At 43.1% G+C, this 112578-nt stretch overlaps 2 protein-coding genes across 5 annotated transcripts; both read left to right on the forward strand.

The window, feature by feature from the left end:
- Positions 1-57463: 57463 nt before the first annotated feature.
- LOC127000456 (uncharacterized) lies at positions 57464-58991 on the forward strand. Its single transcript, XM_050864181.1, has 2 exons — positions 57464-58149; positions 58379-58991. Exons 1-2 carry the CDS (start codon positions 57621-57623, stop codon positions 58861-58863), a joined length of 1014 nt encoding a protein of 337 aa, XP_050720138.1. The 5' UTR covers positions 57464-57620; the 3' UTR covers positions 58864-58991.
- Positions 58992-59745: 754 nt separating this feature from the next.
- LOC127000285 (zinc finger protein 300-like) lies at positions 59746-108572 on the forward strand. Of its 4 annotated transcripts, none has more exons than XM_050863811.1 (2): positions 59746-59799; positions 106775-108572. In XM_050863811.1, the coding sequence occupies exon 2, from the start codon at positions 107183-107185 to the stop codon at positions 108206-108208; it is 1026 nt and encodes a 341-aa protein (XP_050719768.1). In that variant the 5' UTR covers positions 59746-59799; positions 106775-107182; the 3' UTR covers positions 108209-108572. The 4 variants fall into 4 exon arrangements, with proteins under 4 accessions (XP_050719768.1, XP_050719770.1, XP_050719767.1 ...); XM_050863813.1 differs by having other exon boundaries at positions 106780-108572; XM_050863810.1 differs by lacking the exon at positions 59746-59799 and adding an exon at positions 105346-105435.
- The last annotated feature ends 4006 nt before the right edge of the window (positions 108573-112578 follow it).

Genomic DNA, 112578 nt, shown 5'->3' on the forward strand with positions numbered 1-112578 from the left:
AATTCCTTAGTCATTCATTCATTATTGTCTTAAGAAGACACAGTAAAACCCAGTGAGGCGATGCCCCACTCGGACCGCTTCCTGCATGCATCAGTTATTTGTTTGTCATACCAGTGGAAGTATTGTAGGTTAACATGGCTCGTTAATATTCACCCAGCAAAGGGTTATAAATGTGTTCATCTTCTCAGACTGCCGAGATCAACGAGGTTGACCGCCTGGGCCAGATGACTGAGGAGTGCGGCGGACTGGACAAGACTGAGGATATCATCGAGAAATCTTCCGGCGAGGAGGAGGGCCCCGAGGTGAGCAGCACCACCAGTGGCCAGGAGTACAACTTCTCTGCAGTGAACAACGTGCCTGAGGGTGGATTCTCTTTCTATGACTTCAGTGTGTGTGCCTGGCAAGGGAGGAGCAGCAGCAAGCAGGGTGTGTGTGTTCCACGGCGGAATAATGTGATAATGTATCTAACCGTCAATCTCACTTGTCGAAGTGGCCTCTGCACCATGTTTTACTTGGCCTTCAGTGGACCCGATGGTGCCTCAATGTTTTACTGGGCCTTCAGTGGACCCGCTGGTGCCTCAATGTTTTACTGGGCCTTCAGTGGACCCACTGGTGCCTCAATGTTTAACTGGGCCTTCAGTGGACCCGATGGTGCCTCAGTGTTTTACTGGACCTTCAGTTGACCCGGTGGTGCCTCAATGTTTTACTGGACCTTCAGTGACCCACTGGTGCCTCTGTCTGTGTTTCAAAATTGTTTGCTTGATAGGCCGAAGCTTGAGGAATTCTGGGGATTACTTTTCATATCAGGTAATTGCTTTTTTATCTATTTTTATTCCACCAACAAATTTATCTTTATATACTGCCTAATGCATTTGACTCAAATGTTATTTTGTAATTAGTGACCAAATAAATGCGTGCCAGATAATGAAAAATTTGAAACTCCAGCACAACGTATCCTTCTCCACCTGTCAAAGATATTTTCCTATATCAATAAAGTTAAAGTAAGTTGTCTTGGTGAAAATTATCCTCCAAATGTTATAAAAAGTTTCTTCACGCCTTTAATAGATTTTTTTTTTCATGTTATGCTAAGGGCACTTGTGAAGTACTGTAGGTTATTTACTATACAGAGTAATGTTGAGGGATGGGTTTACTTTCCTTCGAGTTTTCATTCACACATACAGACACCCTGGCAGACCTGAACACTAAAGACTGCGTAGTGTAACTGGCCACTCAACACTGAGATGTCCTGCTTTCCTGACTAAGACTGTGACTGGTTACATAGACATCACTGTTACAATCTTATATATATATATATATATATATATATATATATATATATATATATATATATATATATATATATATATATATATATATAGATATATATATATATATATATATATGCTCTTATAGGCAGAATATAGTTTATTCGTTTCTCACAGTGGCATATTGTTTAATCTGTTCAGTGACTTCGTTCAAGTGGAGCTCCGGGGGGCAGCATGGGCCAAGCAATAGTCGTATATCACGGAAGACACTCTAAATAAAATTCGCCTGCGCCACTAACGGGCTGGGGTTACCCAAGAGGTTCCTGTAGACCAGTGGTTCCCAAAGCACCGGTAGACTGTCTAGACTCTAGACCAGTGGTTCTTAACCTGGTTTCGACCGAACCCCAGGGGTTCGGCGAGCCAGTCCCAGGGGTTCGGCGAAGACCCTCCCGAAAGACATTGCAATTTTACAATTGAATTCTAAACAAATTTTCTTTCATATTTTTATGAATTAAGAACAGCCAACGAGACTCCAAATATGACAAAAAGATATCAAGTGCATTTTTTTATTTAGTTAGCAGGAAAATGAGTGAACGTAAGACTAAAAAAGCTTCTTAACACTACTTTAAACTACAACAACTACAACAACAACAACAACAACAACAACAGCAACAACAGCCTCTCACCTCCCTCCTCCGCCACCTCAGAGTATCATTACTCTGAGGTGGCGGAGGAGGGAGGTGAGAGGCTGTTCTTGCTCTTGTTGTTGTTGTTGTTGTTGTTGTTGTTGTTGTTGTTGTTGTTGTTGATGTTTAACGTAGTGTTAACGAAGCTTTTTTAGTCTTACGTTCACTCATTTTCTTCATCCTCCTTTTCCTTCCCCTTCCTTCCCCTCCCCCATCTCTCCCCCTCCACTTTAGCGTTCACAAACGCCTGGCATCACTTCCTTGAACGCCCAGACTTGTTTTGGAACGATGGACTACAGCTGAATGAGGTTGGTTCGGCGCGTTTCGGGAGGCTTCTGGACGAGGCAGTGAAGAGCTTTTCGAAAAGCCTTTCAAAAAACTGCGGGGGAGGGCGGGGCAAAAGCAACCATTGATCAACCCAAGATCTAAAGAAAGGGAGGTCAACTCAAGGTCGGCTCAAAACTCGTCCCATTCCGCGCATCCTCTCGAGGCTCCTCCCTCTGACCAAGTGACGTAGCACAGGGTATAAAAAGTTGACCGAGCAGGCAACCCCTCCAGTCACATTCACACCGCAACAAGTGAAGGGACCTGGCCTCTCGGTCTCTCTCTCTCTCTCTCTCTCTCTCTCTCTCTCTCTCTGTGTGCCCCGGTATACGTGTGTGTGTGTGTGTGTGTTGGCATAGTACGTGTGTGTGTGTGTGTGTGTGTGTGTGTGTGTGTGTGTGTGTGTATACTTGTTTGCTATGTATGTGTGTGTATACCTGTGTATGTGTGTGTGGCGGAGAGGGTGTGCGGGTGGGCAGGTCTCCTACCTCACTTTAGGAGCCGATTAGTGAGTAACTCTGTCGACTTTTGCACTGGGGTGTGACTTAATTAGCTAGGAGTAGTTATCAGTCAGGTGGGTGGATGCTGACCTTGGCTAAAGATCATCCCTCAGTTGGATGGGGCAAGTGTGGTTTGGCCTTGCTACATATAGACAGATATATAGATGGATAAATGAATAAATACAGATAGATGGATAGATAGATATAGAAATATAGGTATATATTATGTAATAGCTTGTGTAATGCTTGTACATATTGAAGAAAAGTACGAGAGCAAATAAAATACTTTCAAAGCACATGTATGCCTTTTATATCCTGCACTAATAAATCTACAAAATATACGGGATTTACTGGAAAACTACCAAGAACTCCAGTATGTAATAAAGGTTCTATTAATCTCTGGCTAAGATGCCACATGCATAATATATGAAATTACAAAGTAATACTACACATATGCAAAATATTGTTAATGATTCCTCTTCCTTTTATCTTTATTATTACACACACACACAGAGAGAGAGAGAGAGAGAGAGAGAGAGAGAGAGAGAGAGAGAGAGAGAGAGAGAGAGAGAGAGAGAGAGAGAGAGAGAGAGAATTTACCGGAGCTAGTGGGAGAGAGGGACTAAGGGGGTTGCAAGCTTCTTTTAGGATTTACCCCCTTAAAAAGGGAGAACGGGCCATTGTCTATGCGACGGCCCGTCGCAGGGGGGAACCCGCCGCTGGCGTGCGGCGGGTGTAGGGAAGCCTCCGCCGCCGCCACAGCCACGGGTAAAAGCCGGCGAGCAGCGACGGAGGCACGGGCTCTCTGGGCAGGCACCCAGCAGACACCCGTAGCGGTACTCGTGCGAGCAGCCGACCGGTCGACTTAACCACGGAGGGGTGGCTCTAAGCGAGAATGACTCCACGGGTCCACCTCGCCTCCGTAGAAGGGCCACCCGGCTGCTCGCCCGAGGAGTGCTGGCGTTCCACTGGTTGCAAGCTAGCTCAGGTTACTTTATACCCGTGGAGGGAGAAGGAGAGAGCGAGAGGAGGCTCCTCCCACTGACCAACTGACGTCACCTATAATCTGCGCCTGAGTTGACCTTCCATTTATTTAGACCTTTAATCAACCAACCTGTAGCGTCGGTACGACTCACAAGAAACTGTGTAACTAACGACGCCTCCGACAAGGGAACTGGTACAACTCGTCACGGCAAAAGCAGGGGTCACATTTCTATCATGTCCACAAATGCACGTAGTTTAACACCCAAAAAGGACGAAATTAGGGCGTATATTGGAACAGAGAAACCAAATGTGGTAGCCATCACAGAGACTTGGGCCAACTCTGCACATCTAGAATCCGAATTGTCATTCCCTAGGTACGAAAGCTTCCACAAAAGTCGAAAGCACAAGAAAGGAGGAGTAGTAGTTTGCTACGTAAAAAGTACACTCCCTGCCATAAAAATAGACAAACAGGACGCAGAGAAATACGATTCTGTCTATGTGGAAATAACCACAAATGACAAGAAACTAACACTTGCAACCGTATACAGGCCTCCAAAACAACAGGCAGCCGATGACACTGCCCTTTACAAAGAGATTCACTCTCTAACACAAAGCAAGGAAGCAATTATAATTGGGAACTTTAAGTGCCCTAACATTGACTGGGGACTGATGACTGGAGATTAAGAGGGTAACAGACTTATATAAATGATGGAGGATTCGTTCCTCAGTCAAGTCGTAACTCAACCAACGAGAAAAAACAATCTGCTGGATCTGGTATTAGTAAGCGATCCCGACCTCATTCGCGACTGTACAGTTGGTGAGAAACTTAATGGTTGCGATCACCACTTAATCCGTTTTAATGTTAACATATGTCACAAACTCGTATATAATCCGTCAGTGATACCAGATTACAAAAAAAAGGAAATTTCAACTTAGCCCGTGCGCTGCTTCCCCCTACGACCTGGGACCAACTTGACCTCACCGACAATACAAACGACAACGCGTGGAACGTATACAAAGATAAGCTGTTGCAGGTAGAGGAGGCTACAGTGCCTACGAAATCCAGGCGAGTAAATGGGGCCGTAGATCCACCGTGGATGACCAGAGAAATAAGAAGGGCAGTAAACCTAAAAAAAAAGGAATTATAATCTGATGAAAGAGAATGCCACGGCCGAAGCCAGCACACAGTACCACAACAGCCTCAGAGCTTGTCGCAGCCTTATTCGGAGTATCAAACGCAACTATGAAAAGCAAATAGCGCGCGAAATCAAAACTAACTCCAAGAAATTCTTCACGTACATAAGATCGAAAAAGAAAGTAAAATCCAATATTGGTCCCTTGACCAACGAGACTGGATCTGTAACTCAGGACAGTAAACAGATGGCCAGAATCCTCAACAGTAACTTCGCATCCGTATTCACAGTCGAGGACATCGAAACCATTCCCGAGGGCCCTGACCCGTCGAGGGGGATCACGCCCCTGGAAATTAACTCAATATGCGACCAAGGAGTGAAGAAGTACTTGGACAAACTCGACACGAACAAGTCAACGGGACCCGACAGTTTGTCTCCGCGGTTATTAAAAGAGCTTAAACATCAAATACTTCAACCACTCACTAACATATTCAACCGGTCAGCTCAATTGAACAAGGTCTCGGAAGACTGGAAGATGGCGAACGTAACACCGATTTTCAAAAAAGGAGACAAAAGCGTTGCATTAAAATACAGGCCCATAAGTTTGACATCAGTGGCAGGAAAAATGCTCGACAAGATTGTTAGAGACAAACTTGTTGAGTTTCTAGAAAACAATAATGTATCTCCGACACCCAGCATGGCTTCGGAAACAAGCGCTCCTGCCTAACGAATTTATTAGACTTCTTCCAAGGTATATATAAAAACTGGGATGCCCACATCCCCAGTGATGTTATATACCTGGACTTTCAGAAAGCCTTCGACAAGGTACCCCAAGAGCGACTCCTTAAGAAACTGCACTCGGAGGGCATTGGAGCTAATCTGATCGAGTGGATAAGAGATTGGCTCACCGGCAGAAAATAAAGAGTACTACTCAACGGACAGCCTTCCGATTGGGTTCCAGTCACTAGTGGAGTGCCTCAAGGGTCAGTGCTGGGACCCATCCTCTTTATCATATATATCAATGACCTAGAATCAGGACTCAAATCCACAATATCGAGATTTGCTGATGACACCAAGGTGGGTGGAGAGGCCCTCACAAAGACCGACTGCGAAATCATTCAGAAAGACCTCAATCATATTATCGAATGGTCGGAAAAATGGCAAATGTCCTTTAATGTTGACAAATGCAAAGTCATGCACACTGGGTCCTAAAATAGTAACCACACATACATCATGAATGAGAAACCTCTACAGGCGATGCAGGATGAAAAGGATCTTGGAGTCACTATCAGCAGTGACCTGAAACACGCGAATCACTGTAAAAAAGCATATAACAAAGCCAACACTATGCTCGGGTTCATAGCGAGGAACTTCGAGTGTAAAACACCAGACGTGATGCTATCCTTGTATAATTCCATGGTAAGACCGCACCTCGAGTATGCAGTACAGTTCTGGTCTCCTAATTACAGAAAGGACATTGATTTACTGGAAAGGATTTAACGACGCGCCACGGAGATGATTCCAACCTTAAGGGCTCAACCGTACGAGGAACGACTCAAGCGACTCAGTCTCTTTACATTGGAGAATAGACGCCTACGAGGGGATATGGTTCAAGTTTTCAAGTACCTGAAAAAGTTCAATAACGTCGATTACTCTAAATTCTTTGAACTGCAAACCAACTCAAGAACTAGAAATAACGGTTTACCCATTCAGTCGAGTCGATGTACCACAGACATTGGAAGTAGTTTCTTTTCAAACCGAGTCATCCACCACTGGAACAATGTTCCCTCAGAAGTAGTAAATGCGAATACCATCAACGCCTTCAAATATAGAATCAACCGTCATTTCGCTGCGTCGGGAGTAAACTGAATAACGAGGTACTTTCATCTGCTCCTCAATATCGAGGTGCTTTCATCTGCTCCTCTTGCCCCAAGTGGCTGTCGAGCAGATTAAATCTCCCAAGCGGGCGACCTCGTAATGAGCCAATAGGCTTTCTGTTGCCTGCATTTCCGTGTTTCCATGTTTCCTCCTCCTCCTCCTCCTCATCATCATCATCATCATCCTCATTCCCCCCCTTCCTCCCAGCGCCTCATTTTTCACAGCTTGGTCAGTCATAAATCCCGCGAGTCGAGGCAGTGGAGGTCATGGGGTCAAAAGGCACGTGTTTATCACGTGTTTATCACGTTATTATTATTATTATTATTATTATTATTATTATTATTATTATTACTGTTATTTTTATTATTATCATCATTATTATTATTATTATTATTATTATTATTATTATTATTATTATTATTACTACTGTTACTATTACTATTATTATTATTATTATTATTATTATTATTATTATTATTATTATTATTATTATTATTATTATTATTATTATTGTTGGAATTGTTGTAAAGATCGTTTCATCCCCAATATTTTAATTTTGTTTTCCTTATTTTTTTCTTTCACATTTTTTATCTATCTCTCTATATCTATCTCTATCTTTATCGGTCTGTTTTTGCGTTGCCTTCACTATGTCATTTTTGTACTTATTGTTATACTTATATATCCACTTATTTATGTATTTATTCATTCATTCATTAAATTAGCTCGTTAATTACCGAGCTATATAATTACTCAGTCAACCATTTACCAATCTCCTCATAACAGCATTTCTCACACGTACAGAGGCAGCGAGCGGCGGACGAGGTGAGCCATTTTGAGGGGGTTAGCGGAGGGGAGACAGATGGGGCAGCCTCACACCTCACACCTGCTCTCCCTCCCTCTCCCCCTCTTTCCCTCCCTCCGTGATGCAGTGTTTCGGCGCCACACAGACACGCTTCTTCAGCCGAGTAAGTACTTGAGGCTCTGTTCTGTTATGTCCCGAACAGAAGATAGTATGAAAGGAAGGATTGGTTATAGCGGTAATTGTGGTTGTTGTTGCCGTGCTGTAGAAGATGATTGTAGTAGTGGTCGTGGCGGTGGTGGTGGTAGTGGTCGTGGTGGTAGGATCGTAGAGGTGTGTTGTTCTCGTTGATGCCACCTTTCCCTCCAGCCCCGGTCCACACAAGGCTGCATGTACAGTCGTGGGACACAAGTGATGACACATTTTCCAAAATGTTTCGGACGCCGCTAGCGAAAGACGGCAACTATCCAGCAGAGCTACATTCGAGTGTTATAATTATATGATGTGTGTGTGTGTGTGTGTGTGTGCAAGGATCAAAGAGTGTGTGGGTGTAAGAGAGATATTATTTAAGGATTTTTCTTACGAAACTGTGAGCATCAACTGCACGACGATTATGTTTCTTTAAAAAAAATCTGTTATGAATGCTCTTGTTTCCACTAGTGCACGCTCTGTAATAAGATTTTCTGCATTCCATAAGCTAAATACTTGGTTAGCTTTGGTCGTCAGTGAGCATGCTGGAGAGAGAGAGAGAGAGAGAGAGAGAGAGAGAGAGAGAGAGAGAGAGAGAGAGAGAGATTAATTTCTCTTAAGAAAAAAAAAGTTACTGCAAAATAATAGCCTAGTTTTCTTATATGCATAATAATAACTTAGTATTCGTAAATGTAAAGTAATAGCCTAGTTTCATAAGTGAAAACGAATCGCTTATATATTCTAAAATGCTAAATAATAGCCTTGTAATTCAATTCAATGTATAATAGCCTACTAGTTTCCTAAATGCGCCGGCTGGCATGGTCGATGACGTCATTGCATAACATTGTCAAGCGAGAGTTAAATGGTTGTATCATTATTATATTTTTAGACCATATCAGAATATTTGTGCACGTTATCAATGTTTTCTTTGTATTTTCTTAGCGAGGACGCTGCAGGAATGGATACAACATTTATTGAAATGCATAATAGCGTTGTAAACAACTTTAGCTGTCAATGACTAAATTTGAACGAAATGTAAAGAGACATTTTCGTCCGCGAATTAAAAACTTGTTATCAGTGTGAACAACTGACAAATTCATAATAATAATTTCTAATAAATTATGTAGAGTGTATATGTAGTGACATATCTGAACATTAGCCTCTTTCCATGCGGTGTATATATTTTAAAGTCGGGGCCGGTGAACGAAACTCAGTGGGCAGTGTCATCACTTGTGTCCCACGATTGTACCCAAGATCTTTTTTTACTCCTTAAGATCTCGCCTGTACCGGCCACATCACCGTTGCTGCGCCGCTCCAAAAAAAATCCTCCCCAGCCTCCGGGAAGCAATACACGTCATCCCCGGGGCAGCTTGACAGGCCCAGTATCCATAACGTGTTCACCAGCATGACTGAGCCCGTTCTCGGCGTCGGCCCATACTTATTAAGCAAAGTCTCCGTCTCAGCCTCGTATTCCGAGCCGCAGGAGCGGCTCCGCGTCCTAAGTCGCGTAGTTTCGAGCCGCAGAATCGGCCGTCGGTAAAGTTAGGTGTGGGATGTAATAGGCGCTATGGTTACTGGCTCAGACGCACTTAACGTGGTCCAAGTCACCTTTGACATCAAGATCAAGAACCAGCTGCAAGGTAAACATGGCACGAATCCCAAGGTCTTTTCACCCTGGGCGGGACATATTGAACAGTTTAAGTGACGCAGAACTTGTTAAAAGATACAGACTGAACAGGGGAGGAATTGTGTTTGTTACTGATTTAGTAAGAAATGAATTAACGTCCCCAATATCAAGAAACAAGGTCGTCTCTCCGGGGGGACAGTGGTTATCCTAGTCAGAGGTGGCTGTTGACTCCATACCTGCGCCCTCTGCCTGGCCCACAAACTAACTACAACAGGTAAATTATGTACAATATACACTGTGTAACAGCCCCGGGTTCGACCCCTGGTCATCACATGTTGAAAAATAAAAAAAAGGGAGGAAGAGGAAGAATAGTGACGCTATTATTCCTCAACCTCAGAGAGAGTGTACGGCTGGGTTCGATTCCCTGCTGTGTTCCCTCTCTGTAAGCTGCCACCAGGAGGTTGTAATATGGCACAACCCCCAAAGCCTGTAAGCGAGGAACGGCAGTTCTATGAACCAGGTTGGACGGAACTAAACTAACTGTTTAGTCCCCAGACTCTCCCTGCCCTGGCAGGCCAGGTAACACTTGACCTTAACAACTGTCCCACCTGGTAGATAGTGTCCGTCGCTCCCCAGCTTACTATGGGTTGTTCCTTGAGGTAGATGGTATCCTCAGTCCAAAGTTTGGTAGTGTGGGGTCGTGGTTACCTTCGGAGGTCGTGGCGGGGGAGATTGCGAGACTGCACCGTAGGCTAGGAAGGCTGTATGCATTAATACAGGACATAGGCAGAGTACAATTTATTGGTTTGTTTCCCAAGTTCCCTTCCCCCTAACAATAATCCTCACTCCCGAGTGGAGTGTAGCATGTTTGGTTAATACAAAGTGAGAATTTAAATACACAGTTCAAAATATCCACCACACAAAACCCCCTACCTAATAGTATAACTGAGGCTATGGAGCTGGAGTCACAGGCGTAAGCCTCTTTCAAAAAAGTCGTCTATGGTTTTATGGGTCTATGGTTCTAACCATATCCTCACTAGACGAGGGAAGTGTAGCCTGTTTTGTTTACAAACGTGACAACCTTTCTTCTAATCCCAAACATTCCTATGGATAAATGCTACACACGAGAGATATGAACATATGTAGGTATAGATCACAGGGCTACCGCCCGATTGGCTAGAGCCAGGGGTGTGCAACCTTTTTTCCCAAAGGGCCACTAGTCACGACTCTGTTGGTATGGAGGGCCACATAACCTTACTAACTTACTATTTCATGTTATTTACTACGATCGAAGACATATTGTGTGAGATTATACTGATAAAGATAGCCAATTAATTTGTTTCTGATTTTATTTAAATTGGGATCACACAAATAAGAATTGTCCGAAACAAAAGTATTTTCCTTACTATAAATGAGCAAATGAAAGGCTACCGTACCTTATTATTATAATGTACAAACATAAATAATTAATTATTGGTTAACTGGGATCATTAACATAAGAATTATCAAACACAGACATTTTCCTACCCATTAATGAGCAAATGAAAGGCTACCCCAGTGAGATGGTTGATGTTGCATTTGGGACACCAACTCATCAACATCAGGCTCTATGGATGATGTGGCTACACGCAGGGTACTTTCCAAATGTTCATCAGTAAGTGAAGACCTATACTTGTTTTTAACCAGATTCATTTTTGAAAAGAGATGCTCACATACATATGTGCTACCAAACACTGCCATCATTTTCCTTGCATGAGCAGAGAGTTTCGGATACACTGTTACTGATACATACTTCTTATAAAACTGGTATACTGAACTATCATCAAACTTCTTTCTTAGTTCATCATTGCATTGTAGTTTAATTATTTCCATTTGCATGTCCTCGGGAATTGCTGTCACATCCACAGAAAAAGGAGCAGCAAAGACTTCAATGGCTTGTGAATGTTTCTTGAGGTCACCAAATCTTTCTGAAAATTCCTCTCGTAAGACTGCCAACTTGTCACCATACTTCTGATACTGAAGGTTGCTAGTGTCATGGTTTTTCAGTGTAGGAAAGTGGGCTGGGTTTTGGTTTCTGATTTGTGACTCCCATAGACGCAATTTTATCTGGAAGCCTTTGATCAGTGAGAACATCTCATTTATTAGTTGATCTTTTCCTTGAAGTCTAACATTCAGTGCACTAAGATGATCAGTTATATCTACTAAAAATGCTAAATCACATCTCCATTCCTTATCTCTCAATTCAGGGATAGCATTACCTTTCATATCTAAGAACAGCACAGTTTCTTCCAAAAGGTCATATGCTCTCTTCAACATTCCTGCTTTGCTTAGCCACGTTACCTCACAAAAATACTTCACATCACTGTACTCTGCATCAATGTCTGCCATTAACTGCTGAAACTCGCGGTGATTTAGACCTTTTGACCTAATGAAATTGACAGCTTTCACAAGAATATTAGTCACATGCTGAAAGTTTATTATCTTTGCACATAAAGCTTCCTGATGTATGATACAATGCAGGACAGTAAGTGAAACTGAGTCAATATTTTGAGACCCCATTCTAGTCTTCAGTAATCCAACAACCCCATTTCTCTGACCAGACATCGCAGGCGCACCATCTGTTGTAATGGAAACTAAATTAGTGTAGTCCAGTCCAAACCTTGCCAATACTTTTTCTAATTCATCAAAAATAGTTTGTCCTGTTGTGGTCCCCTTCATGCTTTGTACTGAAGCCATTTCCTCTGTAATATTATAGTCATTGTCAACACCCCTAATATACACAGCCAGTTGTGCAGTGTCTGTGGTGTCACAACTCTCATCAAGAGCAACAGAGTATGAAGAAAAAAAGAAAAAAATGTAATAGATTGCAATATAATTAATACCACATTTTCAGCACAAATATATAATTCTCAAAATGTTTTGCTTGCAAGTTTTCTAAAGCCAATCACAAAACTGCAACATAAACAACTTAGTTAGAGTTAGACTTAGAGTACCGGTAATCACAAATCAACCACAACGAATGAAGTCACAACGGAGACTGGTGAGGCAGCGGTACTGTCAGGCGGGAACAGACGTACCATACTACGGTACGTGAATCATACATGTCAGCCTCATAGACAGACAGCCAAGGATCACTCAAAAGATTGCAATATAATTAATACCACATTTTCAGCAGAAATATATAATGGAAAAAAGATGGTAAAATTGGTACACAAGAATATGAATTTAGTCAAACCTTCGGTGGGCTCTAGTTGGTAACACTCTCTCTCTCTCTCTCTCTCTCTCTCTCTCTGAGGGCCGCACTATAGCTTATTTATTTTTAGGAGAAAGGGCCGCAATGAAAGCTTTTGAGGGCCGCAGGTTGCACAAGGCTGGGCTAGACAATCCGATATCAACTTCCTGCATCGGCGTGCCCACGCACACACACAAAAAAAAAAAAACTCATAAAAAATAGGAAGAAAAGAGTTTAGTATGAGGGAAAGATCAGACTGTTACAGCTAATGGGGGGTGGGGGGGGGGGTGAGGTCACTATTAGCCCCTCGTCCACACAGCGGGTGCCCCTTACCCATTTGACACAATTTCCTCGGCTGGTGGAGGCCTGAGAGCTACACAATATGCTGTCGTGCCTGACCTAAAGGGGGGTTTTGGAGCCGTTTACTTCCATCACAAGCCTGCTGGTCTCGTGGGCGGCGGCAGGGACTGGAGTGTCTCGCCCTTACCTTTGCTCAGTTCAGGCACTCATGACTGAGGGCATGACCCTTGTTAACCACTGGCGTCTGGGTCCATTCCCGACTCTCAATTGGGCGGCTTCAAGATGGCGGGCACTCGCCTTCCCTACCCCTGCACACCGGCCTTCAGCTGTCTCTCGCCACCTGCGCCGTACGGGAAGATTAAGTCCAGAATGAATCACTTATGAACGTCGGCTAGGGCTATCTCTCACTCCCAGGCAGCCGTATTCTAGCGAGCTGTGAGCTTACCTGCGCCGCACGGGAAGATTAAGTCCAGAATGACCCATGCCAGCCGTAGCGGTTGCCTCGCTACCTTCCCTATGACGTGGCCTTCCCCAGGTTCCAACACTTTTCCTTCTCGCCTTTCAGCTTGGTACATTAATCTATCCTTCCTCTGCCTTTCTGAGGTTTTCTTTTTGTGTGTTAATTCTGAACTTAATTTTTCCTTATTTTCTAAGACGTAACGTATAAATATATAAAAATATAAGGATACGAGTGGATTTATATCAGGGGTGCCAACCCAAGCTGTGGTTCGTATTTCTCGTTCTCTTCCCTTACCTACTTATAACATATTAACCGCTACGGGTATTGTTTCGGCTGAGGAGAAACTGGATCCGGTAAATAATCATGGCCATGTACAAGGGGGTATTCCCAATTTTCCCAGCTGGCTTTTAACTGGCTTCCGCGGTGTTGGTATGCCGTCGGGTATGTTACAACTGCATGCATGATAAAGTGCTAACTTGCTTGATAATTGGCCAGACATGAGCAGAGAGCATAGACCAATGTAATGACGAGGTAATTCTCCACTTACGTACTTAATATTTATACTATGAAGTGTCACATCTAATGGTGTACATATCACCTTAGATAAAACAGTAACTCTCCCATGCTGAAGCTGCACTTGTTAATTAATATCAGCAGTCATTATTGTGTGGTAGAGTTAGTTTTCAGGATAATGCAATAATGTATACATTTTATGCATTACAGTGCACACAAGTGGACCAGATGTACTGTGGAGAGGGTCATCGGGCAGTGGAAGCGACGATTTCACATACTTCATGGGGAAATAAGGCTTAAATCCCCTGCATATGTGTGCAGGATCATCGAGGTGTTTGCTTTGCTGCACAACATTGCAAGGAAAGGAACATCGGTTTACCTGAGAAAGAGGATCCTGCGGGTTACGAGGCTGGTGAGGGTGCACGGCCTCTACCTGTTGTGCAGATAACACCTGCTGCTGGACAGAACCAGCGGGATGGTCTGCGCTACAGGGATGCATACGTCAATCTTCACTTCAAGTAAGTGCTGTGGCTACTCATAATTCATTACAATTTTTTTTATTTTTTTTTATTTTTTTACGTCTGTCTATGGCGCAGGTAGGCTATTACTTGATGGTACTGATGGGCTTGGTGGCTGGCCCAAATCCGTAATGGCACAGACTTGTGTTTTTTGTGGCACCATCTTTTTGCCTCATGCACTCCTCCGCAGATCATTATTGATCCTTTCCGGGCAGAGAGTGGTCGTCTGTGAGGCTTGTGGGTACTTTTAAGCTACTCGGCGATGACATAAAATATTCAGGTGGGAGTGCTAGGATCGAAAGTACGACTACCGAAATGTCACGCCAGCACAATGAGCTCTTGGCTACCGCCTCACCATAAAGTATAAACCCCATCATTTTAACATTCATAAGAAACTAGTATTAGAATACAACATTAATTTGCCTGTACTTTTCAGTGCTGGTCCTCACCCTGTCCCTGCCCAACCCTAACCATCCCCATGAGGAGAAATGGAAAGCTTCCACACATATAAGTTGTAAAACCCACCTCCTCATAACATTAATCTGCTGGCTATTTCTCCAGACTTACCTCAGAGGGATAGAGAGAGAACTATGATCATGAATCATTTACTTTTAACCCTAGCTTTAGAAATCATATCATTGGTATTTTAAACTAATTCCCACAAATTTTCCCTGCTTATGTGTTCTCTCAATTATGGCAGACACTAATGAGTCCTGCATTCCTGTTGCTTCAACTCAGTTTCTTTAGGAGTGGTGGGGAAGTTGATGAATCTTCTGAGTATACCAACGGCTGAAAGTGTGTACACCGTCTCCTTGCTGGTCGTCTGTTGTGATGGGCCCAAGTCATCACTGCTACACCATTTCATTTTTCTGATGCAATTTATTTGACAATATTAACCACTTTAATCTCTGGGGGATGGGATGGATGGCTGTTTCTTGACCTTTGGGGTGATACTACAACTTACACAAAGTCAGTGACAATCACAATTCATTCCTTATCCTTATTATCTATGTCATAGATAATTCAGGGATTAACCCTTAAAGCGCGGGCTTGTTTTACCGTGCCTGTCCTCCCACGTGGGCATATTCAGGCAAAAACATACCTCGCTTATCTTTTTTATATCTTCACTTCTACTTATCTCGCGTGCCTGAATGAAGTATCATTGTAAAGTACATACCATACATAGCTGGAACTGCCTGAGGGTTGGTTGAGGAGGAAGCAGTAGCTGGTGTAGGGGCTGACTGTCTGTGGCCGGGCTGCGTGGTTATTGGGTCCTCCTCCTCCTCCTCAAGTAACCTGCTGGTTAAGTTCAAAGTGATGCATGTTGAAAAAGTGTTAATATGTTAAAACATTTAGAACCATAATAAATATTAATGTATACCATTATTAGTTAATGCTGGTACTAAATTTAAATAAAAAAGATATGGTAACTGTTGATTTACAAATTTTTTATTCATACTTTTATACAACAAAGAAAAGCAACTAGTTTGTGGTAAGCACACTGGAAATTGACTTGGGAAACTCCAAGTGAGGGAGAAAATAATTTCAAATTGATCTCTAGATATAGTATGAAAAATAATTAAAATAAAAAATTCTAAATAGGTTTCAACCTAAGAATAATGAAAAAAAATTGATGTATGAATGAACATTACTAAAATATGCTCAGCAGCAAATATAACTCAAGGAAATCAACAACTTTGCTATGTGACATACACTAAAAGCATGTACACTCACGCAAGGCAAAAAAAAAAAAAAAAAAAAGAATTTGTGAAATTATTTTCATGGCACCTTACATATACCTTTTAGGGTCCCCGACAATCATGGAAATGTGCAAATCTAGTACAGTCCAGTTTGACAATTATGTTTTCTTCTGCCAAGTAATCATGCAACTTCGCAATTTGATATATCATCGCTATAACAAACTAATTAGGGAGAAGGATGTGACATATTAAAAAATCCAAACTTTTCATATATTACAAACTTTGTTCGGTATATAAGCTTTAAGTTCTCTTTTGGTGTTCATTATTGTAACTAAAAATATCCATTCATGACTCCAGATTAAAGGTGATTCACTAAAGGACATGAATGAAAGTGTTTGCAATAGGGCGGACAGACTCTGCCGGCCCACTAAGGAACTGCCCTGAACTCACCTGCCAAACTTTATCAGTGGTTTCCCACAGACACAGAACTGTACCAGAAAAGTTTGTTGAGTTCCGTAAAAGTGAGGGTTATATAATTTATTTCTCAGTATGTTAATAAACAAAAAAGGTAACCCGAGAAATAGCATCAACAATACGATCTTAAGTGATGAAGTAGCCCATACCTTTTATCCTTGAAGCTGACAGTCACGAGGGAAGAAGTAGGTGGCCCAACAACGAGGACGTTATCTGGCCGATCGTGGCAGGCTATCCAGCTGTGAGAGAGGAGGAGCTGGACCACCACCTGAAATAAAGATTTAATATAAGTCATTGTAGTAATGTCAACAATGTAAGCTGCATGCCTTAAAAACATCACTTGTCTTATAAGAATACACAATTTTGTACAGGAACAAATTTAAAGCATTTTCTAGTATAATGTGGATGACATTTATCCACATCCTTCAACTACATGTTCAACCAGAGGCAACCCCAGCCTTAAATACCACATGTACCAGACAATATTTGATAATAAATCATATGAATTACATTTGACTTACCGTTACCTTATGCAACCTCTTTACTTATAATGATTTACAGGTAATACTGTAAACGTCTATGCTAATAGTACTTTTGTGCTCTGACGGGGGAGGTTCAGCTTGTACGATTTATATGGGTGTTATACTGACCTTCACTTTTTGGTTTTCAGCAGTGTCCATGAGTCTCATAGAAAGAAATATCATGTATTCTAAAACCATTGTTTCAGTAATACTTCAAGGTAAACTTGGGACAGGAAAATGACTAAGGATGAGTAAGGGGAAATTATCAAACACCTACCAATAAGCAGATGATCATGTTACTGGTAAGTTTTGTTGGGCCTGCCTAATATTTATGTTTGTCTGCTAGATAAAACTGTATATGTCTTACCTTTTACCTGCCACTGCTTTTTCTAAAGTGGAAGTACCATAGTGTTGTGTTTGACTAATAATTTTATGTCGTGAAACATAAGAAACATTTCTTACCTTTGCCAGTGAAGGCTTGCTTATGGGCGGAGATATTCCTCTTCGCCGTTGATTGCATTGACTGCCACTTCTTTTGACAGTCCTTGGTGGTCCTGCCACGGGGAAAATTAAGCCTCCGCCAGGCGATCGATGATCGCCGTCCAGGCAGCCGCCTTTCCCAGGGCAATGCAGACACTAAAGTCTGCATTATGCTCTTGGTATAACTGGGCCAGGAAGAACATTTCTTCCTGAGCCTAGTTATCTTTCCTCCTCCTCTGCTCGGCGGAGAGAGGGGAAGAAATCGCCGCGTCGAGCTGAACAGCTCAGAAAACCTTCTGCCATAATTAAATCTTTGGTTTCAATGGGGCCGACATAAACAATGCCATTATATTTAAAAATCTCACCATTACCTTCTACAACAATTATATAACGGATGTAGTGTATTTTTAGTAAATAGTTTTATCCATTTTACGGTATTATTTAGCCTAAGTATTAATATAAAAGAACTGAGCTGATAAGGTACCTCGCCGTGGTTGGTAGCGATGCAATCTGAATCTTATGGTGAGAGCCACAACTTTTTCACCTAGTTTTGGCAATACTTACGTCAAACACACAATTTCTTTATAAGTATGGCCCCTGGTGTCTTAAGCTAATGAGGGAGGCGAAGAGATGAAAAGGAATAGGGAGAAGAGCAAATATGGAGGAGCAGTATAAAGGGAAGATTCAATAAGAGGGAGGTGATTAAGGGTTTAACTTATTTTATCGAAAAACAATATTAAAAGAGAGATTAGCTAAGAGAAATTAGATTAGAGAAGTTATTAGCACGCAGAGGTAATGAATGTTGAAAGCAGAAGAAGGTGAAGAAGAGAAGGAAGGAAAACAAAAATGCGATGTGAGGAAAGGGGAATAAAAGTTAGGAGAAAGGAATGGAGGAAAAACTGTATCGAAGGAGAAAAAAGGACAAGAGAAACAAGAAAAAGGAGAAAAAATGGACAAAAAACACGAAGTAAATGAAAAATAGAAAGAAACAAAAGCAAGACGAGATGGTAGGAAACTAATAGTTATGAAAAAGGACTCGAGGAAGAACTATAACTGTGAAGAAAAAGAGGAAGTGAAAAAAGAAAAAAGTGAAGGAGGACAAAAAACACGAAGTAAACGAAAAAAGAACAAATAACACGAAATAAAAGAGAAAGGAAGAGCTAGCCAGTTAGCCACACGCCCACACCACACGCCAGGACCATACCGCCAGCGAGGGTGTGGAGCATGAACTACAGTGATCCATCACAAACCAGAACGAACCCAAAACCTTCACTGCTCGATAAACACATTAACTCTGATACACGTGTTTGCTATTACAGTGTCTCCGTACACTATGGCTGGCTCTGAGGAGACCTGAAGTGCGTGCTGGGCACTTAAATATTATAAGGCCGCCTCTTAAGCCTTTTTTCTGCTCCTTAAGTGCCACCCATGTCGAGAGTCCCACCCTCCTTTCAACCTTCTTTTATTTACTTCTGTCGCACCTTATTACCTATAATAACCTCATTAAGACTCAACATTTAAATATAATGCACATAAACTCGAGATCATTACCCAAAAATTTCGATAATATACAACTACTCCCCAGATCTTTACACATACAACCTGATATCTTGGCAGTCACTGAATCCTGGCTTACAGACAATAATAAACACCTACACGAATTTACAGGATACCACTCATACCATTTAACCAGAAATACGCGCAAACAGGGAGGGGTATCACTATTTGTGCCCAATCTAATACATTCTCAGGAAATCAAAGACTTGACAATAGTAAATGAAGATATAGAAATAAACACAATTAGGATAAAAACAAACTCATTAGGTTTCCTTCTATGCACAATTTACAGACCTAACAGTAAACACATTGCAGTTGATGAGTTCTCACACATATTGCACGAACTTTTACGAGAGAAAGCAAATAATAATCAAATAGTGCTGATTGGAGATTTTAACATTAATTTACTTGAACATACTTCTCACATCCCAACAAATAACTTTCTTACAAATATACAACTATTAAACTTCACTCCACTCATTGCTAGACCTACCAGATTTCCTGACAGCTCATCTCTGGGTGTACCCTCACTTTTGGATCACATATACATAAACTTTAACATTAAAGTAAAAACAGGTATTTTGCACTTTCCCATCTCAGATCATTTCCCAATATTCTTAAATATATCAACTCCCAAAGCAAATCAGAAACTCTATAAGAAAAAAATCCGAGACATATCTAATAATAATAAAGAACTGTTTTCAATTAAACTAAACTCTATATGCTGTCAAGACTATCTATCTTTACAAGATGTTAACTTAAATTGTGCTAGATTCATAAAAAAAAATCAAGACCTATTTGAGGAATGCTTTCCTATAAAAACAAAACATATACCAGAAAAACGATTTAATAGTCCCTGGATCTCACAAGCTATCTTAAAATCCATAAAAACTAAAAACAATTTGTACAAGGACTACAAAATTGGGGCCATATCTGAAGAGTATTATAAGAAGTATCGAAATACACTAAACACAACGATAAGAACTGCCAAGAAATCATATTATATGAATACATTTACAAACTTTAAAAACAATACAAAAGAAATATGGAAAGCAATTAATGATTTAAAAAACAATCACAATAAAACTTATCTAAATTACATTTCCTATAACAACAAAATATTAACAAGTCCAGATGAAATAACTGAAGCATTTAATGAATACTATGTGAACATTGCACCTCACCTAGATAGTAACATTCCACCATCTAATATTGACCCTATTAGCTTTCTCCCCAACAATTATCCAACATCTATGGCAGTTCCTCATATTGACCCCCAAGAGGTAATCGTTATAATTAGCAACCTAAAAAACACAAAAGCCGGTATAAATGAAATTTCTGTATCTCTTATAAAAAACAACAAATACCAACTAGCCATTCCTTTATCAGTTCTATTTAACCAATCTATATTCTATGGTAAATTCCCACAATGTCTAAAACATGCTAATGTAATTCCAATCTATAAAAAGGGCCATAAAGATCTATTAAGTAACTACAGACCAATTTCTCTGTTAAATGTATTTTCAAAAATATTCGAAAAAATAATGAAAGCTAATCTAGTAAATTTCCTAGAGAATAAGTCAGTTATAACTCCATATCAATACGGTTTCAGACAAGGGTTAAGTACATTTAATGCTTTAAGTAATTTCAGTGAAAAAATCTACTCTACACTAGATTTAAAAAATTCCCTATTAAGTATCTATATAGATTTTCAAAAAGCATTTGACACTGTTCGACATGACATTTTATTAAAAAAATTATATCATTACGGCATTAGAGGGATCATACATGACTGGTTCAGAGACTACTTGATAAACAGAACTCAATCCACTAAATTGCTCGACCACTCCTCCACACCACGGCTTATTAAATATGGAATACCACAGGGAAGTGTTCTAGGTCCAATTCTATTTTCAATTTACATTAATGACCTGCCACATATATTTAAAAATTGTAAAACTATATTATTTGCCGATGACTCAACTCTATATATAACTGGTACAGACCCAACTGCCATGGTACAGAAAACCAATTCGGAAATGGATATCTTCTATAAATGGTGTGTGAGCAATAGATTAACAGTAAATCAAAATAAAACTTATTATATGCTATTCACCAACAAACATACACAATCTCTACCTCCATTATTTTATAATTACAGTATAATAAAAAGAACAACCCAGCATACACTATTAGGGATCACTTTTGATGACTCACTAACATTCAAACCTCATATATCAAATATGTGCCTTAAACTATCTAGAATAATTGCCCTTCTCTATAAAATTTAAGATCACATGCCTCGTCATGTTTTGAAAATCATATATGATGCTCATGTCTTACCCATTCTAAGTTATTGCATACCCATTTGGTGTAATACTTACCCAACCCATCTGTTACTCCTTTTCTGATTACAAAAGAAAATAATAAGAATTATTACAAACAGCGAATATTACGCACACACACTACCACTCTTTACGGAAACAAATACTTTAACACTTTTCAATTTAAATAAACTCCATATGGGTATTTAAATGTATAAAACAAAAAGTGAACATACTGTGGTCCTGCAACCCTACCATAACTATCACACTCGTACCAGCCACAATCTAAATGTACCTCCACACGCCCTATCCCTATATCAACACTCCCTGTCATACAATGGCCGTGGCTGAGTCGTCATAGTAACGGCCCCGTGTTCAGGAGGACGAGTTCAATTCAATCGGCCGCCAAGCTGGGATTTTCATTTTTTCGCCGCCGCCTGAGTGAAAAACTACATCCACATGCTGTCAGACCACCTATCCACGGGACTCTAGATTCTAGGATCAAAGTGAGCTCCTGGGAGGGGCAGCACTAGCAATGCAGATGGCGCGAACTATAAACTCCCCTGCATCAGAAGGCTGCTAGACCCTGCCCAACAGACCAAGAAAACCATCAAAAAACCATCAGATCAGCCGTAAAAAAAAAAAAAAAAAAACTATGGAACTCAATACCTCAACACATAAAACTCCTTCCAAACCTAAATTCCTTTAAAAATCGTCTAAAAAAATATATACTATACGTACAATAAAAGCTGCATATATCTCTTATTCAATGTCATTATGTATGTATATAATGCATTATGTTTACTATTAATTATTATTAACACTATTATTATTATTATTATTATTATTATTATTATTATTATTATTATTATTATCATTATCATTATCATTATTATTATTATTATTATTATTATTATCACTATCACTACTTTTACTATTATTATTACTATTACTATTATTTTCAACTGTTGTGTACCATTATTATTATAACTATTATTTTCACTTATTATTATTATTATTATTATTATTATTATTATTATTATTATTATTATTATTATTATTATTATTATTATTATTATTATTATTATTGCTATTATTATTGCTATTATTATTATTATTATTATTATTATTATTATTATTATTATTATTATTATTATTATTGATATTATTATCAGTATTATTACCATTATTATTATTGTTGTCATTCTATTATTATTAGTACAACTGCTTTGTATCATCATCATCATTATAATAATGATAGATATTATTATTATTATTATTATTATTATTATTATTATTATTATTATTATTATGATGATGATGATGATGATGATGTTATTAGAGAAGAACATAAACAGAGGTGATATATTATCATTATTACTTTTATTATTATTATTATTATCATTGTTAATCATTATTATTATCATCATTATCATTATTATTTCATTATTATTATCATTATTGTCTTTTTACTAGTAATACTAGTACTGTTAGATTATTATTTTGAATAATTTATCTAATGTTACTTGGGCCAGAAAATTTAGTACTGTACATGTCCAGAAAAAAAATATATATATATAAATACATACCAATTGTTGCCCCAAAAGCTCTAGCTTCCTATGGGCTACTTGCACAACAAATCTATGTTATATCAACCAATGTATACAAATTGCAAGTATAAGAAAATGTTTCAAATGTTTCAAATGTTTCACGTTCAAAACTGAGTTACGAAATAAACTAGTGTATTTAAAACATACATAAGACTCCCCCCCCCCGATCGGTACCCCAACCTGCGTATCGGTTAACCTTTCTTGAGGAACCTTGCTTGTACACATATCTCGGCCACAACCTCTCGAACAGTCGTAGTAATAGGAGTTAGAGGGGCAGTGACAGTAGCAGAAGTAGTAGCAGTAATAATAGTAGTGGTGTTAATTATAGAGAATCACGAGCATTTGAAGGGCAAGAAAGGTCGCGGCGAGGGGGAGTAATAACGCGCGGGCAGGGCAGGAAAAAGCTCCCTCGCCAGGCCACGTCAGCGATGCGCCGCAGCTGCCGGAGAGTGATATTCCCGCGATGGGCGAGCACCCGTCGCCGCCACAACGCCGACCCTGCCGCCACATTGCCATCCCCCTGCCATCAACCTGCCACCCATCCTCCACTCCCTCTTCCACCCCTGCCATCCATCCCTCACTCCATCTCCTACTCTGCCAGATATCGAACTACCAACCTCTCTCTCCACATCCCCTGCAACCACCCTGCCACTCATCCATCACTCTAATCCATTTTGTCACGCATCCACCTCTTCATCTTCCACCCTGTCAAGCATTCACACACCTACCCCTTCTCCATTACCACCGCCACCCTGGTATCACTTCACCCATCCACCCTATCCTCCGCATCCCCTACATTCAGCCATCCACTCACCCACCCACCCTATTTTCCACTTTCCATGCCTCTTACTACCCTTCCACCCACCCTGTCACCTTAGCCACTTCCCCCTGTGACTCTTCCACCTTTTGACCCTTTCACCAAAGCCTTCACTCCACCTCCTCCCGCCATCCTCAACCACCCCCTCCCTTCCACCACCCTGGCAACCACTCCCCAACCCCACCCTGCCTCCCAATCCTCTCCCTCTCCCGTCAACTGCCACCACTTCCCCCACCATGCCTCCCCCCTTCCCCTCCCCTCCCCCCCTGCTGGAGCCGCCTGCATGTTCCCTGAATGATGAATATTCCTGCAAAATGTTGTAAAAATGTGCAAACCATCTGGAGCCTTGCTTGTGTGTGTGTGTGTGTGTGTGTGTGTGTGTGTGTGTGTGTGTGTGTGTATGTGTGTGTGTGTGTGTGTGTGTGTGATGCTTTCGGGACTTAAGTTTGATTGCACGTGTACCCACATATTAATTACAGATCCATTAGTAGTAGTAGTGGTGGTGGTAGTAATAGTAGTAGTAGTAGTAGTAGTAACTTCCCACCCCCGCCTGAGGGCCATAAAACACAGAGTATCTGACTCGGCGAACTGCTGGTAATGATATCACTACTACTACTACTACTCAACTTTAATGTGTAGGGTCAGGTGCATTAGTAAAATTGTAAAGTGTTGGCGAGGAGCAATGGTAGTGGAAAAATAAACAATCATTCTAATATTACCGTAAAGGTAGAGTAAGCATATGTAAGTATATGTCTGTGTGTAGGTATATGGGGGGAGACAAGAGTCAAAGTGGGGTCTACTACTATTGCTCTATTCATCACCACAAATAGCAACTAAGATACACTAGCATGCATAATGGCACCGAAATGGAGCCCCCTCAATGTTGCATTTGTTCGTCTCGAAATCAAAACTGTGTTCAATGCTCGTGCGTAAGACGAGGCCAGCCCTGTGTAAACTGTAAGAGAGGTGGAGATTGTCGAAACCCAAACAATCAACGGCAGGATGTGGAAAATGGGGAGCAACCACAAGTGGTGCTGGGTGGACAGGCCAATGAAGGCGCTGGAGATGATCAGGTGGAGGGGGGTGCAGGTGGCGAGAGACAAGGGCAAGGTGACCAGGGTGAGGACGCCTCGCGCGAGCTCCGCTTCTGGCAGAGGTGGACACTCGAGGAGACAGAGGAGTGGGTGCGAGACGCTTACAATCATGTGGTAACGTTTTCTTCCAATAACGTATTTGAGGCCCCGAGATGTAACGCCACCAAAACCTTGATAGAGGATAAAACCTACCTCATTAGAGCGTACAACAACTCCGCAAATCGCCCCTACGCTTTAAAGATTCTGGCCATACTACCGCACCTCATATGCCAACGGACTCACAAAAAGTCGAAACAATCTGAGGACGTGAAGGCGGTACAAAGAAGAATGGAGCTGTGGAGGAAAGGGGCGTCCGGAAGCTACTTGACGAGGCTAAAACACTGCAGGAGAGACTAGGCAGACGTAACAGTCGCAAGAAGGACAGTAACGACAGGGCTAGAAACTTTGCTGACAAGATGAGACAAGGCAAAGTGGCCATGGCAACTAGATCACTGTCAATAGAAGATGAGGCAGCGGGAGTCCTTCCCATGACGGAAGAGACACGCCAGATCCTCAAGGACAAGCATCCAGATGCTAGACCTGCACACCCAGAAATGAAGTTCCTTGGAGACTACACCCCACCGCATCGAGTTGTCTTCGACCATATTAGCGGTGACGTGATCTGGAAGCACGCCCTTCACACGCAGGGAGCGGCTGGACCATCAGGCTTGGATGCCAAGGGGTGGAAACACCTCCTCAGTAAGAACATCTTTGGGAATCCATCTGTGGATCTTCGCGACGCAATAGCCGCTCTAGCAAGAAAATTGGCGTCAGGAAATTGCCAATATCTCGGGCCTTTGACGGCCTGCCGGCTCATCCCGCCGAATAAACAACCAGGCTGTCGCCCCATCGGGATAGGGGAGGTGCTCAGGAGGATCATAGGCAAGGCTGTCATGGAGGTGGTGAAGGACGACGTGAGGAAGGCGGTGGGAAACCTCCAAGTGTGTGCGGGTCAGCAGGCTGGATGTGAAGCGGCCATTCACGCTGTCAGGAGAATGTTCGAAGACCCAGAATGCGAGGCGGTGCTGATGGTGGACGCTGCAAATGCGTTCAACAACATCAATAGAGAAACAGCACTGCACAACATCAAAATCAAGTGCCCTATATTCGCCCAATATATTGAAAATACATACAAGGAACCTGCCAGACTGTTCATCAGCAGTCATAATGACCAACGACTTGGAGACCCGGTGGCCATACAATCCTCAGAGGGCACCACCCAGGGCGACCCAGTGGCCATGGCAATGTTTGCCCTGGGAATGATGAAGCTGCAGGACATCATCCGCCATGAAAACACCAACGTCAAACAGGTGGCGTATGCGGATGACCTCACCGGGGTAGGAAAGTCTGCAGACCTCAGGAAATGGTGGGACCTCGTCAATGAACATGGCCCTAAAATAGGGTACCATCCCAACGCCACGAAGTCTGTGGTGATTGTAAAACCAGAGGCATACGATCGGGCCAAAACAGCATTCCAGGGCAGTAACGTGAAACTGTCAGTGACTGGAGAAAGACACCTCGGGGCAGCCATTGGAACAGCTGAATACAAAACCGAATATGTGAAAACGGCTGTAAAGCGCTGGGAGTCCGAACTGCAGAGACTGAGCGAGATCGCCAAAACAGAACCGCAGGCAGCCTACGCAGCATTTACGTACGGTGTCAAGCATAAATGGAACTACCTCATGAGGACAGTTCCTGATGTTGCTCCGTTACTAGAACCTCTGGAAGATGCTATCAGAAACACCTTCATACCGGCGATAGCAAATGGGAGATGTCCCAGTGACCAGGAGAGAAGATTGCTGGAGTTGCCGCCAAGAATGGGTGGGCTCGGCATCACCAACCCGCAAAATCTGGCTGAGTCTGAATTCAGGAACTCAATCCGAATCACAGCCTCCTTGACCGGATATATTACCAATCAAAATGAAAGGGGAGAAGACAACCCTCAAGATATTAGGTCACTAAGGAATGAAATCTCCAAAAACAGAGAAGGAAAACAGAGAGACACTCTGAGTGACCTAATGAGAGAACTCCCAGAAGACACAAGGAGGAGGACAGATATTGCACAGGAAGTGGGCGCTTCAAACTGGCTAACCACACTACCTATCAGGGCAAAAGGCTTCAACTTAAACAAAAAAGAATTTACTGATGCCCTTGCCCTCAGGTATGGCTGGCCAGTGGATGGGCTTCCAAACATGTGTAACTGATGCTCACCCTTCAACCAAAATCATGCCATGACATGCAAGAGAGGAGGTTTCGTCTGCATGAGACATGATGAAGTAAGAGACGTAACAGCTCAGATGCTGAAAGAAGTCTGCCACGACGTGACTGTGGAACCCATGCTGCTCCCTCTGCAAGGCGAACACCTCGCCAGACGCACCGCTAATGTTTCGAACGAAGCACGAGTGGATGTTAGCGCCAGAGGGTTTTGGACTCGTGGACAAAGGGCATATTTTGACATAAGGATCTTTGATCCCATGGCCCATTGCCACAGAGACCTGACCCTTGATGCAGCCCACAGAAGAAACGAACAAGAGAAGAACAGAGCATATGAAGAAAGAATACAGAATGTGGACCAGGGCTCCTTCACCCCGGTAGTATTCACGACGGCAGGAGGGATGGGACCAAGGGCGCAGAGCTTCTACGCAAGACTCGCCGAAACACTGGCGGATAAGAAACAACAGCCAAGAAGCAGTGTGGTCGCCTGGATGAGATGCAGGCTGTCCTTCTCCCTCCTGAGGTCAGCCTTGGTCTGCCTGAGAGGAACCAGGTCACCTGCACCCAAAACCACCCGCATTGCTGACCTGGACTTTGAGGCGACGGTGGTTGATAGTCGTATCAACCACAAGCTCTGTTAGCTTAAAAATAAAATGTTTAGTAAAGTTTGTAATATTAAATAAAGATGGTTGTCGGCCACAGTCATTGGCGGGGTGGGGCCAATGAATTGCTTTGTGAAAGGATATGAGAAAATATACCGCTCACAACGCAACTCTAATAGATGGAGGTAGTAGTAGTAGTAGCAGCAGCAATAGCAGTAAGAATGTAGGCATCACTATTATTCATAATATTTGTTCTCTCTCTCTCTCTCTCTCTCTCTCTCTCTCTCTCTCTCTCTCTCTCTCTCTCTCTCTCTCTCTCTCTCTCTCTCTCTCTCTCTCTCTGCAGGTATATTTTTGGTCTTTTTTGTCTGTTTGTTGCTGTTGATATTATTGTTCTTGTAGTTATTGTTATTGTTGTTGTTGTTGTTGTTGTTGTTGTTGTTTTGTTGGCACATGCATTTTTATATTTCCTGTAACTCCCGTCGGTGTTTGTGTGTGTTGGCGAATATTTCGACGCCTCTATGCAAAATAGGGAGAGAGAGAGAGAGAGAGAGAGAGAGAGAGAGAGAGAGAGAGAGAGAGAGGAAAGCTTGTGGTAATTGATATCGGCATTTATATCTAATGGCCAGGAACATTGGACGGAGAGAATAAGAAACGTAACGGGAAGGAAAGTGAAGAGTGGCGGAAGTAAGAACATCGACGCGCATAGTGAGGAGGAGCGGGGAGAAGGAAGGAAGAGGCGATTATTAACACGCCAGGGTGGTGAGTGTGGGAAGCTGAGGAGGGAGATGAAGAGATGGAAGAAGGAGAATATGAACAATAGGATATGGAAATTGGGTAATAGTTGAGAGAAAAGATTAAAGGAAAAGTTATAAAGAAAAGGAAGAAAAGAGGAAGAGATAAAAGAAAAAAGAATACTAAAAGTGAAAAAGGAACTGAAAAACATGAAATTAAATGAAACGTTGTTTTTGAGCTCCAAAGCCGTTACCAGACTGTTGGTTTACTGGTATCCGGCGAGGCGATGCAGTGCAGGCATCTGGACGAGTTTCTTTCTCGAACCGAGTCGTCCGCCATTGGAACAACTTTCCCTTCAGAGGTAGTTAACGCGAAAACGATTAAAGCCTTTAAAAATCGCATCGACCATTACTTTTCTGCGACAGGAGTGAACTGAATGTTCTTTGCTCGGCTCCGTGGGTTGGTGAAGCTGCAGCCTCGCCACACGCCAACAAACTCTCTCTTGCCCGCTCTGCCACGCTTTCATCTTTCCATCTTTCCTCCTCCTACTTACTTATCACCATCGCGGGGTTCGAACGTCCGCCTACCGGGCCGCGAACCCTAGCAGCACTGAGCTACCGGAGCAGTGTGTGTGTGTGTGTGTGTGTGTGTGTGTGTGTGTGTGTGTGTGTAATAGCAAGCCACCTGAGAACAGACTAACAGACAGACAGACAAAGCTAAAGAGACACACGTGCAAACAAAAACAAAGAAACAAGCAAACTAAGAGAGAGAGAGAGAGAGAGAGAGAGAGAGAGAGAGAGAGAGAGAGAGAGAGAGAGAGAGAGAGAGAGAGAGAGAGAGACGTTTGATTATTTACGTTTCTCTCTAAAAAGCACACCTGTACACGGGCCGTTAATTAACCCTCCTCACCTGCCCTCCCCCTGACCGCCGGACGCGGGAACAAAAGCAACGCGGAATTAAATCGCCCGACAGCAGCAGGAGCGGCGAGGGAAGGGACGAGGGGAGGGGAAAGAACCTGAAGACGCGCAGCATAAAAACAGCATCAGGAGCTGAAAGGGGAAGGGGCGAGAGGCGCACCGAAATACTTGAAACAATCTGAATTCGCGCAGAATGCGTCAGAGTGTAATTACCTTAAGACAGGAAAATAAATAGAAACAGTGGTGGTGGTGGTGGTAATAGTAGTGATGGTAATATTATTATTATTATTAGTAGTAGTAGTAGTAGAAAAAAGAAGGAGGAGCAAGAAGAGGAAAAGGGAATTAAAGTTAAAGTCATAGAGAATAACGTTTAAAGGTGTGCAGTGTGTGTGTGTCTGGCAGAATGTAATTGAGATGAGGGACTGCATATGTAGCAGAGGTGGTGGTGGTGGTGGAAATGAGAACATGGTAACATGGAAAGACGGGCAACAGCAAGCCTGTTGGTTCATTTCGAGGCTACCCCCCCCCCCCCCCAGCCCTTGGGGCCTACAAGCACATCGGTGCCTGCCGAACATATCCGGGCACCTCGGTACGGATACGTTCGGTTCACTCCTGACGCAACAAAGAAACGGTCGATGTGATTTTTATAGGAGTTATTGGTTTCCACACTGTATTTTGAAGGAAAGTTCTTACACTGACGTATCGGTTTGACGAAAAAAATCTCTGCTCTGCACTACATTGCCTCGCTTGAATCGCTAGACCGGTGTTTCTGGTTTTTTAGTTGAGTTGGACTCGAAACTGGGAGCGATCGACGTTACTGAAAACTTCTTCAGGCATTGGAAGACGTGAGCGTCTCTCATCCAACGTAAGGAGATTCAGCAGTTGCTTGAGTCTTTCAATGAAGAGGAGGAGGAGGAGGAGGAGGAGGAAAAAAAGGAGTAGGAGGAGGAACAAAGTAACACAAAGACAGAACAAACAACAGCAGACCTGAGGGTTCTTACGAGGCTGTTTATGACAAGCTACACTAACTATCTAATCAAAGGTGGAAGATGAAGGACAGTAAAGGCGAGGGCTCCTCCCCACCCCCCATCCCTCCAGCCAAAGCTGGCAGGAAAGGAAAAAGAACCAAGTAGCATGGAAAAACTGCATGAAAATTATGTAGGAAAGAGGAAAGAACTACCATTACTGGTGCCACTAACCGGGCGATAAAAACGGACAACGACACCAGCATTCGAAAGAACCTAACGTTATTACGACAATGAGTAATATCTTAGTTGCTGGTTGGATTCAAAATACTTGTCTAATATAGTCTTGAAGGCCGTAACTGTTGTACTATCATCGACATCACAGGGTAGAGAGTTCCAAACATTAACAACTCGATTGAAGAAGAAGTGTTTGGCTTCGTTCGACGATAATCTTTTACCACTTATCTTGAAATTGTGATTTTTCTTATTCTATTTGATTGCTCATTTGTAAAGCAATCTTCCTCATTAATATCACTGAATCCTTTAAACATTTTAAACACTTTTATTAGATCGCCTCGCATTCTTCGCTTTGATAGGCAGAATAAATTTACTTCTTTAAGCCTTTGTTCATAAAATAAATTTCTCAACCTAGGAATCATTTTTATTACTCTCCGTTGAACCCGTTCTAACTTTTCTACGTCTTTTCTGTAATAGGGAGACCAAAACTGTACAGAGTACTCTAGATGGGGTCGAAAAAGCGAATTATACAGTTTTAATATTACTTTTTTCCGATTTATTATTAAAGACACGTCTGATGAAGCCAACCAATTTGTTTGCGGTTTTAACTACCTCTGAACAATGCTGACTTTTTTTTTTTTTTACAACAAAGGAGGCAGCTCAAGGGCACACAAAAAAAGAAAACAATAATAAAAAAAAGCCCGCTACTCACTGCTCCTAAAAAAGAAAAAAAAAAAAGGTGTCCAAAAGCAAGGTCAAATACGAGAGGAGTCCTGATACCCTCCTCTTGAAAGAGTTCAAGTCGTAGGCAGGAGGAAATACAGATGAAGGAAGATTGTTGCAGAGTTTACCAGCGTGAGGGATGAAAGAGTGAAGATGCTGGTTAACTCTTGCATAAGGGGTTTGGACAGTATAGGGATGAGCATGAGTAGCAAGTCGAGTGCAGCGGGGCCGCGGGAGGGGGGGAGGCATGCAGTTAGCAAGTTCAGAAGAGCAGTCAGCGTGGAAATATCGATAGAAGATAGAAAGAGAGGCAACATTGCGGCGGAATTTATGAGGTAAAAGACTATCAGTATGAGGAGGAGAGCTGATGAGACGAAGAGCCTTAGCCTCCACTCTGTCCAGAAGAGCTGTGTGAGTGGAGCCCCCCCACACATGAGATGCATACTCCATACGAGGGCGGACAAGGCCCCTGTATATGGACAGCAACTGTGCGGGGGAGAAGAACTGGCGGAGACGGTACAGAACGCCCAGACTCGAGGAAGCTGATTTCCTGATACCCTCCTCTTGAAAGAGTTCAAGTCGTAGGCAGGAGGAAATACAGATGAAGGAAGATTGTTCCAGAGTTTACCAGCGTGAGGGATGAAAGAGTGAAGATGCTGGTTAACTCTTGCATAAGGGGTTTGGACAGTATAGGGATGAGCATGAGTAGAAAGTCGAGTGCAGCGGGGCCACGGGAGGGGGGGAGGCATGCAGTTAGCAAGTTCAGAAGAGCAGTCAGCGTGGAAATATCGATAGAAGATAGAAAGAGAGGCAACATTGCGGCGGAATTTAAGAGGTAAAAGACTATCAGTATGAGGAGGAGAGCTGATGAGACGAAGAGCCTTAGCCTCCACTCTGTCCAGAAGAGCTGTGTGAGTGGAGCCCCCCCACACATGAGATGCATACTCCATACGTGGGCGGACCATGCCCCTGTATATGGACAGCAACTGTGCGGGGGAGAAGAACTGGCGGAGACGGTACAGAACGCCCAGCCTCAAGGAAGCTGATTTAGTAAGAGATGAGATATGAAGTTTCCAGTTGAGATTTTGAGTTAAGGATAGACCGAGAATGTTTAGTGTTGAGGAAGGTGATAGCTGGGTGTTGTCAAAGAATAGGAGATAGTTGTTTGGAAGATTGTGTCGAGTGGATAGGTGGAGAAACTGTGTTTTTGAGGCGTTGAAGGACACCAGGTTCCTCTTGCCCCAATCGGAAATAATAGTAAGGTCTGAGGCTAAGCGTTGTGCAGCCTCCAGCCTTGAGTCGTTAAGTTCCTGTAGGGTGGGTCTTCTATTAAAAGAAGTTGAGTAATGCAGAGTGGAATCATCGGCGTAGGAATGGATAGGACAGTTCGTTTTGGAAAGAAGATCATCTATGAACAACAGAAAAAGAGTGGGAGATAGGACAGAACCCTGTGGGACACCACTGTTAATAGATTTAGGGGAAGAACAGTGACCGTCTACCACGGCAGAAATAGAACGGTCAGAAAGGAAACTGGAGATAAAGGTACAGAGAGAAGGATAGAAACCGTAGGAGGGTAGTTTGGAAAGCAAAGATTTGTGCCAGACTCTATCAAAAGCTTTTGATATGTCCAGTGCAATAACAAAGGTTTCACCGAAACGGCTAAGAGAGGATGACCAAAAGTCAGTTAAGAAGGCTAGGAGATCACCAGTAGAACGCCCCTTGCGGAACCCATACTGGCGATCAGATAGAAGGTCAGAAGTGGAAAGGTGCTTTTGAATCTTCCGGTTAAGGATTGATTCAAAAGCTTTAGATAGACAAGAAAGTAAAGCTATAGGAAGGTAGTTTGAGGGATTGGAGCGGTCACCCTTCTTAGGCACAGGCTGTATGAAGGCATACTTCCAGCAAGAAGGAAAGGTAGATGTTGACAGGCAGAGGCGAAAGAGTTTGACCAGGCAGGGTGACAGCACGGAGTCACAGTTTTTAAGGATAATAGGAGGCACTCCATCAGGTCCATAAACCTTCTGAGGATTAAGGCCAGAGAGGGCATAGAAAACATCATTTTGAAGAATCTTTATAACAGGCATAAAGGAGTCAGAGGGGGGATGAGTAGGAGGAATATGCCCAGAATAGTCCAGAGTGGAGTTTTTAGAAAAAGTTTGAGAGAAGAGTTCAACCTTAGAGATAGATGAGACGGCAGTGTTGCCGTCAGGACTGAGGAGTGGAGGGAAAGATGAAGAAGTGAAGTTGGAGGAGATGTTTTTGGCTAGATGCCAGAAGTCACGGGAAGAGTTAGAGAAAGCAAGGTTTTGGCATTTTCTTTTAATGAAAGACTTTTTTGGTTAGTCGGAGAATAGATTTGGCACGATTTCGGGCAGAAATGTAAAGTTCATAATTAGCATTAGTTTGAAGGCTCTGGTACCTTTTGTGAGCTGCCTCTCTATCATTGACAGCACGAGAACAAGCGTGATTAAACCAAGGCTTTTCAGCATGAGGAGTAGAGAAAGAACGAGGAATGTATGCCTCCATTCCAGAGACAGTCACCTCTGTGATGCGCTGAGCACACACAGAGGGGTCTCTCTCCTGGAAGCAATAATCATTCCACGGGAAATCGGAAAAGTACATCCTCAGGTCGTCCCACCGAGCTGAAGCAAAATGCCAGAAGCATCGCCTCTTCGGTGGGTCCAGAGGGTGTACAGGAGTGATAGGACAGGATGAAGAAATAAGATTGTGATCGGAGGAGCCCAACGGAGAGAACAGTTTGACAGAATAAGCAGAAGGGTTTGAGGTAAGGAAGAGGTCTGGGCTTTAAATCGTTTGATATAATCATTCCAAGATCCTTTTCTTTACTTACTGCAGAAAGTTGTTGGCCATTCATTACGTACTGAACGCGATTGATATTGTTTCCGATGTGTAGCACTTTACATTTGTCAACGTTAAATTTAATTTGCCATTGATTGGGCCAACGTGCAAGTTGATCTAGATTTGATTGTAAAACTTCTTCGTCGAGTGTCGTAGTTACTTTAGTAGTGATTTTTGTGTCATCAGCAAATTTTGATATTTTGCAAGTGAGCCCATCATCGATATCATTAACATAAATTAAGAAGAAATGCAAAATGGCGCCACTATAAACACTTGCCTGCGCCACAAGGGGCTGGGGCCGTCCATCAGGCCCTATGCAGAAAGCCTACCGGCGCCACAGGCGAAGACGTAAAATAAAAGCATGGAACCAAGCACTGATCCTTGAGGTACGCTGCTTCTGACATCGAGCCAGTTAGATGTAAAACCGTTTAGAATTATTCTCTGTTTCCGCTCAGAGAGCCAGTCCACAAGCCAATTGTGAATGTTAACCGAGATACCGTGCGCCAATAGTTTACTGAGCAATCGTTGGTGGGGGACCTTATTAAATGCCTTTTGAAAATCAAGATATATGATATCTACTGATCTGCTTGTATCGAACACTTCAAAAATATCATGAAAAAAATCAAGTTAGTTAAGCACGAACGTTTACTAAGGAAACCATGTTGCGAATTATTTATTATATTATTTTCTTCGAAGAATTTCACCATATTGTCGCGAATTGTCTCCATTAACTTACAAACAATCGATGTCAGGGTAATTGGTCGATAGTTTCCTGGATGAGACTTGTCCCCCTTTTTGAAAATTGGTGTGACATTTGCTAGTTTCCAATCCGACGGAACTTTTCCAACTGTTAAAGATTTATTGAATATGATAGAGAGCGGTTTACAAATTTGATGTTTGATTTCTTTTGAAATTCTAAGGGTAATTTCGTCTGGACCAAGAGCTTTGCTTACTTTAATATTTTCAATTGTGCGTAAAATGTCACTGTCTATGATGAGCACGCCATTTAAAAGCCTCCGGCGGTTGAGGTGATAAACAATCTTCGTCGGTAAATACGGATGCGAAAAAGTTATTTAAGGATTGTAGCCATTTCATTTTCATCGAGCGTGTGGTTACCATTATCATTAGCAAGCTGTCCGATACTACAAGTGAGTAAATTTTTGTTATTTACATAGCTAAAAAAAAAAAGAAAAAAAATAGGATTAGATTTACTTGTTCTGCTATGTATTCTTCAAAAACTTTCTTGCTTCGTTTTATTAATTTCTTGGTTTCGCGGCGAATTCTGTCCAACTATAGTTTCGTTATTCCACCATTTGGGTTTCTTATTAATAGTTGAACGTCTGTTACGAAAGAGTACGCATATGCTTATGGCATTGTTTAATATTGTGGTGAAGGCCTCCCACGATTTATCAATCTGTTTCCATAGAAATTACAGTCCAGTCAGAATTATTTAAAATTGATCGGAGTCTTACGAAATTCGCTCGCTGTTCTTTGCTAACAATTACTTTACTTTCATTCATTTTGATGCTGAATGCGATTATTCGGTGATCGCTAGAACTAAAAACTGGACCAACATTTACTGCCGTTGGAAAGATAAGGTCAAGTATATTATTTTCCTGAGTCTGTTCTTGAACAAGGAGGAGGAAAAGGGGGAGGAGCAGAAATTAAATGTTTCGGCGTATCATACAGAGAGAGAGAGAGAGAGAGAGAGAGAGAGAGAGGAAACACACACAAAAAAGAAATTCAAGTCCCGTAATGTGATAAATATCTATAAAGATTAAAAATTAAAATAGCACTTACCTACTTCACATTCCTCTCCTTCCCATCTCCCTCCCGTCCTTCCATTCTTCCTTCCTAGGTTTCTTTCTTCATTTCTCCTTCCCTCCCTTCCAAACATCTTCCTCTCCCATATCCTTCCCTCCCTCCCTCTCGTCAGCTGGATGATAGCCAAAAACTAACAAGCGACTCTTAAACTATCATGCCTCCTCACGTTTCTCCTCCTCCTCCTTCTCTCCCACTCCCTTCAAGAAGGTATGAAGCTTTGTCACCTGTGGGAGAGTATGCACAGGAGTGTGTGTGTGTGTGTGTGTGTGTGTGTGTGTGTGTGTGTGTGTGTGTGTAAATGGTGGAGCTGTGTTGGAATTTGGTGTCAGGCCAGTTATACAAAGGCAGTCAAACGTACATACATACATACGCACATACATACATACATACATACATACATACATGCATATACATAGATGGATATTTACATATATACATACTTGACTTACTTGTGTGTGTGTGTGTGTGTGTGTGTGTGTGTGTGTGTGTGTGTGTGTGTGTGTGTGTATCTTTGTAGATATTTATCACATGACGGGACATGAATTTAATTTTTGTGTGTGTTTCCTCTCTCTCTCTCTCTCTCTCTCTCTCTCTCTCTCTCTCTCTCTCTCTCTCTCTCTCTCTCTCTCTCTCTCTCTCGCTGTGTGTGTGTGTGTGTGTGACGTGAGTGACGCTGTGTAGATTTGGCTCACATACACATGTTGAGAGAGAGAGAGAGAGAGAGAGAGAGAGAGAGAGAGAGAGAGAGAGAGAGAGAGAGAGAGAAGACTGGTGTAATGTCCGTAATTTTGTATAATGCTATGATGACACTGGTGATGCGATACGATGCCTTGGAAAAAAAAAAAACAGTAACCTGAGTATTTATATATTTCAGACTTTTTTTAGACTTTTTTTTTCACATCTATTAGTATTAGCATCAGTAGTAGTTGTAATAGTAGCAGTAGTCGTAATAGTAGTAGTAATAGAAGTAGTAGTAGTAGGAGTATTTGTAGTAGTAGTAGTAGTAGTAGTAGTAGTAGGAGGAGGAGGAGGAGGAAACATGGAAATGCAGTTTTATATATATATATATATATATACATATAAATATATATATATATATATATATATATATATATATATATATATTTATATGTATATATATATATATATATATACATATAAATATATATATATATATATATATATATATATATATATCTGCCTATCAACATCTATCTTTCCTTCCTGCTGGAAGTACGCCTTTGTACAGCCTGTGCCTAAGAAGGGTGACCGTTCCAATCCTTCAAACTACCGCCCTCTAGCCCTACTTTCTTGTCTATTCAAAGCTTTTGAATCAATCCTTAACCGGAAGATTCAAAAGCATCTTTCCACTTCTAACCTTCTATCTGATCGCCAGTATGGATTCCGCAAGGGGCGTTCTACTGGCGATCTTCTTGCTCTCTTAACTGACTCTTGGTCATCCTCTCTTAGCCGTTTCGGTGAAACTTTCTCTGTTGCGCTAGACATATCGAAAGCCTTCGATAGAGTCTGGCACCAGTCTTTGCTTTCTAAACTGCCCTCTTTCGGATTATATCCCTCTCTCTGTTCCTTTATCTCCAGTTTCCTTTCCGGCCGTTCTATCTCTGCGGTGGTAGACGGTCACTGCTCTTTCCCTAAACCTATCAACAGTGGCGTTCCACAGGGCTCTGTCCTATCACCCACTCTCTTCCTGTTATTCATCAATGATCTTCTTTCCATAACAAACTGTCCTGTCCACTCATACGCCGACGACTCCACTCTGCATTATTCAACCTCTTTCAATAGAAGACCATCAACACAGGAAGTACACGACTCCAGACTGGTGGCTGCAGAACGCTTAACCTCAGACCTTGCTATCATTTTCGATTGGAAAAGAAGGAACCTTGTGTCCTTCAATGCCTCAAAAACTCAATTTCTCCACCTATCAACTCGACACAATCTTCCAAACACCTATCCCCTATTCTTCGACAACATTCAGCTGTCACCTTCTTCAACACTAGACATCCTCGCTCTATCCTTAACTCAAAATCTCAACTGGAAACTTCATATCTCCTCTCTTGCTAAATCAGCTTCCTCGAGGTTGGGCGTTCTGTATCGTCTCCGCCAGTTCTTCTCCCCCGCGCAGTTGCTATCCATATACAGGGGCCTTGTCCGCCCTCGTATGGAGTATGCATCTCACACAGCTCTTCTGGACAGAGTGGAGTCTAAGGCTCTTCGTCTCATCAGCTCTCCTCCTCCTACTGATAGCCTTCCACCTCTTAAATTCCGCCGCGATGCTGCTTCTCTTTCTATCTTCTGTCGATATTTCCACGCTGACTGCTCTTCTGAAATTGCTAATTGCATGCCTCCCCCCTCTCCCGCGGCCCCGCTGCACACGACTTTCTACTCATGCTCATCCCTACACTGTCCAAACCCCTTATGCAAAAGTTAACCATCATCTTCACTCTTTCATCCCTCACGCTGGTAAGCTCTGGAACAACCTTCCTTCATCTGTATTTCCTCCTGCCTACGACTTGAACTCTTTCAAGAGGAGGGTATCAGGACACCTCTCCTCCCGAAATTGATCTTTCTTTCGGCCACCTCTTTTAATTCTTTTTTTGGGAGCAGCAAGTAGCGGGCTTTTTTTTTATTATTGTTTTCTTTTTTTGTGTGTGTGCCCTTGAGCTGCCCCTTTTGTTGTAAAAAAAAAAAAAAATATATATATATATATATATATATATATATATATATATATATATATATATATATATATATATATATATATATATATATTCATTTCTCATTCATCTCATATAAGATATTTTATTCATATCATATATTCATATCTTTTGCATCTTTATTCATATCCATGTTTAATGTTTATATTCATATAATCATATCATGTTATTCTTTTTTTCACATATATTATGGATAGCACTTCTAAAGAATCACATCATGTTCATACTATATTCATCAGTAATTAGTCATATCATATACATAATCGTATCACAGTCACATTCCTCTCATAACGGATCATATTTATATATTCACATCAATGAATATTCATATTCATATATAATACATGTGTAACACAGGGTATTTAATAAACTATAATATTGCTGTTATAATGCCGGACAAACCCTCATCTTCCTTTATTTAATACACACGTAATGGATTTTATACCTACTGACTGTACTAACTATACTTATCTCACAATGCTGAACATATGTAGCTACTTAATTTGTTTGTTGCTTCGTTGGTGGCACGCAGCCACTTGGCGGACACCTCCTTGTCTTGTGGGTAGAACAACACCATTACTCTGGGTCCAGTTTTGAAGTTTCCTTCACAGTAAGGCACACAGCACGTGTATGGCAGTATTATCTTGGTATGAGGCACAAATAATGTTTATGTTTACAAGTTTTTCACAGTTTTCGGAGTCAATAATGCACAAAACAGAGAGCGTGACCTCTCCCGACCGCAGCTGACCCGACACTACCAAACACTACCTGGCCTACGTCACTGCCTACTCTCCCCCCCAGTGAAGAAGCCTCCCCCTCTAGATGGCCTTTGTTCAATGCGTTAAGGACTTGGGAGTCAAAATCGCATCAAACCTCAAATTCTCACAGCAATGCATCGACGCAGCAAATAAAGCAAACAATGTTGGGCTTCATTAAAAGAAACTTTTTATTCAAGAATAAAGATGTAATATTTCCACTCTACAATAGTTTAGTCAGACCCCACTTGGAATATGCGGTACAGTTTTGGTCTCCCCACCATGCAAAGGACATTGCTAAATTAGAAGGTGTTCAGCGTCGGGCAACAAAAATTATCCCTTCCTTGCCGAACAAATCCTACGAAGAAAGGCTATCTACCCTTAACATGTTCTCTCTTGAGAAACGTCGCCTTCGAGGAAAACTGATCGAATGTTTTAAAATACTTAATGATTTCACGAATGTAGACAGATCAACATTGTTTAGGATCGATGACACTTTGCGTACGAGGAACATTGGCATCAAGCTCAAATGTAGACAAGTAAATTCAGACTGCACCAAATTTTTCTTCACCAACGTTGTAGTGGGAGAATGGACTAAGCTCCCACCTTCAGTGGTCCAGTGTAACACGATTGACTCCTTTAAAAACAAGCTCGACCGTCACTTCCTTCAACATAATATTAACTAGAGTTGAAATGCAACTTTTTGGAGCCATCTGATTAATGTAAAATGACTTAGGTTTAAGGACAGACCACCTAGTCTGGACCATGGGGTCTGTGTGGTCTGATTTTCTATGTAAATCTGTCAATCTCTCTCTCTCTCTCTCTCTCTCTCTCTCTCTCTCTCTCTCTCTCTCTCTCTCTCTCTCTCTCTCTCTCTCTCTCTCTCTCTCTCTCTCTCTCTCTCTCTCTCTCTCTCTCTCTCTCTCTCTCATTCTTCGTTTTCTTCCTATTTCTGTTGTTCCTCTTCCTCTTCTTGTATATTTTCATCTTTAGCTATCTCTTTTTCTCGCCGTCTCTTCTCTTTCGTACTATCTTCCTCTCTTTCCTTTCCCCTTCCTTTACTTCCCCTTTCTCTCTCTTTCTGTCTATTTCCCTATGTCTATCTATCTGTCTGTCTATCTTTAGTCGTATACGTCCTTCCGTCCCTCCTTCCTTCCTTTCAGTCCCTCCTTCTTTCCCTTCATTCACTTCTTTTCCTACCCCGCACTTCCTTTATTTTTCCTTCTCTCCCTTTCTCCCTCCCTTTCAACCCTTTCTCCCATTCTTATTTCCCTTTCCTTCTTCCCTCCCATTCCTACTTGCCTTCCATCTCTTCATTTGCCTTACTCTCCTTCCCTTCCCTTGCCTTCCTTCCTCCCTTCCCTTCCCTTCCCTTCCCTTCCTCTCCCTTCTTCCTCTTTCTCTCCGTAAATAAAGTAAACATGGAAACATGGAAACATGGAAATGCAGGCAACAGAAAGCCTATTGGCTCATTACGAGGTCGCCCGCTTGGGTGATTTAATCTGCTCGACCGCCACTTGGGGCTTGATGAGCAGATGAAATCACCTCGATATTGAGGAGCAGATGAAAGCCCCTCGTTATTCAGTTTACTCCCGACGCAGCGAAATGACGGTCGATTCTATATATGAAGGAGTTGATGGTATTCGCATTTACTACTTCTGAGGGAAGATTGTTCCAGTGGCGGATGACTCAGTTTGAAAAGAAACTCCCTCCAATGTCTGTGTTACATCGACTCGACTGAATAGGTAAACCGTTATTTCTAGTTCTTGAGTTGGTTTGCAGTTCAAAGAATTTGGAGTAATCGACGTTATTGAACTTTTTTAGATACTTGAAGACTTGAATCATATCCCCTTGCAGGTGTCTTTTCTCCAATGTAAAGAGATTGAGTCGCTTGAGTCGTTCCTCGTACGGTTGAGCCCTTAAGGCTGGAATCATCTTTGTGGCGCGTCGTTGAATCCTTTTCAGTAAAGCAATATCCTTTCTGTAATTAGGAGACCAGAACTGTACTGCATACTCGAGGTTAGGTCTTACCATGGAATTATCCAAGGATAGCATCACGTCTGGTGTTTTACACTCGAAGTTCCTCGCCATGAACCCGAGCAGTGTTGGCTTTGTTGTATGCTTTTTTACAGTGATTCGCGTGTTTCAGGTCGCTGCTGATAGTGACTCCAAGATCCCTTTCCTCCTGCATCGCCTGCAGAGGTATCCCATTCATGATGTATGTGTGGCTACTATTTTGGGACCCAATGTGTATGACTTTGCATTTGTCAACATTAAAAGACATTTGCCATTTTTCCGACCATTCGATAATGTGATTGAGGTCTTTCTGAATGATTTCGCAGTCGGTCTTTGTGAGGGCCTCTCCACCCACCTTGGTGTCATCTGCAAATTTCGATATTGTGGATTTGAGTCCTGACTCTAGGTCATTGATAAATATGATAAAGAGGATGGGTCGCAGCACTGACCCTTGAGGCACTCCACTAGTGACTGGAAGCCAGTCGGAAGGCTGTCCGTTGAGTTGTACTCGTTGTTTTCTGTCGGTGAGCCAATCTCTTATCCACGCGATCAGATTGGCTCCGATGCCCGCCGAGTGCAGTTTCTTAAGGAGTCGCTCGTGCGGTACCTTGTCGAAGGCTTTCTGAAAGTCCAGGTATATAACATCACTGGGGATGTGGGCATCCCAGTTTTTATATATACCTTGGAAGAAGTCTAATAAATTCGTTAGGCAGGAGCGCTTGTTTCCGAAGCCATGCTGGGTGTCGGAGATACATTATTGTTTTCTAGAAACTCAACAAGTTTGTCTCTAACAATCTTGTCGAGCATTTTTCCTGCCACTGATGTCAAACTTATGGGCCTGTATTTTAATGCAACGCTTTTGTCTCCTTTTTTGAAAATCGGTGTTACGTTCGCCATCTTCCAGTCTTCCGGGACCTTGTTTAGTTGAACTGACCGGTTGAATATGTTAGTGAGTGGTTGAAGTATTTGTTGTTTAAGCTCTTTTAATAACCGCGGGGACAAACTGTCGGGTCCCGTTGACTTGTTCGTGTCGAGTTTGTCCAAGTACTTTTTTACTTCTTGGTCGCATATTGAGTCAGTTTCCAGCGGCGTGATCTCACTCGGCGGTTCAGGACCCTCGGGAATGGTTTCGATGTCCTCGACTGTGAATACGGATGCGAAGTTACTGTTGAGGATTCTGGCCATCTGTTTACTGTCCTGAGTTATAGATCCAGTCTCGTCTGTCAGGGGACCAATATTGAATTTTAATTTTCTTTTTCGATCTTATGTACGTGAAGAATTTCTTGGAGTTAGTTTTGATTTCGCGCGCTATTTGCTTTTCATAGTTGCGTTTGCTACTCCGAATAAGGCTGCGACAAACTCTGAGGCTGTTGTGGTACTGTGTGCTGGCTTCGGCCGTAGCATTCTCTTTCATCAAATTATAATTCCTTTTTTTTAGGTTTACTGCCCTTTTTATTCCTCTGGTCATCCACGGTGGATCTACGGCCCCATTTACTCGCCTGGATTTCGTAGGCACTGTAGCCTTCTCTACCTGCAACAGCTTATCTTTGAAGACATTCCACGCGTTGTCGATTGTATTGTCGGTGATGCCAAGTTGGTCCCAGGTCGTAGGGGGAAGCAGCGCACGGGCAAAGTTGAAATTTCCTTTTTTGTAATCTGGTATCACTGACGGATTATCTACGAGTTTGTGACATATGTTGATATTAAAACGGATTAAGTGGTGATCGCACCCATTAAGTTTCTCACCAACTGTACAGTCGCGAATGAGGTCGGGGTCGTTTACTAATACCAGATCCAACAGATTGTTTTCTCTTGTTGGTTGAGTTACAACTTGAGTGAGGAACGAGTCCTCCCCCATTTCTATAAGCCTGTTACCCTCTTGATCTCCAGTCATCAGTCAATGTTAGGGCAATTAAAGTCCCCAATTACAATTGCTTCCTTGCTTTGTGTTAGAGAGTGAATCTCTTCGTAGAGGGCAGTGTCATCGTCTGCCTGTTGTTTCGGAGGCCTGTATACGGTTGCAAGTGTTAGTTTCTTGTTATTTGCGGTTATTTCCACATAGACAGAATCGTATTTCTCTGCGTCCTGTTTGTCTATTTTTATGGCAGGGAATGTACTTTTTACGTAGCAAACTACTCCTCCTCCTTTCTTGTGCTTTCGACTTTTGTGGAAGCTTTCGTACCCAGGGAATAACAGTTCGGATTCTAGATGTGTAGGTTGGCCCAAGTCTCTGTGATGGCTACTACATCTGGTTTGTCTGTTGCAATATACGCCCTAATGTCGTCCTTTTTTGGTATTAAACTACGTGCATTTGTGTACATGATAGAAATGTGGCCGTGACGAGTTGTACCAGTTCGCTTGTCGGAGGCGTCGTTAGTTACACAATTTCTTGTGAGTCGCACTGACGCTACGGGTTGGTTGATCAAGGACTGCCTTTGCCCCGTCCTCGCCCGCCGTTTTTTGAAAGGCTTTTCGAAAAACTTTTCACTGCCTCGTCCAGAAGCCTCCCGAAACGCGCCGAACCAACCTCATTCAGGTGTAGTCCATCGTTCCAAAACAAGTCTGGGCGCTCAAAGAAGTGGTGCCAGGCATTTGTAAACGCCACGCCTTCGTCGTCACAAATTTCCTTCAGACTAGTATTGATGTTGCTCGCTTTGCTGTTGAAGCCGGCGTAAGCGCTGATTCTGGGTAGAATTCCAGAGACAATGACGTGAGGGGACTTGGTCTTGTATCGCCGAATGACCTGACGGTATTTTGATAGTAGGGCCTGAGTTTGAGTAGACTGAACGTCATTTGTCCCCGCGTGAATCAGATAAACTGTCTTCCTTCGCGAGTTCCGTGACAGCATCGACAGCTGAAGTAATGTCGTCCAATTTGGCTCCCGGAATACAATAACGCCTCCGCGTCTCTGTATTCCTGCCGCAGAATCCCGTTAATTGACCTCTAACCAGCGAGTCCCCTACAAGTCTAACAGATGTTTTCAGCTTGTCTGTGCCCCGAAACTGTGTCTGATCTACGCAGACCACGGCAGGAAGAATGGTCTTGTGGCGTCTAATGGATGAGTAGTGAGCAGTGGGAGTGTGGTGGCGACTGGACGTGGAGGCGTTAGGAGGGCTGGTAGAGGGGAGGGACAAGGGGGAGTCAAGGGAAGATGAGGAAGAGGCGGAAGGGGTTGACTGCGGGGGAGTAGAGGAGGAGGATGTTGAGGAGGTGGAGGAGGGGTGAGAAGAAATGTATGAGGAGGGGGCAGAGTCGGAGGAGGAGGAAGGGGCGGAAGGGGTTGACTGGGGAGGAGTAGAGGAGGAGGATGTTGAGGATGTGGAGGAGGGGGGAGAAGAAATGTATGAGGAGGGGGCAGAGGCGGAGGAGGAGGAAGAGGCGGAAGGAGTTGGCTGGGGGCGTGTAGAGGAGGAGGATGTTGAGGATGTGGAGGAGGGGGGAGAAGAAATGTATGAGGAGGGGGCAGAGGTGGAGGGGGAGGAAGGGGCGGAAGAGAAGAGTGAGGAAGAGGAAGAGGAGGAGGAAGAGTAGGTCGTGGTGGTGATGGTGGGATGGGTGGGGGAGGGGGCGGGGGTGATGGCGGTGTTGGTGGTAAAGTTTTGTCGGGAGCAGAATAAGGTGGGGGGTGAAGAAGGGGGGGTGTTGGCGGCCAGTGGTGATGAGGTGGAGGAGGGAAGGGAGGAGGCGGGGGAGGGATGAGAAATGGAAGGGGCTGAGGAGGAGGAGGTATGTGATCGGGTCAGAATTTCGGAGTACGAAGAAGAAGAAGAAGAAGAAGGAGGAGTAGGGAGTGTTGGGAATGACGTCACGATATCCCATAATAACGCATTGGAGCGTTGTAGATCCTCGTTGGTTGGTTGTAGTGCCTGAATACGTAAGTCTAAGACAAAGTACCTACACATCGAGTCGCTGGTTTGGTAGTGAATCGCAGCATATTTTTTTGAACAATTACAGCAATTGAAATAGTTGTATGGCGTGATTACTTTTTGTTATTTACTGTTGCAAGACGATATAACGGTGAGCTTTACAGTTAAGATGAATTTTGTATCCGCGTGGGCTATGGTGAACACCTGGAGGGAGGTGGCTTTAAATCAGTCGAGTCACGATGGAGAGTTTGAGGTGTGGGATCTATGAGGGCCCACACGTGTTTTCCCTCTGGGATTAAAATTCTCCGGGAGATTAAACTTTTCCTCCTTTTCAAAACAGGTGTGCTGGTATACGGGTCGAGCTTTGTACTTCTACGTTAGTGACAGATTTTCTACGTTAGTAAGACATAAGAAGTTCACTGTCTTTCACTGGGTGCTGTGTTAGGTCGTGTAGTTGTAATCCTACTGAGGACAGACAGGAAACACAAAAAGTCGATATACAACTGATCCGCTCGTGCTTGCAGCAAGGAAGTCCTCTCACTGTAAGGTAATCCTCGCAACACTTCAAACACTAGTTAGACGCGTCACAGCACTGAGTTAGACGTTAATTAATTAGGTTGAGTGGTGCTAAATAAGACAAGTAAACAAGCACAGTTAATCGTTCGATTTCTGAGAAGGCGTATTTACACACAAAATAACAAGTGTCGGTTCATCAGACGAGGTGAAAAGCAAGGTTTAGGTTTGATGCCGGCCAGCAGCAAGGTCAACGTCCGTCCCTTTGAGGAGGTCAGGCGAGACTGAAAATGAAGTGAAATACGCGGGTGGTGTCAGGTCCCTTTGGTGTATATTTCGAAGTGTGGGGATTTCAGGGAGAAAGTTGTGGAAAGCTTTTATCCCTGACAGTTTTGCTTCTTTTTTTCATTTTTTACTTTTTTTCCATTACTTCAATTTTTTATTGTTTTTTGTGTTTCCTATTTTATTTTATTTTTTTGTAATATACTTTTTTTTTTTAGTTTCGCCTTTGTGTTTCTCTTATCTGTGTGTTCCTTCGTTTCTTTTTTTTTTTTTTTTGGTGTTTGATTATCGTGTTTTTTGTTTTTGTTCTTTCGTTCAATTTTATTTGTCGTTGGTTCCTTTATGAATTCCATACTTGTAATTTCTCTTCATCACTCGTAAATCTTTTTTTGTCAACTTTCTTCATGTCATTTCCCCCCAATTCTTGTTTTGCTAGATTTATGTTTATTTTTTGTCCCATTTAAATTTTGTTCTTTTTCCTTTTTCCCACCTTTAATTTTTCCCCATAAACTAAACTAAACAATGTGACAAAAAAAGACGCCTGATAAATGCTAGACCAACATAGACAGATGGATGGATTGAAAGACGGATGTAAATAAAAGGAAACAAAACTGACAAAATATACGCGAGGATGATCTGGGAAAACAAAACGACTGGAGAGAGAGAGAGAGAGAGAGAGAGAGAGAGAGAGAGAGAGAGACGTTGCACGTTTTTCCTTTTTACTTGGTTCCACCTTATCTATTTCCTTTTTGTCTATTGCGTCAGGTGAGCTGAGGGGAGGGAAAGGAGGGAAATCCTACATGCAATCAGCGAGTTTCCGTATTCCTCAGGTGTAAAGTGTTAGGAAAGTTTATCTCGCTCCCCATTGATTCCATTTGATGTGTTTAAAGTGTCTCCTCTGCTCTTCTCGCCCTCGCTTTTCCCTCTTCCTCGTTCCTGTCTGTCTATGCCTTTTTTTCTTGTTTTGGATTTTTTTCTCGTCTTTCCCCTCTCCCTCTCCTTCTCTCGATTCCTTCTTCCTTTCCGTCTCTCTTTTTTCGCTCCTGTGTTCTGTTCTTCCAACTTTCCCCTCTCGATTTCTCCTTCTCCCCTCTCCCTTTCTCTTCCCTCCCTCTTTTTTCCTTACTATTGTTCCTTACCTCTTTTTCTACTCTCTTCGTTCCTACTCTCTCCCATCCCTCTCTGTTTCCCTCTCTCCCTTATTCTCCTCGTTTTCACCTCTCGCCTCTCTCTCCTCTTCATACTTATTCTCCCTTCCTCTCTTTTCCCCCTTTGCTTGTTTCCGCCCTCTCACTTTCCTCTTTCCCTCTCCCTAGCTTCCCTTACTTTTCCCCTTTACCCTTTCATCTTTTTTTCCCACTTTCCTTCCCTTCCCTCTCCTTTATTCCCAACCTCTTTTTACGCCTCTCCCTCTATCGTTCCCACTCGCCTCCTCTCCCTTCTCTCATCCTTCTCTTTTTCTCTCTCCCTTTTACCCTCTTTTTCCTTCCCTTTCTCGCCTCCCTTTATCCTATATCCTTTACTCCCCTCTTTTCCCCTTTTCCTTCGTTCTCACCCTCCTCTCCCACCCCCACCACCACCACCTATAATGATAATAATAATAATAATAATAATAATAATAATAATAACAACAACAACAGTGACAACAGCGGCAGTATCGTCCCAGTCCGGCCTTTCAGCGCACCGTCCGCCTCGTCGCCCTTCGCCTCATCTGTTTCTGTTTTACTTAATCTCCTCCGCCTCGCGCGTCCCCTTCGTTCGGGCCTTTTTAAACCGGCCGCCCCTTGCTCCCTTCCCTGCCCTTCCATTCCATTCCTTGCCCTGCCCTGCCATGCCATGCCCTGCCCTGCCTTTCCCTTCCCTGCCCTTCCCTCCCTTCCCCTGCCCTGCCCTGCCTTTCCCTTCCCTTTCCTTCCCTTCCCTTCCTTTCCCTTCCCTTCCCTTCCCTACCTTCCCCTTCTCCTCCCCTCCCTGCCCTTACCCTCCCGTCCTTCCCTACCTTTCCCTTCCCTTCTCCTCCCTGCCCTTCCCTTCCCTTTCATTCCCCTACCTGCCCTTTCCTTTATTTCCCTTCCCTTCCTTTCCATGTGTCCCTGGGCAAGTTAGTCAGTTAGTGTGTGTGTGTGTGTGTGTGGCGTCTCCTGCCAGCCGTGGCCGCCACTCAGCCGTCCAAGACAACTTGAAAACTTAAGCCGCCAACTCTTGAGCTTTTTACGGTAAACTCGCTGCACTCAGGCGTCTGTAGGGCAGAAGTTAAGCGCACACACACACACACACACACACACACACACGGCTAAATTAATTCACTAACATATTTCTTTCCGTTAATATACATATCTTAATCCAACACTCAAGAAAATAAAAAAAATAATACTTGGAGTGGTGAGACATACTAAAGAATCAAGGAAATAAGCAACCATGAAAAAAGTGACTGTCAAGGAATCGAAAATAATCAACAAAAATATGGAATCAATCACACCAAAAGATACAGACAAAGACACGCACTAACGAAACTGGAAAAAAAGTAAAATAATAAGCAGTGAACGAATGACACAACCCAACGTCCACATTAGCCCCGGAAAAAGAAAAAAGTTTCAGAATATTCAAAAGGTGAAGCGAAATACGGAGCTCAAATGACAACTGCCACACGAAACTACGTAAAAAGCATCTGAGCATTCCGGTTAAAGGTACGATACTCTATTCACATTAACTCGACAAATAAGCTCCTCCCCTTCTCTTAAACAACCGCATACCATTGGCCAATCCACAAGCAAGATACGCCCACTCTCTAACTCAGATTGCATGTGATTGGTGGGATGCTGGAAAGGTTAAATCTTACAGGTGGTTAGTAGCCTAGCATCGGCAGGACTTTACTTGCAACGTGGATAGAGTATTATTTAGGCTGAAGGTACTGTGGCATGACATTAAAGAGGAGGAGGAGGAGGAGGGAATCCTGTATGCATAGGAATGTCGGTAGTCAGGGCATGTTGTGTGTGGAGCTGACGATACGTGAGAAATCAGGTTGAGGTGATACTTATGCTGCAGCGAGAGAATGGAAGGGAGTGAGGCTGCGAAATTAAATTATAGTGTACGGAGATAAGGGAGTAGATAGCAAGCCAGGAGGAAGGGAGGGAGTGAAGCTGGAGATGAAAATTGATAGTGAGGGGAGGAAAGATGAAAGGGGGAGATGAAAAGATGGCATGGGGAGTGATATATGGAGGTGAAAAGATGGTGAGGGGGGAGGGAAGGATGCTGAAGCGAGAAGAGAGTGAACGTTGATGAGAGCAGTAGGAAATGATACAGATATATAATAATGACGAGGGTGTTAGCGAGTGGATGAGGCAGAGAAGTAAAATCATGGAGGAAGAGAAAGATACTGAAGGAAGATCAAGTGGGATGTAAGAGAAGAGAGAACGAAGAAAATGAAAGATGTAATAAAAGAAACGAAGAGGCATGGTGAGTGGAGGAAGTGAAAGAGACTACAGGGAATTAAATAGAGAGCTAAATTACCGTCAGAGGAGAAGGGAATGGAAGAGGAAGAGGTGGAAGAAAGTAATGAAAGAAACGATTTTGAGGAGAGTGAGAAGGGAGGCTGGTACACTAAATAAGGATGGTGAGGGAGAAAGAGAGTGAGGAGAAAGGATGGGGAGTGTAAGGAAGATGAAGGGAAACTAGAGAGTGCGACAGAAAAACGTTATGAAAGTGATGGGAAGGAAACGAAACAATGATTAAGTGGAGGATAACAAGGGAAGCTAGCAGACGAATTGATGACAGGAGAAAATGAGGCAGACGATGCAGGGGTGAAGGATGGAAAGGAACGGAGGAAGTGTAGTGTGGAGACAAACCTTTAGTGAGAAAAAAAAAAAAGGAAGGCAACGAGGCTGACAAAGATGATAGAGAGGGAGGCTAATGTAAGGGGAAAGAGGGAGCAAGGTGAAACCATTGTGACGGGACTGAGAAACGCAGGAAAAACGAGCAAGAAAATCTGTAAATGTAAGTATGTTCGGACAACCGTGAAAAAAATATATAAACTTATCGAGTGTGAAGAAGGAAACTAAAACGGTGGCGCAGAAAAAGAACGCGTGAGAAATTCGGAACTGTAAATGTAAGAAGCAACACAGGTTTGCCTAACCTGTCGATCTTATAATATAGTTCCATTTCATTATTCAGTTTCCTTATCCATTCATTGTTTGCGTGTTATACTCTCTTTTTCATTGCATCTCTTTATCCCTTTTCCTATCATTCTTATCACATATTTCCATTTCATTATTATTTCACTTCCTAATATTTCATTCCCTTATTCCCTTCGTTTCACTCCTTTTATCTTTATTTATTCCTTATATTTTTCCTCTTATCTATTTATCCCTTATTATAGATAAGGGATAAATAGATAAGAGGAAAATTATAAGGAATAAATAAAAATAAAAGGAGTGAAACGAAGGGAATAAGGGAATTATATATTATATTTCCATTCCATCATTATATAACTCTCTTATTATTACTATTACCTATTTAACTTCGCGCATCAATTCATCAGTTCCGTTGCTGCTCGTATTTCCTTAGAACGCATTTATGTTCCTTATTTCTCGCCGCCTTGCGTCGCGTTTATCGTTTCCATTCCGTGCAACGAGCGGCAAAGCGGCGCGGCGGCGAGGGAACGACTGTTTTTTGCCTTCGTTTCGGCGAATAATTACCTACACCAAAGAAATTGGGAGGAGGTTATATTGTCGGTCCGGTCAGTATGTTTATTTGTTTGTTTGTTTGTTTGTTCGTTAACAGTCTCCTGTGCACAATTTTGCATATATCTCAACCAATTTTTTCAGGAAAGTTTCGTGTCCATCCAGAATAGAACCCATTATTTTTTTATGTCAAAGGTCAAAGGTCAAGGTCTAGGTCGCACAAAAGGTCAGATTGGCCATAACTTCGGTTCTCTTCATCGTAGAGACTTTAGACTCAGTTCATATTTTAGCTCATGGACAGACGCACCTTGCATGGCCTTGACCTTGACCTTTGACCTTGACCTTGATCTCGAAAAGTTCGCCCATGGTCAAAGTTTCCATAAAATAGACATCAAATTTCGAAGCAAATGCCTCCATATGATGCACCTTGCACGGCCTTGATCTTGACCTTTGACCTTGACCTTGAAAAGCTCGCCCAAGGTCAAAGTTTCCAGAAAAATAGAATTTTATCAAATTTCGAAACAAATGCTTCCATATGATGCATAGAATCACAGTCGATGCCCATACCAATTTTCTGGACGATCTTTGGCGGAGGTGTGCACTCTCCGAGTGCTATGCGTCTAGTTTATTATTTATTTTTGAAAGCGACACTCGTGGGCGAGACAAATGAGAGGCCGGGATTAAAGATAAGTCCAAATAAGGCAATGTGTGTGTGCGTGTGTGTGTGTGTGTGTGTGTGTGTGTGTGTGTGTGTGTGTGTTATGTGTGTGTGTGTGTGTGTGTGTGTGTGTGTGTGTGTGCGCGCATATAATCATAGATTTAAATATTTGACGGCAAGAGAGAGAGAGAGAGAGAGAGAGAGAGAGAGAGAGAGAGAGAGAGAGAGAGAGAGAGAGAGAGAGAGAGAGATTGAATTTGTGTGCATTTTTGCGTGATTGTGTGTGGGTGTTGGATTGGGTGTTAGTGTATATGTGCGTGTGTTTGTGTGTGTGTGTGTGTGTGTGTGTGTGTGTGTGTGTGTGTGTGTGTGTTCATAATAATAATAATAATAATAATATACGGTTCATTTAGGGAGAAGCAGCTCGAGAGCTGAAAATATACATATTATATGGGGAGATCATTAAAACTACAAACTTAAAATTAACTTAGGAGTAAAGAGTCTATGTGTTCAGGATTTTCACTATTGTTGGTATTGCACTGTTCTTATACCTGTCAATACGCGCACGTATGGGGAGCAGCTTGTTGTGGTGTCGGACATTGTGGCGGGGAGGGGGAGCTACCGGGAGGAGCAGGTTCCAATGTCGTGGGTGGTGAAGGAGTTTGGTAGCGAACTGCTGGAGGAGGTGTTGGTGGTGAGCTGCAGAGCGGGGAGGGCCTCCTGGTAGGTGGTGTAGCTGGTCCCCAGGATCAGCCGCACCGCCCTTTTCTGCACCCGCTCGAGTTGATTGCGTTGAGTGGCGTTGAGGGAAGATGACCAAGCAGGGGACGCGTACGTGAGCCAAGGGAGTATGAAGGTGGAGTACACACTCGCCAGCTCACGCGCGGGTGTCCCCAGCTTCTTCAGTCTTCGGTGTGTGTGTGTGTGTGTGTGTGTGTGTGTGTGTGTGTGTGTGAGATTGGAAAATGAAAAACGTAACACGGATTTTTAAGAATTATAGGTCCATTAGTCAAACTTCTTTAATAGATAAGCTACTCGAGAGCATATTTCAGACAAAATTGTGAGTTACCTTGAAAGCCACTCGTTAAGGATTCTCAATATGGCGTCCGTAATAAGAGAACATATTTGTTGAATCTATTTAACTTTTAATAACGATCTCTTTCGCAGCTTGTGACGTAACCAAGTCACTGGACGTAGTCTACCTTGATTTTCATAAATCGTTTGATTTGTGAAACCATAAATTACTTTATTTTATAAAGCAGCTAGGTATTGACGGTAAAGTATGCTAATGGATCGCATATTGGTTGAGCAACAGATAGCAAAGAGTAATGATAGATGGACCTAACTCAAGAGTGGGCGCCCGTCAATAGTGATGTCCCTCAGGGCACGGTTCTTTGTCCAGTTATATCTATGGCGTTGACGTTACTCGGTAATCTTATTAGTAAATTTGCTGACGACACAAAGATTGGTAATTATGTCCTCACCGATGAAGACAAAGCCTCTAAGAAGATTTTCATAAAATATCAGGTTCTCCATTTAATGTTGATAATTGTCAGGTTCTCCGAATTGATAAAAAAAAAATAAGGTTCGATTATGAAAGCAAAATGAAGATTATCTCATTTCACATTCAGACAACCATCTCTACCCAACCATGAGAGAGAGAGAGAGAGAGAGAGAGAGAGAGAGAGAGAGAGAGAGAGAGAGAGAGAGAGAGAGAGAGAGAGAGAGAGAGAGAGACTTTACATAGATTTACATAGAAAATCAGACCACACAGACCCCATGGTCCAGACTAGGTGGTCTGTCCTTAAACCTAAGTGATTCTACATTAATCAGATGGCTCCAAAACTTTGCATTTCAACTCTAGTTAATATTAGGTTGAAAGAAGTGTCGGTCGAGCTTGTTTTTTAAAGGAGTCAATCGTGTTACACTAGATCACTGAAGGTGGGAGTTTATTCCATTCTTACACTACAACGTTGGTGAAGAAAAATTTGGTGCAGTCTGAATTTACTTGCCTACATTTAAGTTTTGTGCCATTATTCCTTGTTCACAAAGTGTCATCGATCATAAACAATGTTGATTTGTCCACATTCGTGAATCCATTAAGTAGTTTAAAACATTTGATCAGTTTTCCTCGGAGGCAACGTTTCTCAAGAGAGAACAATCATGTTTTAAGTTCGGAAAGTCTTTCTTCGTAAAGGTTTGTTGCGCAAGGAAGGGATAATTTTTGTTGCCTGACGTTGAACACCTAATTTAGCAATGGCCTTTGCATGGTGGGGAGACCAAAACTGTGCCGCATATTCCAAGTGGGGTCTGACTAAACTATTGTAGAGCGAAAGTATTACATCTTTATTTTTCAATAAAAAGTTTTTTTTTTTAAGGTGGGTTGTAAAATCTCAAATCCCATGTTAAATTCCTTATGTTCTAAGCGTATCTCCTCCCGATAGCAGACCCTATCCCTTACACATACTTTCATAAGCTGCAGTAGAAGATATGTGTACAACAAAAAGTTCAACCGAAGAGATATTTTTTAAAGTGCAAAATCATGGTTTTGAGATATAGCGATGACGTTGAAATATTTTTTTGTATTTTACCTATTCCAACTTGGGCCTTGAAATCCACAGGATACATACATCAGGATATGAAGAAAAAAGGAGGCATGGTTTCCTTAACTTACTTTCATTGGATGTATACACAGGCAGCGACGGAAAGGAAGAGAGAGGAGACGAAGAGGAAATAAAAGGTTAAAAAAGGATAGAGGAAATGAGAGAGAGAGAGAGAGAGAGAGAGAGAGAGAGAGAGAGAGAGAGAGAGAGAGAGAGAGAGAGAGAGAGAGAGAGAGAGAGAGAGAGAGAATATCATTCAAGATTAACGTTTTCATCACCACACAATACACCTGCGATATTCGGAAGTGTTCAGTAACGATAATATAACAAAAATCATAGGCCGAGGCTGCTTTCTGATGCCAACACTTTTCTAAACTCAGTCATGACGCCGCTTTCCTCCAACACGCAATTCACGGAAGAAATACCACTTGTGTAGTGAGTATAAAGGGTTGTCTCGTGAATAAAATTGAAGGTTTCGTTTGCAGTATATTTGGTTTTGAGTGAGTGGAGTAAGATTATGTCTACTCCGTGAAATCAATAATAAAATTGGATATATTCCAGTTATAAGTGCTCACATATAAATCGGTGTTAGTGTGCCTGACTTTTTATCAATACGAGGCTGTCACTGAACGAGTTTTAAAACAAAGAGGCGAGGTAGCGTTTCTTCTTTGTGCCTTTATTATCTCCTCCTCCTCCTGTTCCTCTTCCATAATATTTTAACTGTCTTCTCATACACAGTCTAAACACCTATCACTTCACTACTTCGATCTTCCTTCTCTCTTCCTCTTCTTCTTCTTTCTTGTTTCTCCGTTAACTCCTCTTGTTCCTCTTTCATAATGCCTCAACTCACTTTTCCTCATTCCTAAACTGCACAACTAGCACTTCACCTCAACATCCTCCTCCTCCTCCTTCCCCTGTTCCACTTCCGTTATGCCTAATAACCCTCTCCCTTTTTTTTCTCATCCTGAACCTACACAACCATCATTTCCCTACCCACTCCTTAGTCTACACAACCATCACAACCGCTCTTGTTCAGTAACAGATGCAGTTGTAGCCGGTCTGTTGCCTACACCCCCTGACACACTCCCCTTGCCCATGTCCACCTCTGCAGGGCTCGTCTACAGCCCATACGTGCATAGTGAAGGAAAACAATCATCAACAGGTCTCTCTCCTCCCTTCATTCCTGCTCCAACCTTGGTTGAGTACGGACCTCCGCTCGCTCCTCCTGCATTCTACCTGTGGTTCAAGTCTTCGAGACTTCACACACAGCTGTTGTCTGCTGGAGTCTGAACTGTGCCAGCAAGCCCTTGTTGCTTCACCCACCTTCTATCGAGGCATTGCCTGCCTCGATGGATAACTCCGAGTCCGGGGCTTCTACACTCGAGAATGACCTCGCCATGTCTGACGAAGACGACTCACCCGCAGTGAACCACTGGCCCGAGCTGCCGAACCTTGTCTCCCACCTGTCGTCGTCCACTCCCAGCCATGGTAAACCGATCACCACCAAACGGCCCGCAGACGACTCAGACGACTCACACGACGCAGCCGCTGAGGACTGCCTCCGCCCTCTGGCCAAGACTGCAAAAAGTGCCCCCACGGGTGTTGACACGACTCCTCCTCTGCCTCTTCCTGTTGCCTCGACCCCTGCCGCCTCCCGGACATCCGCCAACCTCCCAGCTTTCGCCCCACGAGACACGTATGTCAAGCTATCCTTCCCTGGCAACCCGTCCACCGACACGAAGGTCCGATGGTTGTCGGAGGTTACTAAAGCCTTCCACCTCCAGCGCGATATGGCCGAGGTCAAGATGGCTGCCGTCACCTCCAGGTTTGTTTATATCTCCCGGCAGCGAACTGACATCATCTCCCGCGTTCAGGCTGGGGAGTTCCTGTCGCTGCCTCTCACCCCAATGGACTCACCTGACAGGCCTCGCAAGTTCCCCAGCTACATCCTTACCCGTTACCCTGTTGACGTGGACCCGCGTCTTGCTGAGGGTCACCAAGGCGTTTACTCGGCAAGACGCTTCATCCAAAACGGCTCCCCCATTAACAGGATTGTTGTGGTGTGGAGCCTTCCTGACCCGCCTCCACCCACTATGGCCTTCGACTTCCTTCCGTGTCTGCCCCCCTGTGAGGTGCGTAAGCTCCAAAATGATCAGCCTTGGTGTTTCAGGTGCTGGGGCGTTGGCCATATCTCCAGGTACTGCTCTGCCTCACCGAAGTGTGCCTGGTGTGCTGCTGCTCACGACACGAGGACATGCCCGGTCAAGAACGAGAGTTCCCGTCCAGCTGCTTCCACCTCCTCCGACCTTCAACCACCAAAGGATGTGTCCCTCTGGAAGTGCCCACGGTGCCTTCAGCCGGGGGTTAACGTGTGGCACGGCTGTGCTCGGCGCCAGGCCCCGCTTCGTACCTCCTCGACAGCGTCACCACCACCTCTGCCACCGCTGTCTAATAAGACTGCTAACCCCACTGACTCTGCCTCTCCACAGGATGTGGCACTTCGCAAGGCCATTTCTTCCCTCCAGGCTCGTGTCACTACTATGGAGGACCGTTTCTCCGCCCTCGACGCCAGGATCAACGAGCTGGTTGCCGCCCAGGCAGCTACTGCCTCCAAGCTCAACACCATGGTCGAAGCTCAGGAGGCCGTCGTCACCGCAGTCTCCTCCCTCACAGAAAAAATGGATACCATCTGTGCTCGACTTGAGAAGCTCTACCAGACACCTCCTGCCTCTGCCATGTCTCCCTCAGGTTGCTCGTCTACCTCCACTCCTCACCGGTCTCACTTCTCAAAGGGTAAGATTCGACGCTAATTTCCAACTTGATATCATATCTTGGAATGTTTGTGACATCACCAACCACGCCAAGCTTGCCCAGCTCAAGGCCTATGTGTATCAACACCATCCAAACGTCATTTTGCTACAGGAGGCATTTCCAGGTCGGCCGCTCCCCGCTGGGCAAGCTCCTCCTCTCACAGGGTACGTTCCGTACGTCCACATGGTAAGGAATGGCCTCCTGACGTACATTCATTGTTCCTTGCCTCACCGCCCTCTCTGCACATCTACAGATCCTGACACGACCTTTCAGCTCTTTGAAATCACGCTTGGGGGTGGCCTCCTTCAGATATGCAATGTGTACTCTGCCCCTGCTCGCCTCAACCTTGCAGCTCTTCCACCTCCTACGGTGCTCTCATTCGTGACTTGCTGGATCGCCTTCAGAGACGGCTTCAACCACTCCAATGGCTCACAAACAACTCTTCGGGCATCTCCATTCCTGTGGCCAGGACCATATATATTACTTTTATTCGCTCTGTCGTTGATTACCTCTCCCCTGCCTTGGTACAACTTCCCCGAACGACTTTAGAGCCCTTGGAGAAATTTCAGAACAGAGCGCTGAGAGTTATTCTTGGGTGTCCCATGTCTACAAGGATTGTAAACATGCAATGCGAGCTACGTCTTCCACCCTTGGTCGAGAGAATTTATTCCAATGTTACTCGCCTCACTGTTAAGTGCCTCCATCTCCCACATCTCTCGCCCCACTACTCGCAGCTGATCAGGATGTCGCTTGGACCCGCTCGACCTGTTCCTCCTATCTTGCCCGCAGGTCGTACCCTTATTCGAGCTGTCTCTTCCTTGATTCGCAGTCTTGATTTGGATGTCCGTGCTGCTGACGTGCCCCCTGGCCCGCCCCCGTGGATGTTGCCAACGCCAGAGGTCAGCTTAACTCCTACATCCAAGTCGGACCCGCCTCCCCTACAGCTGCAGTTGGCCCTGGAACACGTAGCGACAGTGACGTCCTCCATCGCAGCTCCACGCCGTCTCTACACTGACGGGTCACTGCAATCGGACGGTGCAGCTGGTTGTGCGGTTTTCTCACCTGACTTGGAGCCGCCTCCTGGGGGTTGGGTTGGCCGTCGCCTCCATGACCACTCCAGCTCCACATTATGTGAGCTGTATGCCATACTAGATGCTGTCAGTCTCGTTTGTCAAAGGAGTAAATGCTGCTATTATTTGTGATTCAAAGCCTGCCCTTCAGTCCCTGTCTGCTGTCCATCCCACCCACCCTCAAGTCGTTCAACAGATCCTGTCCTTTTTATCTTTAATGAATGCTCGTATGTTGCACGTCAAATTTTTATGGGTGCCATCTCATGTGGGTTTATGCCATAATGCCACAGCTGACCGCCTTGCCAAGGAAGCCTGCTGCCTACCTCCACGTGGTGATGCCCGTCCTCTCTCCCTGCCCTGCAACCTCTCCAGAGTCCGCTCCGCCGCCTTTCTTCCTGCACGGCGTCGTAGGGATACAGAGAAGCCTCACAGCATCACCATCAACCACTATGAGGCCGTCTGCCGCCACAAGTACTCGTACCGTCGCCGGGGCCTCATGGTTCGGAGACACAATGTTGTTTCCGCACGTCTGCGGTTAGGCTACCGTCCACCGTGGCAGGTCGCCGGAGTGGAGGGGGAGCCTGTGTTCACCGAACGTCGCCTGTGCCGCTCACCACTGTCAAACACCATCGAACACTACTGCCTGGCCTGCCCCACTGTTCGTGGATTGCTATCCCAGGGACAGCCGCTGGATGCTGTCTGCCGCCACCTCCTGAACCACGACTCTCTTGATGTAATCCTGGTGCGCCACCCTCGTTTTGGGGGGTTTTCATAGGTGTGTGTGTGTGTGTGTGTGTGTGTGTGTGTGTGTGTGTGTGTGTGTGTCCATTGGTTTAGTTAAAATCCGCCCTTGATCACAATTGTATTCAGCTGATCTTGTACATAATGTCTGAGGCTATTGCCTAATAAATTTATCAAACAACAACAACATCTCTCCTCCCTTCACCGACCCTTTTGGCCCTTCTCTGCGGGTCCGAGGGTTAGCCTTGAACAGGAGGAAGTTGTGGTAGTTGTGTAGTGTGAGAAAGACGAGGAGAGAGAGCTGAAGGAGGAACAGGAGGTAATGAAAGAACTAGGAAGAAGAGGAAAAGGGGGATGAAGGAGGAGAGAAGCGATAATTGTGCAATCTGAGAATGACGAAAAGTTATGAAGTTATTATGGAGGAGGAACAGGGGGACGAGGAGGTAATTAAGAAACTGGGAGGAAAAAAGAAGGAGGAGGAGGAGGAGGGAGAATTAGTGAAATGATAGTTATGGATAGTTTTGTAGCTGGAGGAGCAGCACGTATTAAGGAGAGTAGGAGGTAACTAAGGAACAAGAAGGAGGAAGAAGAGGTGAATATTATTGGTAGTTATATATTTGGAGGAGGAGGCGCAGAAGGAGGAGGAGGAGGACAGGAGGTAATTATGAAACAGAAGTGAAGTTATAGTTATGAAGTTGGAGAAGGAGAGAGAAAAAGGTTTATTATGATATTATGGAGAGGGAGCGGAGGAGGAAGTAATGATAGTTATGTAGTCAAAGAGGAAAGAGAAAGGAGAAGGAGAATGGGGGGTAATAACCAATCCTAGAGGAAGGGGGAGGGGAGGGGGTAGCGCAAGAGGAAGGGGAGGAGGAAGGGAAGGCGAACAGTTGCCAGTCAAGGAGAGATCCCGGCGTGAGAAGGCTGTGGGGACGGTGTGGAGGCAGCGGAGACACTTGTCGTTCAGGTGACGGTGAGTGTCGTGCACTGTAGTTAAGTTAAGGCTCTGAATCTATGTTGATGCTCGGGAGCGATGTTTTCGGGGTCAGGATCTGTTTTAATGCTAGTATCTGTGTACATTGTTTACTTATATCCTAACCAGCCTAACTCATTCCAGCCATTCCTGAGGTCCACATCCACCCAACAGCTTCCTCTTCTGTACCTCCATTATAATAGCACGTTTCCGTGCAATGCTCATCCACCCAATCAGCGAGCAATGTCGTTAATTACCTGCATATTGTTTACTTTCTCACCAATCCAGATCATTCCACCCATGTTTAAGGTTTATTTCCACATCCACCCACTAGCATCCTCTTGCCTTTCTACCTATTGCTCATCCACCTTAGTAGTAGTTTGTTAGCTAGCAATGATAACATTCCTCCCCTGCTCCCCACCTAGTCCGCATCTTGAGTTACACAGAATCTGTTTTTAATGCTAGTATCTGTGTGCTAGCATCTAGCATCCTCTGATGTCCATCCACTATAGTGTATCGAATCTAACTTGAGCCTGTAGGCACGGCTCCCCTGAGCCGCGCTAATGCCACATCACCCCATCACTCTCCTCAGAGGAGCTCGCTACCCCCCCACCCCCCCACCCCTTTCTCTCTCTTTTTCTCTTTTTTCTCTTTCTCTTTCTCTTTCTCTTTCTCTTTCTCTTGTTTACGTTACATATAATATCTTTTGCTTGGCTGTGCAGCACGCGAGAGTGAGACCTACGTGAGTCTTCCCTAGTCATTCATAACACCGTGCAGTCGTATTATGAATGTGTATATTCCATAAATAGATAACGTACAGAATAACAGCGAGACACCGCCTTGTGCAGACCATCGCTTCATGCTTTGTATAATCCACCAAGCCCTCACCTTAAAATTCTACCTCCACACTTCATATCCACCCATTCCACCTAAAATTTATCTCCTAGCCAAAAACTTATTAAAGCCTATTAAAGTCGCTCAGTCCACCTTTCCACTCGCGGTCTTTTCTTAAACTCTTCCACCTGTTTTCTACCACCCTTTCTTTCCTACTATGCATTTCAGCGGCAGACAAACGGTGTTTTTTGCAGGTATCTCCTAAACTAATCGTTGGATGAGTATGATATTTCAGCACACTACCTTGAACATCCGTTCGTAATTTTTGGTTAACATACCATATTGCTATATGTGTTATGTGAGGAGTTTACTGAGTGATATTACGCCTAATCCAGTCATCATATCAAAGGTGTTACACAGAATCGGACGAGTGTGGGGTACTCGTCTAACCCCACCACCACCACCAACAACACCCTGAAGAACCCCAGACCACTCCTTCTCTACCCCAGTATCACATGACCCTCTTCCCCCGACTCACACCATCAGCCTTCCACCTGTGATTTTTTTTCCCTATTGTAATTACATACGTATAGGTATAATAGTTACATACGTCAGTATGTACATACATATCATACATTAATAATATTATCTAATACAATTGCTGGTATATGTGGACATGAAAACCAGACTGGGTCAAACGACCGTTAAAGCAATAGCTAATTCCGCTGTTAATCTCTCTCTCTCTCTCTCTCTCTCTCTCTCTCTCTCTGACTTTTACGCATTATACACATATGTATAGATTAAGAAAAATATATGCAGTTTATAATTTTTTGATAACATGAATATACAACAAACAAGTCAACAAAATAATATTATATATAAACTGGACCACTTTTTATGATCAATAGGCAGACAGTACGCAATAAGAGTATCAACTTTTCCTAACAGTAGAAGGTCCAAGTCACAGGTAATTCCAGCACATCATGTTCACGTGGTTGACCATAACGACTGCAAACATGGCTCTCCTATATACTACACGTAAACGTGCTGTTGTACAGTAATTATCAACGTGAACCACTTCTTGCCTTCATGAAATTGTACCATACTCTTAGGAAATAATCATATCTATACATACACACTTACAGAACATTATAATGTATAAATACAGTAGTGGGAGAAGTAGGGAGGGGCACAGGAGTGAGGGAGGCGAGAAGCAAGGAAGAGGAGAGGAGGGATAAAGAGGGGGGGGACTTCGAGACAGGGAGACGTAGTAGTGGTTAGGAATGGTTTGGGTGTGTGGGGGGGGGCACACTTTCATTCGAATGCGTGAACATGACTCGTCGGCTTTGTGTTATTTTTCACGAGTAAACTCCTCACATAACATATATAGCAATGTGGTATGTTAACCAAAAATTACGAACGGATGTTCAAGGTAGTGTGTTGAAATATCATACTCATCCAACGATTCGTTTAGGAGATATCTGCAAAAAACACCGTTTGTCCACCGCTGAAATGCATAGTAGTGCAGTATATCCTTCCACTTCTCCCTTCAGTCTTCTCCTCCATCCACTCCATCCTTGGTCTTCCACCCCCCTGTTGTTAGTATCCATTGTTAAATTACAGTTTACCTGTTTTTCCACTTACCTTATCTTGCATATATTTTCCCTATGCCACATTACACTGACTGCATTTCTCCACCTGCTGCAGCGACCCATGCTTTGACATTTGTTTCCCATTGCTTTATTACATTTTGACAAACTCTCCATCTGATTCAACAACCCATTTCTTGACAATTTTATTTCTTTCCAGAACAGTTTAACACGTGGAGGCCAGCACAGCACAAAACTGTCTCCACGTCCAGGCTAGTGCTGCTGCTGGAGTGAGGGTCTGAGGCTGGTGCTGTGCTCAGCACTGTCCTCACAGCCTCTGCCTCCAGGGCTCCCCGGTGCATTGCTGACTCTGGGTCACAGCCAGAGCCTCCTGCAAGACCTGCCAGCACCTCGTAGCAGAAGCACTGGTGCTCTGGATGTTGCATGGCCGGGCAGGATCACCAGCAGCAGGCTGCCAATACTGTGAGGATCAAGAGAACCACCACCACCTTGCTGCTGGCATCTCGGCCACAAAGGAAAGGGAAGACTGAGTCAGTTGTGTGACAAGATTTAAGGCCGAGAGCAAGTTCACCAGACACTGCCTTGCACACACTGGTGAAGGAAACCATGAGTGCTAAGAATGTGGGGAAAGACTCCCTGGGAAGGCTGACCTCAACAAATACACCCACATCCTCTTGTGGAAGACCTCATGAATGCCATATGTGTGATAAAGGTTTCAATTACAAGAGTCACCTCAATATACACATCCTTTCACACTTTGGTGAAAGATTTCATGAATGCCATATATGTGGCAAAAGGTTCCATAGAAAGTTTAACCTCAAAATGCACACCCTTTCACACACTGGTGAAAGACCTCATGAATGCCATGAATGTGGCAAAAGGTTCCGTACGAAGAGTGACCTGTACAGACACACTCATATACAAACTGGTGAAAAAACTCCTGAATGCCATGGCTGGCAAAAAGTTAAATCAAGAGGAGGCCACCACAACACGGTTTCCACATCCACCCCAGTCACATCTCTACCCAGACTTTTTTACCTCCTCGGGCCAGATCCACTTCTACTGCTCTCTTCCGGTTTAACCCACTTCTACCAGTCTCCTCCAGCCCAGCCCACTCCTCGCCCCAGTCTCCTCCAGCCCAGCCCACTCCTCGCCCCAGTCTCCTCCAGCCCAGCCCACTCCTCGCCCCAGTCTCCTCTAGCCCAGCCCACTCCTCGCCCCAGTCTCCTCCAGCCCAGCCCACTCCTCGCACGTCTCCTCCAGCCCAGCCCACTCCTCGCACCAGTTTCCTTCAGCCCAGCCCACTCCTCGCACCAGTCTCCTCCAGCCCAGCCTACTCCTCGCACCAGTCTCCTCCAGCCCAGCCCACTCCTCGCACCAGTCTCCTCCAGCCCAGTCCACTCCTCGCACCAGTCTCCTCCAGCCCAGCCCACTCCTCGCACCAGTCTCCTCCAGCCCAGCCCACTCCTCGCACCAATCTCCTCTGGCCCAGCCCACTCCTCGCACCAGTCTCCTCCAACCCAGCCCACTCCTCGCACCAGTCTCCTCTAGCTCAGCCCACTCCTCGCACCAGTCTCCTCCAGCCCAGCCCACTCCTCGCACCAGTCTCCTCCAGCCCGGCCCACTCCTCGCACCAGTCTCCTCCAGCCCGGCCCACTCCTCGCACCAGTCTCCTCCAGCCCGGCCCACTCCTCGCACCAGTCTCCTCCAGCCCAGGCCAGCCCACTTCTATCAATCTCAAGCCCAGCATACTTCTTCCAGTCTCCTCCAGCCCCATGACGCCCCCCCGTAAGACTCGAGGGTTGCCCTGCTCCTGGGTTCCTGAGCTGCCTTGTCAAAGTCCAAAGACTTACCAAGTTTTTTTTATTTTTATTTTTATGACGAGTTTAGGTGAATTTGTTCTGCTTTTTCTCCGGCCAGTCCGAGAAGTATCTTAAACTTTGTTTTTAATGTTTTAATGTAAAGTAAGTTTATTGAGGTCAATAAGTTTGTAAAAAATAAGCTATAGAAATGTTGGCTAAAAATCAGTAAATGGATATTTGAGTATTTAGTTGATATTTTTAAGTTAAATAGTAAGAAGGCTTTGTAATGTTGGCCAAAAAAGTGGATTTCTATGAATATTGAGTTTATATTTTCCTTAAAAATTGGAATAGTAAATAAGCTATAGTAATGCTGGCTAAAAATACTATGTGGTTTGTGAATACTCTGTTAAATGAATCAGTTCTTATCATATTAGCATTCATGAAATGTGTAGTTTTAACTTTTGCTCTGTGGTATTTTGCTCCGTAATATCCACGCAGTCCACCTCAACTTCCACCTCCACGCAATCCATTCTTCCACCCAGCCATTTGCTGCCATTTCAGTTCTTTCCAGCCTATTGTAAGACAGTTACCCGTCAGCCACGGCCTTCCAGTTCTCCCAACACTCGTCCCTCTGCTTTCAGGTGTCAGGTATTTCCTGGTGCAGTGTGACTCCACCTCTGGCTTCTTGCCTTCCACTCCACCCAATTCTTAGTATTTCAAGCTCTAATTCATATCTCTATTGGTAGTCCAAGAATTGTGTAATAAACTTCTAAATGATCGAACGCCTCCCTTGTGTACTTTTTAAAGATTTTCAAACCCCTATTGTGATGTTTTACTCGTGCTCCCTCACACCTATATTTGTCTTAACCATTTAATTGAGTTCCAGGACAGTTTAACAAGCCCAGCCCAGCCTGGACATGCTGACTGCCCCAAGCACAAGCTTCTGCTAAAGCTGTTCTCTGATATAGCCCAGGATCTGAAGTCTTGGTCAGTACCCAATAATAAGCAGTGTGAATTTCAAATGTTTATTGACTAATTTTTATCAATGATAAAGAATAGAGTACACCTGTGGAGTGTGTTTCAGGCGTCAATCATAAGTAAAAGGTGTCGCCATAATTTCTTTGTACAGCATGTCAAATTTTTTGTAATGTGTGTGATGCATCCCTTAATATAACCTTTATTATTTACCCTTATGTGTGTGTAACATGGAAGGTGAAGAATAGGCTACATTAATTTAAATGTAATACCATTTTCCTTACATACCTGGGCAGCAACTTTGAAGACTTTACAAACCCTGAATTGGCAACCTGGCTAAAATTATCTCACAATATTACTACACCAATAATAGTATTAACGATAATCTCACCCAGCCCTTGCCCGACATTGAAATAACTTCTGATAAAGCCCTCAATGCTCTCCAATCCCTGAAAACGAGTAAGTCCAGGACCAGACAATGCATATCCTATACTACTTAGAGAGACAAAGAGGAAATACTCCCCTCTCACAACCATGGCTGAATCGACAGAGTAACACCACCGCCCTGAAAACGAGTAAGTCCAGGACCAGACAATGCATATCCTATACTACTTAGAGAGACAAAGAGGAAATACTCCCCTCTCACAACCATGGCTGAATCGACAGAGTAACACCACCGCGTTCAGGAGGACGCGAGTTCAATCCCCGCCCGGTGCCACCAAGCTGGGATTTTTCAGCCGCCGCCGAGTGGCTTAAAACTACCCACATGCTGTCCAGAAGACCACCTATCAACCCGGACTCTAGATTCTAGGATTAAAGATGAGCTCCGGGAGGGCAGCATGAGCCAATGCAAGATGGCGCCACTATAAACACTCGCCTGCGCCAGAACGGGCTGGGCCGACCATCAGGACCCACCGGGAAGAAGCCTTGGGCCGACCATCAGGCCCCACCGGGAAAAAAGCCTACCGGCGCTATAGGCCGCGACGTAAAAAAAAAAAAAAAAAAAAATATGCAATATGTCCTTGCGACAAGGCATAGTCTTCTCTGATTGTAAAATGGCTAACGTAACACAGATTTTTAAGAAAGGTGACACAGGGCCGCTTTCACAGTCAGCGGCGGTCGCCGCTATAGTATTTCACGTAAAACTAGCCGATGGGGTAGTGGCGGCTGCGGGGTTAGCCAAGCCCCGCACCTTAGCACACACTCGCAACACCTCTCGCTTCTTCTGCAGCCACCACTACCCCATAGGCCAGTTTCACGTGGAAAACTATAGCGTCGATCACCGCCATTGGTAACGATCAAAACAAACAAAGTGACTGTGAAAGAGTCCAAAAGTACCAATCACAGGCCCATTAGTCTTAACTTCAGTAGCAGGTAAGCTACTTGAGAGCATAATTCAGATAAAATTGTGAGTTACCTTGAAAGCCACTTATTTATCCAAGATTCTCAACATGCCTTGCATAACAAGATAACATGTGTGTTGAACCTATTTAACCTTTTATACCAACCTCTTATCAGCTTATGACATAACCAAGTCACTGGACGTAGTCTATCTTCATTTTCAAAAAAGCGTTTGATAAGTTCCACACTCAGGCGCCTGTCACTAGTGGTGTCCCTCAGGGCTCAGTTCTTGGCCCAGTGCTGTTCATGATTTACATCAATGACATTGACGTTCGACTCGGTAATCATATTAGTGAATTTGATGACACAGAGATTGGTAATTATGTCTTCACTGATGAAAACAAATCCTCCAATAAGATTTGCATTAAATATTAGCATGGTCGGGTAGTTGGGAGATGCCCTGTCAGGTTCTCCAAATTGGTACAAAAAATAAGGTTCGATTATGAAATGCGTGGCATTGAACTCAAAAGCGTTCAGTGTACTAAGGATATGGGGTGTCAAAATTGAGTCTACTTCAAATTCTCTCAGCAATGCATTGAGGCAATAAACAGAGTGAACAAAATGCTTCGCTTCATTAACCCGTATTCTTCAGGATTTTTTTTTCTTCAAATTAGTTTATATTTTGTGTAACTTAGATATGGTAATGTAAAATGATTTTGTTTGAGTCACAATAGTTCCTGGGTTATTCAAGGTTGCCATATGGCAACGCCAGGAGAATACGAGTACATTTTTTTTATTCATTAACATATTTACAACGGAATTCATCTCTAATTTCTGCATATGAAAAATGACAAGTAGAAGAAGGAAAAATGTTTATGAAAATATATTCCCTTTGCCAAGGTTGCCGTTATACTCAATTATTGCAATGAAATTTATTTTCTTTCTCCGTGTGGTAAGGTCTGAAACACTTCACACACAATCCAACATCACGCCTTGACCCGCATACTGCGGTCAAGTTTGTCTCTGCGCATTGCATTACAAACAGCCTCGTTGCGGAGATCATGGCTAGAAGACCAGAATGAATATATCCAGACTCAATCGATATACCAAAAAATACTTTGATTTCTTCCTCTGTGACATTGATGTCAGGCCAGTTTTTATAAGCACAGTAAAACTTGGACTGCTGAACTTTGACTTTAGATAGTACTTGCTGTAGACAGGCTTTGGAAACAAAAGCAACCCGTTCATTATCTTCTCCCCTACTTCCATTTTAGAGATTCTTGACGTGTTCTTTCTGACTTCTTACTTGGAGGATGACTTCTTACTTGGAGGACTACCAGGAAGGTTCATCACTGTCAGGTTCGCCCTCAAAGTTGCCTTACATAACTCTGCTACCCTATGACGGCGAATTTCTACTGCAGTCAAAAGATGATTCCCACAAAGCCTTTGTGGTTGTTCCTCATCCTTACTTGCAGAATCTTCATCAGTCAGCTCACAAACATCAGGGGGCTCCATATATACATGACAAAGCTTATCTTCTTCATCTAAAATGTCCAAAACTTTGTTGAACGTAAGACTCCAGAAAAACAATAATTGTATATGGATTACCATAGCGTGTATATGACAGCACACGGTCGAACACTGTCTGTCGGACAAACACTGTTACGTTACCATATCACAAGGCGAAGCAGGATGACGTCATAGGCGTTGAAATGAGTGAAGTTGATATGGCTACAAACAGTGGTACCAGATGAAGTTGTATACCATAGCTTCTACTCCGTTCACTAGGCAAAGACCGGCAGACAATGTTCGAAGCTGATATCCGCTGGCACCTCACGGGTATCTAAGTCAGTGTTAGTATGGGCTCGAGAGACAGATGACATACGTACGGCTAGCCATGTTGACAGGGCAGGTGAGATCTAATCAACTGACAGCCTCAGTTCATCCAGTAAACAAGTAACTTTGTTCATCCTGTGCCTGGCAGTATCGTATACTTCCAAGCCTCTGTCCCACCAGGCAGTGTCCGAAGTTCCGATACTACGAACATGGGCAATGTCCGGTACACCTCTTGGTGCTCGCTTCTGACGTCATCAGCGAGTCCAATATCTGGGCCACACTAGGGTTAGGCTCCCTGGCTCCACCCCTGGCCAAGATTGAGGCCATCACAGAGATGCCCTCCCCAACCAACAGATGGCAGGTGCGACGCTTTCTCGGGGCTATAAGGTACTACCGCCGCTACCTAGTTAATTTTGCACATTTGTCACTGCCCCTGACTGAGTTATTAAAAAAGGGAAAGGTATTCAAGTGGACGCCTGAGTGCCAGCAGGCGTTCCAAGCCCTTAAATCAACTCTGTGTGCCTATCCTCTTTTAAAGACACCTAATTTTGAAAAGCCATTTAAACTTGCCTGCGACGCTAGCGACTGTGCTGTGGCTGGCGTGCTGTTGCAAGAGGATGAAGAAGAAATAGATCATCACATTGCATATTTTAGCAAAAAGCTCAGCCCAGCACAGGTCAACTATGCCACTGCGGAGAAAGAGTTGTGACCCCTCGTCATGTCCCTAGAACATTTTAGTTATTACATTTTGCCCAGTGAACCCCTCACTATATATACAGACCACAAGCCCCTTCAGTACCTAGCAAACTTCAAATATAAGAACCAGCGGCTTACCCGCTGGAGCCTCCATCTTCAAAATTTCAAATTTACAATCAAACACATCAACCATATAACCTAACCTAATGCCCGGCTTACTTCCAAGGCCATGATTGACGCGTGGGAGACCACTGCCTGGCCGTGTCTGCTCTAGAGGAGGGGAAGGGTGCATGTAACTATGATTTTATAGGTCTGATTTATTCTCCTTACTTGAGTTATTTGAGGAGTTATATGTTTGTTTGTTTTTTACGTTTACGCCTACAGCGCCGGTAGGCTTCCTTGAGGGGCCTGGATGGTAGTTGGCCCCAGCCCGTCATGGCGCAGGCAAGTGTTTATAGTGGCGCCATCTTCTGTTGGCTCATGTTGCCCCCCGGAACTCCTTGATTCACTTGGACGGTCTCTTCTAGAGTCCGGGTTGATGGGTGGTCTTCAGGACAGTATGTGGGTAGTTTTAAGCCACTCGGCGGTGACTGAAAAATCCGAGGTGGTAGCGTGGGGATTCGAGCCCGCGTCGTCCATCACGCGGTGAATGTGGGCCCAACACGCTACCACTCAGCCACCGCCTACCCCAATATGATATGATATTATGATAGTTATGTTCAGTTATTTTGAGGATTTTTGTGTGACTTATTCTTGCAGGGTTATTATTTTGTGTTTCATTTATGTGTCTGGTATTTTGAGAGAGGGGGGGGGGGATTATTACCATATTTTTGTGTCATGATTTTAACTTCAGTTGCATTGACGATTTATTATACTTTGTTGGTCCAGTTTATTTTGAGAAATTTTTGAGTGTGTACTTCAAGTTTGCATTTGTGTGATTTATTATATATTTTGTTGTTTCCCGTCACAGCCACTGTGTGACACCCGCGTGTCTGGTCTTGGTGGGGGGGACTGTTACGGCCGGGCTTCTCCTCGCCCTTCATTTTCTTTTATTCTCTTTTACCGACACGGTGGGGGTCACCCACTTGGCCTGCTGTGTGACCCTCTGTTCTGTGGTATTTCCACCCACGCCGACCCCGCATGAAGCGGATATTTCCGGTTTGAAGGAGCGGCCTAGTAACGCCGGGGGGTTCTGGAATGTTCCATTCGCCCTCTTTGTTCTGGGCCATAGCAACCACCCCGCGCGGCGACCTTGGCTAGGTCGTTGTTACCACGGGGTGTTCTTCCTTTTATGTATTTCCTGACCGTCATTTAATATCATGACATTATGTATATTTTATTTTATGTTAAGGTTAGGATATTTATTTATTGTATTGAAACTGTATTTTGAGTTGTCGTGGGGGAGTTGTTGTCCCGCACCGCCGGCGACGTCTGGCAGCCCGCTCGCGGGGCGGCGAGGGCGGCGGACAGCCCATTTAAGCACTGACCCAGGTCAGAGGCGCGTCAGTGGAACGCCAGCACTCCTCGGGCGAGCAGCCGGGTGGCCCTTCTACGGAGGCGAGGTGGACCCGTGGGCGTGGGGTCATCCTCGCTTTGGGCCACCCCTCCGCGGTCAAGTCGACCAGTCGGCTGCTCGCACGAGTACCGCTACGGGTGTCTGCTGGCCGCCTGCCCAGAGAGCCCGTGCCTCCGTCGCTGCTTGCCGGCTAATACCCGTGGCTGTGGCGGCGGCGATGTCCCTACACCCGCCGCACGCCAGCGGCGGGTTCCCCCCTGCGACGGGCCGTCGTATGACAGGCCCGTTCCCCCTATTTAGGGGGTAAATCCTTAAAGAAAGAAGAAAGAGGCGCGTCCTTTCCTGTATCGTCGACAGTCGAGCGAGGTAGGCCCGGGCCTTCCTCCCATCCACGTCCTTTGTGCCTTCAGCAAGTCGTTTCACGCCGTCGGCGTGCGTGTTTTTATTTACTTTTCTTGTATGGACGGAGGAATGGCCATTAGTGTTTTAAGGTAAGGTTTTTATTTTGTGTGTGTTTCGTGTGCCATTCTCAAGAGTGTTTCATGTTTATCACGCTTTTGCCGTGTTACGTGCTGCCTCCCAGCCCACGTGTTTTCATTATTATTTGTGCTTTTTGTGTTTTGTGTTTATCCGTTTCATGTTTTGAGGGAGTGTGTTTTGCTAAGGCAATCTTGGGTTTTACTTTTCTTTTGTAATTAATATAAATATTAACTATTTGTAAATACATAGTTCTTTTGTACTTTTGCGTTTCCGTTTGACCATTTCCTTTGTTTTAAATTATCCATTTCCTTTGTTTTAAATTATTCATTTTCCTTTTGTTGTTGTTCGGTTAAGGGGAAAAGAACCTGGTGCTTTGAGGCCTAACCAACCCATTTTTTGTTTGTCTTTGTATTTTTTTGGTAAGTTTCCCAAGACTCCTGACCACACCAGTGTTACGACACTGGTGACGTAAGAAGCCGCAAAACAACTCAGAGAGAGGTTCAACATGCATACTGTCTATTCATTTCACTCACCGCTCACACTCGGAAGTGAACACACTAATTGAACAAAACCAGGTAAATTAATGGTTTTTCCTGCTGTGTAATCCCCCCGTACGCATGCGTGGTGGACAGCAGCGCAACTTGCTTTTGCAAGGAGGTATTTTTCGCAACACAGGCCCTCGAATTGGACCACACACGCCGCCGCCATGTCCCGTCCCGCACTTCGTATTTCCGTCGCCCCAAACCACGAGCCAAATAAATTTAACCAAACCTAACTTAACCTAACCTATCTAACGGGAGGGGGGAGGGGGGCTTCACCCTCCTCGACCTCCTTAACCCGTCCGCTGCGATTGGCACTGATTTAGCCTTCACTGGTAGCCTGGTAACATATGCTCCCAGGTCTTTCTGTGCCTATGTGGTGGGTGGTAGAGTGTTTCTCATGTGGTACTGATATGCTGGATTTTCCCTCCCAACATGCATGACCTCACATTTTTCTTCACTAAATTGGAGCAGCCACTTTTTGTTCCTCTCCTGTAGCTTGGTGATGTCTTGTAGGAAATTCGCATCCAAGGGGTTAAGAGAGACGATGCAAGCAGTTTTTATGAAAAATATCACTTTCTGTGATATTGTTACTATTTTAGAGTTTTGACGTTTCTAAAGCCGGTGTCACACCGGACAAATCTACCCAGCAACAGACAGAATGTCCATTGCTGGGTATTTGTCCGTTGAGATGTTGTGGTCCGTTAAATCCGAAATCCGTCAAATCGGGGTCCGTTAAATCGAGGGCCAAATGTAATATTATCTGAGTTTGGATTATGAAATAAACTAAAAACATAAAGATTATTAAAATGGCAAGAAATCTTAAGCCATTATCTCATGACAACCACAGACATGGCAGGAAAGACGATGTGCGTTAAAACGAGAGCGTACATACACACACATTCCTTGAGCTCTGGGTATAGATTTACATCTAAGTAAAAATACCTTGTTAAAACCAGGAATAACATGTTCAGACACATGCCTCGTATTAGAATTAATGGAAATGCTGCATTCAGTTCTCAGTAGAAAAAAGAAAGAAAATAAAATTCTCCATCTGCTTATACTGCTATGGCTGGAAGTCACCCATGGCAGGTTAGTGTGCAGGCCAAAACACATTACTGGGTAAATTCCTGTTTTGCTTGCCACATGATTGTCTTCAGCCAATGGCGTTAAAGCGCTTCAAGGTCTGTGCACCACAGCCTCCTTGGGCTGCTCCCACTCCCAGTTTGAAATGGTGTACCAATGGTAGAGACACGTTCTTCCCGGTGATACAGAAACCTCCTTAAAATCAGGACAAAGGAGCTCTAGAAGAATTTTAAATGACACACAGTTCTTCCCTCGGCTCTTATCTGCCCTACCTGTGGGACAAAAGGCCAATTTAATCCCAATAATATGACTTTTTGTCTGCAAGAACACCTGGCTTGACGGAAGGCGGACCAAGGCAAATAGGGATTATAGTGACTTCTTCAGAATAACATTGGCACCAGGGCACAGGTAAGGTGAGTTAGGTTCCCAATGCAACAAAATGAGGAAACACACGGGGTCAAGGAGGACAAAGCCCCCACTGGGAGGTTCAAGTATATTCACCTGTCTTCTAGTGACCTTAACCCATAAACGACGACTATGACGTTGGCGTCAAATATTTTTTTCTGACGTGGGCGAGGAGCATGACGCCAGCGCAGAAAAAAACAAGAAGCTCTCTGAAAATTGAACGGCGTGCATAACTATGTATATGTCGATCCTAAGTGACTAACTGGCACCTCTTTTGCCCCTTAGACGACTCTGTGCTAAAAATAACCAACAGTTCCTGCCTACGCATCATGATGACGTCTGCAGAGCTATTATATTCCCTCAGCCTATCTGTTTTAGCGGTCTTCCTTTAGTTTTTGCTCGTTGGGTGCGTGCTGAGCGTAGTCTTGATACCTCCACTGATTTACCTGATGCTCTCTCTCTCTCTCTCTCTCTCTCTCTCTCTCTCTCTCTCTCTCTCTCTCTCTCTCTCTCTCTCTCTCTCTCTCTCTCTCTCTCTCTCTCTCTCTCTCTCTCTCTCTCTCTCTATATATATATATATATATATATATATATATACATATATATATATATATATATATATATATATATATATATATATATATATATATATATATATATATATATATACAATATGGTATGGTATTGCGCCCATCTTGTATATCATCCCCCCCTTCACCTGGAGCTGGATCCGCCACTGCTCAACATTACCAGCCGTTCTTCTGGAAACCCAAGATGTTGGACTTTCGGCAATAATACTGACATTATCACTGTTCAGGCAATCAAAATGTGGAAAATATCTCAGGATAGAGGCATGGCAGGATAAATTTTCCAAAGTGCATCATATGGGAAAATGTTTTCCTTTTTTATACGATTTTTTTTTTGTTAAAGATTGGTGAGAAAATAAAAAAAATAACTGCAATTTTTTCTAGACAATTCAAAAAGATAAACAAGAAATGAAACATTGAAACATTGGCATTTAATATAATAAGTAAAAGGCCGCAGCTACAACGTAATAGTGCAAGAAGTAATTTCCATATTTGTTGCTAAACATTCAGTTCAAAAGTTTTTTTTTATATGTCAACCATTGCTTAATCTCATTGGCCTGGTTGTACGTGTGGACAGTCATAGGTCACATGTCGTAACTTGAGGATTGCCTGTAATATTTGTGGCCACAGTGTTGAGAAAGAAATTGGCAGACGCTGCATCGACACTGTCAACACTGCGTCTGTTTACATGTACAGGTTGAGAATCCCTCATCCAAAATCCCTGGGGCCGAGTGTTGCGGATTTTAGATTTATTTTTATTATAGAACATGCAAGCCCTTTTGACATTTTCAGCAATATATTTACACCACAAAGCACACGGCATGCGGTAATCACAAAGAGTAACGAGTAAAGGTGTTACTGTGACGACTGCTGACAACAGACAAATGCATAGCAGCACCAGAGTTGCCAGGTTGTGGACTGTGTTCCCACCCAATCCCATCCCAAAAGCCACCCAAAACCCGCGGTGGTGGCGGGCAGATAATTGGGCGGGTAAACCGTAGATCTGGCAACCCTGAGCAGCACACACCAGCTGTATGTGGTGGAACCTTCCCATCACTTTGTGGAACTTTCCATTTGTAACGCGTCATGTCAGCATTCAATTAAACTTTCGGATTCTGAATTTCGGAAAAAGGATTCTCAACTTGTATTAGCTAGCCAGCTGCTTGTAGTTAGCATTCAGTTTTCATTACCCACCTGATGTTTTCACGATCTGATTTCTATAGAAAGAAACATTCATTTAATATAATTATCAGCAGTGTGATGATGTGCTTAAGCACCTGGAGATGAAAAAGACTCGCGGACACTTGGTGACTGCCGTCAACGGCGCGTCCTTTGTTGACATGTAATGGAAGTCTGCAAGTATCTTATAACTGATTGACATTTAAATATGATAAAGATTAAACAATAAAATAATAACAACAAAAAAAAAAACGCAGTAACCCCCCTCCCTCATTTTTTTTTTTTTTTTTTTGTCAGGGATTCTTCCGACCTTGCGAGTTAGTTCAATGTGTTACCTCCACACTGAAAAAACAAACATTTTGGAGACAACACCTTGAGCCTGGCCTGCAGCAAGTGATCATCACCTTACGATCACACCTCCTCCACACAGATGGTCGGTGCGGCGTCGAGGCCACATCTATATGTGGTCGGTTGGGAGACTGCACTGCCAAGCACACCTGTATCCATCATAAGTAGACCCTTTAAATGCCTACCATTGCCGAAGTCGCAACGACATTGTTGAGATGGAGATCCGACTGTCATGAATTATTGCTGACAGATGACAGCTGTCGGCTAGGGCGCTGATTGTTTCGAAATTATCAAAACCGTCGGCGCGTGGCCCGACGCACCACGAGTCGGTGCGATATGGCACTGCTGCAAACAATCGCCGGGCTTACTTGAAGATGACCAGGAAGAGGCATGGCGACCACCATGGATGGCGACATTTTCTAACGTCGGGAAGCACTGGGAGTGCAAGATCAAGACTCTGACCCCACCAGGGTTGTTGATTTTTTTTAATAATATTTTTTTCAAATCAAATTTTCTTTCATTCAAATCAGATTCTTCTTTATTAATGAATATAATAAATTAATGTAAACCTCAATATTCTCTATATTGTGTTTAAAACACATATTGGAGTATTCTTGCAACATATTCCATCATCATAAGTAACCTGGCTGGCTGTTTGAGCCTGTCCTAAGACTGACCATCCGCAGCCAGCCAGCCACTGGCCAGCAAAACACCACAATTATGTCTAGTCTCATAACAATCTAACCAGATCATGTCATGTTTTAGACATGTCCTCACTGAAATTGCGCAAAGAAAAAGGACAGCAACTTCAAATGGAAGTATCAGAAGAGGTTGTGTATGACCCATGTATGTATGTGAAGTGATTCTTTGAATAATAGAGGTATATAATTCAAATAGTTCCTTTACTGGCACTTCCTATTTTTGGTGCTTTTGTTCCTTTCAAGTTTTTCTTTACTTCATCTGAGTGTTTGGAGCGGCCCAAGACTACCCACATGATTGCCTATCAACACAAACTCCAGTGAAACTCTCTGAAGAGGATCAAGTAAAGCTGTTGGGGTGCGGGGACAGGATTAGCCAAGCAAGATGGTGGTACTTTAAAACACTTGCCTATGCCACTAATTGGCTGGGATCAACCACCAGCTCCATCAAAAAAAGTCTACTGGCACTGTAGGCCGAATGTAAATAATAAATAAATAGATAAAATAAAACGCTAAAGCTGAGCGTGGCCGCAGTGCTCATCTCCGTGGCACTTCTTGTATTTTCGCTAGCTTGATGACTCGCTGGGCTATGGAAGAGCCCTACAGAAATGGTTTGTCGAGTGTCTGAAGGGGGCTATATATGAACCTGTCAGAAAGGGTTATGCCGACAGACCGACTAAATCGGCTGACGTCAATCGATCCAATCAAGTCGGTCTGTCGACGAGGACTGACGTTCTCCTGCCCGTGGCACTGGCCCTTGAGTCTGCGGTGGGAAGAACCCATTACCCCAGGACAGGGCCAGCGTGACATCCGGGTTACCACAGTTTACCTTCCCCAGGTTTCCCCAGGTACCCATTTATTGATCAGCCCAATAGGGAGGATGAATAGCAGGGTGAGCTGCATGTTGACTGCCCGGGCCAGGATTCGAACCTGAGTCTGTGGATTTGTAGCAAGGCACGCCAACCACTATAGTCAAACCATTTTTTATATAGTCCATGGAAGCATAAAAAAAGTTTGAAGGGGTGAAAAACTTGCTAAATGAGGACAGACTTCAGCATCTAATGCAGCCAATGTCAACAAGATGAGAAAACAATTATAATAAGTAACTGAACTGAAGTTGCTGACCCATGGTTGCGCTGCACACATTCCAAATATTTTGGCTCATGATTTGGAAATTGGTAACATAAAAGAACATGTGGTTCATGTTGTAAAACACTTTTGAAACCATCACTCTGCCTCAGCGAGATACTGTCAGAAAGGCGATCAATGTCCTGTTCTGCCCCAGGACACTAGACGGACAATGTGTAGCTGATCGAAAATATATATATCGTGAACTAACCAGCTCAAGGAAATTTGAGAAGTAGACGATGGGAAAAATAATATTACAGTAAGAGAGTGTTTTCTTTGTTTATTTTTCTGTTCTATACGGTTGCCCTGCAATAAGATCAAGATTTAAATCAATGGCATTTAAAAAGAAAATCATATAATTTCAATCTTGATTAAAATCAGTGATTTAAAGCAAACCACCCTGGACTAGTCATGTATTGGATGTCAGATTATAGAGATCCGCGGATGCGGATATGTATGCGGATGTCATATTTACATATTTTGGGAATGCGGATGCGGATATCAGTATCTACCAAACTGCGGATGCGGATATCAAATTATGACATCCTCACGGATTTGGATGTGGATGTGTTCATGATTTTGGTAATTCAATAAATAGCTTTTTTTTTTTACATCTCGGCCTGTTGCGCCGGTAGGCTTTCTTTTTGGTCCTGGTGGTCGTCCCAAGCCCCTAATGGCGCAGGCAATTTTTTTATAGTGGCGCCAGTTATGCTTGGCTCATGCTGCTACCCTGAACTCATTCTTGATTCACTTGGACGGCATCTTCTAGAGTCCAGGTTGATGGGTGGTCTTCTGGACAGCATGTGGGTAGTCTTAGGCCACTCGGCAGTGACTGAAAAATCCCAGGTGGTAGCATCGGGATTCGAACCGACGTTGTCCATGGCGCCGTGAATGCTAGGCCCGCACACTGACCACTCAGCTACCGCCTACCTATTGCAAGATGTTAATTGCTTTTGTTACACAATGCTGCATTTTGTAATTTTAAAGCTTTATGACGAGTTTCAGCCACAAATGTTGTGTGTTATCAGGATGCGGAACAAAAATCTGATTGATCTTCTTCACTTTGGCGCCCCCAAAGTATTACGCCGGAGACATATGTCCTGCCCCCGCCCCCCCTCGCGACGCAACTGCACAAGGGTCCGACATGCAGCTGGAGATCGAGGAGATGAGCGGGGAGCGGTGGTCCACTACACCCAGGGCACCTTGGAACGCCGCCGGGCTTAAATTGACTTGCACTTGCCCGGGGGCCAGCAGGGGCGGTGTGACCTCTTTCTCCGGGGTCACGCGAGGAACTCTCTCTCTCTCTCTCTCTCTCTCTCTCTCTCTCTCTCTCTCTCTCTCTCTCTCTCTCTCTCTCTCTCTCTCTCTGCCGGCCAGGCTGCTTCCCTTCATATATACGCAATATTACATATAGGACATACAGTTGCACAGTTGAATACATACATACATACTTTTATAAATTTACATGATATATACATACTACATAGTTACTATGTAAAATTATCTCCTTCAGTCTGCCCTTCCGCAAAATTCTTGACACATTAGGTTGTGTAAATTTGAAAGGAAATGAATAGGTGTAATTTTAGTAGAACATTAACATGCATTATTTCATTTTCTTCAACTTACCAAGCTCTGTACTCTATAGTCTGCATTGTGATCTCTAAGTCTGTGACTCTGTAATAAATAAAATATACATACTACAATCCGCAACATCCTCTTTGTGTGGTGCGGATGCGGATGTTTATTTCATCACAAATGCGGATGCGAATGTTTCATTTATCAGAAATGAGGATGCGGATGCAGATGTGAAAAATTATGCGGATGTTCCGCGAATGTGGATGCGGATATCCGATACATGACTACCCTGGACTCCACCCATATGAAGTCTGGATGTCCTGTCTTTGCTAAACATAAAAAAAAAGGTCAGCCTGGTGTGAGGTGTGATGTGGTTGGGTATGATGTGAGGTATGGACTGACATGGTGTGATGTGTTGTGTGGCTGGGTGGAGAGTGAGGTGTGCTGTGGCTATGAGTGATGTATCATGTGGTGTGGCTGGATGTGATGTGGTGTGTGGCATGGTGTGGCTGAGTATAATGTGTGATGTGGTGTGGCTGGGTGTTGTGTGTGGCATGGTGTGGCTGGATGTAGTGTGTGATGTGGTGTGACTGGGTGTGGTATGTGATGTGGTGTGACTGGATGTGGTGTGTGTGTGTGTGTGTGTGTGTGTGTGTGTGTGTGTGTGTGTGTGTGTGTGTGATGTGGCTGGGTGTGGTGTGTGGCATGGTGTGGCTGGGTGTGGTGTGTGATGTGGTGTTGCTGGGTGTGGTGTGTGGCATGGTGTGGCTGGGTGTGGTGTGTGATGTGGTATTGCTGGGTGTGGTGTGTGTGTGATGTGGCTGGGTGTGGTGTGTGATGTGGTGTTGCTGGGTGTGGTGTGTGCATGGTGTGGCTGGGTATGATGTGTGATGTGGTGTGGCTGGGTGTGGTGTGCATATGATGTGGCTGGGTGTGGTGTGTGGTATGGTGTGGCTGGGTATGATGTGTGATATGGTGTTGCTGGGTGTGGTGTGCGTGTGATGTGGCTGGGTGTGGTGTGTGGCATGGTGTGGTTGGGTGTGGTGTGGTATGATTGTTTTTTGTGTGAGGTATGTTGTGACTGGGTGTGATGTGTGGTGTAGTGTGTGATGTTGCTTGGTGTGATGTGTGGTGGAGGATCTAGGTGTGATGTGGTGCATAGTGTAATTGGGTGTGGTGTGGTGTGGTGTGGAGTGTGTTGCTGAATATAATGTATGTTATGGTGTGACTAGGCATGATGTGTTGTTTTGTGTGGGGACAGTGGGATGTAGTGTGGCTTTGTGTGGAGTTGTTGGGTGTGATGTGTGGCTATATACGATGTGTGGCATGGTGTGATGTAGTGTAGTGTTGCTGGGTGTGACGTTTGACATGGTGTGGCTTGTTGTAATAGGTATGGTATGACTGGGTGTGATGTGGTATGGTGTGGCTGGGTGTGATGTGGAAAGTGGTGTGGCTGGATGTGATGTGGCTGAGTGAGGTGTGGTGTAACTGGGTGTGATATTGTGGTGTGGTGTGGCTGGGTGTGATGTTGAGAGTGGTGTGGTTGGATGTGATGTGGCTTAGTGAGGTGTGGTGCAACTGGGTGTGAGATTGTGGTGTGGTGTGGCTGAGTGTAATGTGGTATGGTGTGGCTGGGTGTGATGTGGAGTGGTGTGGCTGAATGTGGTGTGGCTGAGTAAGGTGTGGTGTAACTGGGTGTGATATTGTGGTGTGGTGTGGCTGGGTGTGATGTGGTATGGTGTGGCTGGGTGTGATGTGGAGAGTTGTGTGGCTGTGTGGTGTGGTGTAACTGGGTGTGCTATTGTGGTGTGGTGTGGCTGGGTGTGATATGGAGTGGTGGGGCTGGGTGTGGTGTGGCTGAGTGAGGTGTGGTGTAACTGGGTGTGATGTGCAGTGTGGTGTGGCAGGGTGTGGTGTGTGGTGTGGTGTGGCTGGATGGCATGTGTGACGTGGTGTGGCTGGATTTGATTTGCCCACCACAGCACTGCGGAAGAGGGGGAGGAGGGTGGAGTCAGAGCCAGAGCCAGAGTCGCAGTTGTGACCTTAAAATTTCCAGGAGTCAGAGTAGGAGTCGGAATTTTTTACATCCGACTCAATGCCCCTGACTGAAGGACACCAAGTTCCTCCTGGCCCATTCGGAAATGATAGTCAAACGTTCCGCAGCGTCCAGTCTAGTCATGTAATTCCTTTAGGGTGGGTCTTTTGTTAATCAGTGTAGGAGTGTATAGGACAGTTTAAGAAAGATTATTAATGAACAACAGAAAGAGAAGGGGATAGAACAAAGCCTTGCGGGTCACCACTATTAAGAGGTTTAGGGGACGAACAATGACCGTCTGCCACAGCAGAGATAGACTGGCCAGAAAGGACACCGGTAGGCTAGCATGATGGGCCTGCTTGGTCAGCCCCAGCCCGTTCATGGTGCAGGCGAGTGATTATAGTGGCACCATCTTGTTTTGACTCATGCTGTCCCGTGGAGGTCATCTTTGCTCCACTGAAGAGTTTTGCTAGAGTTTGGGTTGATAAGTGATCTTCAGGACAGCATGTACGGTGTGTAGTTTTAAGACACGGCGATGACTGAAAATTGGCAGCTTGTAGCGGCGAGTGGGACTTGAACCCGGGTTCTCTAGGACACTGCACCGCACGCTGACCATTCAGCCACTGCCTCCCTGTGTCAAAAATGAAGGACCACACCTACCTCCTGGACCAATGGTGGGAAGGTGTGGTGATCGCTGCGTCAAAGTGTGAAGAATGATGGACTACACCCACTCCAATGCTGAGCTACATCCTTTTTCACTGTCCGCAAGTAAACATACTGTTACGTCACCAAAATCCTAACTGTATTCAATTGGGTTTCCAGGTACGGGTGAGTAATTAGAATGAGGAAAATACTTAAAGATGTAAAAAGGTCACCTTTGATGAACAGAACAAAAGCGGAGTGACTACTACATTGGGGAAAAATACTAAATATCTAAGCTGTATAAAGTATGCTATTCATCTAGAATACTGGTCAGCAGACAAAAAGTACCATAGATTATATATTATCTAACTCCCATAATCAACCAAAAAACAAACTAGTGAGTATTCCGCTACAGCAGGTTTCAATACCAACACGCGAGAACCTACTGACCTGAATGCCGCAAACCCAATCTCGTGAACCGGTTTTACTCAAACACACACGCTAATAGAAGACTGCCAAATCCAAATACAGTCAAACCTCGGTTTTCGTATGCCCTAGTTTTCGTACGATTCGGTTTTCGACGACTTTTTTCGTCGAAATTTTGTCCGTGTATTCGTACATCTGCTCGGTTTTCGTACAGTAGAAAATGGTTGGTACCAAACTTATCCGCATTCCCACGTGACTCTGCCTTTCATTTCCTGGAATCGAGCGCCCACATAAAGCATCCCATGCGTTCGTGACTCATAGCCATATGTTCAATTCCCAACATCATCCTCGAATTAAAACTTAGCATTTTCAAGGTACCTCCAGACTTCCCTTGAACTTTACCTTTGGGACATAATTAGGAATCATATCATTTATGCACGATGAAGTGCTAGTATATTCTCATTTGCGTAAAATACGTGAATTTCATTCCACCATGACCCGAATACAAGGAAAAACTACAGATACAAACACGTTTATAATACTTTGGTGTTAAAGCGAATTATTATTTATTTTACGTCGTAGCCTATTGCGCCGGTAGGCTTCTTCCCGGTGGATCCTGATGGTCGGTCCAAGGCAAGGCTTCTTTCCGGTGGGTCCTGATGGTCGGCCCAGCCCGTTCTGGCGCAGGCGAGTGTTTATAGTGGCGCCATCTTTCATTGGCTCATGCTGGCCTCCCGGAGCTCATCTTTAATCCTAGAATCTAGAGTCCGGGTTGATAGATGGTCTTCTGGACAGCATGTGGGTAGTTTTAAGCCACTCGGCGGCGGCTGAAACCCCCCAGCTTGGTGGCACCGGTTGGGAATTGAACTCGCGTACTCCTGAACGCAGGGCCGTCTTGCTATCCGTTCAGCCACCGCCTACCCATATTGTAATGTTATTCTGCAAGGTGCCACGTCTATTGACAGCGTAAAATATGCCTTATAAAATGAAACGTATAAGCGATAATTGTTATCATAATAAGTACATTTTGTTTATTTATAAGTGGAAGTAGAAAAACTGCGAAATATTCAATTGCTCAAGCTTTACGCTTTTTGCATGGAGGAAGCGGCAGCACCGTGTTTCAACAATGTCGTCAGCTGAACCTCCTCCTCCCTCTCCCCACCTCGCCGTCTTCCATACGCCAACAAGAGTCCTCAATAAAGGTAAAGGTGATGTTAAATGTTCATTTATCTATTTCATTAGTCATTTATATTTATTTCTCATTGTTTTTTGTATGAAAAACTATAGTTATTCCTTATAAAATGTATTTTTTGTTAATACTTTTCGGTGTCTGGAACGGATTAATTGGATTTACATTATTTCTTATGGGAAATATTGCTTCAGTTTTCGTACATTCGACTTGCATCAGACTTTTTCAAACATATTAATCACGAAAACCGGGGTTCCACTGTATACAAAACATGAAACCCGAAACCATACGCCAAAATGAGTATTGACGCGCACGTCGAGGCAAAGAATATAATACACAAATAAAACAGAGGAACACAAACAAGCTGACGGCTACTAAAAGAACACATGGCAATACTCACACACCAATCCCGACAGGCAGACCTGCGTGCACAGTCCAGTCAAGCCATCGGCCAAGCTCCAGCCCTCACTGACTATCCAGCCTGCAACCAGCTCTCACTACTAAGAACAGCGCTGCAAGATAGTGTCGGACTGTTTGAACCAACCCTGCAAAAGAGCAGGAGGGAAAAGGATAAGCTAAAGAGGGGTGGTCGTTACAATACATGTAGAGTATTAATTTATATTTGTTTTATATATACATCAGCAGTTCCCAAACTGTGGTGCACACACCCGTGAGATGATAACTGTGGGTGCGTAAGAAAAAAAATGTAATGTCGGATTTTATATTAGCCTCATTAAAATTTCAAAAGCATCATTAACTGGTATTATTTTAAGGTTGACAAAATTCATGACAGAGGGACTAAATTAAGATGAATTGACAGGACCTTAGCACTCCTTGAATCTTGGCGGGGTGCATCTTAGCGTGTCCGTGGCCTGAAGTTTGGAAACCGCTGATATAAGTATGCTGTACACCTAGACAGAGTTGACTTCCTGAAGTAAGAAACAGGCTCTAAGCTCACTCATCCACTAGTAGTTAGCGTAATCGATTACTTTCATTATTATCTGAAAAAAAAAATTTAGTCAATTATTTTTTCAGTAATCGTATCATTGAAATGATCACTATGCAATAAAAAGTAGCCTGCATAATGCGGTGCATCTATCATATGTATATTCTTATTAGGAAGCTTTTGATCAATGAACAGGTTTCTTAATTAGAATTATAAATCATATAAGGAAGTAGCTATTAAAAAAATGAACGTGCCTTGGAAAGTTGAGAAACAGACAGAGGTGGGCGCGGTACTGAAAAATCAGTAGTGCGGTTGCGGTAGTGCGGTACTTTTTCCAGAGTAGTGCGGTTGCGGTAGTGCGATCCCATTTTTTTTCTTTCCCAGTGCGGTACGCGGTGTGCGGTACTGCGGTAGCGGTAGTCGCTAGTCAATATAAAAAAAAAAATACTTCAGTGCCTATCCTGGCTATCCATTGACTACCTAATAACGTGAGATACAAGAAAAATGAAGGAGGACTGGGGGAGGGAGGGAGGGAGGTAAGGGAGGAGGAAAGGGGGGACAGGGGAGTAGAGGACGGGAAGTGGAGGAGGGGGAAGGAAGGGAATGCAACTTTCCGAGGGAGGACATAGGAGGCAGAGAAGGGGGAGGAGGAGATGAGCGTCATGTGAGAGAGGAGGAAGTGGGGGGTCGGAAGGAAGGAAGGAAGGAAGGAAGGGTGGTGCAGCCAAAGAATATATAAATAAAGACGGGAAAGCTATCCCGTTAGAAAACGGTGAGCACTATCAGTCCAGTCAGCGCCATCTGTTCAACCCTCGCGTAACTTTTTTTTTAGTGTACAATTTCTGGGTAAGCTGTTATATTTTATATGCCTTTTTTTTCATTTCTTTTATTGCTATGGAGAATACTGTATGCTCTTATATTGTTTTTTTTTTCTTCCATAATGCAGCAGGATATCATAAGAAAATATGACTCTTATATATATATATATATATATATATATATATATATATATATATATATATATATATATATATATATATATATATATATATATATATATATATATATATATATATATATATATATATATATATATATATATATATATATATATATATATATATATATATATATATATATATATATATATATATATATATATATATATATATATATATATATATATATATATATATATATATATATATATATATATATATATATATATATATATATATATATATATATATATATATATATATGTGTGTGTGTGTGTGTGTGTGTGTGTGTATTACATAAAACACAGGATGGAAAGTAAAATCAATGCAGATGTATTCTAATTTCATTCCTTATTGGCTTTCATTGAATCACAGAAGAAAGATAGAAATTAGCAAAACAGCACTCACTAGAGGCCAGAAAATTTGGAAACTACACAGATAGTACAAGCTTACAATGTAAGATCAACTGCCTTAACAGACATGCGTCATACGCAGACATAATGGTTTTGAAATATAAAAAAAAGTAAAGAAATGTTTACCAAGATCATATAATACAGCAATATGAACATGAAGGAAACACTATTCATGAAGCAAAGAAAATGGATAGCAATTAGCAAATAATAAGCAGGCAGCATAATTCTGCACATGAAACCAACACATAATAAGCAGGCAGCATATATGTGTACGTACACATGAAACAAACATAATAAGTAGGTAGCATACATGTGTACATGAAACAAGCACATAATAAGCAGGCAGTATATATGTGTACGTACACATGAAACAAACACATAATAAGCAAGCAGCATACATGTGTACATGAAACAAACATATAATAAGCAGGCAGCATACATGTGTACATGAAACAAACACATAATAAGCAGGCAGCATTCACGTGTACATGAAACAAACACATAATAAGCTGACAGCATACACGTGTACATGAAACAAACACATAATAAGCAGGCAGCATACATGTGTACATGAAACAAACACATAATAAGCAGGCAGCATACACGTGTACATGAAACAAACACATAATAAGCAGGCAGCATACATGTGTACATGAAACAAACACATAATAAGCAGGCAGCATACATGTGTACATGAAACAAACACATAATAAGCAGGCACACATGTGTATGTACACATGAAACAAACACATATTAAGCAGGCAGCATACATGTGTACATGAAACAAACACATAATAAGCAGGCAGCATACATGTGTACATGAAACAAACACATAATAAGCAGGCAGCATACACGTGTACATGAAACAAACACATAATAAGCAGGCAGCATACATGTGTACATGAAACAAACACATAATAAGCAGGCAGCATACATGTGTACATGAAACAAACACATAATAAGCAGGCAGCATACATGTGTACATGAAACAAAAACATAATAAGCAGGCAGCATACATGTGTACATGAAACAAACACATAATAAGCAGGCAGCATACATGTGTACATGAAACAAACACATAATAAGCAGGCAGCATACATGTGTACATGAAACAAACACATAATAAGCAGGCAGCATACATGTGTACATGAAACAAACACATAATAAGCAGGCAGCATACATGTGTACATGAAACAAACACATAATAAGCAGGCAGCATACATGTGTACATGAAACAAACACATAATAAGCAGGCAGCATACACGTGTACATGAAACAAACACATAATAAGCAGGCAGCATACATGTGTACATGAAACAAACACATAATAAGCAGGCAGCATACATGTGTACATGAAACAAACACATAATAAGCAGGCAGCATACATGTGTACATGAAACAAACACATAATAAGCAGGCAGCATACATGTGTACATGAAACAAACACATAATAAGCAGGCAGCATACATGTGTACATGAAACAAACACATAATAAGCAGGCAGCATACATGTCTATGTACATATGAAACAAACATAATAAGCAGGCAGCATACACGTGTACATGAAACAAACACATAATAAGCAGGCAACATACATGTGTACATGAAACAAACACATAATAAGCAGGCAGCATACATGTGTACATGAAACAAACACATAATAAGCAGGCAGCATACATGTGTACATGAAACAAACACATAATAAGCAGGCAGCATACACGTGTACATGAAACAAACACATAATAAGCAGGCAGCATACACGTGTACATGAAACAAACACATAATAAGCAGGCAGCATACATGTGTACATGAAACAAACACATAATATGCAGCAATAATACATGTGTACATGAAACAAACACATAATAAGCAGGCAGCATACATGTGTACATGAAACAAACACATAATAAGCAGGCAGCATACATGTGTACATGAAACAAACACATAATAAGCAGGCAGCATACATGTCTATGTACATATGAAACAAACATAATAAGCAGGCAGCATACATGTGTACGTACACATGAAGCAAACACATAGGTAATAAGCAGGCAGTATACATGTGTATGTAGGTACACATAAAACAAACATAATAACCAGGCAGCATACATGTGTACGTACACGTGAAACAAACACACAGGTAATAAGCAGGCAGCATACATGTGTAGCCTACATGAAACAAACACATAATAAGCAGGCAGCATTCATGTGTACGTACACATAAAATAAACACATAATAAGCAGGCAGCATGTAAGTGTACATGAAGCATATACAAAGCACCACTTGGTATATCATGCATGTGGCATAGGAACAAACAATAACAAAAATATCCTAGTCATTCCAAAGAAAACATAAGCAACTAAAACAGCACAACAAAGATAAAACCTGAACCAGGTTCCACACAAGGTAAATTGATGTTAAGCATCATGCCATACATATCGTCATTGTACGTCCAAAACATACAAGCCTGTAATATAGATAGATATTAAGAACTATAATCACTGATGGGTCACTTTTGAAATCTCTATTTTTTTTCTTTGTGGTATAATGTATAGCATTATCAAACAATTTTCTTTTTTCAATAAGTCCTTGTTATGGGGAGGCGGTGGCTGAGTCGTCAGAGTATCGGCCCCGTGTTCAAGACGACGCGAGTTCAATCCCCGCCCGGTGCCACCAAGCTGGGATTTTTCAGCCGCCGCCGAGTGGCTTAAAACTACCCACATGCTGTCCAGAAGACCACCTATCATCCCGGACTCTAGATTCTAGGATCAAAGATGAGCTCTGGGAGGGCAGCATGAGCCAATGCAAGATGGCGCCACTAGAAACACTCGCCTGCGCCAGAACGGGCTGGGCCGACCATCAGGACCCACCGGAAAGAAGCCTTGGACCGACCATCAGGATCCACCGGGAAGAAGCCTACCGGCGCAATAGGCCACAATTAAAAAAAAAAAAAAAAAAAAAAATGCAAAATAATGAAGTCTCATTATTATATACTTCTCAGTAATAAGTTGCTTGGCATTTTCACAGATATCAGTGATTGTGGTGAGATTGTTTAGCATTTTCTTCATTAAGTTATTCTTGATATTTTCCATAGTAAGAATGCTTTTTATATTGTCCTTGAAAATGTTTTCAAGTAATTCTGTTGTTTTAGTAATTGTTTGACTAGCTTATTTTAAGTACTTGATATTCTCTGAATCTTTATTGTGTAAATACATATAATTATCATTTATGGCAGCACTGTGGTTTGGGTAAGTTGACCCTTACAATGGTCACAATCATGATTTTGAATTGCGTGGCGTATGTAACCTGCAACATATGCTTGAGCATTTTTCTCAATTGCCTGTTATATAGATGTATTTACACTTTGATTGCATTCATCAGGATTGAAAGATGAAAAGAAATCTACCAGCTTATCAAAGTCCACTGTCAGGATTAAATGATGAAAAGTAAACTGCAAGAGGATTTAGTTTGGGTTCTCCTTCATTACATTCTGCTTCTATTTTGTTGTTTATCTTATCACAAGAAGCACTTGGTACAGTGTCCAAGGAATGTTCAAATTGGGTAATTTCAGTTTTTAGTGCAGAGGTGCTGACCTCTCCTACATTGTTCAACAAATTCTTCATCCTGTCCTCTTCTTCACTCTCTGGTACATATGTTTCTTTACTAAATTGAAATGTGTCAGTGTCACCTTCTCTTAATAAATTTAATACTGGTGTTGCATCATCAATACAATTACCAGGCACAGTCATCTGCATGACATTGTTTGTCATCATGCCATTTGCAATTTTACAAAGGCTTGAACTGTAGGTGTGTCATTGTTACCCCCAGTATTCCTGACAGTACTAAATAAATTTTCCAATGAATCCTGATTAAGTCTGTTGGTTAATATAAAAGTAAAGCAATGATTCTTATGTATGTCCTCCCAGACACATTTTAGACTTGAAATGTTTAGTTTCCAGCCAACTATGCAAGGTATGTATCTAGTAGTTCCTAATATCTGCAGCGAGTCTATCCAAGATTCCATGTTATTAAGATCTTGCAATTGATTATTCTCATTTGAGATGGCACACTCACTGCTTTTATAGTGATATAATGTGGAACTGTTAAACATATCAAAAAGTCTGTCCATCTGAAACAGGAAATGTGCAGTGTCTGATGCCTCTGGCGGTAGAGTCCCCAACTCTGCATAAGTATTAATACCTGCTGCAACAGTACGGCTGAATACTTGCGCAGCAAAGCACAGGGACATCTAATCAAAAGTGTTGCAATACACATGTTCTGCAGTAAGTTTAGGGGCAAGGCGCAAATACATGTTGCTCTCTCTTTCAAAGAATTCCTGCACATATTTCCATTTTATTGTTTTACCCTCCACAAGAAAACTGTGATTCATTAGGTTATTCCTAGTGCTTTTAAGCAGATGATGAGGATCATAGAGGAAAAATATCTTTTCATGATTATGCATGCTGTAAGGTGACGTGTAGGTTATGTTCAGTCCGGAAAATACACTTCTGTTAGTAGCATCTTGGTCACAGATAACAAATTTTGGGATTAGTCCAGACTCTGTGAGTTTCTCAATAAAATCCAGTATCATTTGCTTTAGAGTGTCAGGCTTTATACTTTGTGCAAAAAAAGTAACCCAATGGTTGTTTCCACTTTGATGCAAGTCCTTTTACCATAAACATCATAGCATAATTGACACTAACATTTGCTCTCCCATACATACCTAGATCTTCCAAACCATCAAATCTATCTTTGTTAATATTATAGTGTATATTTCTCTTAATTGAAATAGCATCAAATACCAAACCACATATCTTGTCTTTATGTGACATATCAGCAACGTTCTTCTTCAACAAGGCAAACAGTGACTCATTCCAGCCAATATTGATGTTAATCCTTTGCAACCAATACCTCAGCTTGCGTGGTGTTGGAAGAACGAATATTTTGCTTAGGAATCTGTATATCCTTGTGCTCCTAAAATACAGGCTAGGTGCAAAAACTCGATGAGTGTCCAAATAACGCCGTCCCTTTTTTCTTTCAGTGTAGCTAACTGTATTTGTGATTTGAAAACTGCAAAGCATGACCACTTAGGTACCTGGATGCATTTTCAATGATGCCAGAAGGCAATGAACACTTGTTGCACTGCCCACTTACCGCCTTGAGTCTCTGAACCTTGTTCAATAATCTTGTGTTTCTTGCTTTAAAATTGTGAAGCAGTTTGTACATCTTGCTTCTAGGGGAAGATGTCTTTTTTTCCGATGAACAACTTTTGCCTGCTAATTGATATTCAATACATATGTATTGTCAGGTATGTACAACGAGAAAGATAAAATAATTAAAGAAATTGCAAGATAAAGCTAAGACGAGACGATAAGCTAAATATTTTTTGGTGTGGGAGAGTGTGACATGAAAATCAGTAAGTGCATATAAGAACATTAGCATTAAAATCATAATAAATCAAGAGGAAATCAGAGAACACTGTAAAGAAATGCATGGAGGAACCTAAATCATTCTACAAATTTGTGAATAACAGAATGAAAGTAAAATGCAGTACATCAAGAGTAGGAAATGTAATATATGAGAAAGGGGGAGATATGTGAGGTGATGAATGATAGATAACAGACAGTACAATATTCACAATATAGGAAGATACCGTTTTGAAAGAAATTCAAATGATATCAGTAAGGCAGTTTGGACTCAGGGAAGGTTAATCTTATGTTATGAACTTAATAAGTTTTTGCAGCAGAGTGGTGGATATTATACAAGAGAGGGGAGGATGGGTGAACTGTGTGTACCTAACCCTGTTTATATATATATATATATATATATATATATATATATATATATATATATATATATATATATATATATATATATATATATATATATATATATATATATATATATATATATATATATACAGTTACATTTAGAAAAATGCTTTGAAAACTGGGAATATCTGGCGGGGTGCATGGGAAAATACTGAAGAGGATGGAGAGCTATATAACAAGAAGGCAGATGAGAAGTTATATGTAGATAAGATATCCTCATGGAGGAATGTGACAAGTCGAGTGCCTCAGGGGTTAGTGTCATCCCCAGTCATATTTTTATTTACATGAACGACATGCCAGATGGGTTCAGTAGCTACGTGAACATGTTTGTAAACGATGACGAGGTAATGAAGTAAATTTGGAATGTTGACTGCTAACTTGCAAAAAAAAAAAAAGAAACATGGAGAAAGGACAACAGGAACTTAGCTCAAGTCCTCTATACTACAACTAGGAAAATACATGTTGCTACAGAATAATACTATATGTTACCTTTTACTTCAGGGATTGACCCTTTTGTGCTTGCAAATGAACTGATGGTGGCAGTGGTGCTGGGCTCAGAGTCAAAGGATTCAAGGTGGCCTTCATTGTCTTCCTTGGCTTCTGCAATGCCTGTTGAAGATTTTAAAATTACTAAGTTAACCTTGTTATAATCCTAACAATGTGCAAAAATAAACTTTAAGACAGTATTTGTAAAATAATGTGGAGTAATTACAAATAATTATGCACACACAATTATGTAGTGCTTGACAACTTGTGAATCATATTCATTATGTATGATTGTGTGGTTCTCCCACAACACTGTGTCATGCATAACGTTAGTCCTTGAGATTATTTCACATCCAACATGTACCTATGGCATCAAATTCTACATACAAATGTAATACTAAAGACATTGACATTTTCATAATATACATACCACATCCACCTATATGTGACTGTCTCTGGTCTCTCATCTGGGTTTCTGCAGTTCTTTGAAGTTCTGTATGAAGGATACCTAATAAAAATTAAGCAATGAAGTATAATATTAGTGGTACATAGTTAATTTGTAGCAATAAGTTGCATTGAACATGTGTAAATATAGTAATTTTTTTAATAAATGTTAATATTCAATATATATACAGCATTCATTCTCGCTTAGTTCATACTGCACACATATGATCATGGTACGTGTGACAAATCAAAGTTTATATCAGCTTCAATATTCGCATCAATATTGGTAGATGCACTCTGGTCAGGGACATAGTCACAACTTTGCACAGTTCTTTCTGTTACTGAAATTGGAAAGGTATCATTTTACTATCACTAAATATCTCAATTATGTTATTTAGTGCAGATTAATGAGCCATGGTCTACCTTCACTAGAGGTAGATCAAGCCTCAGCAATCTTTTGTCCTTCTACAGGAGAAACGGTAATGGCAGAAATGACAGCATATTCTACTTGGATTTCAGTATATCACTTGATAAAGACAAAGACTTGAGTGTAATAAAGGTCATGGTAAAGGAGGTAAGGTATTGGATTGAAATAGGGTGCGGTTTGAGATGTTACAGGGTGCTCTCCATAAACTATATGAGTGTAGAAAGAAATGTCAGCTGAAATTTTATAACAGCAAGTGAAACATGGTGTTCAATGTAGGAAAAAACACTCCATGCAATAATTACACTTTAAACCGCACCAGTTTAGGGATATCAAATTCTGAGAGACCGTAGAGTTCTATGTAATAATGTGTCATCTCTGAGCTAGGATCCAGTGCACATGCATGACTGCAAGGAATCAAGTCATCATAGAAGTAGGGTTTATTACTAGGAGTATGTAGATGACTTTTTCGTATTTAGATGTGATTTGCCCAGGAGGCGGTGCAAGTGTTAGTGTAGCTGCAAAAATAGCAGTGAATGGAGGAAATTCAGGGAACTGTTGCTTTCAGTGACGCTGAGAGAATTATCTCATAGATCTAAGGGATTGTACGTATCCACTGTTAGAAATGTAATGCTGTGTGCTAGCAAAACCTGGGGTGTGTAGGAGGACAAAATTCACAGGCTTATGTAGATAGACATGACAACAGACCTTGAGGTAGGAAGATCACAAATGATGAACGGAGGGAGAGGATGAGAGTTGAGTGTATTAATCTAGTTGTGAGATGATGTAGATTAAGGTGGTTTGGGCATGCTGAGAGGATAGCAGACAGGGATTGGGTGAAAAGAGTCAGAGATATGAACGGTAAAGATTTTAGAGGAGGCCTAAGAAAACTTGCAATGAAGTGGTCAAGGACCGTAGAGATCTAGGCTTGTGCAGGGAGACTGTTAGAGACCATGCAGCCTGGCAAGATGGCAATAGAGGAACAAGGCCGCCACATGCAAACCTGTATGGAGCCTTTCAAAATCATGATGATGCTGATGTCAGGAATAGAAGCTCTGAGATTATCTTGTGGATTTATTTAGCCCTAGTCAGCCCGCATGTTGCATAATTAAAAAATGGAAAAACACAATCGTTACAGTATGTACAGGGAAGAAAAAATGAAATGGTTCCTGGGTTGAGGCATTTACCATACATGGATTGATTTAAAAAAAAAATCACTGCAGAAGGAAGGTGCAGGGTGACCGGACTGAGGTAAATAAGATTGTACGATGAATGAGTAGGCTAGGACACGGCAATGGGTTCAAGTGAGATAAATGCAGATTTAAGAAAGAATGAGGTAAAAACTGTTTCACAAGGAGGGTAGTAGATGAGTTGAACAGGCTTAGCAGTCAGATATGAGTGAATCTTTGATATGAGTGCAAATGCAATATACAGCTTGAAGAGAAGTTTAGATAAATTCATAGATGAAGATGAAAGATGATTTGAGGTAAATCTGACTTGTGTAATCCAACTGTCCTTTTACGGATTTTACATGTTCTCATGTACTACACTGATTCAACTCATTATGGAAATTCAATAATAAAACATTATTGCAACAGAAGATAATGCTTTATCCCGGTAACTGCGGGGATCATGTTTCTTAAAGGCCTCTCTAAGCGAGAAAAATTAGAAAAAAAATCATTACTCACGCAGACCATTTCATAATATAGATCAACGCATTTGTGATCAGTTTATGCATCGTCTATTTTGGGGGGTTTATATCATGGCGAAAATTTGGCCCGTCGCTGCTACACGGTAAAGCCACAAACTTGGCCCATCGCTGCTACCGGGTTATCGGTACTCACAGTTCCTTTTGATGTTCCACGTGTGAGTACCAGTGCCTTCCTCTCTTGGATTATCTGCAATAGTTAATTTTGTCAATGTCATAGAGCGCAGAATAACATTTTTTTAATCATGTTCCTTATAAATTTTAATATAATTGCTTCTAAGCAAACATATAAGTTATTATCGCTTTCCATAATGACATGGAATCTATTATTTCATTGTAATGCAAGATGCAAGGAATTGCTGTACTACATTTCATAACGAACAATAATTAATACACACCTTTTAGATTTTGATCTGGAACTGCATTTACACAAAGCCTTGACTTTGGTTTCTTTCCAATGTAATTCTTTTCTGAAAAGTGCTTGCTACAACCTGTGTGGTTTCTGTTCAATATTTCATATGTTAGTTCTTTCAGTTCTTGAATATCACATGCATTTACCCATGCAAGGCATCTGAAAAGTACAATATAAAATTTAGCAGTTGGCAGAACTTCTAAAATAATATCAAATACTTATTAATCTTATTTGATTTAATCTATCATCATGCCGATCCCTTAAGGGCGTGATCATGGTACAGGAGTCTCCATTTGTTCATCTCCATACCCTCCACTTTTGCACATCCCTCCTCTCTGTTAGGTATTTCAACACTCTGTCCTCCCACTTTATAGGGGGTCTTCCTTTCACATCCACAGCATCCAGTCCACTATATCTTCCTTGCCATCTCACTTTTTTTTCCATTTTCTCCAATTGATGAAATCATTTGTTGCATTTGACCACCTCTACCATTCCACAATTCGTTCCTTAATCTTGAAAAAAACATACCAAATCTTTTATATAAACTTCCATTGCCTTCACCATCCACCTTATTCACACCACATTCACATCTGAGTCTGTGGTACCCTTTAATCTTTTTGTGCCCCATTCTCAATGTTCCTTATTGTGGCATGACACTAGAGGTAGCAAAATAAGGTGAGTAAACCAGGTGGGTGAGTAAACCACAAACATTACAGAAGCACAACACATATTCCTAAAAGTAACTATTCAAGATAACGTAGGTCACATACACTCACAGAAATATAAAGAGGATAGAAAAGGAGGTGGATTTGGTAACAATTAAAATCATTTATCTATCTATAAATGATGCCTCCTTCCAAGAACTGCCTCCTATCCTTCTCTCTCCCCTTCCTCTCACACACTCTAGCACTTGTCCTCTCATCTCATTCGAGGTCCTCCTGTTGAACCCACCACATCTTCCATACTCAACATATACTCTATTTATCATCTCACTTTTTGCCATTCTTGCCATGCGACCAAACCACCTCAGGGTGTTTGTTCTGGACTCCTCAACCACGCCACATTTTGTTGACATTAAACTTTAACTTCCACATTTTGCACACACTATCAAACACATTTGCCAGCTTTTGTAGATCACTTGGTAAAATTACAGTTTAACACAGTACATCCTACCTTATTTTTGTCTATCCCAATCCCAACAAACATGGGGACTTGGTGGAGAAGCAGGGTTTTAGGGTGGGGGAAGCCAAATTACTAACCTAACCTAACCCGACATATACCTAACGTCCTAGCCGCCCCTGGACCCCTCCCCTAGGGGTTATTTACCTAACCTAACCTGATATCTAGCGTCCTAGCCGTGGGGGCCTCGCTCCCCCAGGACCTTCACAAAGGGGTCGAACACACGCACTACCATTTACGGCAGAACGGCGTTTAGCGAGTAAAAGTTTTTAAAAAATTGAAAATTCGTTTGAGTTGTTTATTATTTGAGCCACGTGGTGTAACCACTAGAAATGCTCCAAATTATGTCATCTACAACTTGAGCATGATCATAAGTGCCTTGGGTGTATTGTGTTAAACTGCAACTGAACTGATCACTCTTAATGATGAACAACATCGAACCAAGTTAAATAAATTCATCTACCTCTTCCATTATAAGTCGATTCCACTTGATCTCACACCTGTTCTCGCAAACTGGCCTCATGTTCACTGCATAATAATAATGTGGTGAAGCTAAATAGGTACAGCATGGGAACATGCAGATTTGTTGTCTGCATAACTTTCCCATTATTAAAGAGATAACTTTATTTGTGACAGTTATTAGAGGTGTCCTTACCTTTCTTTATCCTTTGGGAATACATGGAACACATGCTGTTGGTTTTCCTTCTTATTTGTAGTGCAGATAACACATCTGTGTCCTTGTCCATTCATCGTGTCTTCTTTCAATTCTTTGTCTGCTTGAATTCCAGGTGTTGCGAGAAATACTTCAAAGTAGAAATAAGTCGCTCTCCTGTCCACCACGCATGCGCACTTAGGGATACACTGCAGGAAAATCTTTGAATTTAGCTTGAATGGAATGACAAGAGGAATAATTAGGCCTTGGAATAGAGATTATACGATAGGGTAAGTGTCAGACCAACAGACCAAACAAGCAAGGGTAGGCGGTGGCTGAGTTGACAGAGTGACGGCGCCGCGTTTAGGAGGACGCGAGTTCAATCCCCGCCCGGTGCCACCAAGCTGGAATTTTTCAGCCGCCGCCGAGTGGCTTAAAACTACCCACATGCTGTCCAGAAGACCACCTATCAACCCGCACTCTAGATTCTAGGATTAAAGATGAACTCCGGGAAGGCAGCATGAGCCATGCAAGATGGCGCCACTATAAACACTCGCTTGCGCCAGAACGGGCTGGGCCGACCATCAGGCCCCACCGGGAAGAAGCCTTGGGCCGACCATCAGGCCCCACCGGGAAGAAGCCTTGGGCCGACCATCAGGCTCCACCGGGAAGAAGCCTACCGGCGCAAGAGGCCGCGACGTAAAAAAGAAAAAGAAAAAGAAAAAAGGACTGAGTGAACATAAAAGTAGGGTCATTCTTTATAAAATTTGCCCCGTTTGTTTGTCATAAAGCTTTCTCTTGATTAAAAGTGATGCTCTGCTATCTGTGCTATGTGTTGAATCTAGTACAGGACAAGTGAACGATAGCGGTGTGTGATATATATAAAAAAGAAAGCAAGTTGGACCTGTCAATGTGAGCTATTTTGCGGTTGCCAGCTGATTCCTACAATACCGGCTTACCGTATGTATACATGCAGACGACACACACTGACAAGCAACGCCCTCTGTTCAACCCACGCGTAACTTCTGCGCCCCCTGCTCACGCACGATTCCCACATCTTTCCCGTCTTAATTTGTATAGTCTTTGGGTGCAGCTGCAGAGATATGGGGGAGTGAAGGGGAAGGGAAGGAGGGGAGGAAGGGGAGGAATATTCTCCAGCGTTTGAGCGAAAACGAAAGATTACAAATATAGGAAAGTCATGAAGGGAAGAGTGAAACATTATTCAACCTGTCCAACATATTAAGACAAAACATATCAACTGCAACTGTTAATAGCGGCTCCCGTGGGAAAGCTTAAGCCCTGATGTCTCAGGCTCAGCGAAAAAAACACGTGGTAGAGAGGGTACGTGGGAGGGTGTGCCTGGGGGGATTGTATGGACGGGGATAGATGAGAAGTATAGAGGCAGGAGTAAGGAAGGATGTGCTATTGTGATGTCTGAAAGAGTGTGGAATGGTGTGACTGATTATGGTTGGAAGGGATGAAGAATTGTGTGGGTGAAAGGAAAAATAGGTTTAGTAAAGTATGCATGGGTGTGTATTTATGCATCAGTAAATGTGAAAAGTGAAAAAGGACTGAGAGAAAGATAATGATCAAAAAGGATTGATTGATTATGTGGCAGTAGATGAAAGGCTTAGAAAAGAAATTTGTGACGCGAAGGTAGTAAGAGGAATGTTGGATGGATCTGACCATCTTGCAGTGCTGGCAAAATTAAACCTGAATGAAAAGTGGGTGTTTGAAAAGAAAGGTGAAGTAAAAAAGGAAATACTGAAGATAGAAAAGTTACTGTAAAAAGAACTAAAAGATGAGTATAACCGTGAAATGGCAGAGGCCTTCAGTGAAAAATGGGAAACTGTAAAAGCTAATACAAATATTGGAAAAGTTTTTGGAACATTTAAAGAAATAATGGTAACACAACAAAAAAAGTGTTAGGGATGAAAGTGGTGAGAGATGGAAAAAGAGATAGTAAAAGAGAAAAGGGAACTTTTTAAGAAAACTCAAGAAAGAAATGTGGCTGAGCAAGTAAAAAGGGAAAGGAAAAAGAAATATAGGGAATGCAAAATGAAATTAAAACAGGCAATAAAAGAAAGTAAGAAGAAAGTTGATGAAGACTTTGGAAACAAACTAAGTAAAAAATATAAAGGGAACAAGAAATCATATTCGAAAGAAGTAAAAAACGAAAGAAATGCAGAATATATCTCCTCAAGTAAAATCAATGAAGTTATGGATGAGAATGGAAAGATGTTGAAAGACGGGGAAGCTGTGAAAGAGAGATGGAGAGAATATTTCAAAAACTTAATGAATTTTGAGGATGGACGTCCAGCAGCTGTAACAGCAGCAGTTTTGAGTAGAGGCAGAGGAGGAGCATATAAAGAAAGAAGTATAACATATGAAGAAGGAAATCAGACAATAAAAAGATTAAAAAATGGAAAGGCAACAGGAATTGATGGAATCACAGCAGAAATGTTGAAGTGTGGAGGAGATGTAGTTGTTAAATGGATGGTCAAGATATGTGAAGTAGCATGGGATGGGGGAGAGGGGGGGGGGTGCCATCAGACTGGACGAAAGCCATTATTGTCCCAGTTTACAAGGGAAAGGGCAGGAGATGGGAATGTGGGAGCTATAGAGGTATAAGTCTCCTGAGTATACCCGGAAAGGTATATGGAAAAGTCATAATAGCGAGGGTGCAAAGACTTACAGAAGAACAAATCAGTGAAGAACAAGGAGGCTTCAGGAAGGGAAGGGGATGTGTGGAGCAGATATTTTCCTTCAGGATGGTATTAGAAAAAAATAATAGCAAAAGGAAAGAAACTATACGCTGCCTTCATGGATTTGGAAAAAGCTTATGACAGAGTCGATTGGATTGCATTGTGGGATGTTTTAAAGATTTATGGTGTGGGAGGAAAACTGCTTAGTGCAAGAAAGTTTTTCTATGAGGATGCATCTGCATATGTCAAAATTACTGGAGAAACAAGTGAACAAGTTTGAGATAAAAGTGGGCTTAAGACAAGGGTGTGTCATGTCACCTGGTTATTCAATATTTATATGGATGGCGTTATTAGAAAAATGAAGGGCAAAGTTGGAGAAGTTGGAGTAAGACTGTTCGATGAGGGAAGGAAGTGGGTACTGAATTCGATACTGTTTGCTGATGACACGGTGCTCATTGCAGAAAATGAAAGTGACCTACAAAATTTGGTCAGTGTTTTTGATAGTGTCTGTAACAGGAGAAAGCTGAAAGTAAATGTCAACAAAAGTAAAGTGATGGTTTGTGAGCAAGGTAGAAGTAAGGTTGTAGATTTTGTATGCCCATATAGAGTGGGAATTAAATGTGAAAAAGAATGCAAAATAATTTTGAATAGTGAAGAAATGGGGAGGTTAATGAGTTTAAGTACCTTGGATCAGTTATGTGTAAGCATGGTGGTATGGAGGGAGAGATAAGAGAAAGGGCATTGCAAGGAAGAAGGGTGCTAGGGTCTTTGGGACGAATCATGAATGGCAGAAGTGTGAGCATGGAGGTAAAGAGGGATTTGAGAAATATACAATAATAGTACCAACCCTCACATATGAAAGTGAAACGTGGGTCTAGAGGTCTAGAGTGCAGGCAGTGGAATGAGTTATTTGAGGAGTGCTTATGGTGTGAGTAGAATGGATGGAATGAGTAATGAAAGTGTGTACGAGCGTTTTGGAATGTGTCACAGGGGTGAAGGGAAGAAGTGTGGAATGGTGGAAGAAGTGAAGCGACACACTTTAAAGTGGTCTGGCCACATGGAGCGAATGGAGGAGAGTAAGATGACCAGAAGGGTGTATGTGAGTGAGATAGAGGGAGGGAATGCTAGAGGACGACCTCCAGTGAAATGGAGGGATAGTGTGCAAGAGTACGTTAGGGAGAAGGTGGAAAGATCTTTGAGAAACTTTGAGCAGGCAAGGAGGGAGTATCTGGATAGAGAAAGTTGGAAGCTCTTCTGCCCTGGCCGTCCCCTGGTGGGAGCTCATAGGAGCAGGCGTCGATGAAATGATGATGAGATAATTATACACACACACACACACACACACACACACATTAATAATAATAATAGTAATAATAATAATAATGATAAATTATTATTATTATTATTATTATTATTATTATTATTATTATTATTATTATTATTATTATTATTATTATTATTATTATTATAATCATACAATATTGATCTTGCCTACATTGAAGAGAGAGAGAGAGAGAGAGAGAGAGAGATAATAATAATAATAATAATAAACTTTATTTCCACTAAAAAGTGGTTATTCTAAACATCTAAATATACATGGTAGGTTATACATATAAATATACATGGTGTATTATACATCTAAATATACACGATAGAATATACAGAAGGCAGTAAAGTAGATAATACATTCATGCAGAGGTCAACAGCTTCTTTTTAAGAATTGATTTTAATGTGGTCAGATTATGAGTCTTTTATTTCATTCGGTAGTTGGTTCCATAATTTAGGACCTAATACATGAAAGGCTCTTGCACCTGTGTCGGTGTTGGTTCTCGGGACGTAGAGATTGTTTTGTTGTCTTGTTGTTGAGTCAGTCATATAGTTAACAGTTGGGAGAGAGAGGATGTGGTCTGGGTAATCCTTTATTTTCTGCTTAAACACTTTTGTGATGAGGTTAAAGGTGATTAGGTCTTTGATTTTAAGCCATTGTAAATCTTTAAATAATGGAGTGACATGATCGTATTTCCTGGCTTTCCCATCTGCCACTTTTATCGCGAAGTTTTGTAGTTTTGCACTTTGTTTATTAAAGTTGAGTTTGTTGTCCCCATATTGTGATGCTTTTATGATGCTTAATACCAAAGTCTGGATAACCATTAAGCGTGTTTCTTTGTTGAAGAGATCTTTGTGTCTGTTAATGAAATTTAAGGTTCCCATTGTTTTCCTAGTCATTTCATTTATGTGTCTGTCGAAGGTCATGTGAATCCAGATGAAAGCCAAGGTTCTTAACATGGAGGAGGGCTGTATAACGCCATCGGCACATCTGATGGTGGTGTTGTTAGGTATGTGTGAGTTGGCGTGTGCCTAGGAAGATACATTGTGTCTTACTGATGTTTAGCTGAAGGCCGTTCTGTAAAATAGGTTCTTATTTGTTTCAAAGTGATCTCAGTTTTATTAATTAAAGTATTTATTTCGTTGATATTACCGCTGTGGAGGAACTGTGTGTCGTCAGCGTATTGTACTAGAAGGCAGTTATTGATATAGGTAGATATGTCATTTACATGGATATTGAATAATGTTGGGCCTAGTATTGAGCCTTGGGGACTCCAAAGGCTACTGATTTCTTGGATGAGACGATGTCTTTGATGCGGACTGACTGTGACCTGTCATCGAGGTAATTGTCAAACCAGTAGGTGTCAACATTAATCTGTTGAAGTTTTCGGAGTAAGATGGTGTGGCTGACACTGTCGAAGGCTTTAGAAAGGTCGCAGAGTGTTAAAAGTGATATTTGTTTGTTGTCTATATTATCATAAATTTTATTGGTAATGACTTGCAGCGCTGTCTCTGTAGAGAGTTTTGGTCTAAAGCCGTGTTGGGTCGGAGAGAGAAGTTTGTTACGTTCCAGGAATGACATTAATTGATTGGCAACTACCTTTTCTAATATTTTTGAAAAAATTGGAAGTAGAGAGATGGGACGATAATTTCCTATTTCGTCTGGGTTACCGTTTTTATATAGTGGGGTGACAACAGCATTTTTCCAGGAGGCAGGAAAAATGCCTGTGACGATTGAGGTATTTATGATGGTTGTGAGGTAGAAGATGATAACTATAAGTGAGTCTTTGATAATCCATAGAAATGTTATCACAACCAAACGATTTAGTATTTTGAAGCTGTTTACAGTTAAGATGATTGTGTTCTGGTCTACTGGCTGAGGTCTGAAAAGCGCGAGATTAGTGGGGGTAGAGGGCGCGACCGGGATGTTAGGAGCTTCGTTAAGGTGATTACGGTTTTCGACTTTTAGTGATTCTTGAGTTGATTCGTATGTGGTTAGGCCGACGTTCGCAAAGAAGTTATTAAAATCTTCAGCTTTTTCACTTATGTTCTCAAGGGGCGGGTGGGTCGTGCTCTGTGTTTTACTAGGAATAATAGTTTTTAATGTGTTCCAAGTTGCAGCTGTGTTATTTTTGCAGGTATGTAGTTCTTGGTGGTAGTAATTTTTCTTTGAAGTGGTTAGTAGACGTTTGACGTTTTTCTTTATTTCTTTATAGTTTTGCTGTATAATCACGTTATATCTGTGATTTTTTAATATCCTTTGAGCTTTCTTGCGTTCTGCTAATGCCTCTTTAATTTCATCATTGATCCAAGGTGCGGGGGGTCGGTGAAGGACGATATTAGATATCGGAGCGCTTCTGTCGAGACTGGTAGTAATGACAGATGTTAGTATAGACACTTGTTTATCGACATCGTCAGTGCGTAATATCTCATTTAGTGTGGAGGTTTCCTAGGATATGGGAGCATAGAAGGTCGCTGTTATATTTTCTTAGGTCACGTTTAGTTACGGTGATGGGTTGGCGCTTGGGTTTAAGGATGTTGACAGAGGCGCCTATAAGCTCATGGTCTGCGACCGTGCAAGGGATTACGTAGGAATGAGTGATAAGATCTGGCTTGTTAGTGATGATCACGTCTAGGAGGGTTGCAGAAGTGGGTGTCACTCGTGTGGGTGTGTTTATAATTTGTGTCAGCTTATTGTTGGCTATTATACGTGATAGTTTACTGTTGGGTAGGAGGAGGTTGTCGTTGAGGTCACCTAATAAGAAAAATGTCTTTTTACGCATAATTAACGCCCTCAATGTGTCTTCTATGTGATCAAATGAAGTAGAACAGGCCTTAGGATGTCGGTAGATACTGTTTATAAGGATGGAGGGTAGTTTTCTGCATTGAACTTGGATACAAATTTCATCTACCCCTTCGTGTTTAGGTACGCCTGTGTTTATCGAAGCTGAGTGTAAGTCATTATGAACATATATACATGCCCCTCCGCCTTTGCCTCTGTCTTGTCTGTAAAGTTTAAAGTTAGGAATGTTCGCGTGTGAGTCTGGGGTGTGTGTGAGTAACCATGATTCACTGATGCATAATATGTCGATTTGCCTTTCGTTGATTAATAGGTTGATTTCATCCAAATTATTGAGTAATGATTGTGCATTTATGTGTTCAATAGTTAGGTTGTCTTTTTTGTTCGTAAACTGAGAACTAACGGCATAACATTCTTTGCCTTTCTTCTAGCGTGAGGTGTAATAGTGACAATGGCGATCCTTGTGCCCGTATTCTAAACATTCATAGCAACGCACTTTATGATCAAGCCTACAGTTTGATTGGACATGATTAAATTCCCCGCAGTTATAACACCCCACTTTCCTGTTGGATGAGTGTCCTGAGCGTGGAGGGGGGGTGTTGTAGGCTTGCGTGTCCCGTGATGGCAGGCGTGGTGGAGAGGTGGTGTAGCCACGGTGTCCGGCGCGGTTTGTGGGCGGCGCGTTGTAGCTCATTTGCGTGTCTCGGGAGGGCGGGTGTGTTGGGGAGAGAGAGAGAGAGAGAGAGAGAGAGAGAGAGAGAGAGAGAGAGAGAGAGAGAGAGAGAGACTATCATTCAAGATTAACGTTTTCATCACCTGCGATATTCGGCAGTGTTCAGTAACGATAATATAACAAAAATCATAGGCCGAGGCTGCTTTCTGATGCCAACACTTCTCTAAACTCAGTCATGACGTCGCTCTCCTCCAACACGCAATTCATGGAAGAAATACCACTTGTGTAGTGAGTATAAAGGGTTGTCTCATGGATACAATGGAAGGTTTCGTTTGCAGTATATTTGGTTTTGAGTGAGTGGAGAAAGGTTATGTCTACCCCGTGAAATCAATAATACAATCGGATATATTCCATTTATAAGTATGATTTGGTTACATATAAATCGGTGTTAGTGTGCCTGACTTTTTATAAACACGAGGCTGTCACTGAACGAGTTTTAAAACAGAGGCGAGGTAGCGTTTCTTCTTTGAGTCTTTATTATCTCCTCCTCCTCCTGTTCCTCTTCCATAATGTTTTAACTGTCTTCTCATACACTGTCTAAACACCTATCACTTCACTACTTCGATCTTCCTTCTCTCTTCCTCCTATTCTTCTTTCTTGTTTCTCCATTACCTCTTCATGTTCCTCTTTCATAATGCCTCAACTCTCTTTTCCTCATTCCTAAACTGCACAACTATCACTTCACCTCGTTTACCTCCTTTTCCTCCTCCTCCTCCTCCTTCACCTCTTCCTCTTCTTCCTCCTCTTTCCCCTGTTCCACTTCCGTTATGCCTTAATAACCCACTCACCTTTTTTTCTCAGCCCATACGTGCATAGTGCTGGAAAACAATCAACACCAGTCTTTCTCCTCCCTTCACTGACCCTTTTGGCCCTTCTCTGCGGCTCCGAGGGTTGGCGCTGAACAGGAGGAGGAAGTTGTGATAGTTGTGTTGTGTGAGAAAGACGAGGAGAGAGAGTTGAAGGAGGAACAGGAGGTAATGAAAGAACTAGGAAGAAGAGGAAAAGGGGGATGAAGGAGGAGAGAAGCGATAATTGTGCAATCTGAGAATAACGAGAAGTTATGAAGTTATTATGGAGGAGGAACAGGGGGACGAGGAGGTAATTAAGAAACTGGGAGGAAAAAAAGGAGGAGGAGGAGGAAGGAGGAAGGAGAATTAGTGAAATGATAGTTATGGATAGTTTTGTAGCTGGAGGAGCAGCACGTATTAAGGAGAGTAGGAAGTAACTAAAGAACAAGAAGGAGGAAGAAGAGGTGAATATTATTGGTAGTTATATATTTGGAGGAGGAGGCGCAGAAGGAGGAGGAGGAGGACAGGAGGTAATTATGAAACAGAAGTGAAGTTATAGTTATGTAGTTGGAGAAGGAGAGAGAAAAAGGTTTATTATGATATTATGGAGAGGGAGCGGAGGAGGAAGTAATGATAGTTATGTAGTCAAAGAGGAAAGAGAAAGGAGAAGGAGAATGGGGGGTAATAACCAATCCTAGGAAGGGGGAGGGGAGGGGGTAGCGCAAGAGGAAGGGGAGGGGGTAGCGCAAGAGGAAGGGGAGGAGGAAGGGAAGGCGAACAGTTGTCAGTCAAGGAGAGAACCCGGCGTGTGAAGGCTGTGGGGACGGTGTGGAGGCAGCGGAGACACTTGTCGTTCAGGTGACGGTGAGTGTCGTGCACTGTGGTTAAGTTAAGGCTCTGAATCTATGTTGATGCTCGGGAGCGATGTTTTCGGGGTCAGGATCTGTTTTAATGCTAGTATCTGTGTACATTGTTTACTTATATCCTAACCAGCCTAACTCATTCCAGCCATTCCTGAGGTCCACATCCACCCAACAGCTTCCTCTTCTGTACCTCCATTATAATAGCACGTTTCCGTGCAATGCTCATCCACCCAATCAGCGAGCAATGTCGTTAATTACCTGCATATTGTTTACTTTCTCACCAATCCAGATCATTCCACCCATGTTTAAGGTTTATTTCCACATCCACCCACTAGCATCCTCTTGCCTTTCCACCTATTGCTCATCCACCTTAGCAGTAGTTTGTTAGCTAGCAATGATAACATTCCTCCCCTGCTCCCCACCTAGTCCGCATCTTGAGTTACACAGAATCTGTTTTTAATGCTAGTATCTGTGTGCTAGCATCTAGCATCCTCTGATGTCCATCCACTATAGTGTATCGAATCTAACTTGAGCTTGTAGGCACGGCCCCCCTGAGCCGCGCTAATGCCACATCACCCCATCACTCTCCTCAGAGGAGCTCGCTACCCCCCCCCCCTTCTCTCTCTCTCTCTCTCTCTCTCTCTCTCTCTCTCTCTCTCTCTCTCTCTCTCTCTCTCTCTCTCTCTCTTATTTACGTTATATACAATATCTTTTTCTTGGCTGTGCAGGACGCGAGAGTGAGACCTACGTGAGTCTTCCCTAGTCATTCATAACACCGTGCAGTCGTATTATGAATGTGTATATTCCATAAATAGATAACGTACAGAATAACAGCGAGACACCGCCTTGCGCAGGTCATCGCTAGATGCTTTGTATAATCCACCAAGCCCTCACCTTAAAATTCTACCTCCACACTTCATATCCACCCATTCCACCTAAAATTTATCTCCAAGCCAAAAATTTATTAAAGCCTATTAAAGTCTCTCAATCCACCTTTCCACTCGCGGTCTTTTCTTAAACTCTTCCACCTGTTCTCTACCACCCTTTCTCTCCTTGTGTAGTATATCGTTCCACCTCTCCCTTCAGTCTTCTCCTCCATCCACTCCATCCTTGGTCTTCCACCCCCCTGTTGTTAGTATCCATTGTTAAATTACAGTTTACCTGTTTTTCCACTGACCTTATCTTGCATATATTTTCCCTATGCCACATTACACTGACTGCATTTCTCCACCTGCTGCAGCGACCCATGCTTTGACATTTGTTTCCCATTGCTTTATTACATTTTGACCAACTTCATCTGATTCAACAACCCATTTATTTACCATTTTATTTCTTTCCAGAGCAGTTTAACACGTGGAGGCCAGCACAGCACAAAACTGTCTCCACGTCCAGGCTAGTGCTGCTGCTGGAGTGAGGGCCTGAGGCTGATGGTGTGCTCAGCACTGTCCAAACAGCCTCTGCCTCCAGTGCTCCCCGGTGCATCTCTGACTCTAGGCCACATCCGGAGCCTTCTGCAAGACCTGCCAGCACCTCGCAGCAGAAGCACTGGTGCTCTGGAGGCTACATGGCCGGGCAGGATCACCAGCAGCAAGCTGCCAATGCTGTGAGGATCAAGAGAACCACCACCACCTTGCTGCTGGCATCTCGGCCACAAAGGAAAGGGAAAACTGAGTCAGTTGTGTGACCAAGATTTAAGACTGAGAGCAAGTTCACCCGACACTGCCTTGCACACACTGGTGAAGGAAACCATGAGTGCTAAGAGTGTGGGGAAAGACTCCCTGGGAAGGCTGACCTCAACAAATACACCCACACCCTCTGGTGGAGGACCTCATGAATGCCATCAGTGTGGCAAAGGTTTCAGTTACAAGAGTCACCTCAATATACACACCCTTTCACACACTGGTGAAAGACCTCATGAATGCCATGAGTGTGGGAAAAGGTTCATTACGAAGGGTCACCTCAACACACACACACTTACACACACTGGTGAAAGACCTCATGAATGCCATGAATGTGGCAAAATGTTCCGTAAAAAGTTTAACCTCAACATACACACCCTTTTACACACTGGTGAAAGACCTCATGAATGCCATGAGTGTGGGAAAAGGTTCATTACGAAGGGTCAACTCAACACACACACACTTTCACACACTGGTGAAAGACCTCATGAATGCCATGAATGTGGCAAAAAGTTCTGTAGAAAGGGTCACCTCAACAGACACACCCTTTCACACACTGGTGAAAGACCTCATGAATGCCATGAATGTGGCAAAAAGTTCCGTAGAAAGGGTCACCTCAACACACACACCCTTTCACACACTGGTGAAAGACCTCATGAATGCCATGAGTGTGGCAAAAGGTTCCGTACGATGAGGGACCTCTACAGACACACTCATATACACACTGGTGAAAAACCTCTGAATGCCATGACTGGCAAAAGATTCAATCAAGAGGAGGCCACCACAACATTGTCTCCACATCCACCCCAGCCACATTTCTACCCAGTCTCTTCTACCTCCTCGGGCCAGACCCATTTCTACTGGTCTCTTCTGGTCCAACCCACTTCTATCAGTCTCCTCCAGCCCAGCCCACTCCTCGCCCCAGTCTCCTCCAGCCCAGCCCACTCCTCGCACCAGCCTCCTCTAGCCCAGCCCACTCCTCGCACCAGTCTCCTCCAGCTCAGCCCATTCCTCGCACCAGTCTCCTCCAGCCCAGCCCATTCCTCGCACCAGTCTTCTCCAGCCCAGCCCATTCCTCGCACCAGTCTCCTCTAGCCCAGCCCACTCCTCGCACCAGTCTCCTCCAGCCCAGCCCATTCCTCGCACCAGCCTCCTCTAGCCCAGCCCACTCCTCGCCCCAGTCTCCTCCAGCCCAGCCCACTCCTCACACCAGTCTCCTCTAGCCCAGCCAACACCTCGCACCAGTCTCCTCCAGCCCAGCCAACACCTCGCACCAGTCTCCTCCAGCCCAGCCAACTCCTCGCACCAGTCTCCTCCAGCCCAGCCCACTCCTCGCACCAGCCTGCTCTAGCCCAGCCCAATCCTCGCACCAGTCTCCTCCAGCCTAGCCCACTCCTCGCATCAGTCTCCTCTAGCCCAGCCCACTCCTCGCACCAGTCTCCTCCAGCCCAGCCCACTCCTCGCACCAGTCTCCTCCAGCCCACTCCTCGCACCAGTATCCTCCAGCCTAGCCCACTCCTCGCACCAGTCTCCTCCAGCCTAGCCCACTCCTCGCACCAGTCTCCTCCAGCCCACCCGCCCACTCCTCCCACCAGACTCCTCCAGCCCACCTGCCCACTCGCACCAGTCTCCTCCAGCCCAGCCCACTCCTCGCACCAGTCTCCTCCAGCCACCCGCCCACCTCGCACCAGTCTCCTCCAGCCCAGCCCACTCCTCGCACCAGTCTCCTCCAGCCCAGCCCACTCCTCGCACCAGTCTCCTCCAGCCCAGCCCACTCCTCGCACCAGTCTCCTCCAGCCCAGCCCACTCCTCGCACCAGTCTCCTCCAGCCTAGCCCACTCCTCGCACCAGTCTCCTCCAGCCCAGCCCACTCCTCGCACCAGTCTCCTCCAGCCTAGCCCACTCCTCGCACCAGTCTCCTCCAGCCTAGCCCACTCCTCGCACCAGTCTCCTCCAGCCTAGCCCACTCCTCACACCAATCTCCTCCAGCCCAGCTCACTCCTCGCACCAGTCTCCTCCAGCCCAGCCCACTCCTCGCACCAATCTCCTCCAGCCCAGCCCGCTCCTCATACCAGTCTCCTCCAGCCCAGCTCACTCCTCGCACCAGTCTCCTCCAGCCCAGCCCACTCCTCACACCAATCTCCTCCAGCCCAGCCCACTCCTCACACCAATCTCCTCCAGCCCAGCCCACTCCTCACACCAATCTCCTCCAGCCCAGCCCACGCCTCACACCAATCTCCTCCAGCCCAGCCCACTCCTCACACCAATCTCCTCCAGCCCAGCCCACTCCTCACACCAATCTCCTCCAGCCCAGCCCACTCCTCACACCAATCTCCTCCAGCCCAGCCCACTCCTCACACCAGTCTCCTCCAGCCCAGCCCACTCCTCGCACCAGTCTCCTCCAGCCCAGCCCACTCCTCGCACCAGTCTCCTCCAGTCCAGCCCACTCCTCGCACCAGTCTCCTCCAGCCCGTCCCACTCCTCGCACCAGTCTCCTCCAGCCCAGGCCAGCCCACTTCTACCAGTCTGAAGCCCATCCCACTTCTACCAATCTCAAGCCCATACTTCTACCAGTCTCCTCTAGCCCCGTGACGCCCCCCGTAAGACTCGAGGGTTGCCCTGCTCCTGGGTTCCTGAGCTGCCTTGTTAAAGTCCAAAGACTCACCAAGTTTGTAAATTTTTTTTTTTTTTGACGAGTTTAGGTGAATTCGTTCTGCTTTTTCACCGGCCAGTCCGAGAAGTATCTTAAACTTTGTTTTTAATGTTTTGGTGTAAAGTAAGTTTATTGAGGTCAATAAGTTTGTAAAAAATAAGCTATAAAAATGTTGGTTAAAAATCAGTAAATGGATATCTGAGTATTTAGTTGATATTTATAAAGTTAAACAGTAAAAAGGCTCTGTAATGTTGGCCAAAAAAGTGAATTTCTATGAATATTGAGTTTATATTTTTGAATTTGAATAGTAAATAAGCTATAGTAATGCTGGCTAAAAATACTATGTGGTTTGTGAATACTCTGTCAAAGGGACCGTCCGGTAGTGATTTTACAAAAAAAAAAATATTGAAAATGAGTTAAAGCCACTGAGAGATACATGTGGGCTAGGACAGTTCACCCGGGGCCAATTTTGGAAAAATCTCTTTATTATAAGGGCAAATTTAAAGGTCCTGCGCACCCCTGACTCGCTTGGACGTCAACTGTTTTTTGTTTACGTTAATATTTATGGTAAAATATAATTACGCATGTAATTATTAATATTTCTGATGTATTTTTTCGATAAATCGTACGTCTGGGAGTGAAGCTAGGCATGAGAGCGCAATGTGGAGCCGATGGCCTGCTTAGAGCTCTCAGAGCGTCGTATGATAATAGGTCCAGGAAGAACAGAAAAAACGCTCAGAGACTCCAGCCAAACGATCAAAGAAAAAGCAGAAATTACATGTCAGTGAAGGGTATGAGGCTGGAAATTATAGATAAAACCTGGCCACAATGAGGAAGGTCGCGCCTTCTGAAACCCTCATTCTAAGAACGATAATACTTTTTTTTTACGTGTCAGCCTATTGTGCCGGTAGGTTCTCTTGAGGGGCCAGGTGGTCAGCCCCAACCTGTCATGGCACAGGCAAGTATTTATAGTGGCTCCCCGGAGCTCATTCTTGATTCACTTGGACGGTTTTTTCTAGAGTCCGGTTGATAGGTGGCCTTCAGGACAACATGTGGGTAGTTTTATGCCACTTGGCGGCAACTGAAAAATCCCAGGTGGTAGCGGTGAATTCAAACCCACATCGTCCAGAATGCGGTGCATGCGGGGCCCGCACGCTAACCACTCAACCACCGCCTTCCCAAACAAACATTTTTATTTTATTTATATTGTCAGGGGGAGCAGGTGCAATATCAAGAGCTAGCATGCATCAGGAATATTCTTAGAAACATGTTTACAAACTTAAAATATATAATTTTGGCGACTAGTAACAATAAATGATCTGAGAGCTAGGAATAAAGGAGGAAAAAAAATAATAAAGGCGGTTTTCTCAAAACAAAGTTTTTCTCACATTTTTCCCCATTTCTCTGTCCCAAATGAACCGATTTTGATGTTTTAGGTACCATTTTAAAGAGGACTGAATGCACAATGACAAAGAGATTTTGTTTCCTTCTTTCTCTCACGAAAATTCGTGAACCGTTTAAACGTAAAAATAAAAATAAATCTTTTAAAAAATAAGAGAAACTGAAAAATCTGGCTCTTTATTTTTGTTTCACCACTTGCAAGTTTTATATTCATATAAAAGTTTTTCCTAAATACGCGATGAACTGATTGGAATTGAGTGCCACAAGGATCAGTGCTGGGGCCCTTACTTTCCCTACTGCGGATGGGAGGTGTTGAAAGAGGCACTGATATTTCCCTTTTGTCCTCTCTCACTGATGACACAACTCTTGGTCACAGCACTGCTTGCAAAACAGATGTAGATGTAATGCAAGCAAACCTACAGAAGATTTATGAATGGGCCAAGAATAATAAAATGTAATTCAATGAAGAAAAGTTTGAATTACTGAGGTGTGGCCCCAGCACCATCACAAAGGATAATACCAAGCTATACACTGAAGGAATACAAGAAATTCTACCAAGGCCTGTGGTGAAGTGTCTCGGAGTCAACCTAAACCAAGATGTCACCTTCCAACATCACATTTCCATGACAGTAAACAGGGTCAAGCATATGGCTGGGTGGGTGCTCCGGACATTAAATCAAGAAATCAAGACCTCATGCTCACCCTGTGGAAGGCCCTTATACAACCTGTATTTGACTATTGCAGCCCACTATGGTCACCCGGCCCACAAGAAAGCAGAAATGAGTCAGTACAACGGTCTTTCACCAGAGCAATTACAGGCTTGAGAGGGCACTCATACTGGGAGTGCTTGGAGAAGCTGGGACTGTATTCAACAGAGGAGGAGGGAGAGATATTGGGTAATATGCATCTGGAAGATCTTGGAGAACCTGGTACCAGATCAGTGTCTCCTCAGAATGAAGAAAAACAAGCACTTGAACAGGGCAGACTATCCCAACCCAGGCACCTGAGAGAATTAAAACTCTACTTGAGTCCAGTCTTGCTTACAATGGTCCTAAATTATTCAACATTCTCCCATGGAACATCAAAGACCTCACAGGCTGTCCGGTCAACTGTTTCGAGGCGATACTGGACAAATTCCTGCAGATCTTCTTGAAAAACCTGCAGTCCCAGGATACAGTAACAGGATACACAGCCAACTGTAGGGCAGCCTCAACCCAGTGCCAGACCAGGTGAACCTCAGAAAGGAAGACTAAGAAGAAAACTCCCATATTTTAAACTACCCAAACCTGACATCATTTCCTGAATGGAAAGGGGGCGAAGGCCTACCATTAACTCATCTCTAGCGGAAATGTAAATGAAGAAATACGAGTAGTACAACAAAATGTCTGAAAATGTCAAACTCTGCACTGCG

This window comes from Eriocheir sinensis, chromosome 18 (genome assembly GCF_024679095.1).
Source record: "Eriocheir sinensis breed Jianghai 21 chromosome 18, ASM2467909v1, whole genome shotgun sequence".
In the NCBI taxonomy this organism is placed as follows: Eukaryota; Metazoa; Arthropoda; class Malacostraca; order Decapoda; family Varunidae; genus Eriocheir; species Eriocheir sinensis.

Coding starts and splice junctions, on each gene's coding strand:
- LOC127000456 (XM_050864181.1), top strand. CDS start 57,621: ATGTCTACAAGGATTGTAAACATGCAATGCGAGCTACGTCTTCCACCC. Junction 58,150..58,378: donor CCACTCCAGCTCCACATTAT/GTGAGCTGTATG, acceptor ATAATGCCACAG/CTGACCGCCTTGCCAAGGAA.
- LOC127000285 (XM_050863811.1), top strand. CDS start 107,183: ATGAGTGCTAAGAGTGTGGGGAAAGACTCCCTGGGAAGGCTGACCTCA.